The sequence below is a fragment of the Tachyglossus aculeatus genome, chromosome 17 (assembly GCF_015852505.1).
Source record: "Tachyglossus aculeatus isolate mTacAcu1 chromosome 17, mTacAcu1.pri, whole genome shotgun sequence".
NCBI classification, from domain to species: Eukaryota; Metazoa; Chordata; class Mammalia; order Monotremata; family Tachyglossidae; genus Tachyglossus; species Tachyglossus aculeatus.
The window spans coordinates 49,123,568-49,245,463 of NC_052082.1; the positions used below are offsets into that span (position 1 = coordinate 49,123,568).

The following is a 121,896-nucleotide window of genomic DNA, read 5'->3' on the forward strand; positions in this document are numbered from 1 at the left end:
CATTTAACCCCTGGAGTGCTAAGACTCCCCAGAATCAGACGGCTCCCCTCATATTGAAGAAACTGCCGACTGGGGGAGAAAGCGGCCTAGGTCAAATTCATCAATCTGTGAACTCCATGGGGGACGGTGATTACGCCCAACCTGATTAACTTGTATCTATCCCAGCACTTTGAACAGTGCTTATTAATAATATTAATAAAATAATAGTGATGCTAATCATCGGGGAAGGCAAACAGGAGACCCATCTTACTTGGGCATATATAAACCTGTCCCATCCAAACAGGAGAAAACATTTCCAACTTTGGACCAGTCTCTGCGTGGCTCTGTGGAAAGAGCACGGGCTTGGGAGCCAGAGGTCATGGGTTCGAATCCCGGCTCCGCCACTTGTCAGCTGTGTGAGCTTGGGCAGGCTACTTAACTTCTCTGTGCCTCGGTTACCTCATCTGTAAAAATGGGGATTAAGACTGTGGGCCCCAAGTGGGACAACCTGATCACCTTGTATCCCCCCCCAGCACTTAGAACAGTGCTTTGCACATAGTAAGCGCTTAACAAATACCATTATTATTATTTAAGAGACATCTCCACATGGTACGCCCCGTGCAAAGCCCTCTGCCTAGCTCCGCACTCTCAGAGGTGCACATAGTAAGCGCTTAATAAATGCCATCATTATCTTATAAATGTGCATTCAGACCAACGTTCCTGGAACCGAGTATTGTCCTTTTCCTAGCGGATCGCCAAAAGGGGAATCATTAGCAAGCAGCGGCGGCGGCCGGGGGAATGTATTCCAAAGGTTAAGCTAAATCAAAAAGTTTATGCAAACCCCCATCTCTCCCCCACGTTGCTGTTGGGGGAGGAAGGCGTTCCGGGTAGCAAGACGGGGAAAAGCTCATCTTACCAGAATGAGAAGTTACAGATAACCGGGGTTTTAAGATGCCAGCTCATTTTTCACTTCTCCTCTCTCCGAAAGAAGTCATTTCCCTTTATCTGTGAATCTCCGGGGATCCATTCAAAACCTCTCCCCGGGCCGGCCCTGTCGGGAGTGAAATTCCACTTCCCCGAAAGCCTGTCTTTTTCCATCTCTTTTAGTGAATGGGGGTGCTCACCTCTTGTTCGGAGAGGATCTGGCTGGGAAGCCATTTTCTTCCTCCACTTGCACCTAGTTTACCTTCCCCCCTCTCGCCCCATCCTCGCTTTGTCTACCTTTCAAAAAAAAAAAAAAATAACAACCCGGCAGAAGCCAGTCCCATCCCAGAAGCCAATGCCATCACCGGCCCAGGCCCAGTTAATAATAATAATAATAATAATAATAATAATAATAATAATGGCATTTATTAAGCATGTGTGTAAAGCACTGTTCTAATCGCTGGGGGGATACAAGGTGATCAGGTTGTCCCACGGGGGGGCTCACAATCAATCCCCATTTTACAGATGAGGTAACTAAGGCCCAGAGAAGTGAAGTGACTTGCCCAAAGTCACACGGCTGACAGCTGGCAGAGCCGGGATTTGAACCCATGACCACTGACTCCCAAGCCCGGGCTCTTTTCCACTGAGCCATGCCGCTGCTTCTCATTGTTTCCATATTTCTTTGGGGGTTCACACCGTGACCCCTTAAATCCGAATGAGAGATGAAAGGAGAGGAAGGGTCCCTCGGGAGGGGTCCACTGCCCAAAGGACCTTTTAAATGCCCAAACTGGGGTGAAAGGAGAGGAAGGGTCCCTCGGGAGGGGTCCACTGCCCAAAGGACCTTTTAAATGCCCAAATTGGACACGCACAGCCAGGGCATCTTTAGCACTCTCTGTTCAGTCCCACCAATGCCAAGACGGTTTCAACGCCCTCTGGGTGCCCCTGGGCATGAAAAAGGGGTCCCCGCAGGATGCCCACCCCGTCCAATTGTCAGCTGTGGGACTTTGGGCAAGTCACTTCACTTCTCTGGGCCTCAGTTACCTCATCTGTAAAATGGGGATGAAGACTGTGAGCCCCCCCCGCAAGGGACAACCTGATCACCTTGTAACCACCCCAGCGCTTAGAACAGTGCTTTGCACATAGTAAGCGCTTAATAAATGCCATTATTATTATTATTCTCTGGGCCTCATTTCCCTCATCTGTAAAATGGGGATGAAGACTGTGAGCATCCCCATGGGACAACCTGATCACTGTGTAACATCCCCAGCGCTTAGAACAGTGCTTTGCACATAGTAAACGCTTAATAAATGCCATCATTATTATTATTCTCTGGGCCTCAGTTCCCTCACCTGTCAAATGGGGATGAAGACTGTGAGCCCTCCATGGGACAACCTGATCACCGTGTAACCTCCCCAGCGTTTAGAACAGTGCTTTGCACATAGTAAGCACTTAATAAATATCATTATTATTCTCTGGGCCTCAGTTCCCTCACCTGTAAAATGGGGATTAAGACTGTGGGCCCCAAGTGGGACAACCTGATCACCGTGTAACCTCCCCGGCGCTTAGAACAGCGCTTTGCACATAGTAAGGGCTTAATAAATATCATTATTACGCTCTGGGCCTCAGTTCCCTCATCTGTAAAACGGGGATGAAGACTGTGAGCCCCCCCCATGGGACAACCTGATCAACCAATCGTATTTATTGAGCGCTTACTGTGTGCAGAGCACTGTACTAAGTGCTTAATCACCTTGTTCACCTTGTAACCTCCCCAGCACTTAGAACAGTGCTTTGCACATAGTAAGCGCTTAATAAATATCATTATTATGCTCTGGGCCTCAGTTCCCTCACCTGTAAAATGGGGATGAAGACTGTGGGCCCCAAGTGGGGCAACCTGATCACCGTGTAACCTCCCTGGCGCTTACAACAGTGCTTTGCACATAGTAAGCGCTTAATAAATACCATTATTATGCTCTGGGCCTCAGTCCCCTCATCTGTAAAATGGGGGTGAAGGCTGTGAGCCCCCCCCCAATGGGACAACCTGATCACCGTGTAACCTCCCCAGCGCTTAATAAATATCATTATTAGGCTCTGGGCCTCAGTCCCCTCATCTGTAAAATGGGGATGAAGACTGTGAGCCCCCCGCCATGGGACAACCTGATCACCGTGTAACCTCCCCAGCGCTTAGAACAGTGCTTTGCACATAGTAAGCGCTTAATAAATACCATTATTATGCTCTGGGCCTCAGTCCCCTCATCTGTAAAATGGGGGTGAAGACTGTGAGCCCCCCCCAATGGGACAACCTGATCACCGTGTAACCTCCCCAGCGCTTAATAAATATCATTATTAGGCTCTGGGCCTCAGTCCCCTCATCTGTAAAATGGGGATGAAGACTGTGAGCCCCCCGCCATGGGACAACCTGATCACCGTGTAACCTCCCCAGCGCTTAGAACAGTGCTTTGCACATAGTAAGCGCTTAATAAATACCATTATTATGCTCTGGGCCTCAGTCCCCTCATCTGTAAAATGGGGGTGAAGACTGTGAGCCCCCCCCAATGGGACAACCTGATCACCGTGTAACCTCCCCAGCGCTTAATAAATATCATTATTAGGCTCTGGGCCTCAGTCCCCTCATCTGTAAAATGGGGATGAAGACTGTGAGCCCCCCGCCATGGGACAACCTGATCACCGTATAACCTCCCCAGCGCTTACAACAGTGCTTTGCACATAGTAAGCGCTTAATAAATACCATTATTATGCTCTGGGCCTCAGTCCCCTCATCTGTAAAATGGGGGTGAAGACTGTGAGCCCCCCCCAATGGGACAACCTGATCACCGTGTAACCTCCCCAGCGCTTAATAAATATCATTATTAGGCTCTGGGCCTCAGTCCCCTCATCTGTAAAATGGGGATGAAGACTGTGAGCCCCCCCCATGGGACAACCTGATCACCGTGTAACCTCCCCAGCGCTTAGAACAGTGCTTTGCACATAGTAAGCGCTTAATAAATATATCATTATTATGCTCTGGCCCTCAGTTCCCTCATCTGTAAAATGGGGATGGAGACTGTGAGCCCCCCTTATGGGGCAACCTGATCACCGTGTAATCTCCCCAGCGCTTAGAACAGTGCTTTGCACGTAGTAAGCGCTTAGTAAATGCCATTACTATTATTATTATTATTATTATTTGGGCGGGGGGGCGGGCCTGCCCCCCGGCCTCGTTCTCCCCAGAGGTGGGTGGGTCACTGGGTTGAATGAAAAAGGCCCTGGGAGGGGCCCCAGCGTGGGCTCCCTCCCTCCTCTTCCTCTCCACGGCCCCCCCCCCCCCCGCCGAGAGACCCCCGAGAGACCCCTCCCCACCTCCACACTCACTGTCGGTGACTGGGCCCGGCCCTCATGACTGCTTCCTCTCCCTCCTCCTCCTCCTCCTCGGCCCCGCAGTCGCCGCCGCCGCCGCCGCCGTCAGGACTGGCCGGCCGACCCTCTTGCGCCTGCGCAACTCTGAAAGCCGAGGGCCGCCGCCGCCGCCGAGAAAGGCCGGCCGCCCCCCCCCACACACACACTGCGCCTGCGCAACTCTGAAAGCCGAGGGCTGCCGAGAAAGGCCGGCCACCCCTCCTGCGCCTGCGCAACTCTGAAAGCCGAGGGCTGCCGAGAAAAGCCGGGCGCCCGCCCACACTGCGCCTGCGCAAACCCGACAGCCGAGCTGCCGAGAAAGACCGGGCGCCCCTCCTGCGCCTGCGCAACTCTGAAAGCCGAGGGCTGCCGAGAAAGGCCGGGCGCCCCCCCACACACACACTGCGCCTGCGCAATCCCGACAGCCGAGCTGCCGGGAAAGGCCGGGCGCCCCTCTTGCGCCTGCGCAACCCTGAAAGCCGAGGGCTGCCGAGAAAGGCCGGGCGCCCCTCTTGCGCCTGCGCAACTCTGAAAGCCGAAGGCTGCCGAGTAAGGCCAGGCGCCCCTCTTGCGCCTGCGCAACTCTGAAAGCCGAGGGCCGCCGCCGAGAAAGGCCGGCCGCCCCTCTTGCGCCTGCGCAATCCCGACAGTCGAGGGCTGCCGAGAAAGGCCGGGCGCCCCTCTTGCGCCTGCGCAACTCTGAAAGCCGAGGGCTGCCGAGAAAGGCCGGGCGCCCCTCCTGCGCCTGCGCAACTCTGAAAGCCGAGGGCCGCCGAGAAAGGCCGGGCGCCCCTCTAGCGCTTGCGCTTGCGCAATCCCGGCAGCCGAGGTCTGCCGAGAAAGGCCGGGTGCCCCTCTTGCGCCTGCGCAACCCTGAAGGCCGAGGGCCGCCGAGAAAGGCCGGGCGCCCCCACACACACTGCGCCTGCGCAACTCCGAAAGCCGAGGGCCGCCGCCGAGAAAGGCCGGCTGCCCCTCTTGCGCCTGCGCAATCCCGAAAGCCGAGGGCCGCCGAGAAAGGCCGGGCATCCCTTTTGCGCCTGCGCAACCCTGAAAGCCCCTGCTTCGACCCCCCCCACCCCACACACACTACGCCTGCGCAGCTCCGAGAGCCGCCGAGGCTGGGCGCGCATGCGCAGGGCGAGCCCGGACCGTCAAGTTCATCGCCTCAGGCCTCTGTGGGCCTTAAGCTGTTCTCGCCGTGAGCCCCGGCTCACCCTTGTTAAACAATAATAATAATTATAATTATAATGGCATTTGTTAAGCGCTTACTATGTGCCGAGCACTGTTGTAAAAGCTGGGGAAGGTACAAGGTAATCAGGTTGTCCCACATGGGGCTCACAGTCTTAATCCCCATTTTACAGATGAGGTAACTGAGGCACAGAGAAGTCAAGTGACTTGCCCAAATCAATCAATCAATCAATCGTATTTATTGAGCGCTTACTGTGGGCAGAGCACTGTACTAAGCGCTTGGGAAGTACAAGTTGGCAACATATAGGGACAGTCCCTACCCAACAGTGGGCTCACAAGTCACATAGCTGATCAGTGGCGCAGCGGGATTCGTTCAATCGTATTTATTGAGCGCTTACTGTGTGCAGAGCACTGTAATAAGCGCTTGGGAAGTACAAGTTGGCAACATAGAGACGGTCCCTACCCAACAACGGGCTCACAGTCTAGAAGGGGGAGACAGACAACAAAACAAAACATGTGAACAGGTGTCAAGTCAGAATAAAGAGAAGTAAAGCTAGATGCACATCATTAACAAAATAAATAGAATAGTAAATAGAATATCCCCCCCCCCACGCGCTTAGAACACTGCTTGGCACATAGTAAGAACTTAACAGATGTATAGTAAAAGAAATAGAGTAATAAATCTGTACAAACATATACAGGTGCTGTGAGGAGGGGAAGGAGGTAGGGCGGGGCGATGGGGAGGAGGAGAGGAAAAAGGGGGCTCAATCTGGGAAGGCCTCTTGGAGGAGGTGAGCTCTCAGGAGGGCTTAGAAGGGAGGGAGAGAGCTAGCTTGGCGGATGTGTAGAGGGAGGGCATTCCAGGCCAGAGGCAGGACGTGGGCAAGTGGACGGTGGCGAGATAGATGAATAGAGTTGGCCGATAAGTTCCCACCCCTTAATGAGATTAGAGTTTAGAGGGGGCACTTACATTAGGGTTTATGCCATAGTGGCCACTCCCAGGGTGCACTGGTGACCGCTGTACTAAGCATTTGGGAGAGTATGATTCAACGGAATTAGCAGACACGTTCTCTGCCCATGAGTTTACAGTCTAGAGAATTAAAATGTGAATTACGTACCTGTCCTTTAGGATAGGGAGTTGGTCCAATTTCACTGTCCTGCATGTACCACAGCACAAGGCATGGAGTAAGTGCTTAATAGGGGCATTTTTTAAAATCCTACTTCCCATCCCGCCCCTTCTCCCCCCCACCCTTTTTTTTTTAGTATTTGTTACATGCTTACTATATGTCAAACACTGTTCTAAGTACTGGGGTAGATACGGGTCAATTTGGTTGGACACAGTCCCTGTCCCGCATGGGGGTCGCAGTTTAAATAGGAGGAAAAACAGGTATTGAATCCCATTTTATTCATTCATTCAATCGTATTTCTTGAGCGTTTACTGGGTGCAAAACACTGCACTAAGCACTTGGAAAGTACAATTCAGGAACCAATAGAGACAATCCCTGCCCACAACGGGCTCACCAAGATAGATATCAAAAGTAGTAAACAGACATCAATATAAATAAATAGAATTATAGATATATACACATCACTAAGAAAATAAATTGAATTATAAATATGCACATATACACACACACGTGCTGTGGGGCGAGGGGGAGGATAGAGCAGAGGGAGAGAGTGGGGGCAATGGGGAGGGGGAGCAGAGGAAAAGGGGAGCTTTGGCTGAGGAGACTGAGGCATGGAGAAATAAAATAAAATACATAAATGGTGACATTTGTTAAGCACTTACTATGTGCCAACCACTGTTCTAAGTGCTGGGGTAGACACAAGGTGATGATGATGTTATTTGTTAAGCACTTACTATGTGCCAAACACTGTTCTAAGCGCTGCAGTAGTTACAAGATAACCAAGCTGTCCCACGTGGGGCTCACAGTTTTAACCCCCGTTTTACAGATGAGGGAACTGGGGCCCAGAAAAGTGAAGTGACTTACCCAAAGTCACCCAGCTGACAAGTGGCGGAGCCGGGATTAGAACCCATGACCTCTGACTCCCAAGCCCGGGCTCTTGCCACTAAGTCACCCTGCTTCTCATGACTTGGCAGGGCTGGGATTAGAACCCAGGCCCGTGCTCTGTCCAGTAAACCCCCACCCCCGCCCGGCTCCCCTTTCCCTCAGGTCTCCTCAGCCTCCTCCCCACCCATTCCCCTCAGGCCTCCTCCTCCTCCTCCCCCCTCCCCTTCCCTCCTCCCCCCTCCCCTCCTCCTTCCCTTCCCTCCTCCTCCTCCCCTCCTCCTTCCCTTCCCTCCTCCTCCTCCCCCGTTCCCCTCAGGCCTCCTCCTCCCCCCTCCCCTCCTCCTTCCCTTCCCTCCTCCCCTCTCCCCTCCTCCTTCCCTTCCCTCCTCCCCCCTCCCCTCCTCCTCCTTCCCTTCCCTCCTCTTCCTCCCCCGTTCCCCTCAGGCCTCCTCCTCCCCCCTTCCCTCCTCCTCTCCTTCCCTCCTTCTCCTCCTTCCCTCCTCCTTCCCTTCCCTCCTCCTCCCTTCCTCCCCCCCCCGCCCTCCTCCTCCTCCTTCCCTCCTCCTCCCTTCCTCCCCCCCCCGCCCTCCTCCTCCTCCTCCTTCCCTCCTCCACCCCCCTTGCCCTCCTCCTCCCCACCTGTTCCCCTCAGGGTTCCTCCTCCTTCCCTCCTGCCCTCCTCCTCCCCACCTGTTCCCCTCAGGCTTCCTCCTCCCCCCTTCTCCCCCCCCCCCCTTACCTTTCTCCCCTCTCCCCTTCCTTCCTCCTCTCCACTTGTTCCCCTCAGGCCTCCTCCTCCCCCCCTCCCCTCCACCTGTTCCCCTCAGGCCTCCTCCTCCTCCCTGCCCTCCTCCCCCCTCTCTCCTCTTCCTCCCCCTGCCCTCCTCCCCCTCTCTCCTCCTCCTCCCCCTGCCCTCCTCCCCCCTCTCTCCTCCTCCTCCCCCTGCCCTCCTCCCCCCTCCCCTCCACCTGTTCCCCTCAGGCCTCCTCCTCCCCCTGCCCTCCTCCCTCCTCTCCCCCCTTCCCTCCTCCCTCCTCTCCCCCTTCCCTCCTTCTCTCTCCCCCCTTCCCTCCTCCTCTCCACCTCCTCCCCTCCTCTGCCCTCCTTCTCCCCCCTACCCTCCTCCTCCTTCTCCTCCTCCTCCCCACCTGCTCCCCTCAGGCTTCCTCCTCCCCCCTCCTCTTCCCCCTTCCCTCCTCCCCCCTTCCCTCCACCTCCCCACCTGTTCCCCTCAGGCTTCCTCCTCCCCCTCCTTCTTCCCTCCTCCCCCTCCTTCTTCCTTCCTCTTCCTCCTTCTTCCCTCCTCCTCCCCCCCCACCCGTTCCCCTCAGGCCCCCTCCTCCCCTCAGGCGCCGCCCCTCCCTCCCGCATCCCAGAATGCTCCCGGGGGCGGGGGGGGGCGGGGCCGCTCTAGCCCGCGGCCCGGGCTTCCGGCGGCCTCAGCCAATCGGCGGCGGGGGCGTGGGCGGGGCCGGGGGCGGTGCTTTTCCCGTCCTGCCCCGCGCGCGGCGGCGGTGGCGGCGGCCCCCACCATGGCGGCGCCCGGGGCCGTTCGGGCGGCGCTCGGGGCCCTTCGTTGGGGATGGAGATGGAGGACGGGCCGGAGGGCTGAGGGAGGGACGGTGTTCGGTCGGTGGTCGGGTGGTTGGTCCCCGGCCGAGGCGTCTCCCGCCCCCGGCCCCTGGGGGCCCGGCCCGGCCCGCCTCGCCCACCGCGACGGGAGGCCGTCCGCCCTGCGCTGCTTCCTCCCGGACAGGCCCACACCCAACACGCACACACGGCGACCCCCCCTCACCTGCCGCACAGGTAATCAGCCATCCATCAATCAATCAATCCATCAATCGGATTTAGTGAGCGCTCCCTGTGTGCAGAGCACTGGACTAAGCGCTTGGGAAGTCCAAGTGGGCAACATCTAGAGACGGCGCCTACCCAACAGTGGGCTCACAGTCTAGAAGTAATCAATACATTCATTCATTCCATCCGATTTATTGAGCGGTTACTGTGTGCGGAGCACTGGACTAAGCGCTTGGGAAGTCCAAGTGGGCAACATCTAGAGACGGTCCCTACCCAACAGTGGGCTCACAGTCTAGAAGTAATCACAATACAGTCATTTATTCCATCCTATTTACGGAGCGCTTACTAGAAGTAATCACAATACATTCATTCATTGCATCCTATTTATGGAGCGCTTACTGGATGCAGAGCACTGGACTAAGCGCTTGGGAAGTCCAAGTGGGCAACCTAGAGAGACGGTCCCTCCCCAGCAACGGGCTCACAGTCTAGAAGGGGGAGACTGTGTTCTAGACTGTGAGCCCACTGTTGCGTAGGGACCGTCTCTATACGTTGCCCACTTGGACTGCCCAAGCGCCTAGTACAGTGCCCTGCACACAGTGAGCGCTCAGTAAATATGACTGAATGAATGAGACGGACAACATGTTGCCAACTTGTACTTCCCAAGCGCCTAGTACAGTGCTCTGCACACAGTAAGCGCTCAATAAGTACGATTGAATGAATGAGATGGACAACACATTGCCAACTTGTACTTCCCAAGCGCTTAGTCCAGTGCTCTGCACACAGTAACCGCTCAATAAATACGACTGAATGAATGAGATGGACAACATGTTGCCAACTGGTACTTATGTTGCCAACTTGTACTTCCCAAGCATTTAGTCCAGTGCTCTGCACACAGTAACCGCTCAATAAATATGACTGAATGAATGAGATGGGCAACATGTTGCCAGCTGGTACTTATGTTGCCAACTTGTACTTCCCAAACACTTAGTTCAGTGCTCTGCACACAGTAAGTGCTCAATAAGTACGATTGAATGAATGAATGAACGAACAAAAAACGTAGAGGTAGGTGTCAAAACCGTCAGAACAAATAGAATTAATTAAGCACTTGGGAAGTACAAGTCCAACGCTACGTGTTGCCGACGTGGACTTCCCAAGTGCTTAGCCCAGTGCTCTGCACACAGTAAGCGCTCAATAAATACGACTGAATGAATGACTTGCCCAAAGTCACCCAGCTGACAAGTGGCGGAGCAGGGATTTGAACCCATGACCTCTGACTCCCAAGCCCAGGCGCTTTCCACTGAGCCACGAGACCATCTGCCTGGGAGGCAGGAAGTCATGACTTTTAATCCTGGCTCTGCTACTTAATAATAATAATGATAATGATGGCATTATTTAGGTACTTAGTGTATGTGAAGCACTGTTCTAAGCGCTGGGGTGGATACAAGGTGATGAGGTTGTCCCACGTGGGGCACATAGTCTTCAACCCCATTTTCCAGATGAGGTAACAGAGGCACAGAGAAGTGAAATGACTTGCCCAAAGTCACCCAGGTGACAAGACAGGATTAGAACCCATGACCTCTGACTCCCAAGCCCATGCTCTTTCCACTGAGCCATGTGCTGTGTGCCCTTGGGCAAGCCACTTCACTTCTCTGGGCCTCAGTTACCTCATCTGGAAAATGGGGATTGAGACTGAGCCCCACATGGGACAGGGACTGCGTCCAACCCAATTTGCTTGTGTGTACTCCAGCGCTCAGTACAGTGCCTTGCACATAGTATACGCTAAAAAAAATACCATAATTATTATTATTACCGCCATGGAGTCGCGGACGGAACGTTGTGGGTTCTTCTCCCGCCTCCGCCGCTTCTCTGCTGCGTGACCTTGGCCGAGTCACTTCACTTCTCTCTGCTTCAGTGGTCTCATCTGTGAAATGGGGATTGAGACTGTGAGCCCCACGTGGGGCAAGGGATTGGGTCCGACCTGATTTACCTGTATCCACCCCAGCGCTTAGTACAGTGCTTCACACATAGTGAGCGCCTATCCAATACCATAATAATTGTTATTACTGTTACCAACACCTCAGGGGGATGGCGGAGGTCATCCCTGTTGTCCTGGGAAGCCCGGGTGGGACAGGGACTATGCCCCACCTGATGATCCCTTTTAGACTGTGAGCCCACTGTTGGGTAGGGACTGTCTCTATATGTTGCCAACTTGTACTTCCCAAGCACTTAGTACAGTGCTCTGCACACAGTAAGCGCTCAATAAATACGATTGATGATGATGATGATCCGGTCACTACCCCAGTGCTTAACCAAGCATGCGGCACAGAGTAAACGCCTGACAAATACCACAGCTCTTGAAAGAGTCTCATGGTCGAAAGTTACTCTCCCAATACAGTGTTCCACATCCATTAAGCGCTCAATAAATGCCACTGATTGATTTGGCAGAGAGGAAGCACATATACAGTCTCTAGACCGTAACCTAATTGCTGGCAGGGAATGTGTCTGTTATACAGAAGCAGCGTGGCTCAGTGGAAAGAGCCCGGGCTTTGGAGTCAGAAGTCATGGGTTCAAATCCCAGCTCCGCCAACTGTCAGCTGTGTGGCTTTGGGCAAGTCACCTCACTTCTCTGGACCTCAGTTGCCTCATCTGTAAAATGGGGATTAAAACTGTGAGCCCCCCATGGGACAACCTGATCACCTTGTAACCTCCCCAGTGCTTAGAACAGTGCTTGGCACATAGTAAGTGCTTAACAAATGCCATCATCATTATTATTATACTCTCCCAAGCACTTAGTACAGTGCTTTGCACACAGAAAGCACTCAATAAATACGACTGACTGACTGACATAGGCCTCTGAGAATGCCAGGAGCGCTCCTTGCTCTCCAAATACATATGTTGGCCTGACAAAAGACTTCATTTGCCCGGATAATACATAGTGCTCTGTGGTAACAATAGTCTTCCAGGGTTTTCTCAAAAAGCCAAGCGCTTTCGTTTATCCACCTACTGACTTTGTGTCGCTGTAATGGTAACACACTGCATTGGTACTAAGCTCTTGGGAAAGGACCAGACTGAGAGGTGTCACATTGCCTGTAAGGAACTTACACTCCCAAGGGACAGAGAAGGCCCCAGATGATTCATACCGTGTCATCAAATGGGGAAACGGGCCCAGAGAGGTTAAGTAGCTTGTTCTAGGCTACACAGCACGTCTCAGTGGCGGATCTGGAAGTCAAAGTAGGTGGGCCCAATCTCCCCTCCTTCCCCCTGGCCTCTTTCTTTGGTGCTTGTGTTAGGTGGGGCTCAGGAGGGTGCGGAGAGTATAAGCTCTGAAATATTTCTCTCCCCCACAGAGGAACAGGAGCTGCTGCTGGCCCATCACCCCGACATGCCAGAGAACCCCCGGATCCTGCGGGTAGCTGTGCTGGGGGCCCCCAACGCTGGCAAATCGACATTAGCCAATCAGCTTCTGGGCCGGAAGGTAGTCTCGTAGTCTCCCTCCCTCCATCCCAGCCGCCCAACAAATTCCAGGTGGAAAGGAGGCTGTGTCACGGCTGCTCTGATCTTGCCAGGTTTTCCCTGTGTCCAAGAAGGTGCACACCACACGGTGCCAGGCCCTCGGGGTGATCACAGAGGATGAGACCCAAGTGGTGGGTATCTCGGGGCCGGGCAGGGTCCTCTGAGCCCCGGGGAGAGGGGTGGGATGCGGCGGCGGCGGGAGGGTCTCTGGTGCCCACTACGTCTGTCGGCCCTGAAGGAGATCAGCGGTCCGATTCCCATGCTCCCCGGACTTATCTCTTCGGCCTCTCAGAGTAGGACATGGCAAGGGACGGTGACTAGTGAGTGGGGGCCAGGTTGCCAGTGGTGGGCTTGGCTTTGGGACTGCAAGGGACACCTCTCCCTCGCCCCCCGACAGAGATATGCTCACCCAGGTGCCCCTTCCCACCCGTCAGACTCCCTTGGGGACAAAGCCCAGAGAGGGGAGAGGCAGCTCGGGGTTGCTCGGTGGGGCTGTGGGGAGAAGCCGGCTTGCCTCCCGCTCCGGGGATCCCCTCTCTGCCAAGCCCAGCCCAAACTCGGCCCATCCCGGGACTTCCCTGCGGCTCTCATCCCTCAAGGACAGAGCGGGGAGAGTCCAGGACCACCTCCCCTCTCCCTCCCCCCCCCCATACTGTGCCTTGCCCCTCCAGTGACCGTCTCCCGCCTCGGGGTCTCTCTGGCCGTAGATACTCCTGGACACGCCCGGCTTCATCAGTCCTGCTAAGCAGAAGAGGTATGGGGGTGGAGGTGGGGGCCGGCAGAAAGCTCCCCCATCTCAGCCGTGTTTATTGAGCGCCCATTGCGGGAGGGTCTCGGTCCTGAGTCGTGTCCGCCCCTCAGGCACCAGCTGGAGCCATCGCTGCTGCATGACCCGTGGAGGAGCGTGGAGGGAGCGGACCTAGGTGGGCAGCGAGGAGGGGCTGCTGCCTTTCACTGGCAGGGATTTCGGGTGGCGGGATGAGGGACCCTTGGGGGAGCGTGGAGGGAGTCTCCGGCACCAAGAGCGGCAACCGAGGCCTCCGGGGTTCCCCTTTCCACTGCCTCCTAGTCCTGGTCCTGGTGGACGTCTCTGACAAGTGGACGCGGACCCAGCTGAGCCCCCAGGTGCTCCGCTGCCTCACCCACTTCTCCCAGGTGCCCAGCGTCCTCGTCCTCAACAAGGTGAGCGGGGCAGGGAGGAGGTGGGGGGGACCCCCCCCTGCCCATCCCCCCCATCCGTTTCACAGCCAGTGACCCCCTGCCCGCCCCCCTCCCCGTCAGGTGGACCTGCTGAAGGAGAAGTCCGTCCTCTTGGACCTGACGGTCACCCTCACCGAGGGCCTGCTCAAGGGTAAGACGGTGGCCGGCAGGAGGGTCCGGGGGAGCCCCGAGCCGGAGCCCGAGGCCCCAGCGGGGCACTCCGCCAAGACCGGCTGGCCCCACTTCCAGGAGATCTTCATGCTGTCGGCGCTGAGCGGGGACGAAGTGCCAACCCTGAAGGTGGGGATTGGCACCCCCCCCCGTGGGGGAAGCAGCAGCAGCAGACCCCTGCCCTCTCCCCGAGGGGTCCGCGGGCGGCGGGGCCGACGGCCCGGGGGAGCCACCAGCCGCTGATTCGGTCCCCGTGCCGCCCGCAGGGCTACCTCCTGGGCCAGGCCCGGCCGGGGCCCTGGGAGTATCACAGCAGCGTGCTCACCAGCCAGACCCCGCAGGACATCTGCGCCAACGTCATCCGCGCCAAGCTGCTGGAGCATCTGCCCCAAGAAGTGCCCTACGGCGTGCAGCAGGTGTGGGTGATGGGCCATGGGGGCACCTGGGAGGGTTGATTGGGACAAGGAAAGGGCCCAGGCCCTGCAGGAGGGTCCATGCTTCTGGTTGGGACAGAAGCACAAACAAGTGGAAAGAACTCAGGCCTGGGAATCGGAGGATCTGGCCTCTAATATTCATTCTGCCCCTTTTTTTTTTTTAATAAATAGTATTTGTTAAGCAAATGCTTGGGCCAATACAACTTAAATCAGATTGGACACAGTGTCTGTCCCACATGGAGCTCACAGTCTTAACCCCCCTTTTAATCAATCGTATTTATTGAGCGCTTACTGTGTGCAGAGCACTGTACGAAGCACTTGCATTGTACTAAGCGCTTTTACAGATGAGGTAACTGAGGCACAGAGAAGTGAAGTGACTTGCCCAGTGTCACACAGATGACAAGTGGCAGAGGCAGGATTAGAACCCAGGTCTTGGCTCCCAGGCCCCCGATCTTTCTGCCAGGCCACGCCACTTCTCAGGCCATTTGCCTGTGGGTCCTTGGGCAAGTCATGTCACTTCTCCAAGCCTCAGTTTCCTCATCTGGGAGATGAGAAAGCTTTGAGACCATGAGCCCCATGTGGGGCTGGGCCTGAGCTGATTGTCTTGTACCTCCCCCAGTGCCTAGTACAGAGTAAGCACTGGAGAAATGCCATTATTATCATTATTTTTAATTTTCTTATTTTTGTTGCAGAAGACAGAGCTGTGGGAAGAGGGACCCAGTGGAGAATTGGTCATCCTGCAGAAGCTGCTGGTGGCCAAAGAGTCTCATGTGGTAAGCCAGGCTGCTGCTCTAGCACCTGTTCTTGCTCCCTCAGCAGCCCTTGCCCTGCACCCCAATTTCTTGACCCCACCCCTCCCCTCCTCCCTTCCTGAACCCCGGAGATCTGGGCCCCCTTTCCTCGGGTCAGTGCCTGCCCCGTGCTAGCCCGCTCTCCTCCCTGCAGAAGATCCTCATTGGTCACAAGGGACAGCTGGTAGCCCAGATGGCTCAGGAAGCCACCGAGGACCTGATGAACATCTTCCTGTGTGATGTGCATCTCCGCCTCTCAGTCTTGCTCCTCAAATGACCCGTCCCATCTGACCTCTTCCCCCCGGCTCCCTCTGTTCTCCCCGGCCACCGCTCAGAGACCTGAGGGGAACCGCCTACAGCCCCTGCGTCTGGCTGTCCAGCCCTGAGGCCAGGATCCCGTGGGCACACACCCCTGGCCTGGGTGACGATGGGGGTCGTGGACTGGGGGTTCCTCTCAGTCCAGGCCCCGATCCCTGGATCCCACGGGCACACCCCCCTGGCTTGGGTGACGATGGGGGTCGTGGACTGGGGGTTCCTCTCAGCCCGGGCCCCGCTCCCTGAGATGGGTCTGGCCTGGGACCTCGAACCCCGCATCGAGAGAGTGGTCATGGATGAGGTGTCCTTGTGTGTCTGGGCCTTGGGGGAAGCATCTGTCCTGAGGTTGAGGCCTGGGCGGGAGCAGCCTCAGCTTCTTGAGCCCGGTCCCATCGAGCTCTATGCTCCCTGGGGGAGCCCAGCCCTCCCCAGGGGCCCCGGGCCCCACCAGGTAGAGGAGAGGGCCCAGGGCCACCTTTCTTCTCTACCCTCTCTCTAGGGTAATAAAGTGACAGGAAACAAACACATTCTGGCTCTCACCTTTATTCCTCTGGAGAGGGGTGGGGTCCGAAGGCCCTCCCTTTCCCCCCCAACCCCTTCCCCTGCCGTCTTTTCCTCTTCTGGGCACAGCTGGCAGGCCCAGCCAGAGAACCGTTACCATTACTAAACTCAGTAATGGTAACGGTTTCCTGGCCAGACCCTCGGTGCCGTCGGCTGGTCCGGTGGGCCGCGGGAGGGGACTTCGGGGAGCTGGGCTGGGTCTCCCCGCCGTCTCCCCCTTGGCTTCTCCCACCAAGGCTGGGCTCCTGCTGGGCTGGGGCACCCAGGCTAGTACATCATCTATACTGTAGTGTCTCATAGCAAACTTACAGTATACGATGATATCCCTGCCAGGGCCCTGGGCAACACCGGGGGGACCTCAGAGTGGGCAGAGTCTGGAGATGTAGGACGGGGGCATGAGGCCGGAAGCTTTCCCCTCCCTCCTCTCTCTCTGCAGCAGGGTGGGGTATAGCTTGGTGTGCCTGGAGAAGGAGGGAAGAGGGACAGGATTAGGTTAGAAGGAGCTGCAGGAACCCCAACTGGGATTTGGAGGGGCGCTCATCAGAGCCATTGGCAGCACCTGGTAAGCCTGGGGGGCAGAGGGGGAAAGAAAAAGAAGGCAGGGCAGCTGTGCCACCCACCAGTCACTTACCTGCCGCCTTGGGGAGAGCAAGGAGCCCTCTGGTTTCTAGCACCAGCCGTTCCCCCTTATAATTACACTGGCCACACCCCCCTGGGCTGCTGACCTGCAGGGGCCCTGCCCTCTTAACCCTTTCCCTGCCGGAGGCCTGAGAACCAGGCTTCCCCGCCCCCGCCCCGCAACTTCCCTCCACCCCTTTCCAAAACGATCTTCTCCCAGGGACAGGGCTCTCTGCCCAATCCTGGACTCCCTTCCCCTTTATCTCCCGAGATCTTTCAGGGGCAGAAGTGAGCAACCCCTGGGCCTTTGCCAATCAATCGTATTTATTGAGCGCTTACTGTGTGCAGAACACTGGACTAAGCGCTTGGGAAGTACAAGCTGGCAACATATAGAGACAGTCCCTACCCAACAGTGGGCTCACAGTCTTTTCCACCGGGTTGGTGGTGGGGTCCCAATGGATGAGTCAGGGCTGGCCAGAGGTGTGGCTGAGGGCTGGAGGGACCAGGTTTCTTTAGGGGTCCTGGTGCCCACCAGCTGCTTTGTATCACCCTCCACCCCGGGCATACAGCAAGATCGGGCACTGAACGCCTTCCACGAGGAACACGTTAAACTACTCTTGTGGATCATGAGAGGCAACTTGGCCTAGTGGAGAGAGCCCGGGCATCTCTGTGTCTCCGGTCCCTGCAAAATGGGGATTCAATATCTGTTCTCCTTCCTACTTAGGCTGGGGGCCCCATGTGGGACCGGATTACCTTGTATCTACCCCAGCGCTTAGTACAGTGCTTGACACAAGATCATGAGAGGCAACTTGGCCTAGTGGAGAGTGCCCGGGCATCTCTGTGTCTCAGATCCCTGCAAAATGGGGATTCAATATCGGTTCTCCTTCCTACTTAGGCTGAGGGCCCCATGTGGGACCAGATTATCTTGTATCTACCCTAGCGCTTAGTACAGTGCTCTGCACACAGTAAGCGCTCAATCAATACGATTGAATGAATGAATACAAGCAAATTGGGCTGGACACACCTGTCCCACGTGGGGCTCCCAATCCCCATTTTGCAGATGAGGTAACGGAGGCACAGAGAAGTGACGTGACTTGCCCGAGGTCACACAGCAACAAGTGACAGAGCTGGGATTAGAACCCATGACTGTGAGCCCACTGTTGGGTAGGGACCGTCTATGTTGCCAACTTGGCCTTCCCATGCTCTGCACCCAGTAAGCACTCAATAAATACGATTGAGTGAATGAATGAACCCACGACCTTCTGGTTCCCAGGCCTGTGCGCTATCCACTAGGCCATGCGATGTCCAGCTGGTGCCCATTCAGCCCCAAGGGCTGCCCAGCCTCCTTGCCCACCTGCTTTCCAGGCTTCTGCCAGGCGGGTGGAGTGGCGTAGGTACTGGCTGGCATGCGGCGGCGTTGGTCTGGGGCCTGTGCCTGAACCCCCCCGGCCATGGCGTACCGCGGCCAGGGCCACAAGGTGCCGAAGGTGATGGTGCAGCCCATCAATCTCATCTTCCGCTACCTGCAAAACAGGTCCCGGATTCGGGTGTGGCTCTCTGAGCAAGTAAATATGCGGATAAAAGGCAGCATCATTGGCTTTGATGAATACATGAACCTCGTATTGGACGACGCGGAGGAGATCCACTCGAAAACAAAATCAAGGAAACAGTTGGAAAGAAGATGCGCAAGGATGACACGCAAATTCATGAAGCGTTCCATATTTTCCGCCAAGCTGGCTCTCTTCCTCCCTTCAAGGCCCTACTGAGAGCTCACCTCCTCCAGGAGGCCTTCCCACACTCAGCCCCCTCCTTCCTCTCCCCCTCTCCATCCCCCCCGCCTTACCTCCTTCCCTTCCCCACAGCACCTGTATGTATGTATAGATGTTTGTACGGATTTATTACTCTATTTATTGATTTATTTTACTTGTACATATCTATCGGATCTATTTTATTCTGTTAATATGTTTTGTTTTGTTGTCTGCCTCCCCCTTCTAGACTGTGAGCCCGCTGTTGGGTAGGGACCGTCTCTAGATGTTGCCAACTTGTACTTCCCAAGCGCTTAGTCCAGTGCTCTGCACACAGTAAGCGCTCAGTAAATACGATTGAATGAATGAGTGGTGGTGGGGGTGGGCAGCGGGTCTCTGGGAGGGTTCTCCCAAACCCTTTCTGCTTCCATATCCCAAAGCCGCTCTCTTTTCCGGGCACACCTTGGGCACAGAGATCCCGGCTCCTTGCCCACTGCGGGAGGGCTGGAATAGAGAGGCCCAACTTTTCATATGAAATATTGAGAAGCAGCGTGGCTCAGTGGAGAAGAGCCCGGGCTTTGGAGTCAGAGGTCATGGGTTCAAACCCCGGCTCCGCCAATTGTCTGCTGTGTGACTTTGGGCAAGTCACTTAACTTCTCTGTGCCTCAGTTACTTCATCTGTAAAATGGGGATTGAGACTGTGAACCCCACGTGGGACAACCTGATCACCTTGTAACATCCCCAGTGCTTAGAACAGTGCTTTGCAGATAGTAAGCGCTTAATAAATGCCATCATTATAAATATGCGTGTGAGAAAGAGGCGCAGGGATTTTAGCGGAGGTCACTGCCTCTTGTCTGTCCCGTGAGGACCTTGTCCTCTCCACCGGCTGAGGGGTCCAGAGACCCGGGCTGCCCCTCGGTGAGCGCTTAATAAATGCCATCAACATCACTGTGCTAAGCGCTGGGGTCAATACAAGGTCACTGGGCTGGACCTGTATATATGGTTGTAAGTATTTATTACTCTAGCTCACTCTATTCCTCCCTTCAAGGCCCTACTGAGAGTTCGCCTCCTCCAGAAGGCCTTCCCACACTGAGCCCCCTCCTTCCCCACTCCATCTCCCCTGCCTTACCTCCTTCCCCTCCCCACAGCACCTGTATATATGTTTGTATGTATTTATTACTCTATTTATTTATTTTATTTGTACATATCTATTCCATTTATTTTATTTTGTTAATATGTTTTGTCGTCTGTCTCCCCCTTCTAGACTGTGAGCCCACTGTTGGGTAGGGACCGTCTCTATATGTTGCCAACTTGGACTTCCCAAGCGCTTAGTACAGTGCTCTGCACACAGTAAGCGCTCAATAAATACGGTTGAATGAATGAATGAGGGTGGCGATGACCAGCCAGTGAGGGAGATGGGAATGGAGGAGATGGGCACGCCCGCTTCCTCTGCCCCATCCCTCGCCTTAGGCTAAGGGCCCCGGGGCTTGGACGGATAATAATAATAATGATGGCATTTATTAAGCGCTTACTATGGGCAAAGCACTGTTCTAAGCGCTGGGGAGGTTACAAGGTGTTCAGGTTGTCCCACGGGGGGCTCACAGTCTTAATCCCCATTTTACAGATGTGGTAACAGGCCCAGAGAAATGAAGTGACTTGCCCAAAGTCACACAGCTGACAATTGGTGGAGCCGGAATTTGAACCCATGACCTCTGACTCCAAAGCCCGGGCTCTTTCCACTGCGCCACGCTGCTTCTCTAAGATCTGGGGTAGACGGATCTACCCCAGAGAAGAAGAAAGAGCCCGGGCTTGGGAGTCAGAGGATGTGGGTTCTAATCCCAGCTGTGTAACTTTGGGCATGTCACTTCATCATCAATCGTATTTATTGAGCGTTTACTGCGTGCAGAGCACTGTACTAAGCGCTTGGGAAGTACAAGTTGACAACATATAGAGACAGTCCCTATCCAACAGTGGGCTCACAGTCTAAAAGGGGAAGACAGAGAACAAAACCAAAGATACTAACAAAATAAAATAAATAGAATAGATATGTACAAGTAAAATGAGTAATAAATATGTACAAACATATATATACACTTCACTTCTCCATGCCTCAGTTACCTCATCTGTAAAATGGGGATTAATACTGTGAGCCCCACATGGGACAACCTGATCACCTTATATCCTCCCTAGTGCTTTAGAACAGTGCTGTGTTCCTCGTCCCCCTCTCCATCCCCCCCATCTTACCTCCTTCCCTTCCCCACAGCACCTGTATATATATATATATATGTATATATATATATATATGTTTGTACATATTTTTACTCTATTTATTTTATTTGTACATATCTATTCTATTTATTTTATTTTGTTAGTATTTATTTTATTTTGTTAGTATGTTTGGTTTTGTTCTCTGTCTCCCCCTTTTAGACTGTGAGCCCACTGTTGGGTAGGGACTGTCTCTAGATTTTGCCAATTTGTACTTCCCAAGCGCTTAGTACAGTGCTCTGCACATAGTAAGCGCTCAATAAATACGATTGATGATGATGATGATGACGCTGTGCACATAGTAAGCACTTAACAAAAACCAAATATTATTATTACCCCAGTGCTTAGCCCTTGGCAAATAATAAGCGCTTCAAAAATCCCACAGTTATTATTATCTCGATGATGAGGCGACCCAATGGAAGCAGCAACCACCCAGCCCCTGCCAACGGCGAACACATCAGTCCAGCAAAGGCCTCTCAGCCTCGCTCACCGCAGAGGTAAGCCTCCCCATCGGTGCCCGCGCATACGTGCGGACACGTGTCCACACAACCTGACACGGTTTCGGGCCCGGGCCCCGGGGCTCCCTGGGCGCGTGGGACGGAGGGATCCAGCCGAAAGGGTGGAGAGGAGAGGACTGGGTGGGGTCCCGGGAGAGTTTGGGGGGACAGGAGCAGCAGGGGTGGGTTTGGACCTGGATAAGCCGGCGGCCTGCTTATCGGGGACGGGTCCGGGCGGCCTGCCCTCTTGAAGCTTATCAAGCCCCAGCAAGGCCCAGGGTCCCGGCCCCCACTCCCACCCTGATTCGAATCCTCCGCTCGTCCAGCTGCCAGAGGCCTGAAGAGGTCATTTCAGCCATCCCCCAGCCTCTGGGCAGGCAGTGGGGTTGGGGTTGGGGGGGATAGGTAGCCCTTCCCTGGCCTACCTCTCCCCAGTGGGTGGGGATATTACCTCACCTGGGGGACAATAATCAATCAATCAATCATATTTATTGAGCGCTTACTATGTGCAGAGCACTGTACTAAGCGCTTGGGAAGTACAAATTGGCAACATATAGAGACGGTCCCTACCCAGCAGTGGGCTCACAGTCTAAAAGGGGGAGACAGAGGATGGCATTTGTGAAGCGCTTACTATGTGCCAAGCACTGTTCTAAGCGCTGGGGAGGGGATACAAGGTGATCAGGTTGTCATCATCACCATCATCATCAATCGTATTTATTGAGCGCTTACTGTGTGCAGAGCACTGTGCTAAGCGCTTGGGAAGTCCAAGTTGGCAACATCTAGAGACAGTCCCTACCCAACAGTGGGCTCACAGTCTAAAACGGGGAGACAGAGAACAAAACCAAACATACTAACAAAATAAAATAAATAGAATAGATATGTACAAGTAAAATAAATAAATAGAGTAACAAATATGTACAAACATGTATACGTATATACAGGTGCAGTGGGGAAGGGAAGGAGGTAAGATGGGGGGATGGAGAGGGGGACGAGGGGGAGAGGAAGGAAGGGGCTCAGTGTGGGAAGGCCTCCTGGAGGAGGTGAGCTCTCAGTAGGGCCTTGAAGGGAGGAAGAGAGCTAGCTTGGCGGATGGGCAGAGGGAGGGCATTCCAGGCCCAGGGGATGACGTGGGCCAGGGATGACGTTGTCCCACGGGGGGCCCACAGTCTTAGTCCCCATTTGACAGATGAGGGACCTGAGCCCCAGAGAAGTGAAGTGACTTGCCCAAAGTCACACAGCTGACAAGTGGCAGAGCTGGGATTTGAATAATAATAATAGTAATAATAATAATGGCATTTATTAAGTGCTTACTATGTGCAAAACACTGTTCTAAGGGCTGAGGTAGATACAAGGTGATCAGGTTATCCCACGTGGGGCTCACAGTCTCAACCCCCGTTTTACAGATGAGGGAACTGAGGCCCAGAGAAGTGAAGTGACTTGCCCAAAGTCACACAGCTGACAAGTGGCGGAGCCGGCATTTGAACCCATGACCTCCGACTCCAAAGCCCAGGCTCTTTCCACTGAACCACGCTGCTTCTCCAATCCCGCGGGGCCTGGAAGGTGTGGGGAGGGAGGGTCTCCTCTGCCCCTCCAACCACTCCCAGTGGGTAAGAGCGGTGCCCCAGCCCCACTGTCCCCCACCTTGCCCTGTGCTCTTGCTTCCTGTACCCTAAATATTTCCTGTCGTCTGGGCCTCTGGGGCTCATTCATTCATCCAGTCGTATTTATTGAGCGCTTCCTGTGTGCAGAGCACCGTACTAAGCGCTTGGGAAGTCCAAGTTGGCAACGTAGAGAGACGGCCCCTGCCCAACAGTGGGCTCACAGTCTAGAAGGGGGAGACAGAGAACAAAACACAACATATTAACAACATAAAACAAATAGAATAAATACGTGCAAGTAAAATAAATAACTAAATAGAGTAATAAATCTGTACAAACATATATACAGGTGCTGTGGGGAAGGGAAGGAGGTAAGGCGGGGTGGGGGATGGAGAGGGGGAGGAGGGGGAAGGGCCTGTTCTCCCTCTCCTAGATTGTGAGCCCCTTGTGAGGCAGGGACAGGGGCTGGTGTCTGAATTCAGCCCGGTGCTCAGTAGTACAGCGCTCAGCCCAAAGTGAGAACTCAATAGATACCACCTCCGCCGTGCCCCAAAACCCCTCCCGGGGAGGCAGCGACCACCCAGACGCCCACAGGAAGGCCCAGATGGAGACACAGATGCACTCACGTCCACAGACATTTAGGGGCTCAGACCTGCACACAGACTTTAAGACTTGTTCTCCCCCTTTTAGACTGTAAGCCCACTGTTGGGTAGGGACCGTCTCTATGTGTTGCCAACTTGGACTTCCCAAGCGCTTAGTCCAGTGCTCTGCACACAGTAAGCGCTCAATAAATACGATTGATTGACACACATAGAGGCACACATTAATTACCACTGAAACAACCCCACACACTCATCATCATCATCATCAATCGTATTTATTGAGCGCTTACTGTGTGCAGAGCACTGGACTAAGCGCTTGGGAAGTACAAGTTGGCAACATATAGAGACAGTCCCTACTCAACAGTGGGCTCACAGTCTAAAAGGGAGAGACAGAGAACAAAACCAAACATACTAACAAAATAAAATAAATAGAATGGATATGTACAAGTAAAATAAATAGAGTAATAAATATGTACAAATATATACATATATACAGGTGCCGTGGGGAAGGGAAGGAGGTAAGATGGGGGGGGTGGAGAGGTGGACGAGGGGGAGAGGAAAGAAGGGGCTCAGTCTGGGAAGGCCCTTAGAGAACTCATAGAGAACTCCTCCAGGAAGCCTTCCCAGACTGAGCCCCCTCCTTCCTCTCCCCCTCCTCCCCGCCTTACCTCCTTCCCCTCCCCACAGCACCTGTATATATGTTTGTACGGATTTATTACTCCATTTTATTTGTCCATGTTTATTCTATTTATTTTATTTTGTCAATAGGCTTTGTTTTGTTGTCCGTCTCCCCCTTCTATCAATCAATCAATCAATCGTACTTATTGAGCGCTTCCTGTGTGCAGAGCACTGGACTAAGCGCTTGGGAAGTCCAAGTTGGCAACATCTAGAGACGGTCCCTACCCAACAGCGGGCTCACGGTCTTTATGAAGCACTTACTATGTGCAAAGCACTGTTCTGAGCGCTGAGGAGGTTACAAGGTGATCAATCGATCGTATTTACTGAGCGCTTACCGCGTGCAGAGCATGGGAAGTCCAAGTTGGCAACATCTAGAGACGGCCCCTACCCAACAGCGGGCTCACAGTCTTTATGAAGCACTTACTATGTGCAAAGCACTGTTCTGAGCGCTGAGGAGGTTACAAGGTGATCAATCGATCGTATTTACTGAGCGCTTACTGCGTGCAGAGCATGGGAAGTCCAAGTTGGCAACATCTAGAGACGGTCCCTACCCAACAGCGGGCTCACAGTCTTTATGAAGCACTTACTATGTGCAAAGCACTGTTCTGAGCGCTGAGGAGGTTACAAGGTGATCAATCGATCGTATTTATTGAGCGCTTACTGCGTGCAGAGCACGGGAAGTCCAAGTTGGCAACATCTAGAGACGGTCCCTACCCAACAGATGGGCTCCCGGTCTCCCGGGCACCGTCCCAGCCCCGCCGGGGGGTGTCACGGGGAGGTGGGGGGCGGGGGCGGGGGGCACCCTGGGGTTGCTGGGCTGGGAGAGCGGGGTGTAAGGGGAATCTAAGATAAAGTGTCCCTATCCCCCGCCATGCCGGCCCTCCGCCACCCAGGCAAGTGGGAAAGCGGGCTCCTTGGGGGCTGCTAGCCCAGATAAGGGGTCCCGGGGCTATCGGGCCCTGCCCGGTGACCCCCCACCCAGCTCCCAGGCCCCGCCTGCCCGCTGGCCGGTTAACCCCGACCTCACAGGGCACCACCAACCCCGCCACCGCTCCCCCCAGCTCCCCTAATACAGTCCCGCCCAACCACACCGCAGGCCGGGCACCATCTTAGCCGGCATCAGCGGACCCGAGACCTCACTTCTCACCGCCCGGTTTTCTCTGCCTCTCAATCAACCAATCAATCAATCGTATTTATTGAGCGCTTACTGTGTGCAGAGCACTGGACTAAGCGCTTAAAGCCCTCTCAAATAATAATAATAATGGCATTTATTAAGCGCTTACTAGGTGCAAAGCACTGGACTAAGCGCTTAAAGCCCTCTCAAATAATAATAATGGCATTTATTAAGCGCTTACTAAGTGCAAAACACTGGACTAAGCGCTTAAAGCCCTCTCAAATAATAATAATGCCATTTATTAAGCGCTTACTAAGTGCAAAGCACTGGACTAAGCGCTAAAAGCCCTCTCAAATAATAATAATGGCATTTATTAAGCACTTACTAAGTGCAAAGCACTGGACTAAGCGCTTAAAGCCCTCTCAAATAATAATAATAATGGCATTTATTAAGCGCTTACTAAGTGCAAAGCACTGGACTAAGCGCTTAAAGCCCTCTCAAATAATAATAATAATGGCATTTATTAAGCGCTTACCAAGTGCAAAGCACTGGACTAAGCGCTTAAAGCCCTCTCAAATAATAATAATAATGGCATTTATTAAGCGCTTACTAAGTGCAAAGCACTGGACTAAGCGCTTAAAGCCCTCTCAAATAATAATAATAATGGCATTTATTAAGCGCTTACTAAGTGCAAAGCACTGGACTAAGCGCTTAAAGCCCTCTCAAATAATAATAATGGCATTTATTAAGCGCTTACTAAGTGCAAAGCACTGGACTATGCGCTTAAAGCCCTCTCAAATAATAATAATGGCATTTATTAAGCGCTTACTAAGTGCAAAGCACTGGACTAAGCGCTTAAAGCCCTCTCAAATAATAATAATGGCATTTATTAAGCGCTTACTAAGTGCAAAGCACTGGACTAAGCGCTTAAAGCCCTCTCAAATAATAATAATGGCATTTATTAAGCACTTACTAAGTGCAAAGCACTGGACTAAGCGCTAAAAGCCCTCTCAAATAATAATAATGGCATTTATTAAGCACTTACTAAGTGCAAAGCACTGGACTAAGCGCTTAAAGCCCTCTCAAATAATAATAATAATGGCATTTATTAAGCGCTTACTAAGTGCAAAGCACTGGACTAAGCGCTTAAAGCCCTCTCAAATAATAATAATAATGGCATTTATTAAGCGCTTACTAAGTGCAAAGCACTGGACTAAGCGCTTAAAGCCCTCTCAAATAATAATAATAATGGCATTTATTAAGCGCTTACTAAGTGCAAAGCACTGGACTAAGCGCTTAAAGCCCTCTCAAATAATAATAATAATGGCATTTATTAAGTGCTTACCAAGTGCAAAGCACTGGACTAAGCGCTTAAAGCCCTCTCAAATAATAATAATGGCATTTATTAAGCGCTTACTAAGTGCAAAGCACTGGACTAAGCGCTTAAAGCCCTCTCAAATAATAATAATAATGGCATTTATTAAGCGCTTACTAAGTGCAAAGCACTGGACTAAGCGCTTAAAGCCCTCTCAAATAATAATAATAATGGCATTTATTAAGCGCTTACTAGGTGCAAAGCACTGGACTAAGCACTTAAAGCCCTCTCAAATAATAATAATGGCATTTATTAAGCGCTTACTAAGTGCAAAGCACTGGACTATGCGCTTAAAGCCCTCTCAAATAATAATAATGGCATTTATTAAGCGCTTACTAAGTGCAAAGCACTGGACTAAGCACTTAAAGCCCTCTCAAATAATAATAATAATGGCATTTATTAAGCGCTTACTAAGTGCAAAGCACTGGACTAAGTGCTTAAAGCCCTCTCAAATAATAATAATGGCATTTATTAAGCGCTTACTAAGTGCAAAGCACTGGACAAAGCGCTTAAAGCCCTCTCAAATAATAATAATAATGGCATTTATTAAGCGCTTACCAAGTACAAAGCACTGGACTAAGCGCTTAAAGCCCTCTCAAATAATAATAATGGCATTTATTAAGCGCTTACTAAGTGCAAAGCACTGGACTAAGCGCTTAAAGCCCTCTCAAATAATAATAATGGCATTTATTAAGCGCTTACTAAGTGCAAAGCACTGGACTAAGCGCTTAAAGCCCTCTCAAATAATAATAATAATGGCATTTATTAAGCGCTTACTAAGTGCAAAGCACTGGACTAAGCGCTTAAAGCCCTCTCAAATAATAATAATAATGGCATTTATTAAGCGCTTACTAGGTGCAAAGCACTGGACTAAGCGCTTAAAGCCCTCTCAAATAATAATAATAATGGCATTTATTAAGCGCTTACTAAGTGCAAAGCACTGGACTAAGCGCTTAAAGCCCTCTCAAATAATAATAATAATGGCATTTATTAAGCGCTTACTAGGTGCAAAGCACTGGACTAAGCGCTTAAAGCCCTCTCAAATAATAATAATAATGGCATTTATTAAGCGCTTACTAGGTGCAAAGCACTGGACTAAGCGCTTAAAGCCCTCTCAAATAATAATAATAATGGCATTTATTAAGCGCTTACTAAGTGCAAAGCACTGGACTAAGCGCTTAAAGCCCCCTCAAATAATAATAATAATGGCATTTATTAAGCGCTTACTAAGTGCAAAGCACTGGACTAAGCGCTTAAAGCCCTCTCAAATAATAATAATGGCATTTATTAAGCACTTACTAAGTGCAAAGCACTGGACTAAGCGCTTAAAGCCCTCTCAAATAATAATAATAATAATGGCATTTATTAAGCGCTTACTAAGTGCAAGGCACCGTTCTAAGCGCTGGGGAGGTTACAAGGCGATCAGGTTGGCCCACGGGGGGCTCACAGTCTTCATCCCCATTTGACAGATGAGGGAACTGAGGCCCAGAGAAGTGAAGTGACTTGCCCAAAGTCCCACAGCTAAGTGGCGGAGCTGGATTTGAACCCGTGACCTCTGACTCCAAAGCCCGGGCTCTTTCCACCGAGCCACGCTGCTTCAAAGCGCCAGAGGATGCTGGAGGGAGGATGCGGTGACGGGGGCCTTTCTCCCTTTCTCCCACGGAGGGCCATGGAGGAGCAGCGTGGCTAGGCGGAAAGAGCCCAGGCTTGGGAGTCAGAGGTCACGGGTTCAAATCCCGGCTCCGCCACTTGTCGGCTGTGGGACTTTGGACAAGTCACTTCTCTGGGCCTCAGTTCCCTCAGCTGTAAAATGGGGAGGAAGACTGTGAGCCCCAAGTGGGACAACCTGATGACCTTGTATCTCCCCCAGCGCTCAGAACAGTGCTTGGCACAGAGTAAGCGCTTAACAAATACCGTCATTATTATCATTATCCGAACCTTCAGCAGGGCTAGGAGGCGGGGTGATACTAGAAAGAGCTGAGTAGCAGTGGGCCCACTGTTGGGTAGGGACTGTCTCTATATGTTGCCGACTTGTACTTCCCAAGCGCTTAGTACAGTGCTCTGCACACAGGAAGCGCTCAATAAATACGATTGATTGATTGATTGGCTGAGACCAGGCCGAAGGTGGGGAGAGACGGGGTGGGCTAGGCCAGGCCGGGAGGGAGCCTTCCTGGGGCCAAATCCTAGACAGCCCCTGCTCCCCCTTCCCTTCCCGCTTTTATGTGTCCCCTTGGGGCTCACGGGACCTTCATTTCTCCCACTAGGGAAGCAGCATAGTGCTTTGCACATAGTAAGCATCCAATTTGTACTTCCCAAGCGCTTAGTACAGTGCTCTGCACACAGTAAGCGCTCAATAAATACGATTGATGATGATAGTAAGCGCTTAACAAACACCATCATTATTATTTGTACTTCCCAAGCGCTTAGTACAGTGCTCTGCACACAGTAAGCGCTCAATAAATACGATTGATGATGATAGTAAGCGCTTAACAAACACCATCATTATTATTTGTACTTCCCAAGCGCTTAGTCCAGTGCTCTGCACGCAGTAAGCGCTCAATAAATACGATTGAATGAATGAATTAGTAGAAAGAGCACAGGCCTGGGAGCCAGACTCCCTGGGTTCTAATCCCAGCCCCAGCACTTGTCTGCTGTGTGACCTTGGACAAGTCACTTAACTCCTCCTTCCTATATTTCCTCTTCTGCAAAATAGGGATTCAATACCTGTGATAATAATAATAATGAGCAGCGTGGCTCAGTGGAAAGGGCCTGGGCTTTGGAGTCAGGGGTCATGGGTTCAAATCCCGGCTCCGCCAACTATCAGCTGGGTCACTTTGGGCAAGTCACTTCACTTCTCTGGGCCTCAGTTACCTCATCTGGAAAATGGGGATTAAGACTGTGAGCCCCATGTGGGACAACCTTGTATCTTCCCCAGCGCTTAAAACAGTGCTTGGCACATAGTAAGCACTTAATAAATGCCATTATTATTATTATTATTATCATTAATGATAGTATTTGTTAAGCGCTTACTAAGTGCCAAGCACTGTTCTAAGCTCTGGGGTAGATACAAGGTAATCAGGTTGTCCCACATGGGGCTCACAGTCTTAATCCCCATTTTACAGATGAGGTAACAGGTACAGAAAAGTGACCCAAGGTCACACAGCAGATAAGTAGCAGTGCCAGAATTAGAACCCAGGTCCTTCTGACCCCTAGGCTTCAACAAATACCACAATCGCACCCTCCAAAACAACAACAACAACAACAACAAAGAAACTACAAATGACTGGTCCTCTCCCCATCCACCCTCCTGACCTGACCGCCATACTTGGTGCTGCCAACCCCACTGGCTTTGGTTCCTGCTTCCCTCTCTCCTTCACCACACTCTAATAAGAATAATAATAATAATAATAATCGTGACGTTTGTTAGGTGCTTACTAGGTGCCAAGCACTGTCCTAAGTGCTGGGGCAGATGCAAGGTTATCAGGTTGTCCCACGTGGGGGGGTCACACTTTGAATCCCCATTTTACAGATGAGGTAACTGAGACAAAGAGAGGTGAAGTGACTTCATTCATTCATTCAATCGTATTGAGCGCTTACGGTGTGCAGAGCACTGTACTAAGCGCTTGGGAAGTACAAGTTGGCAACATATAGAGACAGTCCCTACCCTACAGCAGGCTCACAGTCTAGAAGGGGGGCGGACAGTCTAGAAGGGGGGAAAAGTCACCCAGCTGACAAGTGGCAGAGCTAGGATTAGAACCCACAACCTCTGACTCCCAAGCCCGGGCTCTTTCCACTGAGCCACACTGCTTCTCTAATCACCAGACTGTAATCCTATCTAGTTCTCCAGCCCTTTCCCAATTTCCCTGGGCCTCCCGACTTCTATTTCCCCGTCTCTTTCCCGCAGGGTTCCTTGCCCCCCAACAGGCAATGACTGCCAGCTCCTCGAGGGCAGGGAACGTTTCTACTGTAGTCCCTGCCGCGTACCCAGTAGAGGCCCTGGCGGCAGAGAAGCAGCGTGGCTCAGTGGAAAGAGCCCGGGCTTTGGAGTCGGAGGTCAGGGGTTCAAATCCCGGCTCTGCCAATTGTCAGCTGGGTGACTTTGGGCAAGTCACTTCCCTTCTCTGGGCCTCTGACCTCACCTGGAAAGTGGGGATTAAGACTGTGAACTCCCCAGGGGGCAACCTGATCACCTTGTACCTCCCCAGCGCTTAGAACAGTGCTTTGCACATAGCAAGCGCTTAATAAATATTATTATTATTACCGTCCGCTGCAGTGCTGCAGGGATGGCACTGCCTCTGCCCAGGAAGTAAGTCTTCTCCCTCCTGCCCACTGGCCGGTCAAAGCCCCAGGATGCCCAAGGAGGGCAAAGGTGCGGCCACGTGGCACCATGGGCAGGTCTGGTAGCGGGCACCGGGCAGGGGCACTAGGGAAACTCATGCCCCCTCAGGGCCGCCATCCCAGGCTGGAAGGCACCAAGTCCCGCAGTGGGAGCTGCGGGAGGGAGCCCCCCTGGCCTGGCCTGCTCCCCCCCAGTGCCCCGGCACACAAGAGTCACGCCAGCTGGCCGGGCGGATTCACGGACTCTTTATTTATTCCACTGGGGATGAGGGTGAGGGCAGGGCGAGGGGGTAGGAGGGGCCGGGCCCCGGGCCAGACATGCAGCGTTCACATGCACAGAGGGCAGCGACACGGACAGGCAGCGGGCAGGGTGGCCCCAGAGAGTGTGGAGGCGGGGTCGCCCCCACCCTCCGGCCTAGGGTGGCCGGTGCTTTCCCTGTGCTAGGACACTGGGGTCCCAACCTCCCCATCTCCTCTCTGAAGTCGGGCTGCCCCCCGCCCCGCGATCCCCCTCCTCAGGGGCCCCGGCTCTGGGCCCAGCGGGCACAAGTGAGCGATGAGGAACGGAACCCGGGACCCCCCGGTCCGCCCCGGGCCCTAAACCTCCCCCAAAAGTGAGGTTTAGGGCCCATTGGCAAGGACCAGGCGGTGTTGGGTGCCGGGGAGTTGACTAGGGTGGCACCTGACCCTGCAATAGCTTCCCAGGCCCTGCCAGAAGAGCCCTGGGAAGCATCGGGAGCAGGGGAAGTGGCATGGTGAATTATGGCGATGAGTGTGTGGGGGTGGGTGGGAGTGAAGGCCCCCGGTTTCCAGGTATGGTGGGAGCCAAGGGGGTGGGGAGCACACGTGAACCTGCCCTAGGTCAGCTAGGACCACCCGTTGGCATCGTTTGGCACCACCCGAGGGGGAGGGCTGGAGGGCTGGCCTGTGGTTGAAGGACAAGATCCGGGCACAAAGTAAGATTTTGAGAGAGGGAGGGAGGGAGGTTGGACAGTCAGGAAGAGCGGGATGGAGGATGCGGCCCTGAAGACGCCCGCCATCGCTCCCGCCGGGCCAGTAGAAGCCCGATGCCACCTCTCCCCTCCTCCCCTCTACAAGGGGAGTTCAAGGCTTGGGGATCAAGGTCCATGTTGGCGGGGCAGAGTGGGAGAAGGTGGGCGCTGCCCGGCAGACACGGTGGGTATGAGCAAGCACGGCCCCATCTTCCACAACCCATGCCTCCCAGCTGGACAGGCACCTGGCCACTTCAGGATGCCTTCCCTGGCTCCGCCGGAGATTTGGGTTATCGGCCGGTGTCGGCAGGGCACAACTAGGGGTCCGCTCACCTGCTGTCTAGAACCGAGGAGGAGGCCAGGCAGGGGCTCTCCCAAGGGACAGCGAGAGACCAGGCTCCAGGGGAGCGTCTGGGCTCCACAGGATTCGGCTCCGTGCCCTTGGCCTTCTGCCCGCTGCTTGGCAGGGAGAGAGGGAAGCGAGGAGAGAAAGAAGTGGCAGCTCAGGCAGCTGAGGGTAGGGGGGAGCTTCACATTTTTACAGCCCGTTCTCAGCAAAAGGCTGACGGATGGGTTGGCGAACGACGACGGGGAGGGAGACGGGAGGCGGGGAAGGGCCTGACCTGCCCCCTCCCATTCCTGGGTGCCCCCGACCCCGCTGCCCACCTTCTAGCCCCCGCCCGAGCGGGGTGGCAGTGCAGGGGCCGGCGGGAGGCAGGAGAACTTCAAGGCACCAAGATTGCAGGGGGCACCTGGGGCCCCCTCCGCGTGCAGACAGTGATTGCCACTCGCACCCTCGCTGCCCCTGCCCGGCTGGCATGGGCACTCAGACGGGCGGGGGGAGAGAGACGGAGACAGAGACACGGTGGTGGGGGGGGAGAGGGAGAAGAGAAAGAGACGGAGTCAACTGAAGAGAGGGGAGAAGAGGAAGAGAATCACAGAGGGAAGAGGAAGGACAGAGGAAGGAGAAAAAAGGCGCGCAGAGACGGTCAGGGACGGAGGGAGAGACGGAGCGAGGAAGCGAGCTGGAGAAAGAAGGAAAGGCATGAGAGAAGAGGGTGGCGGCAAAAACCAGACACAGACTGATTGGACATGCAGCTTCTGGTCCTACAAAATAAGGCACCAGAGAGAAAGTCAGAGTCCGAATCCGACTGCCCACGCCCCGGCCGGAGAGACGGGCCTCGGAGCGGGGAGGCGGGAGATGGAAGAAGTTGGGTGTCCTTGGCTGGCTCTCACACCTGCACCCCTGTGGCCTTCTGGATGAGGGGGATCTGCGGGAGACGACAGAGAGCCCACAGTGAGGGGGTCCCCCGCTGCTCGCCTCCCCCATCCGGATCGCGCCCGGGAACGGCCGCCACGCCTCCCCCACGTCCCCCGGTCTCGGGCCGGCTACACCGGGCTCCCGCCGGGGGGCCGGGGCCGCCGGACGCTGACCTTAGTCAGGTCCACTCCCGTGAGCGCGTGCACGGAGGCGGGGAGCTCTGCCAGCAGGCGGTTCACTTCTGTTGTCACTTTGTTGTTGTCGCCGCTCAGGACCACGATCTCGTCTACTTTGGTCAGCGGCGCGGCCACTTGGGCGGCGATCTGTAGGGGCGGGCGGAGGAAGGGGAGGACTGGGGGTGGGCCACCCACTGCCAGCCACCCTCTTGGGGCTGGGCTCCCCTCCCCACCCCCGTCGTCGGAGCTGGCCCTCCTTCCCTTCGGCCTCCCTCTGCTCCCCTCTGGCTGCGTCCCATCCCTCTCTCCCACTGCCGAGTTTTCTGGGGCCATCAGGTCCCTCTCGATGATCTGGGCGGGCTCCCCCTCAACTCCCCGGCCCCCAGAGGGACAGTCCATCACCCCCTGGCAGGGTGGCCCGGGTCTGGCCCGCTCCCTCCCGGTCCGGCCAACTGGGAAGACCTTCCCGACACATGCCTTGGGGCCCCGTGGCTTCAGACCCAGGCCTCATCTGAAGGCCTCCTGGGACAGAGGATGAAGCTGGAGGCTCTGGGCCCTGAGGCCACTGGCCATGGACAAGCCGGCGCATCCTCTGCTGGCCACTTCGCCCTCCGACCCGGGCCCTTCCAGGCACCAGAAGGTCCGTCTGCACCCCCGAGGGAGCGGTGGGGGGCTGGGCTGGGGTGGGTTGGACCCTCCTCTCACCTGGGGCAGGGCTTCCAGCACCAGGGCCATCTTGGCCGCGTCCCCGTACTTCCGATACGCCTCCGCCTTCAGCTTCATCCGCTCGGCCTCCGCCTTACCCATCGCCTCGATCACGGAAGCCTCCGCTTCCCCCAGCTTGCGGATCTTCTCGGCCTCCGCCTGGGCCAGGAGGACCTGCTTCACCCTGACAGAACCCAAACCCCCAGCATTAGCTCGGGGAGGGGAATGACAGAGCAGCCAAGTACGGGGGGCAGCCTGGATCGGAGAGCGGAGGAGTGCTAGGGTTTGGGCTTTGACCTGCTGGGCAACTCCTAAGGATTAAACAGTTGGCTGAAGAGATGGGTTAGGAGCAGGTAATCGAAAACTGCTGAAAACACTTGTGTTTCCAGGCATTCTAGCTCTCCAATAATTGCTTCATTTCCTTTTTTTTCTTTATGGTGTTAAGCAGTTACTAAGGGCCACGCACCCTATTCGGCCCCGGGATGGATACAAAGTTAACCAAGTTGGACACAGTCCACGTCCCACATGGGGCTCACAGTCTTAATCCCCTATTTTACAGCTGAGGTAACTGAGGCCCAGAGAAGTGAAGTGACTTGCCCAAGATCATACAGTGGACAAATGGAGGAACGGGGATTAGAACCCAAGTCCTTCCGATTCCTAGGGCTGTGCTCTAGCCTTTAGGCCACTCTGCTTCTCCTTTGATAGTCGGCACACTCCTGGGTGTCAGGGCGTCTCTTCTGACCTAGGCCTTGCCACGTTGGGTGCCACCATATATGCATAATAATGACACTGACGGTAGTGTGTGGTCGGCGCTCTCCAAGTGCCAGATACTGTGCAAAACACTGGGGCAGGCCCACGATAATCAGGTTGGACACCATCCCCACCCCATCTGGGGTTGGCAGTCTAAAAGGTGGGCCCATCCCTGAGTTGAATTCCCAGATGGCGAATTCTCAGATGGCGGTGTCCCCTAAGCCTGGGACCCCAGGAGACGACGGGTCTAGGAGCCAGGGAAACTCGACTACCAGAGAATTGTGGCATCATCTGTGTCCACGGGCAGCCTCACCCGCCCGGGCTGAGGATGGGAAATCAAGGGCCGTGTGGAGCCCCTCTCATCTCCTTGCTTTCCGGCCAGCTCCCCGGCCTCGGCGGGGGGTGGTCTTCCCGCCTCCAGGGCCCGGGCTCCCCCGGGAGTGGGTGGCAGCCGGCTCTGCCCCGAAACCCGGAGCCCAGCGAGGAGGGGAGGGTGGTGTCCCCCCTCGGGGCATCCCCTCCCGCCGGCCCGCCCACCGCCGCCGGCCGGAGCCTTACTTCTCGCCCTCGGCGATCTGCTGTATACGGTGAGCCTCAGCCTCGGCGGGCTGTCTCACGGTGGCAATCAGCTCCTTGTCCATGCGGATTATCTCCTGCTCTTCCACGGCGATCTGCTTCTTGCGCTGCACCACCTCGATCTCGATCTCCTCTTGGCGGATCTTCTGCTGCTCCCGGGCCCCCTGCAGCTCGTATGCCAACTGGGCCTCGGCCGTCTGGGGGAGCGGCGGGGGGCTGTGAGCCGGGCACCCATCCGTGCCCGTTGGCAGGGGGGAGGGAACACCCCAGGATCTTCCCTACCGCTTCCTGCTGGGGTCCTGCGGCCTCCGGTCACCCCTTCTCCCCGCTCTAGAGTTCCTCCTCGGCACCGGGCAACCCCTGGGGGCCTCCTTGGCCCCACTCCCATGGCTTCCTGCGGTGCCCCACCGCCACACCAGGCAGTGCCCCGTGCCCCCTCTGCCACCCCAGGGGCCCGTCTCACCTTGACGTTCACCTCCTCGCTGAAGGCCGACTTCTGCAGCTCAAAGGCCCGTTTGGAGTCGGCGATCTTGGTGTCGGCCTGGAACTTGACGTCCAGCATCTCCCGCTTGCACTCGGCCTCCTGGGGAAGTCAGAAGGCTGGTGAGCCCCTCACCGAGGCCATAGACATTCTGCAAGGCCCTCCCCCCCCGCAACCCCCGCCCTCTAGCCAGGGCCCGTGGCCCTCGCAGGCCGGCCGTACCTTGATGCCCGCGTCCCGCTCGGCCTCGGCCACCCCGATGTCGGCGTCTCTCTGCACCACGGCCGTCTGTGTCTTTCCCAGAGAACTCAGGTATTCCACCTTATCGTAGACATCCTGTCGGGGACAGGGGGACCGGGAAGGGAGAGGTTGGAGAGGCTCAGGAGCCCGGTTCCAGGGGGCTGGAGACATTTTGGTGGTGGTGGGGGTGCTCCGCTCTCCGCGGCGGGACCCGTGGTACCTTGATGGTGAAGCTCAGGATCTCGATGCCCATGCGGCCCACATCCGGGGCGGCCACCTCCCTCACCAGCTTGGCAAACTGGTCCCGGTCCTGGTAGATCTGCTCCACGGTCAAGGTTCCTGGCGGGAGGGCAGATGGGAGGGGAACGGGGTCACCTCTCCTTGGGAGGGTGGGGGTCTCGCTGGCTCTGCGATAAGGTGGGGACCCCCAGCCCCTCTGGGCTGGAGGGGAAACCCACTTGGGTGGTCGGGGGGAAAGCTCGTGTTCGCCTGGGCCAGGCCAGCTCTCTGGGACTTGCTGGTCCCCTGGGAAAACCGGGGCAAGGAAGAGGAGGAAGGAGACAGGAAACAGCTTTGGGCTCTTTGGAAGAGGGAAGTTCAGGGGGCTACAAGAAACGGTGTGGCTTAGAGGAAAGTGCTCAAGACTGGGAGTCAGAAGTCCCGCCTCTGCCACCTCTCTGCTGAGTAACCTCGGGCAAGTTCCTGAACTTCTCTGTGCTCAGTTACCTCATCTGTAAAATGGGGATTACATCCCTCTTCCTCCGATTTAGACTGTGAGCCCCTTGAGGGATAGGGACTGTGTCTGACCAGACGATCTTGCATCTGCTCCAGGACTTAGTACGGTGATACCACAATTATTATTACTATTCCCCCCTAGCCTGGAAAAATGGAGAAGTGGGGGGATTGCGGGGGGGGACTGGGATGGGGGGGAAGGGAACGGGGATGGGGAGGTGGACCTGGGGTGAAGCAAGGCAGAATGAGAGCTCTGAGCAAATAGTCCTTTTTTTCCAATACTGAAAAATGAAGCCCAAACCAACTGTAGGCCCTTCCTGCCAGGCTCAGTTATCCGGTCAGTCTTCCCTCTGCCGTCTCCCTTCTCCTCCGACCCCCCGGCCCTCTCGGGCCTCCGCTGGCCATCAGGGGAGCAGCTAAGAGTCCCCAGGCCCCACGCACCAAGGATGGAGCGCAGGTGTCCTTCCAGCGTCTGCAGGACCACGTTCTTGACATCCTGGACGTTCTTCCCAAGGAACTGCTCGCAGGCCACGGCCAGGAGCTCCTTCTCCGTCATGATCTTCACCTGCAGGCAGGAGAGGGCGGTGGGGTGGGGCGGGGCGGTCCGCAGGCCCACAGCGGGCCGGGGGGAGGGGGGCACCGTAGGGGCAGGGGGCACGCAGCAGAGGCAGAAAAGGTGGTGGCTGTCAGTGTCTCTCCATGGGTGCCAATGGGGCATCCCTCATCCTCCCCTGTTGCAGCGGGGGGAGAAGGAGGAGCCCCATGGGCGTCCCAGGATGGGAACCCCGTGCCAAGCTTCGACCCAATGCCCCCTGGGCCTGCCCATTGTGGACCCACTCTCCCAGCACCTCCCAAGATGCCCCCCTGCCCATTTGCTCTGGTTCCTGGTCCTCGGTTCCTGGCAAGAAAGGATGAGGAGGAGGAAGAAAAGGAGGAGAAAGAGAAGAAGGAGGAGGTGGAGGAGTGGCTTTGGCATCATAAATTAACCAGAGTTGCCAGCTCCTGCCCAGGTTCGTACCGGTCCTTGCCCTAGTGGCCTGGGAGCTGCCCGTTCCCCCACTCCCACCCCCGGATGGGGGGGCTCGGTCTCCTCCCCATTTCTGCCTGGGTAAAGGCCCAAAGTTGGGGTCCCAGCGGGAGCCTCGGCTCCGCTGCCTGTCCATCCACCGTGCCGTGTCCCTGCTGGGCCCTGGGGTCTGGGAGGAGGTCACCCACCCCCTGCTCAGCCACCCCTCCCTGCTCAGGCTCCTGCCCAGGGCCCACCACTGGCCTCCTGCGCCTGCGCTTCTGCAAAATGGGCTCGTGAGAGAGACAGAAGCAGACGGAGAGATGGACAAGGCCGAAAGAGAGCGAGAGAGAAGGAGAGAGACCCACATGGAGTAGGCCAAAATAACACAAAGACCAGTCTAGGAGGAGCCCAGGGCTCACAGGGAGAGTCAGGGACTCGGAAACAGGCAGGAACTGCCCACGGACAGATGCAGACTGAGAGAGAGAGAGAGAGAGCAGGAAGAGGCGGAGGGAAAGAGAGGTTCCCGGAGAGGTCCGAGCAACCCCGCTGTCCCTTGGTCTCTCCCCAGCTCCTCAAACAGCTCCGGGCTCCACGGCCGCCGACCCCTGTGGAAAACGGGCGGTTAGAAGGGCGGGGGCCCCGAGCCTCCATAGTCCTGGCCCCATCTCGGGGCACGCTGCGACTCTGCGGACCCGGGGAGAGAAGGCGCGTTGGGTTAGTCTTCCCAAGTCCCAACCGGCACGTGGGGCTGAGGGGTTGGGGCGGCGAGCAAGCGAGAGGATCAAAGCCGGAGACACGGAGGGCGTGGGGCCGCTCACCTGGGCACCGTGGGACCGAGCCCGGGGCCGGAGTGGAGGAGGCCCAAGGAGACCCCGGCCACGGCCGGGCCGGGCCGGGCGGCTTCCGTCGGCTCCTCCGGTCGAGCGCCCTGGGCCCCCCACCCACTGTCCGCGGGCCGGGAGGGCTGAGGTACCCTACCTGGGCCACGCCAGTCACAGTTAGAGCTACCCCCTCGGCCGTCTCTACATCCTCACACCGGGGCTGTAGCGTCATTATCTCTAGGGAAATCCTGTCAAGAAACGCAAAACAGTTGCATGTGTCCCGTGGGAAGGGACCCCTTGGGGGACGGATGGGAGGGGCCGGCCCGTCCTCCGCGGACCCCCTGCTCCAGCTGGGTAGGGTCAAGGGTCAAGGCCCGAGCGGGGTTGAGAAGACACATTGGAGCCGGGCGGTCGGCGGTCGGCTCCGGGCGGAGGATGCCGGGAACCGGGACCCAACCGGCTCAGGGGGCCGGGAGTCCCAGGGCTGGAGGTGGACGGAGGGGAAAGCACAGGCACAGACAGGCCGGCCCTCCCTGGGGCCCGGGGGGACGTGATGAGCGGGTCAGGTGGGTCCCCCTCGGGCCTTCCCATCACTTAATGATGGCATTTATTAAGCACTTACTATGTGCAAAGCACTGTTCTAAGCGCTGGGGGGGGGTTACAAGGTGATCAGGTTGTCCCACAGTGGGCTCACCGTCTTCATCCCCATTTTCCAGATGAGGTGACTGAGGCCCAGAGAAGTGAAGTGACTTGCCCAAAGTCACCCAGCTGACAAGTGGGTGGAGCTGGGATTTGAACCCATGACCTCTGACTCCAAAGCCCGGGCTCTTTCCACTGAGCCACGCTGCTTCTCTGCACTGCAGCGCGGCTCAGTGGAAAGAGCCCGGGCTTGGGAGCCGGAGATTGCGGGCTCAAATCCTGGCTCTGCCGCTTTGTCAGCTGTGTGACTTTGGGCAAGTCACTTCACTTCTCTGTGCCTCAGTCACCTCATCTGGAAAACGGGGATGAAGACGGGGAGCCCCACGTGGGGCAACCTTGTCTCCTCCCCGGCGCTTAGAACAGTGCTTTGCACATAGTAAGTGCTTAACAAATGCCATTATTATCCAGCGCTCAGTACAGTGCTTTGCACATAGTAAGCGCCCAATAAGTGCCATCGCTATTATTATTGCGACCCCGAGGGCCCGCCAGGGGGCGCCACCCCACCACTAGTCCTTTGAACCGTGGGGCAGCTGGGGCCTGCTGGTCTACCTGGTTGGGGGGGTCATCATCATCATCATCAATCGTATTTATTGAGCGCTTACTATGTGCAGAGCACTGTACTAAGCGCTTGGGAAGTACAAATTGGCAACATCTAGAGACAGTCCCTACCCAACAGTGGGCTCACAGTCTAAAAGGGGGAGACAGAGAACAAAACCAAACATACTAACAAAATAAAATAGAATAGATATGTACAAATAAATTAAATAAATAAATAGAGTAAAAAAATATGTACAAACATATATACATATATACAGGTGCTGTGGGGAAGGATTGGGGTTCACCCTGGCCTCATCCTGGGATCCTTTGCTGCTCTGGACCAAACCGGAGCCCTCGAGGAAGCTCGGATTTGGGGTGACGTTTGGGGGCCTCTCCAAAGCTCCATGGCCTTGGGCAAGTCTCTTCCCTGCCTCTATTTCCTCAACTGTAAAATGGGATTCAACAGCTGTTCTTCCTCTTACTTAGACCGTGAGCCCTGTGTGGGACAGGGACTGTATCCAACCTGATTACCGGATCCCAGTCAGAAACCCCGGGTCCCAGTCCCGGCTCTTCCACTGTCCTGCTCTGTGACCTTGGTCAAGTCACTTAACCTCCCTGGGCCTCAGTTTCCTCATCTGTATAACAGGAATAACAATAATGTCCCTGCTTACCGGGCTTTTGAAAGGTTACCATAAATAATCAATGTTATTAATTATGTGAAGAGAAGCAGGCGTGGCCTAGTGGATAGAGCACAGGCCTCGGAGTCGGAAGGACCTGGGTTCTAATTCCGGCTCTGCCGCTTGTCTGTTGTGTGGCCCTGCGCAAGTCACTTCACTTTTCTGTGGCTCAGTTCCCTCATCTGTAAAATGGGATTAGGACTGTGAGCCCCAGGTGGGACAGGGACTGTGTCCAATCTGATTAGCTCATATCTACCCCAGCGCTTAGTTCAGTGCACCTACTAATCACTTAAATACCTTTTTTTTTTTTAAAGTCACAACCTCCTGGGCCTTGGTTCCTCCCAAACCGAGAGAGAATATAATCATTTGAAGGGTGTCCTGCAGGGAGACTTGTTCAAACGGCTGCCTCCTTGGGAATTAACTCACCCTTCTCATAATAATAATAATAATAATAATAATAATAATAATAATAATAATAATAATGTTGGTATTTGTTAAGCACTTACTATGTGCAAAGCACTGTTCTAAGCGCTGGGGGGATACAAGGTGATCAAGTTGTCCCACATGGGGCTCACAGTCTTCATTCCCATTTTACAGATGAGGTAACTGAGGCTCAGAGAAGTTAAGTGACTTGCCCAAAGTCACACAGCAGACACGTGGCAGAGGTGGGACTTGAACCCATGACCTCTGACTCCAAAGCCCGTGCTCTTTCCAAGACAACATTAAATCACTGGAATGAAAGCCCCATAAATTATATTAATGCCCGTCACCCCCGCTAGACTGTAAGCTCATCGTGGGCAGAAAATGTGTTTGCTAGCTCTGTTGCACTGAACTCTCCCAAGCGCTTAGTACAGAGCTCTGAACATGGTAAGTGCTCGATAAATACCATTGATTGATGATCCACTTTAATCAATACAAGGGCAACCCACCTTCTTAGGGTTCTTAGCCTGTTGGGGCGGCTAATTAACTCATCGTTGCCCTTGTGGGGAAATGTCGAGCAGCGTGGCTCAGTGGAAAAGAGCCCGGGCTTTGGAGTCAGAGGTCATGGGTTCAAATCCCGGCTCTGCCAATTGTCAGCTGTGTGACTTTGGGCAAGTCACTTAACTCCTCTGGGCCTCAGTTACCTCATCTGTAAAATGGGGATTAAGACTGTGAGCCCCCCATGGGACAACCTGCTCACCTTGTAACCTCCCCAGTGCTTAGAACAGCGCTTTGCACATAGTAAGCACTTAATAAATGCCATCATTATTATTATTATTCGGACAGACTGTTGACTTTGACTGAGCAGCCTAGGGTGACAGGGCTGTTGTGGAACTTGGGGAAGCAGTGGATAGAGCACGGGCCTAAGAGTCAGAAGGTCATGAGTCCTAATCCCTACTCCACCACTTATCCACTGTGGGGCCTTGGGCGAGTCACTTCACTTCTCTGAGGCTCAGTTCCCTCGTCTGTAAAATGGGGATGAAGACTGTGAGCCTCCCTGTGGAACAGGGACTGTGTCCAACCCGATTTGCTTGCATCCACCCCAGCGCTTAGTACAGTGGCTGGCCCAGAATACGTGCTCGAACCAATGCCACGGTTGTTAAGTCAGGATCGGGCGGGGGGCTTGTCCGTGCTGTGCTTTCGGGGCCAGCCACCAAGGCCGCCGCTCCCCCCTCCGTCTGCCGGTCCCCGGGACCCCAGCCCGGCCCTCCGCTCCCGCCGCCCCCGTTTCGGTCTCCGCGTCGGGTCCCATCCGCCGGTGGGCCGCGTGGCCGGCTGGGATGGGGGAGGCGAGGCCCTTGACGTCTGCTACCCAAGTGGAGCGGAGCCGGGGTAGGCCGGGCCCTCTGGGGTCCCGCCTGGGACTGTCTTTCTCCGGCGGGATGGAGTCCGAGGGGCCGGGGGGGGAAGGGGAAGAGAGAGGGTTCGACGCAGACGGAGGAAGCGGCTATAGGTCATTACCTGTGCGACCCCTGTCACGTATAGCGGGACCCCCTCCGAAGTCTCAATATTCTCACAGCGACAGAGGATGGTCATGACCTCCAGAGACAGTCTGAGCAGCGGTGGCGGGGGTGGGGGGGTGGGGGGGGACACAGCAAACACACAGCGGTTACCGGAGACACACGGATACTCCATGGCCGGGGGTGGGGGTGGGGGGCGTTCTCCCCACCCGCCCAGAAACCCAAAGCGGGAAGATGTCGGAGGAGAGTGGGGGACAGAGGGAGACGGGCGGCTGGGCCTGGGGCGGGACACCCCACTCGCCCCCCATTTTGTAGCGAGCGCTACCCTCCGTGCCCGACTCAACTCAGGGAGCCTCGCCAAAGCGGTCCTTCGTGGATGGGGGGGCTCGGGCTCTACAGAAGTACCGGGGAAGTGGATGCTGCTGACCCTCACCCAAAATCCTGGGCCGTTCTGCGACCCACTGTCCTGCTGGGAGTGTCTGGTAGAAAGGGTCAGAGAGGTTTCGCCCACTGGGTACTGGGGAGGGGCAGGTGGGTGGGCTGAAGGTGGCGAGGCACAAACTGGCACCTCCTCTGGACTGAACTCATCCCCAAGACAGGAAAGCCCCTCTGCTCCCTTGGACCCCAACCTCTCTTTTCTGCCCTCTGGGAGACTAAAGAATTTAGAATCAATCAATCAGGAGGTATTTACTGAGCGCAGAGCACTGCAGTACGTTTAGCGCTTGGGAGTGTACGAGGCAACAGAGTTGGTAGGTTCGTTCCCCGCCCACCACGAGCTTACAGACTCGAGGAAACCCCAACTCCAGTTACTGAGGCTCAAGGCCCGGAGCATTTAAGGGGTCAGAAGAGTCTGGGGCCTCCATGTCAAAGCCTGGGCGCCTGGAGGTGGGGCTCAATCCTTCTCAGAGGAGCAGCGTGGCTCAGTGGAAAGAGCCCGGACTTGGGAGTCAGAGGTCACGGATTCTAATCCCCACTCCACCACTTGTCAGCTGGGTGACTTTGGGCAAGTCACTTCACTTCTCTGGGCCTCAGTTCCCTCATCTGTAAAATGGGGATTAAGACTGTGAGCCCCACCTGGGACAGATTTGATTACCTTGTATCCCCCCAGTGCTTGGCACACAGTAAGTGCTTAACAAATGCCATCATCATTATTATTATTCTCAAGAGAAAGGAGAAGAATCCACAAATGGGTAGTGGGGGAAGCTGGGCCCGTTTCTCATTCTCTCTCTCTGCGGGGCGGGCCGGAGCCTGTCGGGGGTTGTCTACAAGCAGGTCCACAGGGCGGAATCTGGACAGATGTCCTAGATCAGAATTTCTTTTCGGACCTCCCTCTCTCCCCTCCCACTCCCTAACGCGGCCCAATTCAGGGGTTTCCAGCTGCCAGGGTTTTATACTTGTCAGCTGATGCTGGCTTGTCTTCCCCAGTAGATGTGAGCTCCTTGAGGGCGGGGCTCCCATCACGGGCCTCTGGTGCACGTTGGCCAGACGTCTGGCGTCGAATCCTGGCTATGGTGTGGGCGGCTAGTCCGAGTTAGAGCTGGACTAGAGGTGACCCCCGGGACAGCCGGGTTTGAGTACAATCACCTCCCAGGCCTGGCAGTGCCTCTGGAGGTCCGGGGTGACCCATGTTGGGCCCCAGTCCCCTTTATCTGGAGGAGGGGCTTCTGGACCCAGCCCAGGTCAGCTGGGGTCCGTGGGCTCATTCGGCCCTCACTGGACACGGCCCTGTCTCCCTACCAAAAGCAAGCCTGGCCTGACTGGAGGCTCCGGGCCCTGGACGCGCCTGGCTGGACCTGCCGCCAGCTCCGCACTGCCCTGGGCCGATCCCAGGCTTGGACCGGGCCCATCTGCCCTTCTGGGGGGCCTCCGTGAGGCCGAGCCTCTGCCGGGGGAACCCGGAGAAGGAGGAGCCGGCCAACTGTCCGTCCGACCAGGATAAACTGCAGGCGGGCTGCCCTGGCTTGCAGTCTTCCTGCTCTGACTGCCCTCCAGACGCTTCCCGGTTCAGGTCCAGGGCCCGGGATGTCTGAGAGAAACCCGTGGCGAGGGCTGGGTCTCTGGGGCCGCCCCGCTCCACAGTTTCAGCTCTGGCAAAACCCAGCTCGGCCCCAAGGGCAGGCGAAGGGGTTCTCCGGGGAGGAGATGGGGAAGGTGGGGGCGGAGCCGGGAGCCGAGACCCAGGTGGGGAAGGGCATCGGCAGGAAGGATTCCACTTAGACAGGAGAGTGCACTTCCCGGCTCTTGGTGGGCACCCCCCAAGTGAGGCTGAAAAATCCCTTTTGGAGCAAGACCTGACAGCCGTCTACTTCTTCTCTGACCTCCCCCTCACACCCCTCCCCACCCGCAAACCCGAGCTCCCTCTGCCAGGACTCTACGTTTGTCAGTTGACGCTGGCTCATCTGTCCCAGTGGATGGAAGCTCCCTGAAGGCAGGGATGGAGAGGAGGCCCAGCCGGGAGGTAGAGGGAAGGATGAGGTGGTCTCTGCAAGTCCCTTTGGGCTGGAGAAGCCCTCTGCCCCGCGACTTTGGATTCCCCTTCGACGGCCACCCCCCGGGACACCGTCGGACCTGAGGTTAGGGGGAGGGGGGTGTCAGCGGAGCAACGGCATTGAGATGGAGTGGTGCGGTGCGGGGAGGGTCAGGGCCGACTCCAGGTCCTTTGAGGGTAAGAGCTGCCCAGACTAAATCGAATTCCAGACTTCTTCCAGGAGGTGGGTGGATCCCCAGAGAGAGACCCCCTTGTCCTCTGGGGCAGAGTGGAACCTCTCGGCCCTCCTGGCACACAGTATAAATCCTGAGCGGAGCTGGCGGGGCAGGCAGGGAGGAGAGGAGAGAGACGGAAAATGAAAGCTGGCAGGAAGAATTCTCTGGGGAAGAGGAGGGAGGGAGAGCGGGAGGAGGAGGGAAGGGGCAGGGCACCGCCCCTGGTTTGCAATGGCTTTTCCAAGGCCACCCTGGTGGCCTGGGCCCCGCCAGCTCTGGACACTGACCCAGAAAAGAATCCACCTACACCCCCGTTTGGGAGCCACCCCCCGCCCCCAGCTCCCGGCTTCCCGCGGAGACACACACGTGCACACATACACAGCGACACTCCTCCTTCCCAGACGGCCGCTCAGAGTGGGGGCTGGGAGTGGGGGGCGAGGAGGAGGGGGACGGTGGTGTTAGCAGGAAACCAGCCCGGTTACGGTGTGGTGCCAATTCCCCCTCCCACCACGACCCAGGTGAGTGAGGATCCAGAAGCGCACAGCTCAAAGCATCCACAGGTGGGTGAGGGAGCCTCCGACCGGGGGGCGAGGGTGTCTCTGACAGGCAGGGGGCAAGTGGGTGTTCCTGGGGGAATTCTGCCCAGCGGGCAGGATGGGGAACTCCTTCCATCCTGAACCCAGGACGGGTCCAAAGGCAGAGCCGGATAAGGCTGGAGGATCGACGGGGTGCGGAGGCGGGGGCAGAGAGGAAGCCCTGGGGTGGGGACGCCGGAGAACTGAGCCGGGTTCTAGGGGCCGGAGCAGAGCGGGCCAGGCCTCCCTGGGCCTGAGCCACGCGGCCTCAAGCTGTCTGACTCGGGGCCCAGGCAGCAGGGCCGCGGAGAGGACGGTGACCCGCGCACCTGTTCGGTTCTCCGGCCCCAGACTCGTCCCCCGCCGGGACCAGAGAGGCTCCACGGGCCCGTAGCCGATGGCGGGGTGGGGGGCGGTGGGGTGTGGGGAGCCGCTGCCGTGCAGGGTCCGAGGGAGAGAGCGAGGAGAAGCCCGCCTACCTCTGCGTGTCTGAGACACACCACCAGGCCCAGGCCCAGCCGCCGAACACGTACTGCTTCAAGTCCGAGCCGCAGCAGCCTCCTGGGGAGGGAATGGGGCGGGGGGAAAGCTCGCAGAGAGAACCCCCGCTGGCCTGCGCCCCGGCCAACCCACCCACCCAGCAAACCCGAAGCGGGCCCGTTGTCGGATAGGGACCGTCTGTATCGGCTGCCGATTTGTACCTTCCAAGCGCTTAGTACGACAAATACGACTGAATGAATGGAGGGGCGGAGGGAAGGCGGGACCCAAGGTCCTTCGGCCCATTTTACAGACTGGGGTAATCAATCAATCAATCAATCGTATTTATTGAGCGTTTACTGTGTGCAGAGCACTGTACTAAGCGCTTGGGGAGTACAAGCTGGCAACATATAGAGACAGTCCCTACCCAACAGTGGGCTCACAGTCTAAAAGGGGGAGACAGAACAAAACCAAACATGCTAACAAAATAAAATAAATAGAATAGATATGTACAAGTAAAATAGAGTAATAAATATGTACAAACATATATATAGGTGCTGTGGGGAAGGGAAGGAGGTAATCAATCAATCGTATTTATTGAGCGCTTACTGTGTGCATACAGTAAGTGCTTAATAAATAAGATTGATTGATTGATTGATTGTGGTAAGGGGCGGGCCCAAACAATAATAATGGTGGTATTTGTTTACCGCTTACAATGTGTTAAGCACTGTTCTAAGAACTGGCATAGATAGAAACTAATCACGTTGGACACGGTCCCTGTCCCATACGGATCTCACAGTCTTAATCCCCATTTTACGGATGAGGGAACTGAGGCACAGAGAAGTGAAGTGACTTGCCCCAAGGCACACGGCTGACAAGTGGCAGAGCCGGGATTAGAACCCACAACCTCTGGCTCCCAAGCCCGGGCTCTTTCCACTGAGCCACGCTGCTTGGGGTCTTCTGAGCTTGGCCTGGGCCCCCAGGGTGGGCTAGGAATGGCCAGAAGCAGGAGCTGATGGTGGACAGCCCAGCTTTGCCCTGCCTGTTGAGGAGGAGAGTTGAAGTGATAAAATAGCTGTGGATCTAAGCTCTCCGCCCTCCCTCTTCCTGGCCTCCCCCTCTCCCAGGGGGAAGGGCACTTCCTTCCTCCTTCCTCCTCCTCCTGTCCCTGAGTTCTCCCCCGCCTGCTCTCAGCCTCTCCCATCCAACTCCACCCTCACCCCGCCACCCCTCCCCAAACATATCCCACCCCACCCCACCCGCCACAAATGTGGCTGGCCCCTATCTTTCTCAGCTAGGCCCCGCAGCCGCCCCCACCTTAGCAAGGCTGGCCCCTGTCCCATCACGGGCCGCCCCGCCGGCCCCAGAACCCTTATCTCCAGGGGAAAACCAGGCCAGATTTCTTCCGGTGGGAGGGGGGCAGGAACCAGCAGGCCAGATCAGGCATGTGGTGTCGGGCGGCCGCTTTGCGGGTTGAAAAGGGACAGGGGTTGGACGGCGAGGCTTCCATGGGAGCGACTGAGGTGGGAGTCCTGCACCCTGGGCTGTCGCCATTCACCTGCCCTAACCCTTCAGAGGGCACCGAAGTGGAAGCTGGGGAGATGGCACCGGGAACTCGAGCCCCAGTGGGCAGAATCACCGGGCAGTCGGGGACAGGAGGGGCAGGATGGCCGTCCATCCATCTGTTTGTCCGTCTCTCTCTGTCCGGCCCCGACCCACTCGGGCTGCTCGGCCAGGAGCCCCAGCTGCCCCTGAGGTCTCAGGAGAAGCACTAGGGATCTATCAATCGGTCGATCGATAGTATTTATTGAGTGCTAATTGCGTGCAGAACACTGTACTAAGCGACTGGGAGAGGATGATAGAGCAGAGTTGGTAGGGAGTCCCTAGGGATCTCTCAGCCCTGTGGGAGGGGGAAGGCAGAGCAGGGCACCCGGCAGGCGGGATCAGCCTGTGGCGACCAGCCAGGGCCCCCGGACAGGAGCCCATGGTACCCGCGGGAGACTAACAGGGACTCCTGGAATTCTGAAACTCAAGGGATCCAGGGGGTGGAAGTCCGGCTTGACTGCTGCATCCGCCTCCTCGCTGTTCTCCCGGCCACCAGTCTCTCCCCAACCTCGTCTACACTTCGCTCCTCTGTCCGGATCATTTTCCTGAAACATCATTTTGTACGCTCCTCCCCTCGCCCCGAAAACTACCAGGTGGCCCAGATGATCCGCATGAAGGAGAAACTCCTGACTGCTGACTTGAAAGCACTCAATCTTACCCCCATCTTACCTCCTTCCCTTCCCCACAGCACCTGTATATATGTTTGTACATATTTGTTACTCTATTTATTTTACTTGTCCATATCTATTCTATTTATTTTATTTTGTTAGTATGTTTGGTTTTGTTCTCTGTCTCCCCCTTCTAGACTGTGAGCCCACTGATGGGTAGGGACTGTCTCTAGATGTTGCCAACTTGTACTTCCCAAGCGCTTAGTACAGTGCTCTGCACACAGTAAGCGCTCAATAAATACAATTGATGATGATGACTCAATCAGCTTCCTCCCTTCTCCTTAGCCACTCTTTTCTGCCACTACACCCCAGCTCTCACTTTGTTTCTCACAAGTCAACCTCCTCACTGTGCCTCATTCTCCTCTCTCCATCACTGCCCTCCTGCCCTTCTAAAAATCCATCCTTCTCCGCTGCTCTCCCCATCTTCAAGCCCTTCTATCAATCAATGAAACAACTGTATCATTGAGCACTCGATGTGTGCGGAGCATTGTAATAATAATAATAATGATGATGGCATTTATTAAGCGCTTACTATGTGCAAAGCACTGTTCTAAGCGCTGGGGTAGATACAAGGTAATCTCCTCCCCCTCCCCATCCCCCCCGCCTTACCTCCTTCCCCTCCCCACACCACCTGTATATATGTTTGTACGGATTTATTACTCTATTTATTTTATTTGCACATATCTATTCTATTTATTTTATTAATATGTTTTGTTTTGTTCTCTGTCTCCCCCTTCTAGACTGTGAGCCCACTGTTGGGTAGGGACCGTCTCTATATGTTGCCGACTTGTACTTCCCAAGCTCTTAGTACAGTGCTCTGCACATAGTAAGCGCTCAATAAATATGATTGAATGAATGAAAGGTAATCAAGTTGTCCCACGGGGGGCTCACAGGCTTAATCCCCATTTTCCAGATGAGGTAACTGAGGCCCAGAGAAGTGAAGTGACTTGCCCAAAGTCACACAGCTGACAAGTGGTGGAGCCGGGATTTGAACCCATGACCTCTGACTCCAAAGCCCGGGCTCTTTCCACTGAGCCACGCTGCTCCTCTGTACTAAGCACTTGGGAGAGTACAATATAACAGAGTTGGCAGACATGTTTCCTGCCAACCACGAGTTTATGGCACATCTCCTCCCGGGGGCCTTCCCAGTTAATTACTAATCTATCTAACTGCTTTATTTCTCCTCACAGCCTTCAAAACCACCTAAGTAGTTAAGTTTCACAACCCTGCAAAGCAATATAGCCTAGTGGATAGAGCACAGGGCTGGGAGTCCGAAGGACCTGGATTCTAATCCCAACTCTGCTGTGTGACCTTGGGAAGTCACTTCACTTCTCTGGGCCTCAGTTACCTCATCTGTAAAATGGGAATTAAGACTGTGAGCCCCCCGTGGGACATGGACTGTGTCCAACCTGATTAGCTTTTATCTACCCAGTGCTTAGTACAGTGCCCGGCACATAGTAAGCACTTAACAAATACTACTACAAAGGCAGCGTGGCTCAGTGGAAAGAGCCCGGGCTTTGGAGTCAGAGGTCATGGGTTCAAATCCCGACTCCACCACTTGGCAGCTGTGTGACTTTGGGCAAGTCACTTCACTTCTCTGGGCCTCAGTTCCCTCATCTGAAAAATGGGGATTAAGTCTGTGAGCCCCACGTGGGACAACTTGATTACCTTGTATCTATCCCAGCGCTTACAACAGTGCTTTGCACATAGTAAGCGCTTAATAAATGCCATTATTATTATTATTATTATTATTATTATTATTTATGTCTTCTACTATCTGTCATTTCTTAAAATGTTTGTCACCCCACCCCCCGCCCCAACCCAGACTGTAAACACCCTGGAGGCAGGGGTCATGTATACTTATTTTACTGTACTCTCCCACCTAATAATAACAGAAGTAAGAATGATAATATTCGTTAAACTCTTACTACACATGAAGCACTGTATTAAGCACTGTATCCAGCACTTAGAAAAGTGCTTTGCACATAGTAAGCGCTTAACAAATGCCATCATCATTATTATTATTATTATTATTATTATTATTATTATTATTAAAAGCCGGGGTAGATACAAGGTAATCAGGCCAGATACAGTTCCTATATCTGCTCACAGCCTAGGGAGGAGGGAGAACAGTTATTGAATCCCCACTTTACAGATGAGAAAACTGAGGCACCGCATGAAGCACTGTATTAAGAGCTGGGGTAGATACAAGGTAATCAGGCCAGATACAGTTCCTATATCTGCTCACACTCTAGGGGGGAGGGAGAACAGTTATTGAATCCCCACTTTACAGATGAGAAAACTGAGGCACCGAGAAATTCAGGGATTGGCCTCAGGTCACACAAAGCAGGTAAACGGCAGCACCAGGATCAGAACCCAGGACCTTTAACGTCCAGCCCCATGCTCTTTCCACCCTAATTTTCCCTCCCTTCTTTGTCACCTATACACTTGAGTCCACACCCCCAAGCACTTAAATATTTACCCCACAATCACCCCCACAGCGCTTATATATAAAACATATATATATATATATATATATATATATATATATATATATATATATATGGGGTGTATATATATATATATATATATATATATGTATATGTATATATATATATATATATATAAAGCCTTAGGCTCTGTTGCTTCCCCTACCTGTAACTTCTTTTAACATGTGAATCCCCTGCTAGACCGTAAGCTCCTTGAAGGCAGAGATCACGTCCACCTACTCGACGATACTCTCCCAAGTGCTTGGTACGGCGCTCTGCACACAGGAGGTGCTCAATAAATACCACTGATTGGCTGATTCCCAACTGCTAAGTAGGCACTCAGTAAATACTACTGATGACTGAAGGCCCTGGTGGAGAGAAGTGGGGGCTGTGCCCTTTGACATTAAATGATTAACATGCCTGTCAACATTTAACCTCTCTGACCTTTTTACTTCTGGACAGGGAGCACCAGACCCAAGCCAGGGCAATCACCATAAAGAGATCCTTAAGGATAACTCTTTCCCAGGCCTCCTGGTCAGGCAGCCCTCCCTGACTGATGTTTCTTGTTTTCTGAGCAAACACATCCCTTGCCTGAGAACCTCAGGAGAAGGAAGCCAGAGTAGGGGCGAATCACAGGACACGGGCTCCGAAGCCACACGGTCAGTTTATTCTGGGAGCGGGAGAACGGGGGTGGCAGAGGGGAGGATTTCCCTCCATTAATATTGGGAAATCGATATAGGGATCTATAACGGGATTAATGCCACCTTTCCAAGTCAAGAAGCTCTCCTGCGGAGGGTAGTTGTAGCCTGGAAATTCGGCCGGGGTGCCAGTTCTTAAACTTGCCCACCAGTGGCTCACCCCAGGCAGGGAGAATCAATCAATCAATTGTATTTATTGAGCGCTTACTGTGTGCAGAGCACTGTACTAAGCGCTTGGGAAGTACAAGTTGGAGAATGGCCAACTCCAGGGCACAGTGGCTCAGATACACGCCTCCCCACCTCACCAAGCTTCCTTGCACCCACAGCAATTCCTGCATCTACTAAAGCAGCCTAATGCCCACCCAATCCATCATCCAATAGAACTTATTGAGAGCTTACCAGGTACAGAGCACTGTACTTAGCACTTGGGAGCGTGTAAGACACGATCCCTGCCCTCAGGAAGCTTACAGTCTAACGGGGGAGATATTCCCTTAAATAAGTTACAGAGCGGCTATCCACAAGACCCCTTCACCTCCTGAATCCCAAAGCTGAATCTGAGAAGCCGCGTGGCTCAGTGGGAAAGAGCACGGGTTTTGGAGTCAAGAGGTCATGGGTTCAAATCCCACCCCTACCAAGTGTCAGCTGTGTGACTCGGGCAAGTCACTTAACTTCTCTGTGCCTCAGTTACCTCATCTGTAAAATGGGGATGAAGACTGTGAGTCCCCCGGGGGACAACCTGATCACCTTGTAACCTCCCCAGCGCTTAGGACAGGGCTTTGCACACAGTAAGTGCTTAATAAATGCCATTATTATTATTATTATTAAAGCTCTCTGGCCACCCTAGTGAGACAAAGGGGCCCGAGGATGCGATGTCAAGTTGAAGAAGAGCAAAGGCATCTGGGAAAAGGGACTGTTGAAAGGGGTGGGTGGCGGTGGGGGAGGTTTATACGCTCCTGCCACCCCTGAATCCCGAAGCCCTTTACCGGCGGGTCGGCGTCTCTGAGTGGCGAATTTCCATTAGGAAGTATCTGGCGGCTGGTTTATGACTTCTGAACCCCGTGCCAAGTTCGAGAGGCTGGCACCTGTGAGTGGGAGGGCCCGACATGCTTGATCTTGCCTAATGGGTGATTCCTCCCTGGCCCTGTTGCCTCTCCAGTTGGGAGCTAACGGAATCACCTCCCCGCTACCCAAGGTGGGGCCGGAGAGGTGCTGGGGCTTTCGATCTGGGGTGGGAAGGAGGAGGGGGGTGACTGATCCAGACCTTTTGGATCCTCCCCAAGCTTCCCCAACTCACTGCTGGCAAGCTCGGTTCCCCAAAAACAGGAAGGCCACTGAGGCTCCCCGGATGCTTGCTTCCTGGATACCCTCCTCCCCCACTCCAGGCCCCCGGCTCTGTGGCTGGGGAAGAACACCCCATCGCTCAACTAACTGTCAAGGATTGCAGAAGGGGTAAAAGGGGAGGGCACTGAAGGGACAGGACTAATGAAGACTAGAGAAGCAGCGTGGCTGAGTGGAGAGAACCCGGGCTTCGCAGTCGGAGGTCATGGGCTCAAATCCCGGCTCCGCCACTTGTCAGCTGTGTGACTTTGGGCAAGTCGCTTCATCATCGTCATCAATTGTATTTATTGAGCGCTTACTGTGTGCAGAGCCCTGCACTAAGCGCTTGGGAAGTACAAATTGGCAACATATAGAGACAGTCCCTACCCAACAGTGAGCTCACAGTCTAAAAGCTTCACTTCTCAGGGCCTCAGTTCCCTCATCTGGAAAATGGGGATGAAGCCTGTGAGCCCCCCCGTGGGACAACCTCATCACCCTGTAACCTCCCCAGCGCTTAGAACAACGCTTATTATTATTATTATTATTATTATTAGAGAAGCAGCGTGGCTCAGTGGAAAGCGCCCGGGCTTTGGAGTCAGAGGTCATGGGTTCAAACCCCGGCTCCGCCAACTGTCAGCTGTGTGACTTGGGCAAGTCACTTCACTTCTCTGTGCCTCAGTTACCTCACCTGGAAGATGGGAATTAAGACTGTGGGCCCCCCGCGGGACAACCTGATCACCTTGTAACCTCCCCAGCGTTTAAGAACAGTGCTTTGCACATAGTAAACGCTTAATAAATGCCATCACCATCATTATTATTATTACGGATGATGAGGCCCAGAATATTATTTATTCTGATGACGCCTGTCCACATGTTTTGTTGTCTGCCTCCCCCCTCGAGACTGCGGGGCCGTTGTTGGGTAGGGACCGTCTATGTTGATAATTTGGGCTTCCCAAGCGCTTAGGCCAGTGCTCTGCACACATAAATAGGGCTGAACGAATGAACGAGGCCCGCGGCGCTCAATAAATACGATCGATCGATTGGGTCGGGGGGTGCGTGGGGGGCTTCCCGGGGCGGCGCCCATCCTAACGCCGTCTCCGTGGGTACCGGGATGCTGGTCCTTGTGGTTGCCAGGGGCAACAAGCAGGCTGGGAGGGGATGCCCAGGGGCCTCCCTCCTGCCCAGGCTGCGGCCCTCCCTTCCCTTCGCCCTCTCACCTGACACCACCAGCGCCTCGTTGGGCCCCACGGTGTGGCAGTTGCCCATGGTGCTCGGCTGGGAGGGGGAGGAGGATGAGGAGGTGAGGAGGAGAGGATGAGAAGATGAGGGTGACAGCTCCTGCCCTGCCCAGCCTCTCCCGGCAGCCCCCGCGCCCCCCACCGGAAGTGACGCCGGAAGTGCGGCCCGAGAGCCGGCGGCGGGCGGCCCCGGCCGCCATGTTGAGTGAGGCGTTACCTCAGAGGCCTCCTCCCCCACCCACTTTGCCTCTCACTTCATTCATTCAATCAATCAATCAGTCGTATTTATTGAGCGCTTACTGTGTGCAGAGCACTGGACTAAGCGCTTGGGAAGTACAAGATGGCAACATATGGGCACAGTCCCTACCCAACAGTGGGCTCACGGTCTGGAAGGGGGAGAACAAAACCAAACACACTAACAAAATAAATAGAATAGGTATGTACAAGTAAGATAAATAAATAAATAGAGTAATAGAGTAATAAATATTCAATCAATCAATCCTATTTATTGAGCACTTACTGTGTGCGGAGCACTGGACGAAGCCCTTGGGAAGTCCAAGTTGGCAACATAGAGAGACAGTCCCTACCCAACAGTGGGCTCACGGTCTAGAAGGGGGAGACAGTCAATCAATCAATTGTATTTATTGAGCACTTACTGTGTGCAGAGCACTGGACGAAGCCCTTGGGAAGTCCAAGTTGGCAACATAGAGAGACAGTCCCTACCCAACAGTGGGCTCACAGTCTAGAAGGGGGAGACAATCAATCAATCAATCGTATTTATTGAGCGCTTACTGTGTGCAGAGCACTGGACGAAGCGCTTGGGAAGTCCAAGTTGGCAACATATACAGTCCCTACCCAACAGTGGGCTCACAGTCTAGAAGGGGGAGACAATCAATCAATCAATCGTATTTATTGAGTGCTTACTGTGTGCAGAGCACTGGACTAAGCCCTTGGGAAGTCCAAGTTGGCAACATAGAGAGACAGTCCCTACCCAACAGTGGGCTCACAGTCTAAAAGGGGGAAGACAGAGAACAAAACCAAACATACTAACAAAATAAAATAAATAGAATAGATATGTACAAGTAAAATAAATAGAGTAATAGAGTAATAAATATGTACAAACATATGTATGTACATACAGGTTCATTCATTCAATTGTATGTACTGAGCGCTTACTGTGTGCAGAGCTCTGGACTAAGCGCTTGGGAAGTCCAAGTTGGCAACATCTAGAGACGGTCCCTACCCAACAGTGGGCTCACAGTCTAGAAGCGGGAGACAGAAAACAAAACATATTAACAAAATAAAATCAGTAGAATAAATATGTACAAGTAAAATAGAGTAATAAATACGTACAAACATATATACATATATACAGGTGCTGTGGGGAAGGGAAGGAGGCAAGGCGGGGGGGGATAGATAATAATGATGGCATTTATTAAGCGCTTACTATGTGCAAAGCACTGTTCTAAGCACTGGAGGGGATACAAGGTGATCAGGTTGTCCCATGTGGGGCTCACAATCTTAATCCCCATTTTACAGATGAGGGAACTGAGGCTCAGAGAAGTGAAGTGACTGGCCCAAAGTCACAGAGCTGACAAGTGGTGGAGCCGGGATTAGAATAATAATAATGATGGCATTTATTAAGCGCTTACTATGTGCAAAGCACCGTTCTAAGCGCTGGGGGTGGGGGATACAAGGTGATCAGGTTGTCCCACGTGGGGCTCACAATCTTAATCCCCATTTTACAGATGAGGGAACTGAGGCTCAGAGAAGTTAAGTGACTTGCCCAAGGTCACACAGCAGACATGGGGCAGAGCCAGGATTCGAACCCATGACCTCTGACTCCCAAGCCCGGGCTCTTTCCACTGAGCCAGGCTGCTTCTCACTTTGCCTTTCACGTATAATAATAATAATAATAATGGCATTTGTTAAGCGCTTACTATGTGCAAAGCACTGTTCTAAGCGCTGGGGAGGATACACGGTGATCAGGTTGTCCTACTTGGGATTCACAGTCTTAATCCCCGTTTTACAGATGAGGTAACTGAGGCACAGAGAAGTTAAGTGACTCAGCCAAAGTCACACAGCTGACAGTTGGCGGAGCCGGGATTTGAACCCATGACCTCTGACTCCAAAGCCCGTGCTCTTTCCAATGAGCCACGCTACTTCATTCATTCATTCAATCGTATTTATTGAGCACTTACTGTGTAGAGCACTTCCCTTCCTTCACACTGCCTCAACACTTGCACCCACTTTTCTTCCTTTCCTGATTACGATCTTCAACCAGTCCCTGCCCAAGCAATTCCTTCCTCACGGTGCCGAGCCCGCTGTTGGGTAGGAACCGTCTCTATGTGTTGCCAACTTGTGCTTCCCAAGCGCTTAGTACAGTGCTCTGCACACAGTAAGCACGATTGAATAAATGAATAATAATTATGACATCTGTTAAGTTCTTACTATGTGCCAAGCACTGTTCTAAGCACGGGGTGGTGGGGGGGGGGGATATTCTATTTACTATTCTAATTATTTTGTTAATGATGTGCATCTAGCTTTACTTCTCTTTATTCTGATGACTTGACACCTGTCCACATGTTTTGTTTTGTTGTCTGTCTCCCCCTTCTAGACTGTGAGCCCGCTGTTGGGTAGGGACCGTCTCTATATGTTGCCAACTTGGACTTCCTAACCGCTTAGTACAGTGCTGTGCACACAGTAAGCGCTCAATAAATACGATTGAATGAATGAATGAAAGTTCCCGTAAATCAGCCCCGGGGGATGCAACCCTTCTGCGCAATCCTGCCTGGGGCTGGCCCTGCTCCAACCCCCGCCCCCATCTGTTGTCTGTCTCCCCCTTGTAGTAATAATAATGGCATTTATTAAGCGCTTACTATGTGCAAAGCACTGCTCTAAGCGCTGGGGAGGTTATAAGGTGATCAGGTTGTCCCACGGTGGGCTCACAGTCTTAATCCCCATTTTACAGGTGAGGTGACTGAGGCACAGAGAAGTTAAGTGGCTTGCCCAAAGTCACACAGCTGACAATTGGCAGAGCTGGGATTTGAACCCATGACCTCTGACTCCAAAGCCTGTGCTCTTTTCCACTGAGCCACGCTGCTTCTCTGAGCCCGCCGTTGGGTAGGGACCATCCCTATATGTTGCCAACTTGTTCTTCCCAAGCGCTTAGTACAGTGCTCTGCACACAGTAAGCGCTCAATAAATACGATTGAATGAATGAATCTCCCGACTATAATAATCATAATGATGGTATTTGTTAAGCGCTTACTATGTGCCAAGCACTGTTCTAAGCGCTGGGGGGATACAAGGTGATGAGGTTGTCCCATGTGGGGCTCACAGTCTTCATCCCCATTTGACAGATGAGGGAACCGAGGCCCAGAGAAGTGAAGTGACTGGCCCAAAGTCACGCAGCTGACAAGTGGCGGAGCCGGGATTAGAATAATAATAATGATGGCATTTATTAAGCGCTTACTATGTGCAAAGCATTGTTCTAAGCGCTGGGGAGGTTACAAGGTGATCAGGTTGTCTCACGTGGGGCTCACAGTCTTCATCCCCATTTGACAGCTGAGGTAACTGAGGCACAGAGAAGTGACTTGCCCAATGTCACACAGCTGACAAGTGGTGGAGCTGGGATTAGAATAATAATAGTGGCATTTATTAAGCGCTTACTATGTGCAAAGCACTGTTCTAAGCGCTGGGGAGGTTACAAGGTCATCAGGTTGTCCCACGGGGGGCTCACAGTCTTAGGAGCCATGACCTCTGACTCCCAAGCCCGGGCTCTTTCCACTGAACCACACTGCTTCTCATTAAGCGCTTACTATGTGCCAAGCACCGTTTTAAGCACTGGGGGAGATACAAGGTCATCAGGTTGTCCCACATGGGGTTCACAGGCTTCATCCCCATTTTACAGCTGAGGCACAGAGAAGTTAAATGACTGGCCCAAAATCACACAGCTGACAAGTGGCAGAGCTTGTTAAGCACTCTGTGCCAAGCACTGTTCTAAGCGCTGGGATATAATAATGATGGGCATTTACTAAGCGCTTACTATGTGCAAGGCACTGTTCTAAGCGCTGGGGTAGTTGCAGGGTAATCAGGTTGTCCCACGTGGGACTCACAGTCTTCATCCCCATTTTACAGATGAGGGAACTGAGGCACAGGGAAGTTAAGTGACTGGCCCAAAGTCACACAACTAAGTGGACAAGCAGCGTGGCTCAGTGGAAAGAGCTCGGGCTTTGGAGTCAGAGGTCGTGGGTTCAAATCCCTGCTCCGCCAATTAGCTGCGTGACTTTGGGCAAGTCACTTGACTTCTCTGGGCCTCAGTTCCCTCACCTGTAAAATGGGGATGAAGACTGTGAGCCCCCCGTGGGCCAACCTGATCACTTTGTAACCTCCCCAGCGCTTAGAACAGTGCTTTGCACATAGTAAGTGCTTAATAAATGCCATCATTATTAAGTGGTGGAGCCAGGATTAGAACCCATGACCTCTGACATCCAAGCCCGGGCTCTTTCCACTGAGCCACGTTGCTTCTCTTATCAACCCTGGGCACCGAACTACAAACCCACCCGGGAGCTGGCGGGGCAAGGGGGCTAATCATAATCATAATTAATCATAATTCGTTAAGCGTTTACTACATTCCAGGCACTGTACTAAGCGCTGGGATGGATATAAGCAAATCAGGTTGGACACAGTCCCTGTCCCACGTGGGGCTCACAGTCTTCACCCCCATTTTACAAATGAGATAACAGGCACAGAGAAGTGAAGTGACTCGCCCAAGGCCACACAGTGGACAAGTGGTGGAGCCTGGAAGTCAGAAGGTTACAGGTTCTAATCCCAGCTCTGCCACTTGTCCGCTGTGTGACCTTGGGCAAGTCGCTTGGCTTCTCTGTACCCCAGTTACCTCATCTGTAAAATGGGGATTGAGGCTATGCGCCCCACATGGGACAGGGACTGTGTCCAACCAGAATTGCTTGTATCTACCCCAGAGCTTAGAACAGTGCCTGGCACATAATAATAATGATGGTATCTGTTAAGCGCTTACTACGTGCCAAGCACTATTCTAAGCACTACATAGTAAGCGCTTAACAAATACCATTATTATTATTATTATTAGAACCCATGACCTTCTGAATCCCAGGAGGGTGCTCTGTCCACTACACCACACTCCTTTCCTTATGAACCCTTCGGGCCTCACCCTCTCCTTGCCAACTCTCCCTTTTCCCGCCCCCCTCCCCTTCCCCTTCCCTAGTCTGTCCTCCCTTTTTTTTCCATCAATCAATCGATGCAACAATAATGTTTATTGGGTGCGTAATATGTGCAGAGCACTTGGGAGAGTACAGTGGTAAGGAGACAAAATCGCTGCCCTCAAGGAGTTTCCAATCTAGCGGAGGACCCGAATAAAATGTGTGTTAGAGAAGCAAACACCTCCTCCTTCCCCCTCCAGTGCCCATCCCTCTTTCCCGCCTCCACCATAACCTTTCCGTTCCCCCTTCCCCTCTTCCCTGTCTGGTCCCTTTCTCTTCCCTCCCTTCTCTTCCCCAGGCCCACTTGGGCCCGTGGGAGGGGAGGGCGTCAGGTCCAGCGTCCTTAGACTTGTTTAGGCGCCAGCCCCGCCAGCCTCTCACTGGCCTCCCACAGACGAAGGGCGGCAGCGTCGTCGCGGCCGTGGGGCCGGACCTCCTCCACGCAGCAGTCGGAGAAGTAGCGGCCGCTGAGTGGCTCGATGCCCTCCTGCACGGCGCAGTGCACTGGCGTCTGGGCACCCGCCGCGGGCTCCCGCAGCAGCAGCCAGGCCAGCGGGATCAGCAGCAGGCGCAACCAGCCGGGCACGTGGCGGAGGTACAGCTCCGAGTTCACGGGCCCTGCGGGGGACGAGCCTCGTGGGAAGGCGGGAAACGGGTGGGCGGGAAGAGGATGGGAGAGGGAGGTGCCGGAGGCCACCGGGCCTGTGGTCAGCGAGAGGCCCCGGCAGGATGGCAGCTTCTGCCGGCAAGGATTGCGGCTGAAGGGGGGTGTCTGCCGTGTGAGCGGAGGCTGGAGGGGGAGGTCGGGGGTCAAAGGTCAAGGGTCCCTCACCTGGGTGGGCGGCGTAGCAAGTGACCCCAGTCCCCTCGAGGCGGGTGGCCAGCTCTCGCACATACAGCACGTTGGCCAGCTTGCTGTCGGCGTACGCCCGGAGCTCCTGCCTCCAGCCCGCCACGGGCTGGTCAAGTCGGGCGAAGTCCAGGCGGCCCCGGCGGTAGGCGGCCGAAGCCACCACCACCACCCGGCTCGGGGCGCAGGCCCGCAGACGCGCTAGCAGCAGCCGGCTCAGCAGGAAGGCGCCCACGTGGTTCACCCGCAGCAGCAGGTTGAACTTCTCCCTGGATTTTCCCGAGGAGCTGATCCCTAACGGGGACAGGGAGGGCGGGGGGGGGGCGAGTGGACCGAGGCCTGAGGGCTCGTGGTGGGCATCGGGCCCGGTCCAGCAGCATGCAGGGGCCCCAGAATTTCAGGGTCCCCCATCTCCTCGGGGCCTCGGGGTTCTGGGCCGAAGGGCCGGGAGCCCCGAGTCCGGCGGGCCTGACCCCGAGGGAGGGCATGGCTCACCGGCGTTATGGACGAGGATGTCCAGCCGCGGCTCCGAGTTGAGAAAGGTCCCGGCAAAGGCGCGCACTGATTGCAGGTCGGCCAGGTCCAGCCTCATGAAGATCACCTCCTGGTTCCCCGTCTCCTGAGGGCACGGCCACCAGCGGTTGCCCACGGGACACTTTTTCCCCATTCTACCTCCCAAGCATGTTGCCTCCCTCCACTCTCGGGGAGGCAGGAGAGGGATAGAAGAGGAGGGTTAGAAGGAGGTCCAGCCCCTGTTTTCTCCTAAACGCCGGCCTCTTCACTCCCAAGGACACTCCAACCATCTCCTCAAGGTAACACTGGATTAAGTAGTTACCCCCCAACGGCCATCTTCAACTGTTCATTCCCCAGTGGCTTCTTCCCCACTGCTTTCAAATATTCCCATGTCTCTCCTATTCTAAAAAACCCTCCCTTGACCCCACGGCTTCCCCCAGTTATTGCCCCACCTCCCTCCTACCGTTCCTTTCCAAACTCCTTGAGCAAGTTGTCAGCACCCACTTTCTCAAGTTCCTCTCCTCCAATTCTCTCCTTGCTCCCCTCCAATCAGGCTTCCGTCCCCTTCGCTCCACAGACACCGCCCTCTCAAAGGCCACAAATGATCTCCTTCTTGCCAAATCCAACGGCCTCTACTCCATCCTAATCCTCCACAACCTCTCAGCTGCCTTAGGGCACTGCTGACCATCCCCTTCTCCTGGAAATGTCATCTAACCTTGGCTTCACCGACGCTGTCCTCTCCCAGTTCTCCTATCTCTCTGGCCACTAATTCTCGGTCTCCCTTGAGGGCTCTCCCTTCGCCTCCCACCCACTAACTGCGGGTGTCCCTCAAGGTTCAGTTCTGGGGTTCCCTTCTATTCTCCATCTACACCCACTCCCCTGGCTTCAACTACCACCCCTATGAGGATGATACCCAATCTAGATCTCAAACCCTAATCTTTCTCCCTCTCTGCAGTCTCGCATTTCCTCCTGTCTTCAAGACATCTCTACTTGGATGTCCTCCCGTCACCTCAAATTTAACATGTCTAAACAGAACTCCTTATCTTCCCATCCAAACCCTGTCCTCCCCCTGACTTTCCCATCAATGTAGATGGCACCACTAGCCTTCCTGTCTCACAAACCCGTAACCTTGGCATTACCCTTGACTCCTCTCTTTCATTCACAGAGATTTCCTACTCTATCCTAATCCTCCTCGACCTCTCAGCTGCCTTCGACACTGTGGACCACCCCCTTCTCCTCAACACGTTATCCAACCTTGGCTTCACAGACTCTGTCCTCTCCTGGCTCTCCTCATCTCTCCGGCCATTCATTCTCAGTCTCTTTTGCGGGCTCCTCCTCCCCCTCCCGTCCCCTTACTGTAGGGGTTCCTCAAGGGTCAGTTCTTGGTCCCCTTCTGTTCTCTATCTACACTCACTCCCTTGGTGAACTCATTCGCTCCCACGGCTTCAACTATCATCTTTACGCTGATGACACCCAAATCTACATCTCTGCCCCTGCTCTCTCTCCCTCCCTCCAGGCTCATATCTCCTCCTGCCTTCAGGACATCTCCATCTGGATGTCTGCCTGCCATCTAAAACTCAACATGTCCAAGACTGAACTCCTTATCTTCCCTCCCAAACCCTGCCCCCTCCGACTTTCCCATCACTGTTGACGGCACTACCATCCTTCCCTTCTCACAAGCCCGCAACCTTGGTGTCATCCTCGACTCCGCTCTCTCATTCACCCCTCACATCCAATCTGTCACCAAAACCTGCCGGTCTCACCTCCGCAACATCGCCAGGATCTGCCCTTTCCTCTCCATCCAAACTGCTACCCTGCTCGTTCAATCTCTCCTATCCCGACTGGATTACTGCATCAGCCTCCTCTACGATCTCCCATCCTTCTGTCTCTCCCTACTTCAATTCATACTTCATGCCAATACCCGGATCGTCTTTGTGCAGAAACGCTCTGGGCATGTTTCTCCCCTCCTCAAAGATCTCCAGTGGCTACCAATCAACCTATGCATCAGGCAAAAACTCCTCACCCTCGGCTTCAAGGCTGTCCATCCCCTGGCCCCCTCTTACCTCACCTCCCTTCTCTCCTTCTCCAGCCCAGCCCGCACCCTCCGCCGCTAATCTCCTCACTGTGCCTCGTTCTCGCCCATCCCACTGTCGACCCCCGGCCCACGTCCTCCCCCTGGCCCGGAATGCCCTCCCTCCGCACATCCGCCAAGCTAGCTCTCTTCCTCCCTTCGAAGCCCTACTGAGAGCCCACCTCCTCCAGGAGGCCTTCCCAGACTGAGCCCCCTCCTTCCTCTCCCCCTCCTCATCTCCCCCGCCTTACCTCCTTCCCCTCCCCACAGCACCTGTATATATGTATATATGTTTGTACGTGTTTATTACTCTATTTTACTTGTACATATTTATTCTATTTATTTTATTTTGTTAATATGTTTTGTTGTCTGTCTCCCCCTTCTAGACTGTGAGCCTGCTGCTGGGTAAGGGACCATCTCTCTATGTTGCCAACTTGTACTTCCCAAGCGCTTAGTACAGTGCTCTGCACACAGTAAGCACTCAATAAATACAATTGAATGAATGAATGAATTCAACCCACATATTCAGCAGGATGGCCTAGAGGATAGAGCACGGGCCTGGGAGTCGGAAGGTCATGGGATGTAATCCCAGACCCGCCACTTGTCTGCTGTGTGACCTTGGGTAAGTCACTTCACTTCTCTGTGCCTCAGTTACCTCATCTGTAAAAATGGGGATTGGGACTCCCCAAGCGCTTAGTACAGTGCTTTGCACACAGTAAGTGCTCAGTAAATACGATTGAATGAATGAATGGATGAATCGATATAAGCAGAATTATAGATATAAACATATATACATAAGTATATAAGTACCTGTATATATGTATATATGTTTGTACACATTTGTTACTCTATTTATTTTACTTGTACATATCTATTCTATTGATTTTATTTTGTTAGTATGTTTGGTTTTGTTCTCTGTCTCCCCCTTTTAGACTGTGAGCCCACTGTTGGGTAGGGACTGTCTCTATATGTTGCCAACTTGTACTTCCCAAGTGCTTAGTACAGTGCTCTGCACACAGTAAGCGTTCAATAAATACGATTGATGATGACTGTGAGCCCCACGTGGGACAGGGACTGTGTCCAACCCGATTTGCTTGTATCCACCCCAGGGCTTCCAACAGTGCCTGGCACACAGTGAGCGCTTTAACCATAATGATGATAATAATAATGATAATTATTATCATTATCCTTGACTCCTCTCAATCAACCCACGAAGTCAATCCCTCACTAAATCCTGTCAGTTCCACCTTCACAGCATTGTTAAAATCTGCCCTTTCCCCTCCATCCAAACTGCTACCAAGTTAATCCAAGCATTTATCCTCTCCGGCCTTGCCGACCTCCAGGCCTCCTGTCTCTCCCCACTCCAGTCCATACTTCACTCTGCTTCCAGATCATTTTTCTACAAAAACGTTCAGGATGGGTTTTCCCACTCCTCAATCAATCAATCAGTCGTATTTATTGAGCGCTTACTGTGTGCAGAGCACTGTACTAAGCGCTTGGGAAGTACAAGTCGGCGACACATAGAGACAGTCCCTACCCAACAGCGGGCTCGCAGTCTAGAAGGGGGGAGACAGAGAACAAAACCAAACATACTAACAAAATAAAATAAATAGAATAGATATGTACAGGTAAGATAAATAGAGTAATAAATACGTACCAACATATATACATATATACAGGTGCTGTGGGGAAGGGAAGGAGGTAAGATGGGGGGGATGGAGAGGGGGATGAGGGGGAGAGGAAGGAAGGGGCTCAGTCTGGGAAGGTCTCCTGCAGTCGCCCATCAAACAGAAATTCCTTACCCTCGGTTTTAAAGCCCTCAATCACCTCGCCCCCTCCTATATCACTTCACTACTTTCCTACTACAAGCCAGCATACACACTTCACTCCTCTAATGCTCCCCTTCTCACTTTAGCTCTATCACGTCTGTCTCATCGCCAAACTCCCGCCCACGTCCTGCCTCTGGCCTGGAACGCCTTCCTTCCTCAAATCCAACAGATAGTTACTCTCCCCCACTTTAAAGCCACACTGAGGGCACATCTCCTCCAAGAGGTCTTCCCTGACTAAACCCTCCTTTTCTCTTCTCCCACTTCCTTATGCATCACCCTGATCCGCTCCCTTTCTTCATCTCCCGTGGCTCAGTGGAAAGAGTACGGGCTTTGGCGTCGGAGGTCACGGGTTCAAATCCCGGCTCCGCCAATTGTCAGCTGTGTGACTTTGGGCAAGTCACTTCACTTCTCTGTGCCTCAGTTCCGTCATCTGTAAAATGGGGATTAAGACGGCGAGCCCCACGTGGGACAACCTGGTCACCTTGTAACCTCCTCAGCGCTTAGAACAGTGCTTTGCGAGCCCCACGTGGGACAACCTGGTCACCTTGTAACCTCCTCAGCGCTTAGAACAGTGCTTTGCACATAGTAAGCGCTTAATAAATGCCATATATTATTATTATTATTACCTCCCAGCCGCACGGCTCAGGGAAAGGAGCATGGACTTGGGAGTTAGAGGTCGTGGGTGGCTTTGCCACTTGTCAGCTGTGTGACTTTGGACAAATCACTTTCATTCATTCATTCAATCGTATTTATTGAGCGCTTACTGTGTGCAGAGCACTGTACTAAGCGCTTGGGAAGTACAAGTTGGCTTCTCTGTGCCTCAGTTACCTCATCTGTAAAATGGAGATTAAGACTGTGAGCCCCATGGGACAGCCTGATTACCTTGTCTCTACCTCGGTGCTTAGAACAGTGCTTGGCACATAGTAAGCGCTTAATACCATGATTACTATTATTATCTCCCCTCCCAAGCCCCACAGCACTTATGTTCCTAGCTCTAATTTATTTCTTTATATTAATGTCCGTCTCCCCCTCTAGACCGTAAGCTCGTTGCGGGCAGGGAATGTGTCAAGTTTCTTGTTGTATTGTACTCTCCCAGGCGCTTAGTACAGTGCTCTGCACACAGGAAACGCTCCAATAATGTGACTTAATGCATGAACTGAAGATGGAGACGGTGTGGGGGAAGGGGAACCCAGGCCGGGCGGGTGCCAGGCCGCTTTGGCACACCTTGCGGATGTCGTACACGGCGGCCTCGGCCCGCTCCTTGCTGCGACAGGCCAGGACCACACGTGCCCCCCTCCGGGCCAGCGCCAGGGCGATCATCTTCCCGATGCCCGCGTTGCTTCCTGCAATAATAATCACAATAATTATGGTATCTGTCAAGGGCTTACTACGTGCCAGGCGAGACGCTCGTCCTGGTGGGCCCGTCCGGGCCCGGGGCCCTCTGAGCGGGGAGGTGGCAGGGCTGGCAGGGCTGGCAGGGTTGGCAGGGCTGGCAGGGGCCGGGTGGGCCTGACCTGTGACGACGGCGGTCTTGCCGCTGAGTTGTGTGGGGCTGGTGCACCTGGCGGCTTGGATGAAGTTGTAGTAGAGGAGGACATAGGCGCCCAGGAGGAGCCCCGCCGCCAGCAGCACCAGGGGAGCCATGCCGACCCCCGATTCCCGACCTCTGAGCCCGGCCCCCGCCCGCAGCCCCAAGTTCCAGCCCAGCAGCAGCAGCAGCAGCAGAGGCGGCTCCGGCTCCTCCTCCTCTTCCCTCCTCCTCTTCTTTCCTCCGCCTCCTCTTTTTCTTCCACCTCTTTCTCTTTTACCCTCCTCCTCTTTCTCTTCCCATTCTTCTTCCTCCTCCTCTTTTCCCCTCCTCCTCTTTCTCCTCCCCTTCTTCTTCCTCTGTTCTCCTCCTCCTCTTCCTCTTTTATCCTCCTCTTTCTCCTCCCCTTCTTCTCCTCTTCCTTTTTCCACCTCCTTTTCCCCTCCTCCTCCTCTTCTTCCTCCTCTCTTTTACCCTTTTTCCTCCCCTTCTTCTTCCTCCTTTCTCCTCCTCTTTCTCTTTTCTCCTCCTCCTCTTTTCCCCTCCTCTTTCTCTTTTCTCCTCCTCCTCTTCCTCGTTTCTCCTCCCCTTCTTCTTCCTCCTCTTGGGACTGTCTCTATATGTTACCAATTTGTACTTCCCAAGCGCTTAGTACAGTGCTCTGCACATAGTAAGCGCTCAATAAATACGATTGATTGATTGATTCCTCTTTTCTCCTCCCCTTCTTCCTCCTCTTCCTCTTTTCTCCTCCCCTTCTTCTTCCTCCTCTTCCTCTTTTCTCCTCCCCTTCTTCTTCTCCTCTTCCTCTCTTCTCCTCTTTTTTCCTCTTTCCCTTTTCTCCTCCTCCTCCTCTTCTATCCTCCTCCTCTTTTCTCCTCCCCTTCTTCTTCCTCCTCCTCTTTCTCCTCCCCTTACTATGGCGACCGTCGGGGCTCAAACTTGGTCGGTCCGAGGAAGCCGGGCCGGAGGAGGAGGAGGAGGAGGGAGGTGAAGGAAGAGGAGGAGGAGGAGGGCGGGGGAGTGCGGAGTGTGCAGATGAGAGTGCGGGCCGGGCGGGGCGCGTTGGCTCGGGGCCGCGGTGTCCCCTGCAGGCCGCCCCCCGGGAATCATCGTCATCCTCCTCCTCCTCCTCCTCATCATAGCATTTGTTAAGCGCTTACTATGTGCAAAGCACTGGTCTAAGCGCTGGGGGGCGGGGGGACTACAAGGTCATCAGGTTGCCCCACGGGGGGGGCTCCCAGGCTTCATCCCCATTTGACAGATGAGGGAACTGAGGCCCAGAGAAGTGAAGTGACTTGCCCAAAGTCACACAGCTGACAGGTGGCGGAGCCGGGATTAGAACCTATGACCTCTGACTCCCATTCATTCATTCAATCGTATTTATTGAGCGCTTACTGTGTGCAGAGCACTGTACTAAGCGCTTGGGAAGTCCAAGCTGGCAACATATAGAGACAGTCCCTACCCAACAGCGGGCTCCCAGTGGCCGAGGGGAGGGGTTCGGTGGTGCCGGCCAGGGCCGCTCCCCTGGTCATTTATTTAATGTCTGTTTCCCCCTCTAGCCTGTAAGCTCATTATGGACAGGGACATTATGGCCATATATGTTGCCAACTTGTACTTCCCAAGCGCTTAGTACAGTGCTCTGCACACAGTAAGCGCTCAATAAATACAATTGATTGATTGACTGTGTCTATTATAGGGAAGCAGCGTGGCTCAGTGGAAAGAGCACGGGCTTTGGAGTCAGCGGTCATGGGTTCAAATCCTGACTCCACCACATGTCTGCTGTGTGACCTTGGGCAAGTCACTTAACTTCTCTGAAACTCAGTTACCTCATCCGTAAAATGGGGGTTAAGACTGTGAGCCCCAACGTGGGGCAACTTGATCACCTTGTATCCCCCCCCCCCAGCGCTTAGAACAGTGCTCTGCTCTCTCAAGGCCCTGCTGAGAGCTCACCTCCTCCAGGAGGCCTTCCCAGACTGAGCCCCTTCCTTCCTCTCCCCCTCGTCCCCCTCTCCATCCCCCCCATCTTACCTCCTTCCCTTCCCCACAGCACCTGTATATATCTATATATGTACATATTTTTTTTACTCTATTTTATTTGTACATATCTATTCTATTTATTTTATTTTGTTAGTATGTTTGGTTTTGTTCTCCGTCTCCCCCTTTTAGACTGTGAGCCCACTGTTGGGTAGGGACTGTCTCTAGATGTTGCCAATTTGGACTTCCCAAGCGCTTAGTACAGTGCTCTGCACATAGTAAGGGCTCAATAAATACGATTGATGATGATGATGATGCTCTGCACATAGTAAGCGCTTAATAAATGCCATCATTGTCATTATTATTATTATACTGTACTCTCCCAAGCGCTTAGTACAGTTATCTCTGGACGGGCACTGCCCAATGGGGCCCCAGCAGCCCGCGGGAAGTACCGTCATTGCTCAGCCCTGGTGCTCCGGGAACTGCTACAACATCCAACAACTTGGGCAAAAGCCACGACCTCTTTGGCAACCTGAGCTGCCCCCTTGGGCAAGAGGCTATTCATCTTTGCCGGCCTAAGGCCAACTGCCAACTTCTAGACTGTGAGCGTTAACAAAATAAATCGAATAGTAAATATGCCCAAGTAAAATAGAGTAATAAATCTGTACAAGCATATCATCATCAATCGTATTTATTGAGCGCTTACTATGTGCAGAGCACTGTACTAAGCGCTTGGGAAGTACAAGTTGGCAACATAGAGAGACGGTCCCTACCCAACAGTGGGCTCACAGTCTAAAAGGGGGAGGCAGAGAACAAAACCAAACATACTAACAAAATAAAATAAATAGAATAGATATGTACAAGTAAAATAAATAAATATATATATACACACACCTGTATGTTTGTACAGATTTATTACTCTATTTATATATACATATATATGTACATATATACGTACATATATATGTACATATATATACATATGTACATATATACCTGTATATATATGTACATATATATGTACATATATATACATATGTACGTATATACCTGTATATATGTTTGTGCAGATTTATTACTCTATTTTACTTGGACATATTTACTATTCGATTTATTTTATTTTGTTGTCCGTCTCCCCCTTCTAGACTGTGAGCCCGTTGTTGGGTAGGGACCGTCTCTAGATGTTGCCAACTTGTACTTCCCAAGCGCTTAGTACAGTGCTCTGCACACAGTTAGCGCTCAATAAATACGACTGAATGAATGAATGAACTGCCTGGACACCAACATCCTGCTGCAGCCCACTGCTGGGTAGGGACTGTTTCTGTATGTTGCCAATTTGTACTTCCCAAGCGCTTAGTACAGTGCTCTGCACATAGTAAGCGCTCAATAAATACGATTGATGATGATGATGCAGGGACAACCAAGTATGCTCTGCCCTCACCCTCCTGTCGAGGAAGCTCAGACCCCCCCCCCCACCCCCGCCGGCCCCCGACTCCGCACTCGGGTGCTCAGTACAGTGCTTGACACATAGTAAGCACTTAACCAATACCACCATCATCATCATCAAGGGAGCCCAGGGCATTTCGACATGTTAGAGAGGGAGGCAGCAGAGAAGCAGCGTGGCTCAGTGGAAAGCGCACGGGTTTTGGAGTCAGAGGTCATGGGTTCAAATCCCAGCTCTGCCAATTGTCAGCTGTGTGACTTTGGGCAAGTCACTTCACTTCTCTGTGCCTCAGTTACCTCATCTGTAAAATGGGGATTAAGACCGTGAGCCCCAAGTGGGACAACCTGATCACCTTGTAACCTCCCCAGCGCTTAGAACAGTGCTTTGCACATAGTAAGCACTTAATAAATGCATTGTTATTATTTAGTGGAAAGAACACAGGACGGGGGAAGTCAGGCGACCTGGATTCAAGTCCCCAGCTCTGCTGCTTGCCTGCTGAGGGCCCTCGGGCAGATCACAGTTTTTAAGGGCCTCGGTGTCCTCATCTGCAATAATAATAATAATAATGGCATTTATTACGTGCTTACTATGTGCAAAGCACTGTTCTAAGCGCTGGGGAGGTTACAAGGTGATCAGGTTGTCCCACGTGGGGCTCACGGTACTAATCCCCATGTTACAGATGAGGTAACTGAGGCCCACAGAAGTGAATTGCCCAAAGTCACAGAGCAGACAATTGGCAGAGCTGGGATTTGAACCCATGACCCCCGACTCCAAAGCCCGGGCTCTTTCCACTGAGCCACGCTGCTTCTCTGTAAAACGGGAACACGATCCTTGCTCTGCCCTTCTTAGGTTTTGAGCTCCTTGTGGGACAAGGACTGCGGCAGACTGATGACCTTGCATCTTCCCCAGAGCTTGGCTGATAGTATAAAGCGCTTAGTACAGTGCTCTGCACAGAGTAAGTGCTCAATAAATACAATTAAATGAATGAACTTAATAAATCCCCTCATTATTGAGTGGGGAAGTAGCGTGGCCTAGTGGATAGAGCCCCAGCCTGGGAGTTAGAGGGACCTGGATTCTAATCCTGGCTCTGCCACTTGTCTGTTGGGTGACGCTGGGCAAATCACCTTCTCTGGGCCTCAGTGACCTCATCTGTAAAATGAGGATTAAAACTGTGAGCCCCATGTGGGACAGGGACTGCGTCTAACCTGATTAACTTCAATCTATCTCAGCGTTTAGTACAATACCTGGCATGTAGTAAGTGCTTAACAAATACTATTTAAAAAACAAAACATAAAAAACTGCAGCCGTTTGGAACCAAGGTCTATCTGTTTATCTACCCATCTATACCCTTAGTAAGTACACCTATCACCTCTAACTGGTTGTCCAACTTATTTCCCTTTATTGGGTGTCTGTCCTCCCGCATCTCCATTGTGTATCCTCGTGGGGCTTGAATAGTTACTTGTGTTCACCTAGTACCCAACACAATGGTCAGCACAGAGTCTGTGCGCAATAATAAATTGGCCATTAGGTCATGGGTTCAAATCCCGGCTCCACCAATTGTCAGCTGTGGGACTTTGGGCAAGTCACTTAACTTCTCCGGGCCTCAGTTCCCTCATCTGGAAAATGGGGATTAAATCTGAGAGCCCCACGAGGGACAACCTGATCACCTTGTAACCTCCCCAGCGCTTAGAACAGTGCTTTGCACATAGTAAGCGCTTAATAAATGCCATCATCATTATTATTATTATTATTATTAGCCAAGGACCACTGCTGGACTCCAGGGAAGAAGAGACAAGCCCTTCCCTGCCTATCCTAGAGAGGAGCCCAGTCCGAAGTCGGTAACCCATCACGCTTGGACGGTGGTTCCTGGGTTATTCACATATAGGCACATATATATTCACATTTAAGCGCTTAGTACAGTGCTCTGCACACAGTAAGCGCTCAATAAATACGATTGATGATATACACACCCACCCGCCTCCCAGCATGGTGATCAGGTCTACGTCTAAGACACCTCTCTTGTTTCTCCTCACGGCCCCTTGGTCTCTGGCTCCGGACGCCACTCCGTCAGCCTTCGCTTTACCTGGGACCACTCAAGTCAGGCGTGAGGATCTTCCAGGCTCTTCTCACTTCTTTTCCTCCTCCTCTCTCCTGACGCTCAGCACATGGGCACGTCCCTTTCCTGGAGAGGAGACACAGAGACGGGAAGTGCAAGCCACCCCCGTGAGGCTCCAGCGCCGGAGATTAAGGCTACGAGGATGGAATTAAGGCCTCTCCTTAATTTATTAACTCTATTCATAGGCTGATTTGGCAGCGGATAGGCCCGGGGGGGCAGGCGGAAACCCAGAAATGATCCACGCAAGCCACGGGGCCCTCCTGCACCCGAAAACCCCCGGAAGGCTCAGCGCTCACCCAGGCCTTTGGACCAGAGGCGATGCCGGGGGCGTTTCAGCCTCAGCTCCTGGGGTGGGGCTGCTGCGGAAAATAATAATAATAATAATGGTATTTGTTAAGTGCTTACTATATGCAAAGCACTGATCTAAGCGCTGGGGGGATACAAGGTGATCAGGTGGTCCCACATGGGGTTTACAATCTTAATCCCCATTTTACAGATGAGGTAATTGAGGCACAGAGAAGTTAAGTGACTTGCCCAAAGTCACACAGCTGATGTGGCAGAGCAGGGATTAGAACCCATGACCTCTGACTCCCAAGCCCGTGCTCTGTCCACTGATTCACACTGGAAAAGGGCTAATCGAGGCAGCCAGGTGCCCGGCCCTGATCGCCAAACGGAAAACCCAGTGTCCCAGTCACGAAGCACACGTCAGGCCACGGTCCTGGCCCCTGTGGCTCGGAGGGATGGGCCCCGACCAACCGAACGGCCGCGGCCTCAGGGCCCCCTCGGACCCCCACCGTTTCATCCCAGCGAGCCCACCGGGAACGTTGTCGGGAAGCAGAACCTAATCCCTGGAAAAGGAGCAGGGGGGCTGGGATTCAGGGGAACATTCAAGGGCTCTCGGAGTTCAGGATCAACTGAACTGCGCTACGGCCTCAGGCAGGTCTCCTGCCATCTCCCGGCCTCAGTTTCCTTATCTGTACAGGGAAGGGACTCATTCCCGCCCCACCTACCTGGCAAGGATGCCGAGAGGACGGGCGACCGTCGCTGACGTGAACGCACTCTGGACAGAAACCGGACAGTCTCCGTGCACAGCCCCCACCCGGCTCCATCCCGCTTTCAGCAGGGCTACCGGGCTACCTGGCGCCGGAGCCCCTCGCCCCATCCTCCGATTCCTCCCTGCCCTCGGCTCTCACCTCCCGCCGACTCTGAGCCGAGTCAGGAGGTCGGCAAGCTCCCGGAGGGCAGCGGGATCGAAGAGGCCCAGACAGACAGGCAGGAAACACGAGCTGAAGTATTTTTGGTTTTTTATATACAGAATACAGGAAAGTTTTTGTAAAGTCTAAAACATTACAATTACTATGTACATTGGTACTAGCCGTTGGGGGATGGGGCGGGGGGGGGCGGGGAGGGGGAGAGGTGACAAGAGAACAAAAAAAGGAGACGAAACAGATTTACGACAAAAACATTTTTGCTACAATAGACAATTTGAAGAGAACGCCCTACCACATGTAGCACTGTACACAGCTTTAAAAACATTGAAAAAATGTCATCAACTGGATGTATTTACACCAAATCCAATACACTTTTCCTTATTTGAAATAAAATAGGATGGACAGAGGAAAAAGAACTCATTTCTCATTTGTCCATAATACACAGTAGCTACCTGTAGTGCAACCGCAGCAGAGGGGGAGGTGGGTGGGGTGGGTCGGGTGGGGGGAGGAGACCGAGGGAGAGTGGGTAGCGATCTTTATATTAAATAAAACAATGATATTGTATAGATTTTGCTGTATGAAAACTGTATTTTTTCTTTTAATATAAAACTATTGTCACTGGCACAAAATAGAACAAGTTTCTGATTATTTTACAATGGGGTGGGGGCCGGGGGTGGGCGTGTGTGTGTGTGTGTGTGTGTGTTGGGGGGGGCGGGGGGTTGTCGTGTGGCAAGAGAGGGTGGGGGGGAAATGTCTTCTGTATTTTTCTTCTGAGAAAGCATCAGCCGTCCGACAGCCCCCCGCCCGCCCCCCAGCCCTCCCCTCCCACCCCCGCTCCACGGATCTACCACCGCACTCCCGTGAAATGCCGAGTACAAAGATAATGTGCAAATGCCCCCTAGGACTCGAGATAAAGAAGAAGAAAAGAATTTCGCTTTTAAAAAAAGGAGTCAAAAGGTTTTCTTCATTCATGCAAAGGTCACGGTTGAACAGTTTCTGGTGGGGGGGAGCGGGGTGGGGGGGATAGAAAAACCCGGGCTCGGTTCGTTTTGTACATTTTTGCATTGCGGGAGTCCCGGGCGTCGGGGCGGGGGCCGGGGGAGGGTCTGACCGGCGGCTAGGGCACAGAGTTGGAGCGCAGCACGGGCCCCTGGTGGGGCTTGAGGGACAGTCCCGCGTCGGGCACGGGGGCCGCGTCCCCGGGCCGGGGCTGTTTGGTCGCGAACTCGGTGATGCTGAAGACGAACTGCAGGCAGCCCACCTTGATGTAGCTGCCGTGGTGGAGCAGGGCGGTGCCCTCCCAGCCGGCCCCGCTGCCCCCGATCAGGCTGGAGCTGCTGGCCTTACAGCTGCAGGGTCTCCGGGGCGGCCCCTGCGCCTGCGCGCTCATCACCGCCGCCGCCGCCGCCTCCCCCGCCGCCGCCGCCGCCGCCGCCGCCGCCGCCGCCTCCTCCTCCTCCTGCTTCCGACTCCGGCGCCGTTCTGCGGGGAGAGGAGACCCGCTGAGCCCCGCCTGGGACCCCCCCCGAGACAACCGGGGCTGACGGGGGAGACGCCCCGAGAGCCAGGGACCGTGGCCCGTGGCGGGGCCCACCCTCGCCCCGACTCACTGATGACGCTCTGGACTTTGGCAACAATACTGCTCGGGGGGGTTGGGGTGGTCTTCTCAGAGAAGTCACACGAATACAGAACGTTGTCCACCGTGGTGCCGTGCTCGCTGTAGTTCAACAGCTCGTAATGCTTGGTATTCTGGTGCGGGAAAAGGGGGGGGCGCAGGGACAAGTCAGCGGCGTGCCCGCCCGTGCTGCCAGCCGGCGGCACCTGCCCTGACCCGTCCCTTCTCGGGGCTCCCTGCTCCCCACTCCCGGCAGGATGGGAAGGACCCCAGACGGAGCCCTCCTGCGGCCCCCTCTGCCCAGCGACCCAAGGTTGAGGACAGAGGGGTCTGGCTCCCGGCTCTGGTCCCGATGGCGGGGGGGGGGGGCGACCCACGGCCCTCCCCGCAGCCCTACACGCGCCGGGACCCCCACTCACCTCATCGTAAAATATGCAGGCGTGTTTACCCGACACGTAGTTACAGTGACCGTAGTTTGTAAGGCACACATCCATGTCAGCTCCTGTGGGGGGGGGAGGGGGTCAGTTTCCCAGAACCCTGGCTGGAAATCAGGGGGAGGGAGGGTCCCTCTCCAAGGCAGCTGGAGAGGCCCCCCAGAATATGGGGACGGGGGCTCAGTTGGCCACTCCCGAGGAGCCTGCCGATGGGGGCCGAGTAGCTGAGCGTGGCTTGGGGGTCTCTGGCCACCGGGTAGGATCTAACCCCCTGCCCCGACCCCAGACCAGAGGGGAGCATCCGTTCTTCAAGTTCTCCAACAATGGACCGGCCTCCAACTCCCTGTCCCCTCCTCCCTATTCCGGCCAGCTGTCCATTCGCTCCCTTTTAGGGCCTTGTCGGGCACGACAGCAGGGAGGGGAGGGAGAAGGAGGCTCTCCACGACCCCACGGGGCTCTTTCCGGGGGAAATGGCTTCGAGCTCTGACCCCGTGCAAGCTGTGAGCCAGCCGGCTGCCCACCGACCCACCTGTTCCGATGTAGAGGGTCCGATAGCACATGTTCACGGCCCCCCCGAGCCCCGTGAGGGGGTAAAACACCGCCCGGGCCTGAACCTCTCTTTTTTGCACTGCAAGACACAAACACATCAGTACAGTCGATCTGTCAGCTCACTTCCTCCACTGAGCCCCCTCCTTCTCCTCCCCATCCACCCCGGCCTTACCTCCTTCCCCTCCCCACAGCACCTGTATATACGTATATATGTTTGTACGTATTTATTACTCTATTTTATTTGTACGTATCCTTTGCTCCTTTTATTTTGTTAATATGTTTTGTTTTGTTCTCCGTCTCCCCCTCCTAGACTGTGAGCCCGCCGTTGGGTAGGGACCGTCTCTATATGTTGCCAACTTTGCACACAGTAAGCGCTCAATAAATACAATTGAATGAATGAATGAATGTCGGCAAATCTTTGACAGCTGGGATGAGCCCTAACAGGGTTCTCAGTTGTGAGCCCGCCCTCCCCCGATCCCTTTTATGGTACTTGTTAAGTGCTTACCAAGTGCCAAGCACTGTACTAAGCATTGGGGTAGATAATAATAATAATAATGGCATTTGTTAAGCGCTTACTATGTGCAGAGCACTGTTCTAAGTGCTGGGCGGGGTTACAAGGTGATCAAGTTGTTCCACGTGGGGCTCACAGTCTTAATCCCCATTTTACAGATGAGGTAACTGAGGCTCAGAGAAGTTAAGTGACTTGCCCAAGGTCACACAGCAGACATGTGGTGGAGTCGGGATTCGAACCCATGCCCTCGGACTCCAAAGCCCGTGCTCTTTCCACTGAGCCACACTGCTCCTCCTGATACAAGCTAATCGGGTTGGACGCAGCCCCTGCCCCACACAGTCATAATCCCCATTTTACTAAGCTCTTGGCTGAATATAATACAGCAGGGTCGGTAGACACAACTCCTGCCCTCAGTCTACGGGGTGTACTGGTTTCGGATACAACTGTGGCTCGGCTGTTTTGAGTTTCTGCGGGAGTTGGAAAGTGTTTGAAGTCGCTAGGGACGTGGACCCCCAAAATAGATACAGACAAGGGCACTGAACAGCGAGTCCCGCCAACAGCCTGATGCCCCCCGGGGCCCCCGGCCCAAAGGCGGGATGGACTTTCCATTAGGGTTGCGAGCCTTAACGAAGCAGCGTGGCTCAGTGGAAAGAGCCCGGGCTTGGGAGTCAGAGGTCATGGGTTCTATCAGCTGTGTGACTCTGGGAAAGTCACACCTTCTCTGTGCCTCAGTTATCTCATCTGGAAAATGGGGATGAAGACTGTGAGCCCCACGTGGGACAACTTGATCACCTGGTATTTCCCCCAGCGCTTAGAATAGTGCTTGGCACATAGTAAGTGCTTAACAAATACGAAAATTATTAACTGTCACAGCAGCAGGCTCTGGGCAGCCCGGCCACAGCTGAACGATGCTATCCCTGGGCAGGACGGAGAGGGGAGGGCCATGGGCAACGACAAAAGAGGAAGCAGGTGGGGGGTAAAGAGAGAGACAGAGGGAGGAGGAGAGAGTGAGAAAAAAGTGGGGAGACCATCCTCTTAGACCCTAAAGCCTAAAGGCTTAGTGGCCCCGCAGCCGGCATCTTCCGAAGCCCCTCGGCACCACGGGTCCATCCGACGGATCTGGCTTCTGTGGAGCGGGATGGGCGGGGGAGTGGGAGAAACGGCGATCCGTACCTTCTGGGTGGTGCCCCCCCGGGGGTAGCTGATGGGTGCCTGCGCTCCCGCCCGGGGCCTGTGCTTTGGAAGGGAACAGCTGATGTATCCTCTGCAGGGCCAGAAACTTGATCAGCTTCTCGTCCAGCATATTGATCTCGATCTCTGTTTGGGACCAAAGGCCAACACAGGAAGCAGCGTCAGAGGCGTCTTGGATCGATCCCGGGGCTTGGCACGGAGTAAGCGCTTCCAAACAAAACACTATCGCCATGATGGCGATGATGCTGACGACACAGCCGGGCGACCACCCGGGGACTCCCAGCACTGGCTGGGGGGGTGAGAGCGGAGACAATACCTGCCTCTCGAGTTCGAGGTTCTTCGGACTCCCAGGCCACATAAGCCTGCTCTAATGTATTCATTTTGACCACTCTGGTTGTAAAGCTTTGGATATTTATCTCCTCTGTTAGTGACAGCTTCTCATGGGTGGAGAACACGTCGCTTTGTCATCCTGTGCTTCCCAAACACTTTGGACACCCACAACATATGGGCGCTCAACAAATCCCTTCTCCTACCGTGGATTTCAGTCAGAGCCTGGGCCACCAGCTCTGTCATCTGCTACAAAACTCTGAGATGCCAAGTTCACTGATAAGGTTGGAGAGAAACCTTGGTGTTGTTGGAGGGACGGGAGAAAAACGGGGAGTCCACCCCAGCACCCCCGTCATCTCGACCGGATCAGCCCAGTCAAATGCGGACGAGCAGGAGGAGGCAGAAGAGTTGGGACAGAGGTGCTCCTTTTGTTCATTCCCCTTTCCCAGTCCGACAGCAATTATGTACAGATCTGTAATTTATTTAATGTCTTCCCCCGCTCTTGACTCTACGCTCGTTGTGGGTGGGGAATGTGTCCATTCATTGTTGAAATGTACTCTCCCAAGCGCTTAGTACAGTGCTCTGCACCCAGTAAGCGCTTAATAAATGACTGACTGAATGAAAGTGTTTGGCCAAGCCCTGAAACCGGGCCACGCCATCAACTCAGTGTGCCAGAGGCCCGGTGGGCAGGGAGAGGAGGGATAGTGAGGGATGTTGGGATGGGAGTGCCCCACCCCTACAAAAAGTTGACATGTTCAGACACACACACACACAACACAAAAACAAACTCACCTCCGTTCCCATCCACGAACGCTCTCAGGGAATTGGTGAGGTCCACCATAGTGGTAGAGTTGGGCGGGAGAGAATGGATGCTTAAAGCGCTTCCTATGGCGAATGTGCCGGGGCTGACCTTGTCATCTGTGGAACGACAGGAGGACGGGACGACGGTGACTTTCAGGGTCACTCGGGCCACCCAGGGACCAGGCTCCGCTCCCTCTGCCATCGCTCCCACCACTCCGGCCCGAGCGGAGCAGGGAGAGGTGGCAGGCCAATAGGGCAGGGCGGTGGCCTAAGCGGGCAACGTCCAGTCTCGCATCGCTCGCCGGAGGCGGCTGCAGTTGTCCCACGACCCTTCCCCAAGAAAAGCCGAATCGGGAGGCATGCCAGCCAACTCCACCACAGCCCTCAACCTGGCGTTATCCCCAAGCTGGCAGCTCTGAAGTCAACGTGCGGGTGAGGGGAGGGACCGCCACCAAACTGCCTCCGAGTGGACTACTATCTGGGGCTGCAAAACCGCCCCTCTCCCCGAGCAAGGCTCCCTCCCTTCCCGGGCACCCTCCTCCCCGACAGGAGTGCAGCGGGCAGACGTGGCTCGGCCACGGAAAGAGGGACACGAACCGACGGCAAAGCTCGAAAGCAAGGGTTTCCCCGCAATGCTCGTGAGCAGCTAAGGCCCAGCTGCCGTATCCTGGAGGTGGCCAGTCCACCTTGTCCCCCGCCAGCCCTTTCCCTCGCCAACCGCGGCTGCCCCAGGCCGTCCCCGAGCGGGCGGGCAAAGTCTGAGTTCTTGAGGCCACCGAAGGACCCCTTCGATCGGGCAGCCACTCACCCGAAGTGGGAGCTGGTGAGCAGAATCGCTGGCTGGCTCCGCCATCGCCCGCCGCCTGGGGTGGGGTGAGCGCCCGGGTGGCGTTCGGGGGGGACCCGAGAGGCCGCGGCTCCGAGAGCGGGGGTCCTATCTGCGTCTGGACGTTCTTCCTTTGCAAAGTGCTGGTGGTCTCGAGGCTGGCACAGGAACCGGGAATGGAGGGGGGCAGGCCCGGGCCGGGGGCCACGCTCCTCTGGGCGCACGCGACGGTGCCCTCCGTCTTCACGACCAGGCCCAGCGCGTGGTTGGGCGGGCCCCCGCCCGCCGGGGGCCTGGACCAGGCCTGCCGGGGGGAGGGGAGCGGGAGGGCGCTCCCGGGGCCCGGGAGGCGCCGCGAGTCCGTCGGCTGGGCCGTGGGGTCCGGGGGCACGCCGTACAGGTGGGGGCCGTTGGCTCTCGCCTCCGAGCCCGTGGGCCCGTTGGCGGTCGCGCAGGACGCCGCCGCCGCTTTCTTGGACCTGTCCGTACGGGAGGCGCAGGTGACGTCGTCGGGGGGCGGAGGTGGCTGGGCCGGGGGGCAGCCCAGGGGGCTCTGGGCGGGGACCCCCGGGGGGCAGGGTGGGCCGTAAAGGGACGGGGGAGGAGGTGCCTTGTCAGCTGCCTGCGGAGAGGTGGCAACCGAGCTGCCTGCCACAAGAACAGGCTTAATATCAGCCTTCTCTGTCTGTTCAGAGTCCCAATGCGAAGGCATCTGCTTAGCAGATAAATGTTTCAATATGCTGCACTGGAGGGCAACAACACTACAGAGCCACTGCAAACAGAGACGAAAGAAAGGCAGGTCAGTCGCGAGGTGGCAGGGGCCGCTCATCCCACTCCAAGGACCCCGGCCTGGTTGCGGGGGAGGTTGGTGGGGGGGGGGGTGTGTCTCTCACAGGGGGTCCTAGCTCCTCAGTCTGCCCTGCTTAAGCTTCAGTGCCACTGGCCCGGCGGTCCAGGCTTGCGGGCTGGGGAACGCCAGGCAAGCGGGATGCAGACCGGAAGGCGCTTGGAGTGATGTGGGAAAAGCAGGGATGCGGGGGGAAAGGTTCTACTAGCCTGCTGCTGCAACTACTACTTCTGCCCGCCCTTCCTCCCTCAACGTAGAAATCCCAGCTCCAAAGCCCCTCTGTTCAACCGGCCACCGACCCAGCTGTGTTGGGACCGAAAAGACGATGAGGATGCAGACCCCCCCCCCTTCCCTGCCCACAGGAATCTTAGGGGAAAAGTGGTGAGTTTAGCGAGGTCTGGCACGGTTGGGGGCAAAGGAGATTTTATGACTTTTATCCACTGTTGCACTAGGGTAAAAGCGCATCCTTAATACAAGTAGGTATCTCGGTCTCCTGGTCCCCCAGGTAGCCTGGCAGCTCACGGCGGGCGGGGTGGGTGTCTGTTCACTGGGGGCACACGGGGCAGCGGAGGAGGGTTAAGTGCCCGCTGAAGCCTGCCCTCGCCAACCTCCTCCCACACTTTTCTCAGCCGGCTGCTCTGGGCCCCCGGCGTTCACCTCTTGCTGCTCTGACTGGCTCGCTAAGTGCTCAGACTTCAAAAGGTGCTTCTGCGATTCCTCGGGAATCCCGTTGCAGATCAGCTCGCCATCCCTAATGGCCGCCGGGGCGAGGAGCGGGGGCGGAAACCGGTACTGAGACTTTATGGCATCCGGAACCTGAATGGAGCGGGGGTGAGGGGGGCGCGGAGAGAGAGGAGGAAGAGAGAGAGAATATTATTTTTGCAGTATTTGTTAAGTACTTACTACGTGTCAAGCACTGGGGTAGATACACGTTAATCAGTCGGTCGTATTTACTGAGTGCTTGCTGTGTGCAGCGGACTGTACTAAGCCCTCGGGAGAATACAATACAAAAATTTAACAACTGGTAGACACTTACACTAAGCAGCATGGCCTAATGGATAGAGCACAGCCCTGGGAGTCCTTTCCTCCCCCGATTGCCCCTGAAGCCCTCGACTGTCAAGGGCCTTCTAGAAAAGTGCTGGCTGCCTTTGATAAATTTAAAAACCCTTTCCTCTTAACTCCGGCGTTCCTTGCAGGGTGTTCTTTAAACTTGGTTTTGGTCTGCCCAGTTTCCTATTGGCACTTAACCACCCCACTCTTTAGGAGTCGGCCTCGCCTGTTCACCTTACTTGGGTGAACTTGACAATTTGAAAGGATGACTTTTTCCCCTGAAGACCGTCCCTGACCCGGCCTTGGCGGCTTCCCGGAATTCGGGGGCCCCAGTTTTACCCAGGCCTCTAAAACAGGGGTACTTGCTGCTTTTGTTTTTTAATTCCTTACTTGGTTTTGGTTTTTTCTAATAATTTATCTGCTCCTTTCAGCTTTATCTTAACGTCTACATTACTTCCTAGTTCCCTTTTTGAAAATTAAAGTATCCAAGCAACGGGCCTCCCCGCTTCCTCCCTAGTGGGGATACTAAGTTTTATTGAGCTGCAGGCCCGAATATACACCTCCTTCACCACCAGACCCAGTCCACTATTTAGGACTGCAGCTGACTGGTGGCCTCGGGCCTCGAAAGTCCACAACGTGTGGTTGAAAGGAGGCGAGGCCAGGCCAACAGGTCTGGGATTCTAACATGGAATGGTCCGCAAAGACACAGAAGTCACATCCGGAAAGACTCCGATCAGAAAGGAGGGCACTCTCCTTCCCTATGACAGGGACCCCCTTATGGGGGTGGGGGCGCAGGGGTATCGAGGGAGTCTAATCCAGCGGAAAAGAAGTGCTCTGTTCTCCCGGGTGCATACCTATGCGTATCTCAACACCTCACTCCTAATGGGCCCCTGGGAAGGAAAGAGTCTGAATCAAGGTCTTCCCATTCAGAAACAATCCCTAACTGTTGACCCCACTGGGTCAACCCACCGGTCCGGCGTCCTTCGGTGCCAATGTAATGGCTTCCACCCTCGTGGCGTCCATTTCTGCAATTTAAAGGATGCGCCACAGCCCCCAAATTCTGAATCACAGCTTATCGCACTCTCGAACCTCTCAAAGTAATGACAGGCTGCCGCCCCAGCAGCTCTGCCATTTGTCTACCACCCTAAGGAAGTCAAAATCCTAGAATGAGGGGACTGGTGAAGTATTACCCATCCCTCCTCCCTCCCATCAGGACTGCTCTCGCACCTATCAAGTTCCCAGACGAGGCACCAGTTAACACACTTTCACCTAAAGCGTTCCGCTCCCTGAAAGTCATAATTACCTGTTTCCTTTAAAAAAGCAACTTAAGTGTGACCCACAGCCAGAGGGAGCTTAACTACTGAATACACGAGTCTCGGGAAAGTTCAGATACATGCGTCAGCAGAAGCGTATGGAACAGGCCAAGTTTCACGCTTTGTAACATGGCGCAGTGGAAAGAGCTCAGGCTTTGGAGTCAGAGGTCATGGATTCAAATCCCGGCTCCACCAATTGTCAGCTGTGTGACTTTGGGCAAGGCACTTCACTTCTCTGGGCCTCAGTTCCCTCATCTGTAAAATGGGGATTAAGACTTCCCAGACTGAGCCCCCTCCTTCCTCTCCCCCACCACTCCCTCTCCATCCCCGCGCCTTCCCATAGCACCTGTATATATGTGTATATGTTTGTATGTATTTATTACTCTACTTTACTTGTACATATTTATTCTATTTATTTTATTTTGTTAATATATTTTGTTTTGTTCTCTGTCTCCCCCTTCTAGACTGTGAGCCCACTGTTGGGTAGGGACCGTCTCTATATGTTGCCAGCTTGTACTTCCCAAGCGCTTACTACAGTGCTCTGCACATAGTAAGCGCTCAATAAATACAATTGAATGAATGACTGTGAGTCCCCCTACGGGACAACCTGATCACCTTGTAACCTCCCCAGCGCTTAGTACAGTGCTTTGCACATAGTAAGGGCTTAATAAATGCCATCATTATTATTATTATCATTATACACCCTAGACTGTAAGCCCGTTTCGGGCAGAGGACGTGACTAGCACCTTTATTGTTATATTGTACTCTCCCAAGCGCTTAGTACGGTGCTCTGCACACAATAAGCGTTCAATAAATACCACTGATACCCAGGTCAACCCAGTTACTGTTTGGAAACCTCTGGGCCCATTTTCAGACTGTGGGCGCCCCCAAGTGGCCCAATGCGGGAACTGCTGACCACCCCAGCAGCCCAGAGGAATCAATCAATCGTATTTATTGAGCGCTTACTGTGTGCAGAGCACTGTACTAAGCGCTTGGGAAGTACAAGCCACAGTGGTGGCTTTGGAAGTGTTATAGCCGTCCACCTCTCCCCAAATCAGGAAGCAGGGGGCCCCAGGGAGGGCCCCATCTCAGAACAGCTTGAAAACCCCGCTTCCGGGCACCCTTCTGAGAGACCCGCATCCCAGTGGCTTCTCCCTGCTGGCCCAAGGGGATCTGAATCACACCCCCCTCCCAAGTGTGGAATTTCAGCCCTGCGGGGATCCTTCAGTGTGGAATTCCAGCCTGGGGAGGGAGCTTCTGGCGGCTCCCCATCCTGTCCCATGTCCCTTGTTCCCAGTGCCGTACAGGGGGACGGACCAGAGGCGGCGGGAGGATGGAGAGAAGTCAAAACGGGGGTGGGGAGGGCGAGGGAGGGATGACCGCCGGGAAAACAACGGAGACTCTTTCTTGCTGGAAAACGGAGGGGGAAAAAGATCCTGGCGAGGCGGCCAGCTTACCTTCAAGCTTCTTCTCTTGACGGACTGGATCACTCGGCGGTTGGGGGGATGCTTCTTATGGATTCGGCTGAGGAAGTCCACCTTGACCACGTGCTGAGAAATGGTGTCTTGGAAGCGGTCAAACACTTGACACCGGTTGCTCAGGGTCATGTTCTTCTGGTTCAGCTGGGGAAAGCAGACACCCCCCCGGCAGTGGTCTTTAGTTAGCCGCTCCGGTCCTTTCCTACCCCCACCCGCCCCGCCTGTCTACACACCCCCTCCCTGCCAGCTTCTTCACTTTCTGGACCTCTTGCCTTGGGGCATTAAAATTCACCAACTTCCTTGGTACGTGGGCCATAAGCTCCTTGAGGGCCGGGATCGTGTCTACTCATTCTACTGTATGCTCCTAAGCGCTTTAGTGCAGTGCTCCGGGTAGGATAAGTGCTCAGGAAGTTCCACTGATTGAACGATGGGTCCCAAGGGGCTGGGGTAGTTTCGGACTGGAAACTGGGGCACCAAAGAATTGGCTCGGCTACGGGAATAAGTGTGGGCTCACTGGGGGGGAAAAGAAATAATAATAATCAGGCGAGGCTTCATGTAACCAGGCGGCAGGCCTCCCTTTCCCCATTTCCTCGGGGTGGGATTTCCTGGGAGCGGGACAGGCACCGAGAGCTCTATAGTATAGCTCTATACTTATTACTCTATTTATTTATTTTACTTGTACATACCTATTCTATTTATTTTATTTTGTTAGTATGTTTGGTTTTGTTCTCTGTCTCCCCCTTTTAGACTGTGAGCCCACTGCTGGGTAGGGACTGTCTCTATATGTTGCCAACTTGTACTTCCCAAGTGCTTAGTACAGTGCTCTGCACACAGTAAGCGCTCAATAAATACGATTGATGATGATGATGATAGAATGCTCTCCACTGAATACTCTGAGGAGTAGTGGGAAGAGCTAGAAGACAGCAACGGGAAATGGGAAGGTGGGGGGAAAACAGCACATTTTGCCGGCCTGATGGACAACTGTCAGGTTGGGTCATTTTTTTTTTTCTCCAAATGATAACTGTTAAGCGCTTACTCTATGCCAGGGATTGTACTAGTCCTGCGGTACGTACAAGCTAATCAGGCTGGATCCAGTGCAGGTTCCACCTGGGGCTCACTGTCAATCCCCATCTTGCAGATGAGGGAACTGAAGCACAGAGAAGTGAAGGGACTCTCCCCAGGTCACACAGCAGACCAGTGGTGGAGCCGGCATTCAAACCCAGGTCCTTCTGTGTTCAGCCTCGATGTTCTGTACCAGTCTCTACTGCCTTGCCTTTAGAGTGCTCGCAACCTCCCATGGCACTTATAAGCACACCCCACTCTAACACTTCAGTTCCAACTTTCTTTTTTGGGGGTATTTGTTAAGAGCTTACTATGTGTCAAGCCCTGCTCTAAGTGCTGGGTTGGTTACAAGCTAATCAGGCCGGATAATAATAATAATGGCATTTATTAAGCACTTACTATGTGCTGAGCACTGTTCTAAGCGCTGGAGTCCCTGTCCCACATGGGGCTCACAAATCTATGTAGGAGGGGAAAAGGGGATTAATTCCCTATTTTGCAGTTGAGGAAACTGAGGCACAGAGAAGTGAACTGACTTGCCCAAGGTCACACACAGGAGAACCCATGTCCTCTGGCTCCCAGGCCTGTGCACGCCGCTTCCCTGGATAGACTCCCTTTTTCCTTTTCCTTCCTACCTGCAATTTTAGCATCTGTCTGCCCGGCTAGATCGTCAGCTCCTTGATGAGGGTGGGGCCCGGGTCTACTCTCCCAAGGGCTTAGAACAGCGGTCTGCACACAGTAGGCGCTGAATAAATACTGCTTACTGACCGACTGGTTCAGACTCCAAAGCATTTTGTTCCCGCTCAACTGGCTTTGCTTCGTCTTCCCCTCGGACTAGAATAACCCGAAAAGAAGCAATCAGTCCGTCCTTGGATGGGAAGGCTGCCGGGGCCCGTCCCCGCCGCACCCCAAGCACCATCCAACATACTCTCCGCCCTCCGCTATCTCCAGGGAGAAGCCGCCGCTACCCGCTTTAGTCCAGAGCTTCACGCTTGTCACACCAAAATTCTTCTTTAGGTCTAACAAATCCCTCCTGCTGCCACTTAGGCCCATTTCCCCTGGTGCGGTGGATGGCATTTGGCTGATACGTGGGAAGCCGCCCCTATGCCTCTTCACCCTGGGAATCCTTCAGCCCGGAGAGGAGGGTGTGATGTGTACGTGTGTGCGTTTTCCTCAGTCTGGGGTGGCGAAGGGGGGAAACAAAGTCCCCAAAGCCCAAAAGGCTACAAGCTGACAGGGGTCTACTTGTTCTGACCTCCCACGCGCCTTCAAGGGAACTGAACTGGTGGGGATTTGAGACTCAGGTGAGCATGTGAGGAGGCTGAGGCAGCCCACGCAATTGGTGATCCAAACCAGAATAGGGCAGGGGGCATCATACACGGTGGCTTCGGGTTTCAGGACCCTTTGTTTAGGACCTTGCCTGAGAGAGAGGAGAAAAATGGGTTCCTTCCCCCTCCCTGTAATTCGTTTCGAGCCAGTGCCCCTTACTAGACTGCCAGCTCCTTCAGGGCTGGGACTGGGTCTGCCAAATGTATTTTACTCTCCCAAGCACTTGGTTCAGTGCTCTGCACACAGAAAGTGCTCAATAAATAAATTCTACTGATGAGTTGATCCTGGGGCCAACTTTTAGCCAACGCCTCAATAAGTCAGTCGTATCTATTGGGACATACCTAACCGATCTGGGGGTGGGGAGAGAAGAGAGAAGGAGGGGCAGTTGGAATGACAGGAATGTTAAATTCCCTTAGGCAGAGGGCAGGAACCAAGAGGCTCTCCCCAACTGTCCCTGGCAGCCCCCTGGATGAGAAGGGGGCACCAGCCACTTTGGTTCCCCCCTGGGAACCAGGGCCCAACACATCACTCCGCTGGGCTAACAAGCCCCACTAACGGTACCGTCAACTTCAGTCCAACCTAAGACAAAACTGAGAACCAGGGGCCAGGGTGGGCCTTGACGTCGAGACGGGCCTGACCTCACCTGTATCACCTCTCTCCATCTAAACTGGGCACTGGCAACTTTTCTTGTCATTGTGCCAACTGGAGGGGGGCAGAGAGGGGGGGCTGGGGTGAGTGGGCGCCCACATCGAGGACACAGGGCGGCCTGCTACTCTCGCACATGGGGGCGATTGCCCACATCTGTTACCAAGGGAAGCACTGGGGCTAGGGTTCAGAGCACGGGCAGGAGGTCGGAGCGGGCAGCTACTGAGTACAGGAGCTTGGGTTCCAGCTCTAGGCAAGTCACCTGACCTCTCTGGACCACCAAGTCTCCAGCTCTACAATGAGAAGAGAAACCCCTCCTTGTCCCGGGAGAGACAAACAGCCATCTCAACACCCGGAGAAAAAGAAAATTCCTCTGAAAGGTGGAGCACCCTGCCATTACAAAGACTAACTACAGGAAAGCCGTGTTCCCCACAGGCGTAGTACAGTGCTCGTTAACTACCCCTGATTAGTGGAATGCTTTCACTTTCCCCACAGCCCACCCCGGCTACCTACACTTACTCCAAGCCAGAGACGAATGATGGCTGAGACAGCTTCCTAGAGATTTCAATAGCAAGAGAGGTGCACAATCCAGAGTGGCTTATAAGGTATCAGTTGGGCCAACTGTAAACGAGAAACTTTGCAGGCTCCTGACTTGGGGCCTACGTTCTGGGAGGAGGCCGCAGGGTGCTTTAGATGAAGGACAAGTGAAATCTAAAAAGGAGGGTTGGAGATGCTCCTGCTCACCCACCCCTGCTCCGGGCCAGAGCCAGGCTCGGAGACAGGGTGGACTGGTCAGCCGGCCACATCCCGGGCCCGGGCAGTGGACGCTGGGACTCCCTGACCTGATGGACGTTGAGGGCGGAGGAGCCATGCTACCCTGCTTGGCACCGTCACGCCCCCACAGTCTCCCCCATCAAGATGTCTCTCAGAGACAGGCTGACGTGCAGCCCGCCTCTTGTCTTAAGGTTGGAGGGAGCCCCGGGCCTCCCTCAGAAGTGAGGAGGGATGCAGGCCAGCAGCTCCATTGGGAAGAGGCCCCCAAAGCGCCCCACCACGTGGCCCGTCTGCCCACAACCCGGGGCGAGAAAAGTCTGGCTTTGAAATCCCTCCGGACTGCTTTTCAAAAGTGGGAAGAGCATTTTTAATTTTTTTTTTCTACTGCTTTTGTTTGGCTCAGCCGTCTCTGAGGCCCGACCCCCGAGACGACTGGTCTGCCTCGGTGGCTCCGACAGCCATTTGTAGCAAAGTGGGCAGATTTTCACCTCCTGACTGTGTGTGGTCCATCTGGCCCGGGCGGGCTTCAGGTCGACCCTGAGGTTCCTTCCCTCGGGCAGACCCCAGGAAGCGACCCCGCTGGCTTCTCCCCTTTCTGGGGCCGCTCCCCCAGAAGACCGCCCGAATAGTGCCCTCTCTTACCACCACGTGTTCGATGTGGTTTGGGCACATCCATCTGCCCAAGGGCATGGCAGTGAGCGGCGGTTGAAGGCAGTCCATGTGGAACAGGAGGGGGCAATAGTCGCACTGGATAAGAGGGGCCACCCTGCAACTCCTGCAAAGAAGAAATCAACCTCCGTTGAAGCCGCACATGAGGAAAAAAGCCCGAACGCCTTGGGCCCCATGGCCACCCTCATCCCCACTCCTCCCGCTCGGTGAGACCGAGAAGACTGGCGGACTCCTGCAGGCTCTTAATCGTCCCGTTCTGAGGGAAACGGGTCTCCTTGGGAAACGGATGATTCCTCATGGTGGGACCCAAATGTCTGGCATGGGGGGGAAAATGATGGATGCTCACTGGGCAGCCGCTGGGGAGCAGAGCCTCTTGCTCTGAGCTTCCCCAGATGACACCAACCATCTCATTTGGAAAAACCCCATCCAACCGTTACAAGTCTCTAACTACGGGGATGAGAAATTCCTCTTCTACTGTCCTGTGTGCTACATGCTCTGGTGCTAGGTGCCCCGGTGCCAGGTGTGCTGGGAAAATCATCTCGTCAGTCTGCCTTTGAGCCCAGGACTCGGGGAGGGTTTTGGAAGCCGCGCGAGTCAGTGTGCCCGCACTAGACCATCCCGCTCCTATGGTTTTGGGGCGAAAGGTTTTGAGGGTGTTTTCTGATGGGCAGCTGGCGTCGCCCCTGCCCTCTCCGCTGTCCAGAATAGGGGGTGGTGGTCCTATCTAGCGTTGCACTCCTCAGATATATATGTGCTGGAACAACCTGACCCCTTTTATTCGGGTTGGGCTGGTGGCCGCTGCAACTTAGGAGTCTAAGCCACCACTGAGCCAATAGAGTTCCTGTCTCTCCCTCCACCAGGCTCCATCTTCCACCGACAAGGAATCCACATCTTCCTTTGGGTCGGGAAGCCCTTACTGGCGCTTGGTCCGAGTTCCTTCGTCTCCTGCGACGGTGGTCGCTTCTTTCCTTCAGTGGCCCTGCCTAGTCCAGAGGCCGAGAAATCCCCTCCGTCCCTGGCAAATCCCCTTCTGGAGGAGCTGCATCACTGGACTCCGGCCTTCCCTCCAGGGACTCAAAGGAGGTTATGGAATGGGAGCCGGGCAACACCGGAAGAGGGGAAAAGAAAAATCCCCCTCCCCGCTGCAAGCAAGAGCCTGAGTTACCTGTTGCAGGTGAAACAAACTTTTACTGGCAAAGGGACCAGTCCATTGTGATCCAACTCGTGCTGTGTCTTCTTGACATTTTTCCCCGTCGTCTCCTCCTTCCTCCTCCTCTTGCTAGTACCTGGAAGAGAAGCCGCGGACAGTTCTGAGCGGTTCTCGGGAGCCGAGCTCCTATTTTCAGGCACTGAAATAGGAGCAGAGCAGTGGGAGCAAAATCTGTCTGGAACCCAGCCGACGAATGGACCTAAACCAATCAACGGCGTTTACTGGGCACTTACAGGGTGCAGAGCACCCTGCGCTAAGCGCTTGGGAGAGTACACCAGAGTTGGAAGACAAGTTCCCTGCCCACAGTGGGCATACGGTCTAGTCTAGAGGGACCACAGTCTACCCATGCAGGGAGGGGGTGGTCCTCAGACCTGTGAAGAAGCATAACATTCCAGATCAGTCTGGGCAGTCTACCTCTCGCGGGGACCCCAAAAGCAACCCATCTTCCCCATTTCCAGCTAGAGGGACTGAGATGGGGAAGAGGAGGCTCACATATCACCTGCGCCGCCTAAAAAACGTGTACAGTCAAGTGGCCGGTGGCATTTAAAGGGCAAACGGCCGAGCTCCGGAAAGCCGTCCAGAGCAGGATGGTTCCTGGGAGGGGAGGGTGCTCTCCCCCGGGGCCTCATCTCGATCTGCCCGGCCGGTTGGTGGCCGGGAGGCAGGGCAGCTGATTCGGTGTGCATTCGGCCAGTGGCCAGAGGGTTTCTAAATCCGGCCAACTAGGCCCTGTTCGGGGAGAGGGAAATTCGATCCGGTGACGGGTTTTGGGGAGGAGCCACGCTGCCTCAAGAAAAGGGCTGGGGACACGCAGGGAGAAAGGTGAAGGGACAAACGCATCGAGGCCCTGGTTCTAGTGGGAGGCGCCACTAAACCCAGAACCGAGAGGCCAATGAGGCGTCGGGAGGCGGCATCTGGGGCAAACCGGCCCCATTTCCTGTAGAAAAACAAGGGGGTGGGGCCCAGGCCAAAAAACAAGCGGCTTATCCCCTGAGCGAGCTGGAAACAGGATCTGGGTTAGGGGGGAGGGGGTTGCCAAGCCCCCTAATTAGAGGGACAAGGATGGAAAGCTGAGCCCCGGGGCCGCCGACGCTTCCCTCCATGCCCCTCGGGAGGGAGAGGTGAGCAGAACCCGGCTGAGCTCAGGGTGTCGGGACACCCTGGGGTCCCGGGGGTCGGGCTCCGAGGAGAAAGCATCACCTGAGCTAGGCGAGTCTCGCTTCCCAGGGCAAGAGGGGGCCGAGTTCCTAGCGTCAAACAGCAAACCCCCGCGGACGAGCGTCTGGGAGCGAAAATGCCCGTCGGGGGCAGGCGGCACGCCCGCTTACCTGGTAGCGCGGTGGTGCAAGTCAGCTCGTTGGGCAACTGGAATTGGGTCGGGTTGCGCTCCATGGCGGCCGCGATCAGCAGCTCGAAGGGCCGCTTCAGCTGGGGCTGGCCACAGTCCCCCTCCGCCGCCGCCCCCGCCGCCTCGTCCTCCACGTCGATGATGTCCTCATCCACGTCATTCTGCTCTGAGGTGGGGGTCTCCGTGCTGGCGTTGGACGTGGGCGTGCCGGGCCGGCTGGCCCTTCGCTCCAGGAGCCGGGCCTGGGCGATGGCCTTCAGGTCCGTTTTGCCGGACGTCCGGTCCAAGAAGTCCGGGTCGCTGCTGGGGGACGTGGTGCGCTTGCCGCTCTTGTCCACCAGCCCGTTGACCTGGCCTAGCTCCTTCTTCTGCTCCCGTTTCTGTACGGACCAAGGGGCAGGCTCACCGCCACAGTCTGGACCGGCGGCCCAGGCCCCATCCCCCACAACGGACCGACCCTCCCGGGCCCTCCGTGGGACATGGACTCCCAGAGGGTCAGCCACTCCGCGGAAACCCCACGGCATCCGCCAACGGGCCGGGAACCCCACTGACAGTGACCGCGACAGGGCAAGATCGGGGGGCGGAGATGCAAAGGGGCTCCTGGTCGCCCAGACCCCACAGTCCCCGGGGCACTTCTGAAAACCCTTCGCCTGGGCCACGGAGCCTCAGCCCTCCAAGCTGTCATCCCCCGAGTTCAACCAGGACCATATTAGAGCGGGCTGCTGACGTTCCCAGCCTAGGGAGAGGAGAAGCGATCGAATTCGAATGAGACCATCTGTTGGACATCCGGGGGGGAGCCAGTTCTTCGGAAAGAAAGGGCCCAAACCAGTGGGGCACCAGAAGGGACGGGAGGGTGGCTTTTGGGGCCAACAGGGCTGCCAAAATCATCAGAAGAACAAAAGACCGAACACACCGAAGACAGAAGAAAAGAGGCTGGCATCCCCATTCCGGGGAGGGGTCTGCTGGGCATTACAGAGCAGGCAGGAGGGGTGTTAGCAGAACTCAGGAAATCATCTGAATGGCGATCGCTGCCCAGAGCCCAGTCAGTGCCAGCTCTCTCTTCCGGGGATCTAAGGCTTCTGCCTTCATTCACGGCCGTAGGGCCACAAAGGAAACACCCTCTAGGCCTGGGAAGGGAATGAGAACGTGGAACGGGCTTCGTGGGGTTGGACTTGTAAGGCCAGACACTTCTCTGGGCCACAAGGCAACGTCACCTCGGGGGCAGGGAACCGGGCCAGAAGCCGACGCGGGCGGGGGGAGGTGGAAGAAAAGCTCGCAGTTCAGCTCGGCCCGTGGCTTGCCCGGAGATCTTGGGCAATTCATTGGCTCTACTGCGTCACGGCACCTCACCCTATTAAATCACGTGATGATGAAAGGGATGACGGGAGTAAGCAGGCTGCAGTCGAATCAGGGACTGTAAGAAAACCTCCAGTGAGGAAGGAGGGAAAGCTGTTGGCAAAGACCAGAGACCCAGGGCTTCCTGTTAGGCACGTGACCTCGTATCCCCAGGCCACACTATTTAATCAGGAGCCCGGGCAGCTGTCCACTCCTAGGAGGGGGGCAGTCAGCAAAGGGGGGGGGCGGGAAGGGGGACACCAGCGAGGAGACACAGAGGAGAAACACGATGAGCCGAGCCTGCTAAAAATAGCGCACTGCCTCACGCCCCAGAGGTGGCCCCGCTGCTTGGGAACCAATGAAGATGGTGTGAGACTACAAAAACCACTGGCCCGTTGGCGATTCTGCCGCCCGGCTGGCAGCCCGAAATGGGCGGCCAGCCGGCTGCCACTTTCCTCTCCACGGGGCAGAAAGGGTCTGGTTTGGCCTGAATCAGGGTCGAGTCGGAGCAGGCTGGCCCGGGGCTCCCTGCGGGGAAAATCTGTACCTGTGTGAGCAAAGGATCCCGGGGGGAGGGGGACAGCTCGGATCATCCCGAGGGAACACCGGAAGGGGACCCAGGGGTGGGGAAGGACGGCACAGGCCATGGTTCCAAAGATGTGAAGCGGTCCTGCCCAAATGGCATCTTGGGTCCCTGGAACGTTATCACTTGAGTGTTTTTCAATTCAATTCAGTCGTATTTATTGATGCTTACTGTGTGCAGGGCACGGTACTGAGAGCTTGGGCGAGTACAATGTAACAAATCACACATATTTCCTGTCCCCAACGAGCTTACAGTCAATCACCGGGATACCTTAACTCTGATAGGGTGCTTTGATTTCCCACAGCACTGTCACCTGACCTCACACTCTCCCTGGCAGGACATCCCATTGAGAGAGGGAAAGGCCAGACTACTGGGGTCTGCTGCCTTTGGGTAGGTCTGGCCCCTTGAGACTCCGGGCGAAACCGTCGCGAGCCTGCAGCCACGGGGACGGGGGCGGCTGGGGTGAGCAGACCACCTCCCTTGGACTGCGACCTGGAAAACTCCAGGCCTCCCTGCACCCTCACTCTGTTCCCTGGCTGGGGAAGAAACGCTTAGCAAAAGTCTCTAGTTGGGCTCCCCCGGGGCCAGCAGGAAACGCCAGTTGGAAGAGCTGACCCAGAGGGGCAGGTTGATTTATCGACTTCGTGAGCTGCGACTGTGGCTTGACTGGGGGGTGAGGGTGGAGGGGGAACGCCTTGGCCCCGAAAGGCTTTGAAACGGGAACTCTCGCATACACGCATTGAAAAAAAATCCTATCCACGGCACTGTTTACCTTTTGGGTGAGTGACGGTTTTGAGTCGTGTGTGTTACACACACAAACCACAATCTCTCTGAATCATCTCCTCATCCTGTTTCTGCAAATAAGGAAGCCATCACTCACTATATGACATCATGCTCTAGCGCTATGGAAAGCAGACTGATGTCACCAAAGAACGGCTGGCCTCCATGAGGGCTGGCTAAAAATTCCTCCATGAGGCAGAGATCCAAGGCGGGACTGCAGGGATGGGACCCATTTCTCTGTTTTTTTTTTTTCCCCTCTCCATCTCTCTCAGTCAACGGACTGCTCCACACAAAGACCGCCCAAACCCACTCCCAAAAGTTGAATATTGAGGAAAGCGGAGTCAAAGACAGGCCCGTCAGGGACCTGGACTCTGGATGAAGGGGGAAGCCGGGTTGGTGCCTCGCTAGATGCAAAGTGCTCCCTGGGGATCAGCCCACCTGGGGTCCCGACGCTGCTGGTTGGGGACCCAGGCCGGGCTTCCCAGGACTTGTCTTCGGCGGCACCGCCCGCCCTCCCGGAAAAGCCGACTCCCACTGGTGTTCAACTTGGGAGGGTTTGGCAGGAGAGCGGGAATCCCAAGGCGCAGTTAGGCCGGCTCTGGGCTTGGCCTGGGGAATTCTCTATGAGCGGACACCCCCGCTCCCTCTACTGAAGCTGTTTCGGCTTTATCGTGGTCATGAGGCGGCGGCCGGAGGGCCTTCTTGAGCAGGGGAAAGAGGTGTGGGAGAGGGAGAACGGCAGATGTGGCGTTGAGGCAGGGGAAGCCCAAGGGCCGGTGGTGTGACGGAATGCCTTACCTTCCGGCGAACGGTACAGCGGTGACACATCCACTCCCCGGGCGGCAGCATCTCTTCACTCAATGGAGGGTTGCTGGAAGGGGAAAAACCAAGGTCAAGAGCCTCGGGGAAGTCGTGACCGCAGAGGTGCTGGGTGCTCTCCCCCTCCCCTCTGCGCTCAGTCTGGTCACCTCTAGATCGTAACCTCCTTATTATTAATAATAATCATCATCATCATGATGGTATTTGTTAAGTGCTTACTATGTGCTAGGTGCTGTTCTAAGCACTGGGGTAGATACAATAATGGCATTTATTAAGCGCTTACTATGTGCAAAGCACTGTTCTAAGCGCTGGGGAGGTTACAAGGTGATGAGGTTGTCCCATGGGGGGCTCACAGTCTTAATCCTCATTTTACAGATGAGGGAACTGGGGCACAGAGAAGTTAAGGGACTTGCCCAAAGTCACACAGCTGACATTTGTCAGAGCCGGGGTTTGAACTCATGACCTCTGACTCCAAAGCCCGGGCTCTTTCCACTGAGCCAAGCTGCTTCTCTGCTTCTACAAGTAGATCACTGGGTTGGACACAGTCTCTGCTCCACATAGGGTTCACAGTCTTCATTCCCATTTTACAGATGAGGGAACTGAGGCACAGAGAAGTGACTTGCCCAAAGTCACAGAGCAGATATGTGGTGGATCCAAGGTTAGAACCCATGAACTTATGACTTTCAGGCTCGTACTCTTCCCACTTGGCTGTGCTAATTCTCCCTGCAACCAAGGAATGTGCCGACCAACTCTGTCGGCACTGGGCTCTCCCAAGCGCTTAGCTCAGGGCTCTGCACACAGGAAGCGTTCAATAAATACCGCTGATGGATCAATTGCCTTTGCCTGGAAACACTCACCACACACCAAATGCTTCCTTGGTGTGGTCGAGATCACGCCCGTATCCCACTCCCCCGACCTCACCCAAAGAAGTGGCCAGACCCGGGGGGTTCGGCTTGGGCTGGAAGGAGATTTACAGGGAGCCCGCACTGAAGCTCTGGCAGCCTACCTGCACTCTAACAATTTGCACGTGGAGCCAATTAAACTAATTAAGAAATGACTGCAAACATCCTTTTCAAAGCAGCTTAGGGCTGGGCTGCGGATGGATTAAGTCCTTTTTACTTTTGGGCCCCTGAAGTTGCTGGTTTGGGTCCGGCTGGCCGTCGAGCCCCGACTTCTCCCATCAGTGCAGTGGGAGAGATGCCACTGAAATCCAGTGCATTTGGGGGCAAAGGGACCCACACCAACATCTGGCCCAATGGCGCTCCTTGTCCCCACCCAACCAACCCCCAGTTCACCCGACTGACTGGTTTACTGGTCAAAGAACGCTCTCGGGAAGGCATGGCCGCTCTTCCCCTTCCCTCCCAGAATGCCCCCAAGCCCCATCTCTAGGGAAGTAGCGTGGTTCACTGGAAACAGCCCGGGCTTTGGAGTCAGAGGTCATGGGTTCAAATCCCAGCTCCGCCAACTGTAAGCTGTGTGACTTTGGGCAAGTCACTTAAATTCTCTGGGCCTCAGTTCCCTTAGCTGTAAAATGGGGATTAAGACTGTGAGCCCCCCGTGGGACAACCTCATCACCTTGTAACCTCCCCAAGCGCTTAGAACAGTGCTTTGCACATAGTAAGCATTTAATAAATGCTATCATTATTATTATTATTAGGGGAAGCAGCATGGTGTAGCAGATAGAGCACGGGCCTGGTGGTCCGAAGGTCATCGGTTGTAATCCCAGCCCTGCCACTTGTCTGCCGTGCAGCCTGGGGCAAGTCACTTCACTTCTCTGAGCCTCAGTTACCTCATCTGCAAAACGGGGACTGAGAATGTGAGCCCCACAAGAGACAGGGACTGTGTGAACCTGACTTGCTTGTATCCACCCCAGCTCTTAGTACAGCGTCCGGCACGTAGTAAGCGCTTAACAAATACCCCAATTATTATTATTATTACTCCTGGGAGCCACCCGCAGTTCTGGGGGCGACGTGTGAACCCTCAAGAGGCAGAGGACTGCCGAGGAGCTGGGCGGCGTGCTGACCCGCTGGTCAAAGTGATCTGGCCATCCTCCCTGGCCATTCCGCAGGGCAGGGCCACGGTAATTTCCCCGGGGGTGGGGAATCCAGGACCTGCCCCCCGAGTCGCTTACAGTCCGAAGGGTTTGTGAGGCAGCCGGGAGGGTGATTTGCACATACCTGCGGGCTGAGCCACCTATTTTCAAGCCCTCCTGCCAGTGTAAATGTTATTATTGTTCCCCTGGTGATTGATGGTTCTTTATCCGACTCTTTTTCTTTTCATTCACTCACTATCACTGATCCAGATCCCCTATACCACAAGGGAAGCAGGCCAAGCACATTCCAGGGAATCTGTTTCCATGTAAACCTGCCCGGAGGAGGCGGGGCCAAGGTCATGCCAAAAGTCATTTGGCAGGGCCAGAGGCGAAGTCAAGATGGGGCCCAGCCTTTTGTTTAGGACACTGAGCCAAGATGCTTCTGGCTCCGGGGGGGGGGGGGGCCCTTCCCAGTAAGGCCTCGATGGCGAAGTCGGGCTTAATGCCGCCCCCGTGCCCCATGGAGATCCCGGGCCAGAGAGGGGGCAGGAGCAGGAAACCCCCAGGCCTCTTTTTTCTTTTAGGGTATTTGTTAAGTGCTTGCTATGTGCCAGGCACTATACCAAGCGCTGGGGTTGGTACACATTGATCGGATTGGACACAGTCCCTGTCTCACAAAGGCTCACAGTCTTAAGCCCCATTCTCCAGATGAGGGAACTGAGGCCTAGGGAAGTGAAAAAACTTGCCCAAGGTCTCACGACAGACAAATGGCGGAAAAGGCATTAGAACCCAGGTCCTTTTGACTCCCCAATCCGTGCTCTAGCCACTAGACCGTGCTGCTTTTCCGGAGAGGATTCTAAAGGAGGTGACGTGGACATGCAGCCACTCCCTGGCTCAACGGACAAGTGCCAGAAGACCCCAGGGTCTCTATCAGGGCAAGGAAATAATAATAATAATAATAATAATAATGGCATTTATAAAGCGCTTACTATGTGCAAAGCAGTGTTCTAAGCGCTGGGGAGGTTACAAGGTGATCAGGTTGTCCCACGGGGGGCTCACGGTCCCCATTTTCCAGGTGAGGTAACTGAGGCACAGAGAAGTGACTTGCCCAAAGTCACACAGCAGACAATTGGCGGAGCCGGCATTTGAACACACGACCTCTGACTCCAAAGCCCGGGCTCTTGCCTCTGAGTCACGCTGCTTCTCATGAAGCAGGGCCCGACAAAGTACAGGCTCGGGAATGGCCACGGGGAAACTGTCTCACCAGCAGACCTTGGCCTGGCCTAAGGGGCCCAGCCACTGTCTTTCATTCACTCATTCATTCAATTGTATTTATTGAGCGCTTACTGTGTGCAGAGCACTGGACTAAGCGCTTGGGAAGTACAAGTCGGCAACATATAGAGACGGTCCCTACCCAACAACGGGCTCACAGTCTAGAAGGGGGAGACAGAAAACAAAACAAGACATGGAGAAAGGTGTCAAAATTGTCAGAGCAAATAGAATTAAAGCTATATGCACATCATTAACAAAATTAATAGTAAATATGTACAAGTAAAATAGTGTAATAAATCTGTACAAATATATACAAGTGCTGTGGGGAGGGGAAGGAGGTAGGGTACAGTGGGGGAATGGGAGGAGAGGAAAAAGGGGGCTCAGTCTGGGAAGGCCTCCTGGAGGAGGTGAGCTCTCAGTAGGGATTTGAAGGGAGGAAGAGAGCTAGTTTGGCGGATGTGTGCAGGGAGGGCATTCCAGGCCAGGGGTTGACGGCGGGACAGGCAAGAACGAGATACAGTGAGGAGGTTAGAGGTGGAGAAGCGAAGGGTGAGGGCTGGGCTGTAGAAGGAATGAAGGGAGGTGAGGTAGGGGCGGGCAAGGTGATGGACAGCCTTGAAGCCGAGAGTGAGGAGTTTTTGCTTGATCTCGCCTGAGAGACCCTGGGCAGGGAAGATTTCCTTGCAGAAGGCACCCAAAGCAGTGAGGCGGGCATAGACTTTTTGAGGCAGAACAAAGGGCAAACTGGAAAGTGAAGCAGTCTCTTTCCCTGTCTCCCCCTCTTCCCCACAGAGCCTTCAAGGGGATGAACATGGTTGCGGTACCACACTTTATTTTTTTGGAGGGGGGTATTTAAGTGCCCACTATGTGCCGGGCACTGTACTAAGCACTAGGGGTAGATACAAGTTCATCGGGCTAGACACAGTCCCTGTCCCACACAGGGCTTACAGTCTTAACCCCCATTTTACAGAGGTGGTAACTGAGGCCCAGCGAAATGAAGCGACCCCCAAGGTGGCACGGCAGACAAGTGGCGAAGCTGGGACTAGAGCCCAGGCCCGACCCCTAGGCCCGTGGCCTATCCACTAGGCCACGCGGGGTTGTCAGAAAGAAACAGGGAGGCAGAGTGCGAAGCCCTGGGAATGATGTTGACAGGAGGAGGGGGCTTTGTGGAGAAGGCACTCCATCCAGAGCAAGCAGTTCGGGGAAGGAGGGTTGGGACATTTTCCCAGCCAGCTCCCACTGACTGCTCTGTTCTATTCTACTGTCAGGCAGTTTTCCATCTGCATTGTTTTCTCTGCAGTCTTCCCTGTAACTGCCCCTGGGGCAGCAGGCCCAGGAGGAGCCAGTTAGCTGGAGAGGCTGCCACTGCCCTCCACTACCCGGCTCCATGGAGGCCAAACAGCTATCACTTCCCAAAGACCCCGTGCCAAGGGTCTCTGTCTGGGCGGCTCCGGAACTACTCGGCCACACGGATTAAATAAGAGCCATGGTCGAAAACCCCCGAGGCACCCTCTCCACAGGCTCCCGGAAGGTGTCCACTGCGCTCCCTATCACACCGAGCCGTCCTGACTGGTTTCCCAGTCAGAGGGAAACCAGGAAGAGTTAGAGGCTGATGTTAGCAACACACCATCAGATAGGCTTCACAAGCTTGGGCCTCCTGCTTGCTAACAACGGCTGCAAAGACTGACGCCCTCCCCCGAGCCCGGTGTGGGGGCGGTGAGGGCGAGGGGAGGCCTGGCCCAAGCACGGAAGCCACAAAGGGGGACCCCGAAGCCCCACCGCTCTTCTGACCTAAGTGGGCAACCTTCCTGGCGGCAAACGCGGCCGCCTTCTCGGGGCCCAACACCAAGAACGAAGGCTGCGTGGTGTGGAGGGAAAATGCCTTTCTTCCTCCGTTTGATCCGGTCGGAGGGGCAGGCGTTTCAGAACACTCCCTCACCGGGGAAGCCATTTTGAGAGAGAAGAGTTCGCCTCTGGAGTCAGCAGGCAATCTGACGAGCTTGTGTCCAGCCTGGCGTGTAGCACATAGCCAGTGCTTGATGGATACCCTCAGCAGAAACAATAGGACTTTCTGAGCCCCCCCCGAACCGAGGGCTTGGGAAATGCACAACAAGCCAGTGACACAGTCCCAGCCCACAGAGGAGCTGACACTCTCAAGGGGGAGAGGGACAGAAAAGTCTTTACAGAATAATGACAATATATGAACTGAACATATAACTGAGGAAACTTGGACATTTTAAGTGCTGAGGTGTGGCGCCACCCTCCCAAGTGGATTTGCAGCCCCACCCAGAAGGGATATCCAGACTCTGCTCTTCCGAAGGCCCAAAGAGACCCTTCTGGGGGAAAAAAGCCTTCTCCGCACACAAGAACCAGAAAACTTTCTCTCGACACCAGGGCCAACAGAGCAGTTTGGGTTCAACAGCAGGACGGAGTAAGATGGGGAGCATTTATTGAGCACCCACTTAACCCAGTACCTAACAACAACAACTGTGGTATCTGCTGAGCATTTACTACGTGACAAGCACTGTACTAAGTGCTGGAGTAGATACGAGATAATCAGGTCCCACATGGGGCTCACAGTCTAAGTAGGAGGGAGCACAGATATTCAATCCCCATGCTGCAGATGAGGTCACTGAGGCACAGAGAAGTGACTTGCCCAGGGTCACCCTGCAGAAAAATGGAGGAACCAGGATTAAAACCCAGGTCCTCTGATTCCCAGGCCTGTGCTCTTTCTACTAGGCCACACTGCTTCTCTGTTCTAGCCTAATGAAATGACATTTCCCGCCCACAGGGAGCTTAAATGTTAACAGGGGGGACAAAAATATTATGGCAGAGTTGAAAATTAAAAAATAGCATGAGTGCACGCACACTCCCCCCATACCCCCCACCAAGAAGGGTGTAAATAAGCTCCTAAGGGCTAGAGAAGCCTGAAGAGATGACATGGCTCAGAGGTCAGCAGAACTGCTGGATGACCAGTGAACTCCTAAGCGGAGTTAGGAGAGGGTCAAGGGTCAAGCCATCCTTGGGTTGGTTCCCTTCCCCGAACCTTCAGGCCATGAAGCTCCCGGTACGTCCAGCAGCCCCCGCCTGACCCGTGACCTGTGGCGGAGGGAGAGGCAGCAGAACCGCCCGATGGCACCCTGACAGAGTAGCCACTCCGTAACGGCTCTGGGTCCCACGTCCAGGCCTCTGGCTCAGCTCCGCCTCGGCATCATACACAAACTCCATCCCTTAGGCTCAAAAGCACTCAATTACCTCACCCACACCAACCTTACCTCCCTGATTTCCTTCTACAACCCAGGCTGCAAACGTCACTGCTCTAACGCCAGCCTGTTCACTGTACCTCCATCTCGTCTATCACCCACGTTCTGCTTCTGGCCTGGAACGCCCTCCCTCTTCCCTTCCAAAGGACAATCACTCTCCCCACTTTCAAAGCACATCTCCAAGAGGCCTTTCCCGACTAAGCCCTCATTTCCTCTTCTCCCACTCCCTTCTGCATCGCCCCTGCACATCATTCACCTTTTATTCACCCCTTCCTCAGCCCCATAGTGCAGAAGCATATCCATAAATTTCATTTGTTTATATTAGTCATCTCCCCCTCTAGACCGTAAACTCATTGTGTGCAGAGAAAATGCCCACCAACTCTGTTACAGTGCACTCTCCCAAGTGCTTAATACAGTGCTCTGTACACAGCAAGGGCTCGATACATATTATTGATCAGCTCAGGATGCCTACGGCCACTAGCAGGCTGGAGGACTCACTTTTGTTTCGGAGATGTGCCCGCCTCAAAGCCTGACGAGAAAATAACCACAAACAACTGGTGCACAGGGCACTGGGGAGGAGGAAAGAGGGGGGAAAGAGAGGAAGAAAGATAAGAGGAAAGAGGGAGAGAGGGGAGAGAGAGTCTCCATCCCCCTCCTTCCAGACAGAATTCTAGATGACTCTCTCTCGACCATTACAGCCTGCCAGTTTCCATCTCAATCCATTTCAAAAACCCCAGCCTTCAACTCCACGAGAGACCCGGCCAGGAGGCCGCTTCTCTCTGCTTCTTTCCAGCTCACTTTTATTTGAACTGCCGCTACCCGACCTTCATGACATCTGGCCGGCTCTGAGCCGGTTTGTAATGGCGGGGCGATGAATCCTGGAAGGCAGAACAACTGAGGGATGGACTTCTTCGACGCTCTTGATTTAGATCGCCGATCCAGTGATGCCCGGTATCCTGCAGCGTGTACGTTGACGGCGCACTTGGACACAAATCGATGAACCGCCTGGTTTGGGACATTTATTTTTTTGAAACCAAACGCTTCCTGAAAACACAGCCCCGGGGCGTGATTCAGACTTTTGCCGTTCGAACCAACCTACGAGCCGACTGACTGGCCGGTCTCCAGTGTCAAGAGGTCCACGTAACGGGCGGTTTACTCCCGGAGGGAGACAGTCCGTCATTAATAAATGAGAAAAAGAAAAAAGGAGAAGGGGCCAGGCGAACGACTGCGCCGTCATTCGTTCAAGACCCGACCCCCCACCCCTGCCAGCTGATCCCAACTCGCCGGCCAGTTTTAATTGCGAATGCCGCACTCGTTCACTAATGAGGCCTAAGCGCACCACTGCAGGTGGAGACTTCGTAGTTGTCAGGGTTTTGGGCTCTCTAATTAAGAGGATCTATTTCAAGTCATATACGGACGTGGCTGATCTAGGCCTGCCTGCTCTCCACTCCATCCACCCTCTAACGCAGCTGAGGCTGCGCTAAATTTGCACAAGACGGAGCTACCCCTGGCGGGATCCCTTACACTCTCTCCTGCACAGGGTAGGGATTTGGAAGAGAGGAGGGAAGCAAGGCAACCGCCTTCTTCCCCTCTCTCTCCCACCCGCTGCCCCTACACAAATACACGCGCGCGCACAAACCCATCCACAGACAGAGAGGGAGAGACTGCCCTCCATTTCAGAGGCCTTTCCGTGGAATGACACGCAGGCCAAAATGGAGCAGAACCCTGCATTTTATTTTCTTTATTCTCTTCTCACCTGCAAGGGGTGCAACCTGCAGAATGCCACTGACCCTTCAGAACCCAAGACAAAGGCAATCTGATATCCGCCGGAATCTCACTTCAACACGCCCCCAAAATGAAGCAGGTGCATACTGCTCCCCGCCCCCGGCCGGCCAGAACACAGGGGAAGTAGAAAAGAAGGAAAAAAAAATATCAAGACACTTGTTCTACTTGTACTTAAACAAAACGCTTCAGGTGGAATGCAAACGTGGAAGAGGAGCTCGACAGCAATACCGTCCTTGCGGGGCGAGGGAGGCGATTCCCGGTGAAACCCCCTATGTCGTGTCAGTCGGTCCGATTCCTCCTGTCCACGGGACCCGCGCTTTTCCGCGTCCTAGGAACCCCCTCCCCCAAAAAGCATCCCCGAGATCGAAACCGCCACAACCGCTAACTCCCCATCCCAAAATGCTCTGTATGGAAGGGCTCCCGGCCAACAGACAACAGCGAGGGGCGGCTTTGATTTTCAATTTCACAGCTGATGGCTCCCGGACGCCGCAAGCTCACCGCTGGACGTGGTCCCGCAGTTACACCCGGGGTCACTGTGGGAGTCTGACGAATGCGGCCCCCGGCGTCTGGGGTCTCCCCGGGTCCCCAGCCCCCTGACTGTGGCCCCCAGGTTGGGGCCACCATCGCTTTCGAGGCTCCTGGTGGCCATCTTGATGTAGAGAGTGAGAGGGACACCCAGCACTCTGGAAAAGATGGGTCCCTCCTAACCAGAAGCCAGCCCGGCTCCCCCTGTAATGGGGGAGGGATTTCGACAGGGGTGGTCATCTCTAGAGCCAAAGGAAACGATGGAGCCCTCAGAGCTGGAATTCGGGCCTTAAATTTTGGGCAACAGGTGGTAAACCCAAGTTCCAGCCCTAAAACAGTTCCGAAGACCTGATGTTTTAGGCTGAGACAAAGCAAGCCCAGGCCCAGAGACGAAAGGCTCAGGTGGGTGGAGGTTGGAGCAGGGGGCACCTCACGGTCTCCTCTTTCTACCTCGGCGACTGACGTCAAGACAGCTGCCCCGCTAACTCCCCACTCTTCCCGGGCCCGGCCTCGGGGGCAGAGGGCTAACAAGGAAACTGAGGAGCGTGCCAGGACACTACAAACGCCCCATTGAGAGATTCACCGAGTTGCGTCATTTCCAGAGGCACACGGGCCTTTCAAACGGCCTGACGGGGCCCAAAGTTAGACTTCTATGCAACACTGGTTTAGTGGTGCTTTCCCCTCCCCGCCCACCCCAGAGGACACCTGGAGAACGGGGTTGCTAGCCAACGGCGGGGGGGGGGACGAGGGGGAGGAAAGAGGGAGGATGCAAAAATCAACAGCTGTGGCCAGGTGCTTGCCTCTGCCAACCTAGAAAACAGCCCTATTAGTCGCCAGGGTCTGGGCCTCGGGGCTGAGACTGCTGCTGAACTATCTGGCCCCAGATGGCCCTTCGTGGCCACTTTCCAATTCTCTACCTAGCGTCCCCCACTCCCAGGCTCCTGAGGACCACTTATGCGTCCGTCATCTATTGTACTCTCCCAAGTGCTTAGTACAGTGCTCTTCACACTAAGTGCTCAATAAATTCAGCTGACTGATGCCTGGGGCACTCAGCCTCTCAAGCCCAATCTCCCCCCTGCTTTGTTCCCTCCGAGGGTCCTTTTCCTAACACTCCTGAGGAGAGGAATGTTCCGACAGCCAGCACGGCCCTGGCGTTCAGGCATTCCAGAATAGACTCTCAGTGGCCGCAATGGGCCAAACCCCGCTCCGCTCAAGGGCAGGGGTGGCACCCCCAGGGCGAGCTCATATGCAAGCCCATGGGCCCACTGTCATCCTAGCCAGGGAAGCGCAGGCAAGTGGTCTGCTGTGACTTTAGGTAGGTCCTTCGCTTCTCTGCGCCTCAGTTACCCCATCTATAAAATGGGGTTTAAGGCGGTGAGCCCCACATGGGACGAGGATTTTGTCCACCCTGATCAGCTTGTACCTACCCCAGCGTCAAGTACAGTGCCTGGCGCTGAGTAACCGCTTAGCTCATAGCATTAAAGAAAACATCCAGTGCTTTTTCCAGTGAGATGTCAGTGCTCTCTGCCCACAAACCGAAAGTAGCCCTAATACTCTCCGGGCAAGTTTCAGTCCCACTCTCTCGTCCCTTCGGTTTCTGCTCAGACACCTCCACCGTTCGGGGCCCACGCCCACTGAAGGCCTCCAACGCCGTGCCTTCGACTTGCTTTGGGTCGTGGTTTAGCGGTGGGGATAAGCACCATCTCCGGCTCCTGAAAATCTCCCACCCTCACACCCCCGCTGACCTAGTTAGGAATCTGGACCTACCGGACTCTGAGGCACAGAGCCAATCCAGTTGCTGCTGGTTTTGCTTTCGGCCCCATGTCCAGGTCCGGCTTAGCCGGGTGGTCAGTCAATCAATCGATCGACGGTATTTATTGAACCCTTATTGTGGGCAGAGCATTGTTCTAAGTGCCTGGAATTCCCCTCTAGACTGTAAACTCACTGTGGGCAAGGAACGTGTCTACCAATTCCGTTACAGTATACTCTCCCGAGTGGGCTCTGCACACACAGTAAGGGCTCAGTAAACGATTGATTGGGAGAGTACAAAACAGTTGGTAGACACCTTCCCTGCCCACCAGGAGCTTATAGTCTAGAAGGCTGTGCCGAATGCCAGCACTCCGTTGCCTCCTTAAATGTGAGCAGAAATGCCGGGGCCCCATCGGGCTGTGAGCCCTCTAGATTGTGAGCCCACCACGGGCAGGGAACTTGTCGGGTTTTTGTTCTATTGTACTCTCCCAAGCGTTTAGTACAGTGCTTTGCACCCAGTAAGCACTCAATAAATAAATGTTTGAATGAATGCTCTGTACACAGTAAGTGCTCAATAAAGATTGATTAAAGGCACATCCGGATCTGAGCAATTATTCCTCTCTCGCCTGACTGTAAGACCCGTTCATGGCAGACACTTGTCCACAACGGGTCGCTCTCTTCCCATTCCCACACACGCAGATGGGGGAAACCGAGGCCAGGCAAAGTGGGCCACTGCCTGACCCAATTGCTGGCAACCCCAACGGCGCCACAGACACGGTTGCCTGCCTGGAGGAAACAGGGCCGGCAGAATGAGGGGACTGGAAAATCAGTAGAAAAATTCCTCTTCCTCCTTCTCCTCCTCCTCCTGCTTCAAGGAACCCAGCCGCTAACGGAGCACGAGCTATTGAGCTTGAAAAGTTATGGGCTCGGGAAACATATAATAGACTTAATGGAGAGTTCCAGTCTTCATTTTCATGCATCCTGAGGATCGAGAATAAATAATAACCATGGACAGCCCATTAGATGCCATCAGAGCTAGAAAGAGTCCTCCCGCATCGAACCCCAGATCGCTGGGGATCAATCCATCAGTAGAAGGGACAGGGCGGCTACTTGGTGAGAAGCAATGTGGCCTACTGGATAGAGCACGGGCCTTGAAGTTGGAAGGACCTGAGTTCTAAAACCACCTCCAACACTTGTCTGCTTGTATGACCTTGGGCAAGTCACCTAAGTTCTCTGTGCCTCAGTTTTCTCATCTGCAAAATGGGGATTAAGATTATGAGCCCCACATGGGACAGGGGCTGTGTCCAAGCTAATTTGCTTGGATCTACCCCAGCAGTAAGCACTTAAATACCACAATTATTATTATTATTATTATTATTATTATTATTATTATTATGGATCGGAGCTCTAATTCCGGTTCTGCCACTTGTATGTGCGACTGGGCACTTAACTTCTCTGTGCCTCAGTTTCCTCATCTGTAAAATGGGGATTAAGACTGTGAGCTCCATGTGGGACGGGGACTGTGTTCAACCTATCTCAGTGCTTTAAAACCTTTTTTTTGTGTGTGGGGGGGAAGGATCACTGTTTAAGACGCTTGGGAGAGGATGGTAGAAAATGGGCAACTGGCCACCTGCCCTCAATGGCCTTGCTCCGCCTAGCCAGCCAAACAAGCTGCAGAATGAGCCAGGGTTGGGGGTTGGGAGGATGACAAGATGACAAGAGAAGACAAGGATGACTTGCCCCCCCGCCGCTCCACACCTCCACAGGCCATTCCCTTGAAAGGGAAGGGGCAGGAGCCCAGCGGAGTCTACTGAGCGGAGGAACGACTGATTGACACCCCGGACCCCCGCTGAAGTCTGGTGCAGCTTATGAGCTCCCTTCCAGTCAACCTGAGGCTAAAGCATGGGGCCCACACAAGAGCGGAGTTCCAGGCCCCGGCCCCAGCCACCAGCTGTTCGGAGAGGGTTCTGTCCCCCACCGGTCCGGTCCGGGACATAGAGCACGGTCTTCAGTCCACCATTCAAATTCAAATCCCACTGAGAGCCAGCTCCCGGCTCACTAGATCTTACTTCAAAAAGGGCCTGCCACCACTGATGGCCACCAGTGGGAAAGCCTGAACCCAGGCCCCGGCCTAGAGGTTTCTCCCCGATCCTGCCGTTCCTTTAGCCTCTGTCCTCTTCAGCAGTGGGCCGCATTTCCCAGGAGATATTTTGGTGCCTTTGGTCGAGAAGCCAGGGAAGGGCAAAAATGGAACACGGGAGCTAAGGCCGCAAAGGAGAGCGAGCCTAATTAGGCGGCGGGGACCGACTGTCCTGCGTCTGTGTTCACAAAAAGGTAGCATCCCCTCAGAATCACCCAGGCGCCATCTCTGCTCCCCGACTGCTGTTTATCTTTTTGCCTTCCTGTGCTCATTTGTAATACCACTAGGTTTCACACCGTGGCCTGAAGAGGAAATGGGTCGGATTGTGCCTCGGTGGGGAAGTGCAACAATAGTGGAAGGGAGAAGGAGGCGGGGGGAGGACGAAGTCAAGCAGCAGTCCTTTCGACGAGACGGCTCCGTTACGCACCATTTCGCAACTTCCAGCACTGGCAGGATCCGGGCCGGCCCGGGCCGGCTTTGTTTCTGGAAGGAACGCTTGGGATGTGCTTCCTCAGGATTCAACGTGTCACCGAGAATGACACACATCCAACTCCAAGATGATGAAATGGGCTCTGAAGCCGAGTTACTGCTTCCTCATGGCCAACGCGCAATTCTCCTTTTGTCGCTCTCTACTGGCTCCTCCGTCTTTCTTCCTTCCTTCCTTCCTCCCTCTCGGCACAGGCACAAAGACCCCATTTAAGCAGTCACTCCTTTCTAAATCCCAGTCGGTGACAGCACTTTCTCACTACAGACAGACACTGGGGGATGGCTTCGGGATTAGGGTTCAGGATTTCAGTCCACCCAGGAGGGGTGGTGGGAAGGACGGGGGGCTCAGTGTGGAGGCAGAAGAGACCCTCCTCGCCGGACTGAAAAGATCTCAGATAAAAAAAACAATGATTGTGGCTCTCGTTAGCACTTTCTATGCACCAAGCACCCCAGAAAGCGCTGAGGTAGATAGAAGATTATCAGGTTAGTCACAGTCCCTTGTCCCTCCCCCGAGGAGAGGCCTGAAAATGAGGGGGGTGCAGCCCCTGGGCCCAGTGACCAAACCATCACCACCAAAGGGCCTTTCTGAAATCGAGTTCCGGACCTAATGGAATCCAATGCCCATCCTCCTCCCTTCCGGCTTGGAAGCTGGCAGGAGGCCAGACGGATCCTCGGCTCCCACGAGGCCCTCCTCAAGCCACGCCACCTCGGTTCTGATTCAACCCTCCTAAACCCCCCGCAGAACTTGGGCGACAAGAATGGGGTACGCCATTCGGCAAGTATCATCACATCCCGAACGGGCGCCTTCCTCCCCAGCTGCTTGCTTCTGTGTGAACGCGAATGAACATACACACACAACACAGAGACGCAGCTGCCGGAGAAGGGGGCGAGAGTAGGGGTGGGTGGGGAGGAGAGCCGCTCAGGCCTCACAGAGAGCTAGAATTGTTATCCACCATCAAAAGGAAGCAACGTTTGACTTCCTCTAATTCTCCAAGCCTGTTGCTCGGGGGAGGGGGGTGGCGGTGGAGCGCACACCCACCCACCCACCCACCCACCCACAGTCCCGCGGTCTGTTATGTAGCAGCACACCTTCATTGCTAGGTAACCAAAATCCTCTTGGGGCATCAAAGCGGCCCGTCTCTTCTTTACGAGGAGCTACATAAAACCGGCAAGCAACTGCACGTTCTCTGCCCCTTTCTTCCCCTGTCTCTCTGGTGTATGGCCTACCCACCAGCGCTCGCCAGACAGACAGAGAGAGAGAGCGAGCGCGAGCGAGCGTGCGCACGCACAACCTGGTCTCCCGCTTACCCGGGTTCAAAAAAAGGCTCCCAGGTTGGCTCGTGCCGTTTCCAATCCGCGCTAACTACTGCTGTTTTATGAATCAAATTGTGGCAATTAAAAACCTCCGCTGTTATACTGGGTGCCCCAGGGGGCTAGGAGCACTCGGGGAAGGCCTTCCGACAATTAGAGTGGCACCCACAAGCCACACACACAACACGTACACAGACACGCGTGTGCACGCACACACACACACACAAACACACACACACAGACAGCCAGACAGAGAGCTCTACAGAGTAGGAATGCTGCCCAGAGGTAGACAGGATGAGCCATGGCTCATGGCTGATCTCTCTCTCCCCCAGGCCTCCTCTAGCTTGTGGCGTCTAGAGGCCCCTCGGTGACCTTTCAGTCTAATGCAAACCCAACTGCCGGCCCAGCGCCTGGGGAAACTCTTCCCACTGAAACGCCACATCCAATGGATTGCCTGGGTGAAGCCACTAGCCAGAGCCACGCTGGAAAAATTGAGTTTTCTTTTTTTTTTTTTTGGGTAAAGTCATACTGTTTAAAGCCACCGTAACGTTTTTCCCCACTAGGGTGCTGAACGGGGGAAACAGTACTTTGGGTGGTGTGGCCGGGCTCCTTTTAATAAATTTTCTTTTTCCATCTCAGTGGTGTTTCCACCTAGGAAATAAAAATCAATCGCCCCATTTGACTCAGAACTGTGGCTCGGTCATTTTTGTTTCAGAGTAGGTGATGTACTGGATATCATCTCTGACTGGACTAAAGCAGCCCCTCATGGATGTATCTTAAATCTGACCTCTAGACTGTAAGCTCCCTGTGGGCAGGAACTGTGCCTACCAACTCTATTGGATTATACTCTTCAAAGCGCTTAGTACAGTGCTCTTGCACAGAGTAACTTTCCATAAATACCGCTGACTGAATGACCAGGGACTACATTCCAACAGAGACCACGAATTTTGAGCCCAGTCAATCAAATTTGAGTGCTGTGTGCAGAGCACTGTACTAAGCGCTTAGAAGAGTACAGTATAACAAGATACCAGGCATTTCCTGCCCACAGGGAGTTTACAGTCTAGAGGGCTGTAATACTAGAAGCGGCATGGCTTAGGGGAAAGAGCACGGGCTTGGGAATCAGAGGTAGTGGGTTCTAATCCCAGCTCTGCCACTTGTCAGCTGTAAATTAAGCCACAACTTCTCTGGGCCTCAGTTACCTCAGCTGTAAAACGGGGATTAAGACTGTGAACCCCACCTGGGACAACCTGACAACCATGTATCTCTCCCACTGCTTGGAACAGTGCTTGGCACATTAGAAGCACTTAAATACCATCATCACTATTATTACTACCCTCAAAATTTCAGATTATTCAATTTAAGATTAGTTGATGGCTGTAAGGCGTGTACACAATTAGGGGCTCCGATGTACATTTCTGGGAGCCGCCAGGTTCTCAAGCAATCTGAGTCCTCCGACGAAGAAGCCCAGAAACGTGAAAGAATTCTACGCCTATCAATCCTCTCCCGCGGCTTGTCGCCACACACACGAAAAAATGCCAGAGCCGCAGTGTCGACTGGAGACCTGACTCATTCTGGGCTATTTCAAAGCGTCAGGATTCCCTCCAACCCCCGAACTCTGCCGGTCCCGGACCAGGTTTGTAGCGGTCGGCACCCAACTTCGAAAAGCTGAAAAAGCTTTATTTCACTGCAACTTTTGGCGCTGTCGGAGTGGGACGCTTTTCTCATTCAAAACCCCACACACGGGGATCGGATCTTAATCCGACACCACACACAGTGGGACGACGGGGGAGAGAGCCCCCGGGCCTCTTCGGGGATCCGATACCTAGCAAAAAAGCCCACTCAAGGGCCGGCCGGGAGGGCGGGGGAGGGTGGGAGAACGGCCAGCTCCCTGTCCGGATACCTCACTTGCAAAACTTCCCGACGACCCCCGGGCCACGAAGAGGTGGACGACTGCAGACTGGTGGGCCAAAAGGCCAAATGGACCCATTCCAACTCATCGACCGATCGACGGGGCGTCCGCAAGACGGCCCGGCCCCCAACTTCGCCGGCTCAACCTAAAGACGGGCCCAGACACGCACCCCTGCCCCAGAGTCCTTTGCGGCGCAGACGTTCCCCGAGCCGGCTAAAGATGGCCATTTTCCACCCTCCGTGTCAAACCTTCCCCGTTGGGTGACTCGCCGAAAATAAAATATGCAAAACTTCGAGGCGGGCTCAGTTTCGCCTGTGCACAGCCGAGGCTTTTTTACTCTCATTCTTCGAAAACCTCATTTTGGGACCCGCTGCCAACATCAGAGGGAGGAAACCCGGCCAACAATTCCAAATATAACACACGCGGGCAAATGGTGCAGAAATCTGTCTGACGGGAGCCACCGCGGCCGGGGTCCGATGAGGTGGACTCTCTTCTCGACGGGACGTCCAGGGTCCCAGCCGGCGTGGAATGACACTGACCGAGCGCCTGGGGAGACGCGGCTCCCCGGCCGGACTCACTCCACCCGAGGGCCAACTGGCCCGGCCCACCCCGAGAAGAGCCGAACTGTTTCATCATTCATCCTTCTCCCTCTCGGTTTTTCTAATTAACTAATGGAGAAGCCACGTGGCCTCGTGGGGAGAGTGCGGGCCTGGCAGTTGGAGGATTTGGGTTCTAATCCCGGCTCTCCCACGTGTCTGCTGGGTGACCTCGGTTACCTCACCTGTAAAACGGGGATTAAAGCTGGGAGCCCCTTGTGGGACGTGGACAATATCAACCTGATGATCTGGTATCTACCCCAGTGATTAATACAGTGCCCGGCAAATAGTAAGCGCTTTACAAAGACCTAAAAAAGAAAAACGCTTCCATAACCTTTGGCATAACCCGATGGATGATGATTCACAGCCTTGCATCGATCCAACAATCATATTTATTGAGCGCTTTCTCAATTAAACATTCAGGCTCAACTTGGAAAGAGCCGCATCTCCCAGAAATACTTCAAAAGCACTTCCTCCAACTTGTCCAAGGCAGGTTCTAGAATCCCGCCCGGCATTTCTAATACTTGATGCCCCAGATAAACTAGGACAAAAGAAGAGGCAGCTACTTCAAACATGGACCCGGCCTACGTCACCTTCGGGGACGTCAGGCAGTCAATCAATCGTACTTACTGAGCGCGTATGGTCCATAGAGCGCTGTAGTAAGCGCCTGGGAGAGTACAACATTAACAATCAATGGCTACAATCCCTGCCCACGATGACGTCACTGGTGGTCAGTCAGTTCACCCCCCACCCACCCAAAAGGCCCATCTTCAAACCCAGAAACACTGCATTTGCCTTGCAGCTCTACCACCAAAAGGAAGGAAAAACAAAAAAGGCTTTAACTAGACCCCTCCTCCTACCCCCTTCTGGATTGCCTCCCCTTTACCCGCCCCTCCCTCAGCCCCACAGCACTTGTGTACAGATCTGTAATTTATTCATTTATATTAACGTCTGCCTCCCGTCTCTAGACTGTAAGCTCGTGGTGCGGCAGGGACCGTGCCTACCGATTCTGTACTATTCTCTCCCAAGCGCTCAGTACAGTGCTCTCCACCCAGTAGGTGCTCAATAAAAATACGACTGATGCCATCTTTTTAGTTCATGAGCTAAGACCTCCTTGCGGAGTGGAACTCTTTCAGACACGAGAGGTGAAACTGACTTAGAAACTTCCTGGAACACCTCACCCACTTCTGTCGGCGGTTGGGAATTGTGACAAGTAACTCCAACTGACTGGAGAATTTTAAGGGGCCTCAGCTCACGGTGCTAAGGGCAGAGAAGGCTATGGCAGCTTGGGGGAGATTTATTTAGATGCTGATGGGGATGGGGTCGCTGCTTAATGACACCCCTCCCTTCCCCTCGCAAAAGAAATACACACAGCTGAAGCTTTAAAGAAAGGGACGGGCAGATGAAGTTGCCCCTCCCCTTAAGTCCTCTCCCCTATCTGGGCCAAACAAACGTCATTATTATTATTATGGTACTTATTAATCACTTACTATGTGCCAGACACTGTTCTAAACACTTGGGAAGATACAAGTTAATCAGTCTGGACACAGTCCCTGTCCCAGATGAGGCTCACTGCCTGAACAGGAGGGAGTAGGATTTAATCCTACTTTTGTTGTCTGTCTCCCCCCTTCTAGACTGTGAGCCCGCTGTTGGGTAGGGACCGGCTCTATATGTTGCCAACTTGTACTTCCCAAGCCTTAGTACAGTGCTCTGCACACAGTAAGCTCTCAATAAATACGACTGAATGAATGAATCCTTATTTTCCAGATGAGGTAACTGCGGTACGGAAAAGTGACTTGCCCAGGGTCACACAGCAGACACGTGGAAGAGTTGGAAACAGACCTCAGGTCCTCTGAATCCCAGGCCCGTGCTCTCTTCACTAGGCCTCAAGTGGCCTTATATGTACTGATCGATAAAGTGGATGGAACACGCTACTGTGATCAAATAAGCCCACTGTGGGCTGGGGATGTGTCTGTTATATTGTACTCTACCAAGCGCTCAGTACAGTCCTTTACACACAGTATGTGCTCGATAAATACAACTGACTAAAAATACACGACTTTTTCAGGGCAATCAGCTTCCTTCTTCTCTACCCAAGCAATGCAACTTCCACCAGGGCAAAGTCATTGTTTTATTACTTCTTTGTATTCTGCCAGACAGTATTCCTAACCCAGGGGGTCCCCAATCCCGCTGATTGACACCAAGACGATCCACATTATTCCAAAACCTGTAGGCGGCTTCCCTACATCAGGCTGCTTCAGAACACTGCTGCCATACCCTAACCAGTCAACAAAAAAGTGAGGTTTTTTTACTTCAAAATAAATAAATACGATCTCAGGTACACCCCACATGTCAATCACACATTCAGTCCCCTCAACTTAAAGAGAGAAAACAAGCCCTATTCACTAAACAGGCCTCTTCGAGGTTTCCAATTACTGCCTCCCATTCATGGACTCACGAGACAAAAATGAATTTGCACTCAATGAAATGCCCGGTCTGGACAGGCCGGCTCTCGCCACGACTGAAGGGAAAACTTTGCTGTTACAACTCGACCGGCTCTAGGCTCCGCATTTCCCGAAAACGATTCCGAGCCTCTGTTTTCTGGCTTGCAGGAGGACGCCAAGTCGTTCTGGAACACTTTTCCATTCGGCCCAGCATACCTAGCAACAGCTCTGGCCTTAATGGACAAATGAGGGGGGGGGAGGATTTTTTTTTTTTTTACAAAAAGGGGGGCAGGGGCGCTTAGCTCCAGACCGACTAGGCGCTCCATATACCAAGTCACCCAGCTCAGTTAACACCAACTGCCTCCTGAAGTAAAACATTAACCTACATTGTACAACAGGAGGCAGACAACCCTGTCCTAAAATGACTCCTCTCGTAACCGGCGGAAGAAACGGGAGAAAATGGAATTCGCCTGCAGTTTCCGGAGAATACCTGGGGGCCCCAGCGTTCTGGAACGGCATTTCCCGAGCAACTCTTGTGCGGGGCACTGCGCTTAAGCACGCGATCATCATCATCATCATCAATCGCATTTATTGAGCGCTTACTATGTGCAGAGCACTGTACTAAGCGCTTGGGAAGTACAAATTGGCAACACATAGAGACAGTCCCTACCCAACAGTGGGCTCACAGTCTAAAAGGGCTCACAGTCTAAAAGCGATGAGAAGGCCTCCCCGACTTTGGAAAGGAGGAGTCAGGCACGCCAACACACTCCCTCACTCTCATTAATGCCTCCTTAAAAAATTATACCGCTGGCAGCGAGGCTTTCTTAGGGCGCCCCGTTCTTGTGCTTGGGCCAGTATGGGTCCCTCTTTCTCTCTCAGGGGGCAGAGCTCTCTTGGGACCAGTGAAGGGGCTTCTTTCCTACACATTCTTGACCGCGGGCTTAATTTCCTCAAGATCAGTAATCAGCCTCCTAAGTGCCCCGAGCCCTGCAATTAGCCTAAATGTGGAGCAGCGCACACACACACCCCATCGGGTTCCCTCCCAGAGAAGAAGACAGTGGGGGGAAGAAGAGACCGGATTTGGACTGTGAATGTGATGGTAGAGGGAGAGGTGGGGGTTACAACTCCAGAGAAAATGGGGGGGAGGGGTTTGTTTTGTTGTCTGTCTCCCCCTTCTAGACTGTGAGCCCGCTGTTGGGTCGGGACCGTCTCTATATGTTGCCGACTTGTACTTTCCAAGCGCTTAGTACAGTGCTCTGCACACAGTAAGCGCTCAATAAATACGACTGAATGAATGAGGGGGGAGAATGATCCCACCCCCTTCTGCCGGTCCGGGCCTGCTCTCTCTCTTCCTAGGGTCTGTTCCCCAGCACAGCTGGCCTCCTGATGGGCGGCCGGCTTGGGCGGTGGCATCTAGTACAGCCCAGATTAGCCTCCCCCGCAATCTGGGTGTCCTCCCCGGAGTTGGTTTTTTTTTTTGGGGGGGGGGGGAGGGGGCGGCCTGGAAGTTGGAAGTGGTCAGGGCCGGATTGTCCCGCCAAGCCGGCGGCCATCACCTCCGGCCCCTCCTCCTCCACTTAAGAGGGGCAGGAAAATAAGGTGGGGAGGGGTCGCGGCGGTAACAGAGAGCAGAAGCAGCATGGCTCGGTAGAAAACAGCACAGCCTTTGGAGTCAGAGGCTGTGGGTTCGAATCCCGGCTTGGCCAGTTTTCAGCTGGGTGACTTTGGGAAAGTCACTTCACTTCTCCGGGCCTCTGGAAAATGGGGATGAAGACTGTGAGCCCCCCCCCCCCCCGGGTACAATTGATCACCTTATAGTAGTAATAATAATAATAACAATGAGGGCATTTCTTAAGCACTTATGTGCAAAGCGCTGTCCTAAGCACTGGGGAGGTGACGTGGCTCAGTGGAAAGAGCCTGGGCTTTGGAGTCAGAGGTCACGGGTTCAAATCCCAGCTCCGCCAATTGTCAGCTGGGTGACCCTGAGCAAGTTACTTCACTTCTCTGTGCCTCAGTTACCTCATCTGTAAAATGGGGAGCCCCCCGTGGGACAGTGGAAAGAGCCCGGGCTTTGGAGTCGGAGGTCACGGGTTCAAATCCCGGCTCCGCCAATTGTCAGCTGGGTGACTCTGGGCAAGTCACTTCACTTCTCCGCGCCTCACTGACCTCATCTGTAAAATGGGGAACCCCCGTGGGACAACCGTGTAACCTCCCCAGCGCTTAGAACAGTGCTTTGCTCATGGTAAGTGCTTAACAAATACCATCATTATTATTTGCACATGGTAAGGGCTTAATAAATGCCATCGTTATTATTAGTCCAAGGTGATTGGGATCCCTGGTGCTTAGCACATTCATTCATTCAGATTTATTGAGCGCTTCCTGTGTGCAGAGCACTGGACTAAGCGCTTGGGAAGTACAAGTAGGCAACATATAGAGACGGCACCTACATTCATTCACTCATTCAATCGTATTTATTGAGCGCTTCCTGTGTGCAGAGCACTGGACTAGGCGCTTGGGAAGTCCAAGCTGGCAATCTCTAGAGACGGTCCCTACATTCATTCACTCATTCAATCGTATTTATTGAGCGCTTCCTGTGTACACAGCGCTGTACTAAGCACTTGGGAAGTCCAAGCTGGCAACATCTAGAGACGGTCCCTACATTCATTCACCCACTCAATTGTATTTATTGAGCGCTTCCTGTGTACAGAGCACTGGACTAGGCGCTTGGGAAGTACAAGCTAGAGACGGTCCCTACCCAACGGTGGGCTCACATGGTAGAGAAGCAGCTGGCTCAGTGGAAAGAGCCCGGGCTTTGGAGTCAGAGGTCACGGGTTCGAATCCCAACTCCACCACGTCTGCTGTGTGACTTTGGGCAAGTCACTTCACTTCTCTGAGCCTCAGTTCCCTCATCTGTAAAACGGGGGTGAAGCCTGTGAGCCCCACGTGGGACAACTTGATCACCTTGAATCCCCCCCCAGCGCTTAGAACAGTGCTCCGCACTTCACCTCTCTGAGCCTCAGTTCCCTCATCCGTAAACGGGGATTAAGCCCGTGAGCCCCACATGGGACAACTTGATCACCTTGAACCCCCCCCCCCCCAGCGCTCAGAACAGTGCTCCGCGCTTCACTTCTCTGAGCCTCAGTTCCCTCAACTAACTGTAAAACGGGGGTTAAGACTGTGAGCCCCAAATGGGACAACTTGACCCCCTTGAATCCCCCCCACTGCTTAAAACAGTGCTCCACACTTCACTTCTCTGAGTCTCAGTTCCCTCATCTGTAAAACGGGGGTGAAGCCTGTGAGCCCCACATGGGACAACTTGACCCCCTTGAATCCCCCCCAGCGCTTAGAACAGTGCTCTGCGCTTCTCTGAGCCTCAGTTCCCTCATCTGTAAAACGGGGGTGAAGCCTGTGAGCCCCACATGGGACAACTTGACCACCTTGAATCCCCCCCGAGCGTTTAGAACAGTGCTCCGTGCTTCACTTCTCCGAGCCTCAGTCCCCTCATCTGTAAAACGGGGATGAAGCCTGTGAGCCCCGCGTGGGACAACTTGACCCCCTTGAATCCCCCCCACTGCTTAGAACAGTGCTCCGCACTTCACTTCTCCGAGCCTCAGTTCCCTCATCTGTAAAACGGGGGTGAAGCCTGTGAGCCCCACGTGGGACAACCTGATCACCTTGAATCCCCCCAGCGCTTAGAACAGCGCTCCGCACTTCTCCGAGCCTCAGTCCCCTCATCTGTAAAACGGGGGTGAAGCCTGTGAGCCCCACATGAGACAACCTGACCCCCTTGAATCCCCCCCAGCGCTGAGAACAGTGCTCCGTGCTTCTCCGAGCCTCAGTTCCCTCATCTGTAAAACGGGGGTGAAGCCTGTGAGCCCCACATGGGACAGCTTGACCCCCTTGAATCCCCCCCACTGCTTAGAACAGTGCTCTGCACTTCACTTCTCTAAGCCTCAGTTCCCTCATCTGTAAAACGGGGGTGAAGCCTGTGTGCCCCACGTGGGACAACCTGACCCCCTTGAATCCCCCCCGGCGCTTATCACTTCTCTGAGCCTCAGTCCCCTCATCTGTAAAACGGGGACGAAGCCTGTGAGCCCCACGTGGGACAACCTGACCCCCTTGAATCCCCCCCAGCGCTTAGAACAGCGCTCCGCACTTCTCCGAGCCTCAGTCCCCTCATCTGTAAAACGGGGGTGAAGCCTGTGAGCCCCACATGGGACAGCTTGACCCCCTTGAATCCCCCCCACTGCTTAGAACAGTGCTCCGCACTTCACTTCTCCGAGCCTCAGTTCCCTCATCTGTAAAACGGGGGTGAAGCCTGTGTGCCCCATGTGGGACAACCTGACCCCCTTGAATCCCCCCCGGCGCTTATCACTTCTCTGAGCCTCAGTCCCCTCATCTGTAAAACGGGGGCGAAGCCTGTGAGCCCCACATGGGACAACCTGACCCCCTTGAGTCCCCCCCAGCGCTTAGAACAGCGCTCCGCACTTCTCCGAGCCTCAGTCCCCTCATCTGTAAAACGGGGGTGAAGCCTGTGAGCCCCACATGGGACAACCTGACCCCCTTGAGTCCCCCCCAGCGCTTAGAACAGCGCTCCGCGCTTCTCCGAGCCTCAGTCCCCTCATCTGTAAAACGGGGGTGAAGCCTGTGAGCCCCACGTGGGACAACTTAACCCCCTTGAATCCCCCCCACTGCTTAGAACAGCGCTCCGCACTTCACTTCTCCGAGCCTCAGTCCCCTCATCTGTAAAACGGGGACGAAGCCTGTGAGCCCCACGTGGGACAACCTGACCCCCCTTGAATCCCCCCCGGCGCTTATCACTTCTCTGAGCCTCAGTCCCCTCATCTGTAAAACGGGGACGAAGCCTGTGAGACCCACATGGGACAGCTTGACCCCCCTGAATCTCCCCCGGCGCTTATCACTTCTCCGAGCCTCAGTCCCCTCATCTGTAAAACGGGGACGAAGCCCGTGAGCCCCACGTGGGACAACCTGACCCCCCTGAATCCCCCCCGGCGCTTATCACTTCTCTGAGCCTCAGTCCCCTCATCTGTAAAACGGGGGCGAAGCCCGTGAGCCCCACATGGGTCACCCTGACCCCCTTGAGTCCCCCCCAGCGCTCAGAACGGCGCTCCGCACTTCTGAGCCTCAGTCCCCTCATCCGTAAAACGGGGGCGAAGCCCGTGAGCCCCACGTGGGCCAACCTGACCCCCCCGAACCCCCCCCGCGGCGCTCCGCACACAGCAAGCGTTCCCACGACGATTAAGCGCTCACCACGGCGAGTGACGGCGCCCCGCCGCCCGCCCATCGGAGAGGCGGCCAAAATGGCGCTGCGAATAAAAATATAATTTAAAGGCGGGTCGCCATGTTGTAAACATTGTGTGTGGGGGTGTGTGTGTGTGTGTGTCCCCCTTACCAGCACTGGAGGTGGAAGGCGGCGGGGCAGTGGTCGCAGCAGAGCAGGTCCCCGCCCTCCTTGCAGCTATCGCAGCTGTCGTGATTGGTGGCGCGGCCGCTGCGGCGGGGCTCCTTCTCCGGCTTCCTGCCGCCGCCGCCGCCCCGTTTGTCCCCGTCCTCGCTCCTCGGGGGGGCCAGCAGGGCTTGGATTTGCTATGTACGAGACACCACACACACGGGGCGGGAGTGTTGGAGACGCCTTTGTCCCGCTCCTCCCCCCCCCCCCTCCTCCCCTTCGAAAAGGGGGAGCGGCTCTTACCTCCATGAGCCCCCCCGACGTGTCCAAGTCGTACACGATCGTCTTGGTCTCCATCTTCTCCCACATTCATCCCCGGCGGGCGCGCGCGCGCCCCCCCCCTCACGCAGCCCCGGACTGGGGGGGGGGGGGCGCCGCCGCCGCCCGGTCCGGTTCGATCCGGTCCGGTCCGGTCGTGAGGGGCGCCGGGGGGGGGAGTCCTCGGGGGGGGGGGCCTAGGCCTCGGGCTGGGGGCGGCGGGCGGGGGCTGCCATCGCGGGGGGCCGGTCCCCTCACACCGGGGCTCCGCCTCTCGCCGCCGCCGCCGCCGCGCACTTGGCGCAAACTTACCGCGAGCGCCCGCGCAGGCGCCCTGCGCTCCCCGCCGGCCGCGCGCAGCCGCACTGACGGCCGGCGCCCGCGCAGCCGCGCCGAGGGGCGCCCCCAGCGCGCACGCGCCGCCGCGCAACCGCCGGGCGCCCGCGCTCCTCGCGCAGGCGCGTCGGCGGCCGGCCGGCGCAGGCGCACTGGGCCCCCACCGCCCCTCGCGAAAGCTCGCCCCCTCCTCCGTCCGCCATATTGGTAAAGGATGCCTTTGGCTATTCATTCATTCAAGCCTATTTAGGGAGCGCTTACTGGAGGCGCACTGGGCCCCCTCCACCCCTCACAAAAGCCCGACCCCTCCTCCGTCCGCCATATTAGTAAAGGATGCCCTTGGCTCTTCATTCATTCAATCCTATTTATGGAGCGCTTACTGTGTGCGCGTTGGCAGGCGCACTGGGCACCTTCCACCCTTCAAAAAAGCTCGCCCCCTCCTCCGTCCGCCATATTGGTAAAGGATGCCCTTGGCTCTTTATTCATTCAATCCTATTTATGGACCGCTTACTGTGTGCGCGTTGGCAGGTGCACTGGGCACTCTCCACCCCTCACAAAAGCTCGCCCCCACCCCCCTCCGTCCGCCATATTGGTAAAGGATGCCCTTGGCTCTTCATTCATTCAATCGTATTTTTGGAGCGCCTACTGTGTGCGCGTTGGCAGGCGCCGCCCTTGGCTCTTCATTCATTCAATCGTATTTATGGAGTGCCTACTGTGTGCGCGTTGGCAGGCGCCCTGGGCACCCTCCACCCCCTCACAGAAGCTCGCCCCCTCCTCCGTCCGCCATATTGGTAAAGGATGCCCTGGGCTATTCATTCATTCAATTGTATTTATGGAGCGCTTACTGTAGGCGCACTGGGCACCCTCCACCCCTCACAAAAGCTCTTCCCCTTCCCCGTCCGCCATATTGGTAAAGGATGCCCTTGGCTATTCTTTCATTCAATCCTATTTAGGGAGCGCTTACTGTGTGTGCACTGGGCACCCTCCTCCGTACGCCATATTGGTAAAGGATGCCCTTGGCTCTTCATTCATTCGATCATATTTATGAAGCACCTACTGTGTGCGCATTGGCAGGCGCACTGGGCACCCTCCACCCCTCACAAAAGCTCGCCCCCCTCCTCCGTCCGCCATATTAGTAAAGGATGCCCTTGGCTATTCATTCATTCAATCGTATTTATGGAGCGCCTACTGTGTGCGCGTTGGCAGGCGCACTGAGCACCCTCCACCCCCTCACAAAAGCTCGCCCCCTCCTCCGTCCGCCATATTGGTAAAGGATGCCCTTGGCCATTCATTCATTCAATCCTATTTATGGAGCGCTTACTGTGTGCATGTTGGCAGCCGCCCCGCGCAGGCGCACTGGGCCCCCTCCTCCGTCCGCCATATTGGTAAAGGATGCCCTGGGCTATTCATTCATTCAATCGTATTTATGGAGCGCTTACTATGTGCACGTTGGCAGGCGCACTGGGCACCTTCCACCCCTCACGAAAGCTCGCCCCCTCTTCCGTCCGCCATATTGGTAAAGACGCCCTGGGCTATTCATTCATTCAATCGTATTTATGGAGCGCTTACTGTGTGC

The 121,896-nt window shown here is 54.7% G+C and overlaps 4 protein-coding genes across 9 annotated transcripts; 1 reads left to right on the forward strand and 3 right to left on the reverse strand.

The window, feature by feature from the left end:
• The first annotated feature begins 9,029 nt into the window (after positions 1 to 9,029).
• ERAL1 (Era like 12S mitochondrial rRNA chaperone 1) lies at positions 9,030 to 16,242 on the forward strand. Its single transcript, XM_038759309.1, has 10 exons — positions 9,030 to 9,303; positions 12,639 to 12,766; positions 12,858 to 12,935; positions 13,512 to 13,558; positions 13,666 to 13,727; positions 13,874 to 13,986; positions 14,086 to 14,304; positions 14,442 to 14,591; positions 15,302 to 15,382; positions 15,555 to 16,242. The coding sequence occupies exons 1-10, from the start codon at positions 9,030 to 9,032 to the stop codon at positions 15,675 to 15,677; spliced, it is 1,275 nt and encodes a 424-aa protein (XP_038615237.1). The 3' UTR covers positions 15,678 to 16,242.
• A 16,942-nt stretch (positions 16,243 to 33,184) lies between these two features.
• On the reverse strand, positions 33,185 to 54,555 carry FLOT2 (flotillin 2). 5 transcript variants are annotated; one of them, XM_038759836.1, is made up of 11 exons: positions 54,452 to 54,555; positions 46,460 to 46,541; positions 39,007 to 39,097; positions 37,461 to 37,584; positions 36,508 to 36,626; positions 36,270 to 36,383; positions 36,030 to 36,149; positions 35,549 to 35,763; positions 34,241 to 34,424; positions 33,533 to 33,682; positions 33,185 to 33,369 (listed from the first exon to the last, which is right to left on the reverse strand). In XM_038759836.1, the coding sequence occupies exons 1-11, from the start codon at positions 54,498 to 54,500 to the stop codon at positions 33,331 to 33,333; spliced, it is 1,287 nt and encodes a 428-aa protein (XP_038615764.1). In that variant the 5' UTR covers positions 54,501 to 54,555; the 3' UTR covers positions 33,185 to 33,330. The 5 variants fall into 5 exon arrangements, with proteins under 5 accessions (XP_038615764.1, XP_038615765.1, XP_038615766.1 ...); XM_038759837.1 differs by lacking the exon at positions 39,007 to 39,097 and adding an exon at positions 42,704 to 42,794; XM_038759838.1 differs by lacking the exon at positions 46,460 to 46,541 and having other exon boundaries at positions 54,452 to 54,492.
• Positions 54,556 to 59,749: 5,194 nt separating this feature from the next.
• Positions 59,750 to 66,648, reverse strand: DHRS13 (dehydrogenase/reductase 13). Of its 2 annotated transcripts, none has more exons than XM_038759370.1 (5): positions 66,493 to 66,648; positions 66,203 to 66,321; positions 61,061 to 61,181; positions 60,548 to 60,859; positions 59,750 to 60,333 (listed from the first exon to the last, which is right to left on the reverse strand). In XM_038759370.1, the coding sequence occupies exons 1-5, from the start codon at positions 66,620 to 66,622 to the stop codon at positions 60,059 to 60,061; spliced, it is 957 nt and encodes a 318-aa protein (XP_038615298.1). In that variant the 5' UTR covers positions 66,623 to 66,648; the 3' UTR covers positions 59,750 to 60,058. The 2 variants fall into 2 exon arrangements, with proteins under 2 accessions (XP_038615298.1, XP_038615297.1); XM_038759369.1 differs by having other exon boundaries at positions 61,061 to 61,184.
• A 7,626-nt stretch (positions 66,649 to 74,274) lies between these two features.
• Positions 74,275 to 120,113, reverse strand: PHF12 (PHD finger protein 12). The gene is made up of 15 exons (XM_038759711.1): positions 119,970 to 120,113; positions 119,670 to 119,863; positions 94,724 to 94,796; positions 91,208 to 91,607; positions 89,835 to 89,955; positions 88,643 to 88,775; positions 84,173 to 84,337; positions 81,010 to 81,168; positions 79,488 to 80,277; positions 78,671 to 78,796; positions 77,534 to 77,677; positions 75,830 to 75,928; positions 75,286 to 75,368; positions 74,862 to 75,000; positions 74,275 to 74,733 (listed from the first exon to the last, which is right to left on the reverse strand). The coding sequence occupies exons 1-15, from the start codon at positions 120,033 to 120,035 to the stop codon at positions 74,369 to 74,371; spliced, it is 3,057 nt and encodes a 1,018-aa protein (XP_038615639.1). The 5' UTR covers positions 120,036 to 120,113; the 3' UTR covers positions 74,275 to 74,368.
• Positions 120,114 to 121,896: the final 1,783 nt, after the last annotated feature.

Bases quoted from the DNA above. Each gene is read 5' to 3' on its own strand.
- PHF12 (XM_038759711.1), bottom strand. From the start codon at position 120,035: ATGTGGGAGAAGATGGAGACCAAGACGATCGTGTACGACTTGGACACG. The intron at 91,608-94,723 runs GTAAGGCATTCC...TGGTCCGTACAG, and splicing joins GCTGTACCGTTCGCCGGAAG to AAACGGGAGCAGAAGAAGGA. The intron at 88,776-89,834 runs GTAACTCAGGCT...TCTTCTTTGCAG, and splicing joins GTTTGTTTCACCTGCAACAG to GAGTTGCAGGGTGGCCCCTC.
- ERAL1 (XM_038759309.1), top strand. From the start codon at position 9,030: ATGGCGGCGCCCGGGGCCGTTCGGGCGGCGCTCGGGGCCCTTCGTTGG. The intron at 12,936-13,511 runs GTGGGTATCTCG...CTCTGGCCGTAG, and splicing joins CAGAGGATGAGACCCAAGTG to ATACTCCTGGACACGCCCGG. The intron at 14,592-15,301 runs GTGTGGGTGATG...TTTTTGTTGCAG, and splicing joins TGCCCTACGGCGTGCAGCAG to AAGACAGAGCTGTGGGAAGA.
- FLOT2 (XM_038759836.1), bottom strand. From the start codon at position 54,500: ATGGGCAACTGCCACACCGTGGGGCCCAACGAGGCGCTGGTGGTGTCA. The intron at 36,150-36,269 runs GTACGGCCGGCC...TGACTTCCCCAG, and splicing joins AGCGGGACGCGGGCATCAAG to GAGGCCGAGTGCAAGCGGGA. The intron at 33,370-33,532 runs GTCAGCGTCCGG...CGTCTCCCGCAG, and splicing joins CGGGAGTGGACCTGACTAAG to ATCCCCCTCATCCAGAAGGC.
- DHRS13 (XM_038759369.1), bottom strand. From the start codon at position 66,622: ATGGCTCCCCTGGTGCTGCTGGCGGCGGGGCTCCTCCTGGGCGCCTAT. The intron at 61,185-66,202 runs GTGTGCCAAAGC...CCGTGCCCTCAG, and splicing joins CCGTGTACGACATCCGCAAG to GAGACGGGGAACCAGGAGGT. The intron at 60,334-60,547 runs GTGAGGGACCCT...CGTCCCCCGCAG, and splicing joins TTGCTACGCCGCCCACCCAG to GGCCCGTGAACTCGGAGCTG.